The following is a 144179-nucleotide window of genomic DNA, read 5'->3' as shown; positions in this document are numbered from 1 at the left end:
AAAAAACTCGTCTGATAAATGTTGTATGCAGGGTCGCCACATCTTATCAAAGCGGGGAAGTTCTTGCATTTCAGCTGCAGGCAATTTCTACATTCCCAGTATTTCCCATATTTTATGTAATCAGCCTGGTGTGAGGGTTCCATTTCTGTTCCCCACCTAGCGAGGAGATTTTGTTTCGCCACCCCCAGTGTTAAGGTGATTGCTTTGCCTCTAGGCGATCTCAGTGGATAGGTGAGTGGATTCGGGAGGCCCAGGAGAAAGTAGCTGGAGAATTTGGGTATGTCTGTCTTAAACATACTGTTTACTGCGTCTAGCACTCCTGACCAGAACAACTCTATCTTAGGGCAGTGCCATAGAAGATGTGTGAGTGTACCCTGCTGACCACATTGCGCCAAAATTGTCCATCTCCTTTAGGATACCAGGTGGCTACTGTGGCTGGGGTAAGATACCAATAATGTGCTATTTTTAGGAGAATTTCTTTACCGGTGGTGTTGAGGGCGGATGTTCATGCTCAATGTAGGACATCATTCCATTCGTTGTCTGTAAAGGGGTGCTTACATTCTCTCTCCCATCTAGATCTTGCGGGCGAGTGTTGGTTTTTTATCAGGAAGGCATAAATGTCTAAGCGCAGTTTCTTGTCTGTGGAACGTGCAAGGATCCACTTCTCAAAGGCCATTAATGGCCTATTAGCATGTGGATGGATCCACGGACGAGTCACCCAGTGTGCCACTGCCAGGCATTGCCATCTCGCTGTGTCCAGGAGACACAGTCTGCAGTGTGAGGCAATCTATAAGCCCTTCTTGGTCGAATTGGTCACCCACCCTTTTACAGTTAGCCTCTCGCCACACCTTATACCCTGACCCAATGGCGGTTGGGGGAAAGTCAGGATTGCCTGTAAGGGGTGTCTGTGGGGAGATTGGCGTAGAGAAACCATGCCTCCACTGCACCCTGTCTCAGACTCCAATAGTTGAACTGACAACCAGGGAGATGTAAACGCCTGCTGGTCGGTGTTGTTTAGGTAAACATGGTATTGTCCAGATATGTGTGGTGCAATGGCCTAATCTATAAAACACCAATCTTTTTCTGTGAGCATGTGAGACGATTCCACCATATAGGGTAACTGGGCCACCTGATAGTAGTTGCGAAGGTTCAGGATCCATAGACCTCCCGCAGACAGTGGAAGAAAGGCACGTGTTCTGGCCATTCGTGCCCGTTTACCCTCCCAGATAAAGTCCCAAATTAGTGTTAATAGTATATCTAGTATCCATGAGGGGGGCTGTAGTGACAGGGTTTGCGCGGTGCAGAGCAACTTGGGGAATAGCATAATTTTGACAGCTGCCATGCGCCCCAGCCATGAAAGTCCATTAGACTTACACTTAGTGCAGATTGTCCTTGTCATCACTAATAGATTCCCGTAGTTGTATACGGTACGGTGGTACTCGGGAGTGTGGGGTATACCTGTATTCCTAAATATGGGATCCCACCCATGGCCCACTGAAAAGGGAACTGGCTGCGGAGTCGGGCACTCTCTGAGTCTGGGATGGTGAGGTCATGGATCAGAGACTTTTGCACATTGATTTTGAAGCCTGATACCTCTCCAAACTTGGTACGTTCCACTATGGCCACTGCTAGGGAATTTACCGGGTCAGTAAGTGTCAGGAGGACGTCATCCGCATATAGCATAATTTAATGTCCCCTCTCCCCATCCAAATTCCCTTCTCTTGCGGGTTAGTTCTCATTCATTCTGTGAGCGGCTCCATATAGAGTGCAAAGCATTGGGGGGACAAGGGGCTGCCCTGCCTGGTCCCTCGCTCTGTATGGAAGGTGGGTGACTGCTCTCCATTAACACAGATATTGGCTTGGTGAGGTGCATAACAGGACTGCATCCAACTGCAGAATCGTGGTCCTAGGCCCAAGTGCTCCAGCACTCTGTACTGGTATGGCCAATGTACCCAATCAAAGGCTTTCTCAGCGTCAACCATCAAGAACAGGGCTGGGACACGTGAGCGATGTACTTTGTACAGTAGGTGACAAAGTATTTTTGTGTTATCGCTACATCCTCGCTCCGGGATAAACCCGGCTTGGTTGGGATCAACCAGTCCCTGCACGTAGGGGGCCAGTATATGGGCCAGGGCTCCGGTGAAGATCTTCATGTAAAGGGAGTTAAATAATCACACTAGTATCGGGGCTTCCTGGCAAAGATTGTATAAAATTCCTCACCATAGCCGCCAGGACCCAGTGCCTTGTGGGGTTGTAATTTATGTATAGCCATGAGTACCTCCTGTGTCATAATATCTTTTTCTAAAGCTGTAAGCATGGCTACACCATTATTTGAATGGTATACCTGGGCCAGGTATGTCACCTACTCAGAGTCATGCAGTGGTTCGGCAGAGTAGAGGGCCCTATAGGGCCCAATAGAAGGTTCCAAAAGCATTTGCAATGTCTTCATCAGTGCTGCACATGGAGCCATCCACCCTTGTATCTCTGATATCTGCCTGACCGCAACCTCGGCCCAGAGGCAATGTGCCAGCAAATGTCCCGCTTTGTTGCCCCTGGTGTTATATTTCTGGCGTACCCTTAAAAGAGTGTATTCCGCTCTTCCCATGTCTATTGCATGTAATCATTTTCGGCTGGCTGTTAGTTGGTGGCGAACTGCCAAAGAGCCTGACTGGTAGCTTGGCACGAGCAGACAGGCTTATCTCAGAGGCAATGTGTAAAGCATTTGTGAACACATACAGTAATCAAGTGACAACACTGCAAATGGACACCACACAGGTTGTATAGTTATAAAAATAAGTATCTTTTATATAGAGTTACCACAAGACCAATAAACGACAAACATAATCCACAATACTATTAGAGATCAAGTGTTCTGGTTAAAAAGGCTTAAATCAATGTTCTGTGCAAGTCAGTAGCCCTGTCCGGCTACAACGTTGCTGAAATAACACAGAGTCTAACAAATCCAGCGGACCGCGTCGGTCCGGGCCCACTCAAATGTCGACAGACTCAGTCACAGTACCTTTTACTTGATGCGGCCGGCACGGACGTGCGAGACGGTTCTGTTGTTTGTCGCGGTGCAGAGAAGAAAGCATTGGAGGATGCGTTGTCCCTCGATGCGTTGCAGGCAGCGGCCCGTTGACAGAGTCGGTGGATCCAAGGCGTGCATTGCAGGGCGAGAAGGTGCTTCGTTGCAGTGCTCCCAGCTTGTGGTGCGGCGACAGATCCAGAGTTCGGGAGCTGGCGTCGATCAGTCCGGACAGCGGTGCGAGTGGGGCGATGCGTTGTGAAGCGTGCAAGGTGGTGCCCAACTCCTGTGCATTCACAGGACTCGAAGTCAGCAGCAGTGACTGCGTCGGTCAGACCAGTACGAGTCGGTGTAGCGAGGCATTGCAGGTCGCAGTGTCCACCAGTCGCGGTGCAGGCAACGGCTCGGTGACGGCATCAGGACGGAGTCGTGAGCTCAGAGCTTGCGCTGTTCGAGGCGGACGTTGTTCAATGCCGTGCCTACAGGACACCGGGCTGGTCGTGAGAGTCAATCACAGCTCCCTGTTTCTGTAGCCAGTGAAACAGCATTTCCAGCAGCAAGCCACAAAGGCTGGTGAAGTCTACTGGTCCTGAGACTTCGGTCAGGGGGCAAGCTCTCTTCCAGGCCCTTGGAGATCTTTTACAAGTTAATAATAAAGTACACAAAGTTCTTTCTCCTTCCTTTGGCAGTCAGGCAACCACTGCAGGGCAATCCCCCAAGCAGCACTTCAGCTTGGGAATAGTCTACCCTCAGTTTCTTCTGGTTCCTCTCCTCAGCAAAGGTTTCTTTTTGTAGTCCAAAAGTGATCTAATTTCTTGGGATCAGGGTCCCAATATTTATACCCCAAAATCCTTTGTTCTCCGAGGGGAGAGGGGCCTGTGCCCAGTCCAAACCAGTTCTGAAGCACTCTGTTTACATTAGCCGCACCCCAGGAGGTGGAGCCAGCATTGTGGAAGGCAGGCACAGCCCTATTCAAGGTTCAGGTGCAACTCCTCACTTCCATCTAGATGCAGATCTCTCTATTCACCACTGGGCTGACTCATCCTGTCTCTTGGAATCCCCCAGCCCTGTCACTCACAAATCCCAGACAACGGAATACACAACCTGACAGAGGCAGGCTTGAAAGGTTAGGCAAGCAAATACCCACTTTCTAAAAGTGGTATTTGCAAACACTTAGGGGCCTATTCTGATGTCCGACGGACCTGAGTCCGTCCGACATCGGCCAGGAGCTGTAACCGACCGACCTGCTGTCGTCGGTTACAGCCCTGCTAGTACGATGCAACCGAACAGGGTTCGGTCGCATTCATATACTTTACAATGCAAGCATACATTCCCCAAGGTGCCTGCCACCGGGTGCAGGGATCAACGGAGGGGCACCATAGGTGCCCCCAGGCCGCCATCTGGCAGCCTCACACTCTGCCTTTTCGTGCCGGGCAGGCCGGCACGAAAAGGCAGTGTAAAGCTGCTATCATACTCCCTCGGTCATAAAGAGGCGACCGGGGGAGTACTGTGGGATTTCCGGACGGCGGACAGGCTCTCCGAGCCTGTCGTCCGCAATCCGGAAATCCGAGTCGGATTCCTTTCCGACCGAGCCCATCGGAATGGCTCGGTCGGAAAGGAATCCGTCCAGCAGTGACTGATTCGGTCAGAAGGGCTCCGAACATGGTTCGGAGCCCTTCCGGCCGAAACAGAAATCGGCCCCAGAATGTTAAAACCCACTTTACTAAAAGATGTATTTTATCATTCTGAGTCCAGGCATACTAAACTCGAATTTCTACCATGTTCTCTGAGTCAGTTAGGATTATAAAATGTAAAATTCTAACAACCCATTCTGGCCTATGGAGAACAGGTAGCCTTGCAATAGTGAAAAACGAAAATGGCTGTAATTTACTATTAGGACATGCCACGCACATCAGGGCTTGTCCTACCTTTATACTTACAATGCACCCTGCCCGTGGGCCTACCATAGGGGTGTCTGATATGAAGAAAAGGGAAGGTTCAGGGACTGGCAAGTTGGTGCACTTGCCCAGTCAGCATGACAGTTCCAGCCTGCACGCAGGCTCTGCAATGGCAAACCTTAGACACATTTTACAAGGCCGCTTCTGTGGGTGGCACAACCAGTGCTGCAAGCCCACTAGCAGCATTTGGATTTACACGCCCTGGGCACACTCAGTGCACTGTACTAGGGTCTGACAAGTAAACTCAAATAGTCAATCATGGAATCACTAATTAATACATTCATTTACAGTAGGGAGCACTTGCACTGTGGCACTGGACAGCAGTGGCACAGTGCCCAAAGCATCTAACACCAGCAAAAACATATGAGGCAACAGCAAAAATGGAAGGGAGACCCATGCCAATGGTGCCAGGTCGACCAACGCTTATACAGCCTGGCTAGAGAAAGCGTACAACAAATTGGTTCCAATAAAAAAAAAAGTGGACTCCTAAGAGAGCTAATCCCTCGGCCCCATGGTATTCAGACCAGCTTAAGCTCCAGAAATTGGCCTGTAAAAGACTTGAACGGGCCTGGAGGAGAGGTATGGTAGCAACGATAAAGTGAACTATAAACACAGCCTTAAACATTTAAAAGATCTACTGTTGGAAACAAAAAAGAATTTCTTTTCAAATGAAATCCTCCAAGAAAAGTCCAACCCGAAAGAACTTTTCAAAACTGTGAAAATATTAACCTCTCCACACATCATTAAAAATGTCTATAGTCCTGAATTGTGTGGAAATGTGGCCACCTTTTTTCAACAAAAGGTGGAGACTATAATTTCCATATTTAATCCCGAGTTGAAAGGGTCAGATCATCACCTAGTGAGCTCTACACAGGAAAATCCCAATTCTGGACCAGTCTTCGATCATTTTACCCCTTTAGGGTTAGAAGAAACTGATAAACTTCTGACTTCCGCACGTTCAGGATCTCCTACTGACCCCTGCCCAGTCCCGATACTTAAATCCATTCCGGAAGTCATCTGCTCTGTGTTGAACCCTTTGATCTATAATATTCTTACCTCCGGGATTTTCCCGAAAGATTGGAAGAAGGCTTCAATTCTATCCTTTTTTGAAAAAAAACCTTAGATCCTACAGACCCTGGTAACTATCTGCCAATTTCGTGACTTCCTTTGCCCGCTAAAATCATTGAAAAGGCCATGAATGCTCAGCTCAGCAATTTTCTCCACAGTAATAATGTACTCGATCCTACCCAATGCGGGTTTAGAGCTGATCAAAGTACGGAATTAGCCTTAATCAAATCTTTTGAAGAGGTAAGGGAGGCTCTGGACTGTGGTGGGAAGGCTATACTGATAATGTTAGATTTGTCAGCAGCCTTCTACACAGTGTATCTCAAAGTTCTGATGGTCCGGTTGTCTGGGGTGGGGGTACGAGGGGTTGCTTGGAAACTCCTTTACTCCTTCCTATCAGAGAGAACACAAACGGTCAACTTGGACAACAACAAATCTCAGCCTTTCAGCCTTCCACGTGGGGTGCCTCAGGGGTCGTCATTGAGCCCCATGCTCTTTAATATCTATGTGATATCCCTGGCAGCCCTGTTTAGATCGTTTGGTTTTCAGTTGACGCTGATGACACTCAAATTGTGCTATCTTTCAAAGAGGTCAGGTAAAAGAAACTGGAGTTCGCATTCATGACTGCATGAAGGCTATAGCAAGTTGGATGTCAGCAAATTGCTTAAAATTGAACTCAAACAAAACCGAGGTGATTGTATTCGGAAACAATCCTCATTTATGGACCCCAGACTGGTGGCCAACAGATATGGAAAACCATCCTACCCCCACTCTTAAAGTGAAAAATTTAGGAGTATTAGTGGACAATAGAGTGACTTTTTGTGACCACATTAGCTCAGCAGTTTCCTCTTGCTTCCTGATTCTGCAAATGTTAAGGAAAATAAAACCTTACCTCTCAGAAGTTAACTTCAGGACGGAAGTCACAGTCCTTGTAATGGCACGTCTGGACTACTGCAATAGCATATATCTGAACACCCAAAAACAGTATCTCAAAAGGCTACAGATAGTCCAAAACGTGCTCCCAGACTATTGTCTGGCACACCCAAATTTGTTTCGGTCCAAAAAGAATTAACTCGGTTACACTTGCTCCCGGTGAAACAAAGGGTTTGCTTCAAGGCCCTTTGTATAGCCTTTAAGGCTCTTAATGGTATTGGCCCAGACCATCTGAGGCAAAGGTTCAAATGGTACACCCCCTTTAGGACCCTGTGATCCATGGGAGTCCACCATCCACCAGTCCACCATCAGTGGGCCGCAGAAGGCCATAGTCAGCAGCCCTCACCTCCGGTTACCACCCTGTGGCCTTAGGTAGGGTCGGTGGGATCTTCATGCTAATGTGTCAAGGCTCACCTCCCGGCCTGATCGAAGCTGAGTCTCATGGAATCCCGGGTGACTCACAAACGCTCCAATCCTGCCAGGTTAGGGGTCCATCTCCTCAGTCCCTGGTATCTCAGCCATTAGGCCCCCGGGTGCTATAATGGGGGGTGCGTTCTACTCGATGTGTACTGCAGCAGGCCACTAATATCTCTGGCCCCCTCCAACTGCATAAAGCTCAACAATGTCCCCAAGGCCTTTCCCTGGTCCTATACGTCAGGTCCCCGCAGGCCGCAGCATGTCCCTCCTGCAAGTGACCAAATTCGCAACGATCCACCGCAGCTTCCCAGTCAACACCAGCACCGGAGAAGACCACTACTGGGATAAGTTCAAGACTGTGATGCAAGTCATTGACTGCCGCTGAGTGTATGCCGCAGGGCCGGCCCGGCGGGATCGATTGCGTACCGTGACGTTTGTAGTAGTAAGCCTCGCTGCACCACCTGTTCGACCTTTACACGCTATCGCTCCTGAAAACTTCTCCGACGCATCCCCACGTGTATTCCATGGGCGGATGGGGCCAATTCTAGTGCAGGGGCACCTTTTCCGCCGCTATGTTGCTGCGGGGCCTGAAAGTGTAGCGGAGCTCCGAGATAGGCGTCCTACGCAGCCGCCATATTGGACACGCTCCCGAAACATTTTACAATAGGCTTGGGGTGTAATATCCTCTTATGAAGAAGTTAACATATCTGGGACTGCCTATAGAATACTATGTTATGTTATTTAGCATTTCTAATGTGCACAGATACTGCAAGAGTGTCCCGGCGCGAGCCTTGAGAGAGAGACTAAGCGCCAATAGCCAAGATTAGGGGAATAGATGGGTTTTCAACTTCTTCTTGAAGAGAGTCGGTCCTGAATGCCCCAAAGCGTAAGGGGGAGATCATTCCGTTGGTCATTGCTCATCATGCCCTGCTGTGTTGCTTTTTTAAATATAGACTATTAAAAACATTTATGAGGTTTCTGATCATTATTTTTAATATTGATTAATAATGATTTTGTAAATGAGTTTCTGCTTGTTTTCCATATTCCTATCAAATGTTTTTTTAACGATCATCCTTTTACCCCAAAAGACTGGCTTGCAAGCCTTAGTCTGCACCCACTCCTCATCTTGCTGGCTTTGAAAGAAGTGGGTAAAAAAGCTATTCACCCCCATTGTTCCAAGTAATGGGTTTAATCTGTGTGGTAGCAAGGGAGTTACGGGGCTAAAGCAAGGGAGATAAATAACATAACGTGTATTTGTAAAGCACACATTTACCCATGTGAATCTTGGCATTGAATAACAGATCTTTGTTGTGACCCAACACAATGTTACTTTCGACCTTTGGGGGATGAAAAGCTGAGTGAACCTGCCAGGATTTGAACCTGTGAAAATGAGGTCAAACACAGGCCTCTCCAGGGGATGCATTAGTCCACTAAGCCACCAGATAAGTCCACTAAAAGTATCCCACTAAGTCATCAGCTCCTGTCCTACTGCACACTGATAGGTTTGCCCTTGCCTTCAAGATATGACCACCGACCACTGGGACTGGTCTGATGGCAGAATTATGAGCCTGTCTGGAGCTGCAGTTGGTAACCTATGCCAATTATGCTTCTCCTTGTGGCATGGGTATCTGTGATCTGGTACATGGAACCAGAGACTTGGAGGTTCTTTTTCACTTCCTCCTTTCTCATGCCAAGGCCATGTAGAAGGTAGCACTCAACTCACATCAACAAGAGTCTGGGGAGAGGTCACTTCTAGAGGACTTCAAGGATTGAGGCCCCCGCCTGATGGCCTTGCCCCAGAGAGAGATAGACTTTAATCCCCTGAGCAAATTGTCAGAATTACCCACTCATAAATAAACTTGGTCTGGTAAGACGCTGCCGGGCAAGATCTTACCCTACATCCCAGTACAACACAGGGCTGTGGAGACTCAACAGGACGTTGCTATGGAGTTTCTCCAGCAGAAGAAAGTGTGGTACTTGTTGGAGTTTCTAATGCTAGGTGGAAACTGCTACTTTCATGCACCACAATAGCAGGCCCCAGATGCATCTCGCAATCTGGTGCCAAGGGGAAAATAGTCATTGAACCCAGTGCCTACATCCGTGCCGGAAGTACTTGCAACTGTTGTGCCTCCAATGAGTTGGAAACTAAATTGTAAAAACTTTAAGTGCCAGTATTTCACAGGAGACCACTGCAGCTGGCACCACACACAGCTCCTGCCACAGCTGCCCAATGCCAGCATTACCTACTAAGGATCGTATATAAACAAGTGCGACAATTTGGACTCAGGTCATCTCAATCTGTAGGGATGGCCTATTATTTTTTTTAAGTATATTAAATAGCTCACTTGTGTGTTCTGCTAAAATACAGACACTGAATAAATCCGGTATTTGTAAAGCGCAAACTACTCACCCCTAAGGGTCTCAAGGCGCTGGGGGCCGTCGGGGAGATTGAGGGCCAGATGTATCAAGGCTTTTGCGACTCGCAAACGGCCTTTTTGCATTTTTTTTTTGTATCAAAAAATCGCAATTTAAGGAATCGCAATAATTTGCGATTCCTTATTTTGCCATAGCATTTAAGGAATCGCAAATTTTGCGATTCCTTAAATGATATGTATGACACATTTTTGATTTGCGAATTTGTGTTAAGAAATCGCAATTTACCACCAACTTGTAGTTGGTGGTAATTTGCGATTACTTTTAAAAATGCCCTATTTGGCATTTGTGAGGGTGGCATGTGACACACATGCCCATAGGGCCACATGCACACACATGCAGATTTCAGGGGTGCAGCAGGGTGTCTTTGAGACACCCCTGCACCCTTGAAATAATTCTCAAATTGCGATTAGCAAATTGCGAATTCGCAATTTGAGAATTATTGCACTATCATTCCTATGGGCCTCCTGGCCCATAGGAATGCATTGGAAATTATTCTTTATTTGCGAATTCGCAAATTGCGAATTCGCAAATAAAGAATAATAAGGAATCGCTAATAAATAGCGATTTTGTACATACATACCGTTTTGCGAATTCTAAATAGCGATTCGCAAAAAATCGCTATTTAGGATTTGCAAAATGGTATCTTGATACATCTGGCCCTAAGTGAGTTATTGCTCAGTGTCACATGGTGCTGAGCTGAGCTGCCACTGGCAATCGAACCGAGAGCCTCGTGAATCGGAGTCAGCCACTCTAGCTGCTGCGCCACACCTCTCGCTCAGAACCAACATGTAGGGAAACTCTCATAAACACATATCGGTGTTTAGAGCTAAGTCCCAGTGGAAAGCACCAACAAACATTGACACAAATAAAGCACTGTGGAAGCGCCATTAATAGAATTTCTGTCCTGGTTTCTGAGGACTTAGTAACACACTCAATTGCTGAGCATCTGAACTGACTTTTTAGGTCTTTTGTTTCCAATCCTAATTAACCGACTCACTGCCATAGCATCCCCCGGCTTCTGATACAGGACAGCGGCCTTGCGTTGTAACATCCATGATATCCGTGGATTATGTGTGGACAAGGGAGGTGCTCCTCATAAAGAACATGCAGTGTCTGTGATTGTCAGGTTCAGAAAACTGCTTCTGGCTTGAAGCCAGAATGACGCAGCACAATCTGCACAAGCCGGAAAGATGAAGAGAGGAAAATACAAACTAAACAAAACAGTGCAAAGGGCAAGAATTGGCAAAGCTACAATGGCTGAATTTTACTTTGTATATAGAAACTTGCCTATTGTAATGGAGAAAGAGAAATATATATATGGAGTGTGAATGGTGACACTGCCATAATAGGACAGCATGTGTTTGTAAAGATGGTCACACGCATAAGATGGAAAAGTAGAACATTTATTCTAGAGCAAGCAGGTACATGTCACCACAACAACAGCCCTCACCAACTGACAGTGTCCACTTGTTCTGGAATCCAGCTATGCAGTATGCTTTCGGTTACCATGACACTTGGAGCATCATAGCAAGGATGCCGCATCTTTTCTCTTTACAATCAAACAGAGGACAAAAGGAAACAGCTATACATTGAATGCATTATAGCGACAAGAGAAAGCAGGGTGAAAAGTTGAACAAACAAAGGCAATAAATTGTATGTAATTACACAAAAATAAAGGTGACACGATATAACATCACCCATACCCCCCTCTATACATCGTTTAATATTACATGACGTAACTTCTATACTTTACAGGTAAGTTCACTGCCCTTCCTACACGTGATACCACTGCATGGAGGCTGTGCAGCACTTACACTGGTATTATCACCATGGGAAATAGAATGAGGGGTGACAGAATGGTTCTTCCTCACGTCAGTAACATCATCCCACATCCAATTCACAGATAAAGAATTTTTTTCCTTACCAGAATCTGAAAAGGTATCATCTTTATCATATTTCGCTATTCTGTTATGATGCCATATTTTATTATCACTTCATTTGGCTGATTTTGAGTAAGTCTCAAGGACTTTCAGAGGTGCAGAGTATCTGCTTTCCAATTTTCTTACCTTGGTACCAAGCTTTATTTTAACCCAAGCTCCAATTTTCAGATCAGCCTCCTTAGTGCAATGTTTTTTGTCAAAATGTATTCTGTAGGATTCATGCATTTTGCGTAGGTTAGAACGGACAACGGCAGGAGACCATTTTCCGAACACACTCTTACAGTTCCACGCAACATTGTCTTTCGTGAAGGGTTCTCTGCCCTTTAAAATTCTAATAGGACTGTAACTGGTAGACTTGGGAGTAATTCTGTACGCCCAAATAGTGCTAAACAATTCTTTATCCCTGTCTTTGCAAGCACCCAGGGAAGCTTGTACACTACCCATAATTACCCTGTTGTAGCGCTCAACTATGCCATTACCCGCTGGATGGGAGACTGAGTTATTTTTTTCACTTATGCCATTTCATTTTAAGAACGTTAAAAATTTCTCAGACGTAAAATGTGGGACAATGTCACTGAGGATGTTTTTAGGTATACTTTCCCGTATTATCAATCTTTCCAAAAAACTTCTTTTGAATCATAACTCTCAGTGATGTCAATTTCAGGCCCATTTAGAGTAGCTGTCAATAACAACAAGTATATGTTTAGGGATGCCCTGATCATCCACGATGGGACCCAGCCAATCAATACTTAGATCCTCCCAAGGATGATCCGGGATACGTCTGATGCCCAGACTGGGTTTGAATACATGTTGGCTTTTTTTTAGAATTTTTGCAAATGGAACATTGTTTTACAAAATTTTCAGAATCTTTTTTAATCCTGGGCCACCAGTAGAACATTTTTATTTTATTTTTGAGTTTAACAATCCCTAGATGGCCTTCGTGATTGATTTCCAGAATTTTAGAACGTAACTTCAAGGGTGCAACAATTCTTTCACCTCTACACAGGTAGTTACTATTATCAATAGACAAATCTTCTTTAATTTCCCACATACCTCTAAGGTCACCATGCAGATCAGTTTTGTTAGGCCAACCATTAATTTCATACCTAGTGGCATCATTTAAAGGTTTGTCTTGTACATATTCAGTGTCCCATTCTTTTTAGAAATACATTGGCAGAATCATACACAATGGCTACTTTAAAGTCATGGAAAAACAAAACAAGTATGTGGAGGGTCAAGGGGAATATTTAATGACCTATCTGCTCACTCCCCTACTCAGATACAAAATACACAAGAGAGCAGACTAGGTCTGAGAAGAGGGGGTTCAGCTGTGCTGGCAAATGTGCAACAGTCTGCTCTCTTGTGTATTTTGTACTTTAAAGTCATCCCAATCGGAACATTCTGTATTCTGTGCAGGTAATGGGGATCTACTGAGATAATCTGCCACTTGCTTCTTTTTCCGGGTACGTATTCCACATCGTAATTACATTCTAAAAACTTAAGACTCATCCTTGCTCGAGTAGCTTTGAGTATGCCCTCAGATGTTAATACTTTTAGTAACGGTTTATGGCCAGTGTGCAGTGTGAATGTTGTCCCCCAAACAAACTGTCTGGAATTATCCATTGCCCACACAGTACTCAGCATCTCCTTCTCAATAACTGGGAATTTATCCTTAGCAGTGGCGGCTTGTGACATTTGAAAGTGGTAGGTGTAAAACAATTGTTGTACTTCACTTGGGCAAGCGCACGAAACTGAATCACCTACGGGAAGTTTGGGGGAAAAATTTGAAAAAAAGAGTGGGCAAATGGTGCATTTTCAAGCAAATCAGAAGGTGTGAAGAACAGCTCAGTCAATACTAGTGTTTAGAGTTGTGGGAGTTAAGAAACCTTATAGAAGTTTGGCACATAATGAGGATGCTCTGAGAATATGAAACTAAAATGAACAACAATTTACTGGTACCGCAGTAGCACAACTATTCTTAATCACACCGGATAGAACCACGGTACATCCAACATGAAATAAATTCCAGTTAGGAGTCTCATATAGCTGTGAATAGTATGCTTCTCCTGCTTCCTGGTCCAAGCCTCTATTTATTGATAGCATTAATAAGGATCCCTCAGGTAGGCATGTGTTCTTTTGTGTATCTTTGCATATGTATACTGTAAATGGAATTTTTTTATTTAAAACACGTCTTCAGCCCTCATGGCTCTCTCCTCTCTCACTCCTGCTAGTAAGATCGACTCATACAAAACTGAGAACGCAACCAACTTCCTGGTCCCAAAGATACTAACGCTATTGTTTTTCTTTTCTTCAAAGATGAAATACAATAAACCCATAGGCATGCAAACTGACATGCTTGATAAATAATAACAAAGCTAATATTGAGGAAACCAGGCTCTGCGGTTGGTAGAAAACCTCAGAAGTAAACAGAATAGGCAGGCATGAACATGCATATACATTTCCACACTCTAAAGTAGCAGTGGTGTACATAAGACTAAAAGAGAAAAAGGAAACACAATAGTATAAACTTCAATGCCTATCACCAGGAACCGTTACCAATGTCATGCAAACATAGTCATACTGCAATTAACAATATTTTGACTAGATGTCAAATGCTTGCTATGATTCAGCATTTGGTCAATCAGTTGTACAGATAGTGTCTCTGGAGATCAAAAATTGAAGATAACCTGGGGTCTAAGGACACTCATCAATGCCCTTCACATATGCACCCCAAGCAAAACCTGTTAGCGACCCCTATTCAAATTGTCTATCAATCTTCACATCTATATTCCACAACAAATTTTGCATAGAATGTTCTTGCAGCCTTTCCTCAGAAGCACCAGAAGCATAATTCTGTGTTTTTACACTACACTGGAGGAAGACCTCTGATCGATTTGTAAACTCTCAGTGAGACTCTAGAGCGTTCTCTACTACTGCAACGCCCTCTACGCCGGAGCCCCGGCCAAACTCATCGGCAGACTTCAAAGAATCCAGAACGCCTCCGCCCGCCTGATCACCAACACCCCCCGCCGAGACCACATCACCCCCCACCTGAGAAACTTGCACTGGCTTCTCATCGACAGAAGAATCACTTTCAAGCTCCTCACCCACGCACACAAGGCACTCCACAACACCGGCCCGGCCTTCCTCAACAACCGACTATCATTCTACGCACCCAACAGGAGACTCCGCTCCGCCGACCTCTCCCTGGCCGCCGTCCCACGCATCCACAGAACGACCGACGGAGGCAGATCCTTCTCCTACCGCGCCGCCAAGACTTGGAACTCCCTCCCCCTCCATCTTCGGCAGACAGAGGACCCACAGACCTTCAGGAGACTACTCAAGACCTGGCTCTTCGACCTCTAACTGCAGCCCCCCCCCAGGCCCCCCTCAGCGCCTTGGGACGCTCACGGGTATGTAGCGAGCTTTATAAATGCCTGATTGATTGATTGATTGATTCTATAGTAGTCGTACCTTTCTGCCACCTATCGTACAACCAGCATTTCTACAGAACCAGAAGGCTGTGCTAATACTGTAGACCGATTTGTTTCTCCACCCCGGGAGATACCTCCTAAACACCCCTGCCCTCACGGTATATCACCTCTCAAACATCTTCTCGACTCCCACAGCATTGCAAGTCCCTCACCAGCTGCCAGAAAGACCAACAAGAGAGATTCCAAACACCATTCTGGTGTTTAATGCTGTGTGGTATGCCCCTCGGAGAGTAATGGAAGAGAGGGGCCTACAGTCCCAGAACACATTACTTGAAATTACTATGAAGCACTCCCTAGAAAGTAAACCACACTGGGGGCAAGAGCAAAGCTGCTCAAAGCCTCCATGATCCGGGAAATAAATGGAATGGCAAGCTCACTACAGTCACATTCATGAAGATCACTCAGAGCAAAAGAACACAGATCACCTTTCTGGCCAACTAATAACTCTCCATTTCTATTCTGATGGTTTACTTTTTCTGTCAAGCATGGGTAAAAGCGAGATCAAATGCATAAAAACTATAGTGCTTGAGAAAAGTAAGCATTTTACTGCAGCTAAACTTGCGCCATTAATGCTTGTATGGTGGGAGGTGAGAGACTGAGACATGCATATATTTTTTGAAAAGCTCAGTTAAGACACTGCCTAAATAAGCTAAATATAGTTTCTTATATTTTATCATTTCCAACAAAACATACTAAAGGCCATGCCTAGTGGCACATTAAGAGAGCAACATGGGGAAGGACGGGCATGAGACAGACTTCTGTCACTACTTTCTCCTCTCTCAGAGGTCAATGGCTTGGGTGCGCGCGCTCTCTCTCTCGCGTGCCCTCTATATTCCCTCTATCTACCTTTTTCGTTCTGGCGCGCTCTCCCTCCCTCTTTCTCTCTCCTTCTTTCTCTCTCGCTCATTCTCACTCACTCTGTCCCTTTGTCTCTATTTCTCTCCCTCTTTCTCTCTTGCATGCTCTCTCTCTTTCTCTCTCCCTCTTTCTCTCTCCCTTTCTCTCTCGCTCTCCTTCTTTCTCTGTCCTTCTCTTCTACCTTTCACACTCTTTCTCTCCCACCTTTCTCTCTCTCGCTCTCTTTCTCTGTCTCTCTCACTCCCTTTCTCTATTTATCTCTCTCTCGCTCTCTTTCTCTCGCTCTTTCTCTCTCCCTCTCTCTTTCTCTCTCTTTCCCTTGTTTTCTCTCGCTCGTGCTCTTTCTCTCTCGCTCTCCCTCTTCCTTTCTCTCTCTCTCTTCTCTGCCCCTCTTTCTCTCTGGTAGCCGTCAGCCATTTACAGCTTCCACTTCGCGAATGGTCCTCTCCTGCTTCCGGTAGTATGGAATTATTCCATGCTTTGCCTTGCCACCCAGGAGAAGTTGCTAAGCGTTTGTCTATTTCTTGAGGAGAGGCAAGGAAGGTGGAACGCACCTGCAATGTCAACTGTCGATGCAAGTGCAGATCAATGCATTACAAAGTTCCACTTTTCAGCCGGCTTAGCGAAAGGAGCCGGGTCATCGAATGCAAAAACGGCCCTCTAACAACAAGCATTGGAAATGCAATAGGTCTCGCATTAGGAAAGTTTGAGCTATTGGTATTGTAAATGACACTTTTTTATTTATGTGTTGGTTTTGAAAGTAGCAAAATTAATAGCTTTGTCAGTTACAATGTCAATAGTTTTAACTTTTGGGGGGGATTTTAACGTCCACATGGACGTGGAAACGGATGCCGATGCGATAAAAATGCTGGAGGTCACAGCCCCTCTGGGCCTGGTTCCATATCATATCGGACCGACCCATGAGAAGGGACATACTTTAGATCTGACCTTCTCTACGACCCCTATAGAGATGCTGGCTCCTAGCCAGGTTCTTTGGTCCGACCATAGGTTGGTGAAATTTTACTTCTCGGAAGTTAGGAAGCCCTCCGGCGCCCCCCGGCAGTCTTCCGTGGGATTCAGGGCACTTCACCGGATTACTCCGGAACTGCTAGCACAAGCTTGTGCGGACCACCCTTTCGTGTTAGCAGGGAACTTAGAGGAGGATGTGGAACAACTGCAGGCCTGGTTCTCAGAGAGACTTAATGATCTGGCTCCTCTGAGACCCCTCCGCAAACCTGAAAAAGGTGCTTCTGCCCCTTGGTTTACTGAAGCATTGGCGGCCTCTCGGCGCCAATGCAAGGTAGTGGAAAGAGCATGGCGCGCAAATTACGACGCAGCGGCGAAACTCACCTACAGGTCTGTGGCGAAAGCTTACCATCGGAACATCCTCGCGGAGAAGAAGGCTTATTTCGCGAGAAAAATTGAAGCTGCCTCCAATTCCTGTAGGGAGCTTTTCGCCGTTGTGCGGGAGTTTACAACGTCTCGCGCAGTACCAACCCAGTCTTCCCCTCCTGCGCCTTGGGTCAGGGCGATTGCGGATTTTTTCACCTCTAAGATCCAGCGGATCCAGGACTCCTTCCTTGTGCTGGAGCCTGAGATACCGGGTCGAGTGGAGATTACCGCTGATACCCGACTCAACGCAGGTGTGGCCTTGGCAGCTTTCCCTCCTCTCTCGCTGACCGCCTCATTTGACCTGATGGCTGGCCTTAAATCAGGTTCCCCTCGGGATGCCTGTCCGGCAAAATTTTTGGCTAAAATGGCAGCTATCATCAATCCCCTTGTGAACCCCCTGTTGAATTGTTCTCTTGCACAGGGTGTGGTTCCCCAGGCCTGGAAGCAGGCCATGATCATTCCCCTGCTTAAAAAGCCTGGCCTGGATGTGGAGGTGTTGGCGAATTATAGACCTATTTCGCTCCTGCCGGCTTTTGCAAAGGTCATTGAAAAGCATGTCCATAAGGTGCTTGCCGATTACCTGGAGTCACATGACCTACTGCACCCTACCCAGTCGGGTTTCCGCGCCAATCTTAGCACCGAAACAGCCCTCCTGGAAGTCTCGGAGGCGATTAAGGAGGTGCTGGATTCGGGCGGGAGAGCGATGCTGGTGATGCTAGATCTGTCGGCGGCCTTCGACACCGTCCCGCATGAGGGTCTTCTTGCAAGACTCTCAGAGGTTGGTCTCCGAGGGACGGTGCTCCAGTGGTTTCGATCTTTCCTGGCAGGCCGTCGACAAACGGTCTGGGCTTCTGCTTGCTCCGCCGAGATGTCGCCATTGGGTGTCGGAGTTCCTCAGGGCTCTGTCCTGAGTCCAACTCTATTTAACATCTTCATGACCCCTTTGGCGGCATTGGCGGAGTCTTTCGGGGCCCAGATCGTTTCTTATGCCGATGACACCCAGCTCCTCTTCACCTGTGAGAGGGATGCGGACTTCGATGGAGGTAGGATCCAGGGTTGCCTTGAGGCTGTGTTTCAATGGTTTCATCACAATAGCCTCAAGTGCAACTCGGATAAATCCGAGGTCCTCTTTTTTGGGTGCAGTTCGGATCCGGACTGGAAAGTGTGGTGGCCTGAGAACATGTTTCCACCAGCAAGTTCGTCCCAGGTGGCTAAAAACCTTGGGATTAAGATCGATAATGGCCTCACACTACGTTCACAGGTAATCGGTCTCACTGGTACCTGCTTTGGCCTACTCCAGATGCTACGCAAGTTCCTTCCCCTGTTATCGGAGGAACATAGGAAGATCACGGTGCAGGCGATTATAGGCTCGAGAATTGACTATGCCAACGTCCTTTATCTCGGCTTGCCAGAGTATCTGCTCCAACGGTTACAGGTTGTCCAGAATTCGGCAGCACGGGCCATTTTTGGACTATCGCGCCGTGCCAGAGCCTCGGGTCTTCTGGAGGCTCTGCACTGGCTCCCTGTCCGGAAGCGGATAATTTTTAAAACGCTTACTCTGGCGCACAAAGCCTTGCACGCCTCCGGAGCAAAATACCTGCAGAAGAGGCTGGCCTTTTATTTGCCTGCTAGGTCGCTCAGGTCTGAAGCCCTGTCTCTTGCGGCGGTTCCTCGTGTGAAGAGAGCCCGCATCGGAGGCCGCTCTTTTAAACTACTAGCACCTCAGTTATGGAATAAACTTCCTGTGTCCCTGCGCAGCATTCCTAATTTGTTGGCCTTCCGGAAAGGGCTTAAAACCTGGCTCTTTTCCTCTTAGTTTCGGCCCCTTTTAGGTTCCTTCTATTTCTGTTTCTTATTTTCCCTGTTGTGTTATGAGATTAGTGCGCAATCTAAAGCGTCGGGACACTCTTCTGAGTAGCCGTACGCTATACAAAACCCCTGCATAACATAACATAACATAACAAATGTGACACCTATAGCATTTGTAATGCAATGTGTGTTGTATTTACGTGACTTAGATGTATTGATATTACAAATAGCAATGGCTTTTAATTTTGTAAATAATTAATACTTAAATAAAAGTTATTGTAATTTATAATGGCAATAGCTTAAACGTTTGTAAATAACTTTTGTGAAGATTATGTTCAGTGTATGTTATTGTGACGACAATCCAAGAACATTGCATTTGCACCTACACACACAGAGCCACACACATGTAGATGTGGTGGGGGTGGATCTGGGGGATATGGTGGTGGTGGATGTGGTGGTGTATGTGGTGGTGGATGTGGTGGTGGGGGTGGATGTGGTGGTGATGGTGGTGGATGTGGGGGTGGATGTGGTGGTGGATGTGGGGGTGGTGGTGGATGTGGTGGTGGTGGTGGAGGTGGTGGTGGTGGTGGAGGTGGTGGTGGAGGTGGTCGATGTGGTGTTGATGTGGTGGATGTGGTGGATGTGGTGGTGGTGGATGTGGTGGTTGTGAATGTGGTGAAAGTGGTGGTGGATGTGGTGGTGGAAGTGATGGTGGTGGGTGTGGTGGATGCGGTGGTGGATGTGGTGGTGGTGGATGCAGTGGTGGATGAGGTGGTGGATGAGGTGGTGGTGGATGCGGTGATGGATGTGGATGTGGTGGTGGTGGACGTGGTGGTGGTGGTGGATGTGATGGTGGTGGTGGATGTGGTGGTTGTGAATGTGGTGAAAGTGGTGGTGGATGTGGTGGTGGAAGTGATGGTGGTGGGTGTGGTGGATGCGGTGGTGGATGTGGTGGTGGTGGATGCGGTGGTGGATGAGGTGGTGGATGAGGTGGTGGTGGATGCGGTGATGGATGTGGTGGTGGTGGTGGATGTGGTGGTGGTGGATGTGGTGGTGGTGGTGGATGTGGTGGTGATGGTGGATGTGGTGGTGTTGTGGTGGATGTGGTGGTGTTGTGGTGGATGTGGTGGTGGTGGATGTGGTGGTTGTGGATGTGGTGGTTGTGGTGGATGCGTTGGTGGATGAGGTGGTGGATGAGGTGGTGGATGAGGTGGTGGATGAGGTGGTGGATGAGGTGGTGGATGAGGTGGTGGATGCGGTGGTGGTGGATGCGGTGGTGGTGGATGCGGTGGTGGTGGATGCGGTGGTGGATGTGGTGGTGGTGGATGTGGTGGTGGTGGATGCAGTGGTGGTGGATGCAGTGGTGGTGGATGCAGTGGAAGTGGTGGATGTGGTGGTGGATGCGGTGGATGTGGTGGTGGTGGTGGATGTGGTGGTGGTGGTGGATAAGGTGGTGGTGGATGCGGTGGTGAAGTGGTGGTGGATGTGGTGGTGGATGTGGCGGTGGATGTCATGGTGGATGTCATGGTGGATGTCATGGCGGATGTGGTGGTGGATGTGGTGGTGGATGTGGTGGTGGATGTGGTGGTGGTGGTGGTGGATTTGATGGTGGATGTGATGGTGGATGTGGTGGTGATGGTGGATGTGGTAGTGGATGTGGTGGTGGTGGTGGATGTGGTGGATGCGGCGGTGGTGGTGGATGCGGCGGTGGTGGTAGTGGTGGATGGGGTGGTGGTTGTAGTGGATGTGGTGGTGGGTGTCGTGGTGGTGGGTGTGGTGGTGGTGGTGGTGGATGCGGTGGTGGTGGATGTGTTGGTGGTGGATGTGGTGGTGGCTGTGGCGGTGGATGTCATGGTGGATGTGGAGGTGATGGTGGATGTGTTGGTGGATGTGTTGGTGGATGTGGTGGTGGTGGTGGTGGATGTGATGGTGGATGTGGTGTTGATGGTGGATGTGGTGGTGGATGCGGTGGTGGTGGATGTGGTGGATGGGGTGGTGGTTGTAGTGGATGTGGTGGTGGATGTAGTGGTGGTGGTGGATGTGGTGGATGCGGTGGTGGTGGATGCGGTGGTGGTGGATGCGGTGGTGGTGGATGTGGTGGTGGTGGATGCGGTGGCGGTGGATGTCATGGTGGATGTGGAGGTGATGGTGGATGTGTTGGTGGATGTGGTGGTGGTGGTGGAGGTGGTGGTGGTGGTGGATGTGGTGGTGGTGGTGGATGTGATGGTGGATGTGGTGTTGATGGTGGATGTGGTGGTGGATGCGGTGGTGGTGGTAGTGGATGGGGTGGTGGTTGTAGTGGATGTGGTGGTGGATGTAGTGGTGGTGGGTGTGGTGGTGGTGGTGGATGTGGTGGTGGTGGATGCGGTGGTGGTGGATGCGGTGGTGGTGGATGCGGTGGTGGTGGATGCGTTGGTGGATGCGTTGGTGGATGAGGTGGTGGATGAGGTGGTGGATGTGGTGGTGGATGTGGTGGTGGTGGATGCAGTGGTGGATGTGGTGGTGGTGGATGTGGTGGTGGTGGATGTGGTAGTGGTGGATGGGGTGGTGGTTGTAGTGGATGTGGTAGTGGGTGTCGTGGTGGTGGGTGTGGTGGTGGTGGTGGATGCGGTGGTGGTGGATGTGTTGGTGGTGGATGTGGTGGTGGCTGTGTCGGTGGATGTGGAGGTGATGGTGGATGTGTTGCTGGATGTGTTGGTGGATGTGGTGGTGGTGGTGGTGGTGGATGTGATGGTGGCTGTGGTGTTGATGGTGGATGTGGTGGTGGATGCGGTGGTGGTGGATGTGGTGGTGGTTGTAGTGGATGTGGTGGTGGATGCAGTGGTGGTGTTGGATGTGGTGGTGGTGGATGCGGTGGTGGTGGATGCGGTGGTGGTGGATGCGGTGGTGGTGGTGGATGCGGTGGCGGTGGATGTCATGGTGGATGTGGAGGTGATGGTGGATGTGTTGGTGGATGTGGTGGTGGTGGATGTGGTGGTGGTGGTGGATGTGATGGTGGATGTGGTGTTGATGGTGGATGTGGTGGTGGATGCGGTGGTGGTGGTAGTGGTGGATGGGGTGGTGGTTGTAGTGGATGCGGTGGTGGATGTAGTGGTGGTGGGTGTGGTGGTGGTGGTGGATGCGGTGGTGGTGGATGCGGTGGTGGTGGATGCGGTGGTGGATGCGTTGGTGGATGAGGTGGTGGATGAGGTGGTGGATGAGGTGGTGGATGTGGTGGTGGTGGATGCAGTGGTGGATGTGGTGGTGGTGGATGTGGTGGTGGTGGTGGAAGTGGTGGATGAAGTTGTGGATGTGGTGGTGGATGTGGTGGTGGTGGTGGTGGATGTGGTGGTGGATGCGGTGGTGAAGTGGTGGTGGATGTGATGGTGGATGTGGTGGTGGTGGATGTGGTGGTGGATGTGGCGGTGGATGTCATGGTGGATGTGATGGTGGATGTGGTGGTGGTGGATTTGATGGTGGATGTGATGGTGGATGTGGTGGTGATGGTGGATGTGGTGGTGGATGTGGTGGTGGTGGATGTGGTGGATGCGGCGGTGGTGGAGGATGCGGTGGTGGTGGTAGTGGTGGATGGGGTGGTGGTTGTAGTGGATGTGGTGGTGGTGGGTGTGGTGGTGGTGGTGGTGGTGGTGGATGCGGTGGCGGTGGATGTCATGGTGGATGTGGAGGTGATGGTGGATGTGTTGGTGGATGTGGTGGTGGTGGTGGATGTGGTGGTGGTGGTGGATGTGGTGTTGATGGTGGATGTGGTGGTGGATGCGGTGGTGGTGGTAGTGGTGGATGGGGTGGTGGTTGTAGTGGATGTGGTGGTGGATGTAGTGGTGGTGGGTGTGGTGGTGGTGGATGCGGTGGTGGTGGTAGTGGTGGATGGGGTGGTGGTTGTAGTGGATGTGGTGGTGGATGTAGTGGTGGTGGGTGTGGTGGTGGTGGTGGATGCGGTGGTGGTGGATGCGGTGGTGGTGGATGCGGTGGTGGATGCGTTGGTGGATGAGGTGGTGGATGAGGTGGTGGATGAGGTGGTGGATGTGGTGGTGGTGGATGCAGTGGTGGATGTGGTGGTGGTGGATGTGGTGGTGGTGGTGGAAGTGGTGGATGAAGTTGTGGATGTGGTGGTGGATGTGGTGGTGGATGCGGTGGATGTGGTGGTGGTGGTGGTGGATGTGGTGGTGGATGCGGTGGTGAAGTGGTGGTGGATGTGATGGTGAATGTGGTGGTGGTGGATGTGGTGGTGGATGTGGCGGTGGATGTCATGGTGGATGTGATGGTGGATGTGATGGTGGATGTGGTGGTGGTGGTGGATTTGATGGTGGATGTGATGGTGGATGTGGTGGTGATGGTGATTGTGGATGTGGTGGTGGATGTGGTGGTGGTGGATGTGGTGGATGCGGCGGTGGTGGTGGATGCGGTGGTGGTGGTAGTGGTGGATGGGGTGGTGGTTGTAGTGGATGTGGTGGTGGTGGGTGTGGTGGTGGTGGTGGTGGATGCGGTGGTGGTGGATGTGGTGGTGGCTGTGGCGGTGGATGTCATGGTGGATGTGGAGGTGATGGTGGATGTGTTGGTGGATGTGGTGGTGGTGGTGGTGGTGGTGGATGTGATGGTGGATGTGGTGTTGATGGTGGATGTGGTAGTGGATGCGGTGGTGGTGGATGCGGTGGTGGTGGATGTGGTGGATGGGGTGGTGGTTGTAGTGGATGTGGTGGTGGATGTAGTGGTGGTGGTGGATGTGGTGGTGGTGGATGCGGTGGTGGTGGATGCGGTGGTGGTGGATGAGAAGCAGCAGGGGAGGAGTGCTGCTGGCGATTGACTGGCGATTTGATGCACACAGCAGGCGAGCCCTAAAAAGGCAGGCCAATGACACAGGCTCCTGAGGACATGGACTACTGGCTGAGTCCCGGCAAAAAGCGCCGTGGACGAAACTGTGTGTATATCTCGAGAAGCCAACGAGGCAGCGGAGTGCGTTAATGCACCGGATACAGAAATGAAGGTGCACATAAAAAGGTCACGGTTCTGGTGGTTTTTATGTCACCGCAGTTGTCGTATGCAACCAGGAAGTTTCATATTTATTTTAACCATTACCATGTTGTTCCTTTACCGAGACTTGCTTCGGAGTTAGCAATGCATATTTTATGTTGTAAATGGACCCAAACTGTGTTTTGAACTGATTGCAATAATGCTGATGTTGAGTTTGTATACCCGAAAAAATAAACAGAAATTAAAAAATATATTTTTTTCATATTTAGAATACGATTTCACGAATGAAAACACAATTCCTTCAACAAGCCTGCCTGCTCTTTCTTCAGTAAGAAAGCGCCTAGAGGCGCAGGTGTCCTGGTTTGTTCATGCGTGCAATATGCACGTCTCCCAGAAGATTTACACGTTCAGAATACCTTTCATCCGTCCCAGGTGAATAAAATGAGAAGCCAGGGCGCGAATAACAGAAACACCTATTATTGACAGCGGCTAAAAGCCGATAGACCGGACAGCAACCGCTATGTTAACAACAAACATTGTAGCCATAAGCGGAACTCTTTCTGGCAACCAGTATAGAAACAAGCAAGCTTCATAAACACACCAGGAAATACATGGAAGAGTGCCCACTGACGTCACTGGACCAAGATCAGACAGGCAGCTCGAGGGAGCTCCAATGCTCTTCGGGGCAGCTGACCTCACAGGAAATTATCCCGCCTGACGTTTGACCCACAAAATGTAACCCAAATCAAAAACCATGGCAGATCTATTTTTATAAACAATCTTTATTTCAGGTTCGAAGAATAGCAACATGTTTAATTGAAAAAAAACACCTCACTACAGTCCAGACACAAACGAGCAGCTACAAAGGCATGCAAACACAGCAGGCAAACAATCTCGAAAACAATTGTAATCAGCCTGGAGGCAGCACACACAGCCTGGTGACACGAGAGACAAGGAGAAACACGGCCGTCAAAGTGAAAGTACGGCCGGCTGAGGGCATTGCTGTGGGGAGGGGGGGATGAGAAATGCGACACGGCGGGCAGGGGAGGGGGCGGAGCGGGGAGAGCGGCATGAGGGTGTGAAGCAGCAGGGGAGGAGTGCTGCTGGCGATTGACTGGCGATTTGATGATGTGCACGCGCATTTTAGGTCAATGCGCTTGCGCATTGACCTAAAAGCGCACGGGCACAGCATCAAATCGCCAGTCAATCGCCAGTCTAGGTAAAGCTTATTTAAACCCCTATAGAGCTTCGCCAGCTATGCGCATGCGCACAGCAGGCGAGCCCTAAAAACGGTATCCTGGGCCCAAAACCGGCCCCCACCCTTGCGGCGCACTGGGGGATTGCACGGTGCCCGCAACGACCAGTCCGAGCCTGCTATGGTGTGTTTATCATATTTTTTTTGCCTCTGTTTAGCCTTGAGAAATTTTACTAACAAGTCCCTCTTCATTGTTTTTCAAAGCTACTTTGGCGCACCTTTTTGACATCTCAGCTTTCTTTATGATGGTACAAACTTCATTTAACTGTGCATCCCCACACACCCATAACTTTTACTGAATTGAAGAATTGTTGGAGTGCATAACGAGTTGCTCTCTTCTAAAAGTATTATGTAAGGTGCCAAATTCGCAGTTTATGGCTAATTATTTTAAGGAGGAACCATAGTCTTCTACTGACTCAGAGTTGATCTGTTTTCTTTGAAAAAAATGCATCTATTTATACCAACACATACTTTGGGATGGTAGTGAGAATCTAAGTCTTCAAGGGAAAAGTAGAACCTTTATTCTAGAGCAAGCAGGAACATGTCACCACATTGACAGCCCCACACCAACCTACAGTGTCCACTTGTTCTGGAATCCAGCTGTGCAGTATGCTTCCAGTTACCTTACACTGGAAGCATCATAGCAAGGATGCCGCAGTGTTAAATGTTTTATTGCTATTTTCAGTTAAACATGCAGGAAAAGCAGCGGTTGCAACACATGAATAAAATAAAAGAAAAAATATTGTTAAAATATATTAACGTTGCTATGTGGATATAGTACTGTTATTCATTAAAGGCATGTTATGTGTAGTCAAGTATGAATGGACAAGTCTATGTGGAGAGTGCAATTGTCAATTTAAGTGGAAAAAAGTGTGTTGCAGTAGACAGTAAAAGTGAGTAATACACAGTCGTAGGAACACGTGGAGAACAGTAATGACTCATTTCTGATATTTGGGGGGCTCCTGCAGTGCTACTGGACGTGCTATCTCTTTTCTGTGACTGTGTGGCTTCTTTCTGTCCTCTAACTGTTCTTTATGTATATGCAAAGCTGTACCTGTGTTGCATATTAATGGAGCTTACTGAACACTCATTAGACAAAAGACATGGCTGGCATTATGGTGAAGAGCGGCTTGTGGTGCAAAGGGCATCGAGGAGTAAGGTGCAAGCAGACAGCGTAGTGTGCAGGGAGTGAAAGGGGGAGCAGATAGTACCTTTGGGTGAAAGTGTCCTTGGTACAAACCAGAAAGGGACACCACTGACAGCCAGAACCCCTTCTGATTTGTTAATTTGATTTTCATTTATGTTTAGTGGATATTAATTAGCAAAAACAAACCCTTACCTAATCTGTGAGATTTCTTGTAACAAACTACCTTTCTATAAACTTTGACAAAGTATAATGACAATCCATCTTTAAAAGCTATTGGCCTTAACCCGTTTACTGCGGCCGTTATTTTGGCACAATGCGGGCGTTCTAGATAGTGGGCGGGGCCGCGTCGGCCATTGAACGTTCGCAGCACCAGCCAGGTAGTGCTCGGAACGTTCAGCGGCCGACGGCAGCACTGATAGGGTTAACATATGCTTTTGGCAAACAACGTGTCACACTTACTGCCTTTATCCTATTTTCCATAATAAACAGATTATGTTATGCTATGTGTATTTGTAAAGCTTAATAACACCAGCATCATAGTCTTGATCAATTATTATTATTAGGAGACTTATAATGAGCGCAGCTACCATGAGGCGCTTCCCGCCCCAGGGCGGGAGTAGGGAGAAGGAAGAAGAGATCTGCATAACGAGTTAAAAAAGCCAGGTTTTTAGACACTTACAGAAAGCAAGAAGGGATGTCAAATCTCTCAAGGGAGCTGACAGGAAATTCCAAATTCGCGGCCCTAAGTAGGAAAAAGAACAGTCTTTCATGCGAGCCAGTTGGGTTTTTGGTACAATGAACCAAGTCTGTGGAGAGGATCTCAAGGGACGGGAGGGATGGTAAAGGTGGACTAAATCTAGCAGGTATTTAGGAACAGATCCACATTTGACCCTAAACATTTAGCAAAGTGCTTTGAACTTGATACAGTTCGACACAGTCAGCCAGTGTAGACTGCGAAGAAGCCTGGAGACCGAGGAAAACTTGGGTAGGGGATAGAGAAGCCTGGCGGCTGCATTCTGCACGAGTTGCAGTCTATGAATAGAGGATTTGTCAGCTCCCAAGTACAGGACGTTACCATAATCCAGTCTAGAAACCACAAGGGCCTGAATCACCGTCCTCTGTGCTGAGAAAGGAATCAGCCACAGGATCTATTTTAACCATTTAAGAACTGCGAAACAGGTGGACGTAAACTTAGCCACTTGTTGTTTCATGGACAGTGACTCATCCACAATGAACCCCAGATTCTTATCACTGCTAGAGAAGTGGAAAGAGCTCCTAATTCAGCGGCCCGGTGCTGCGGTCCCCAAAGATTGGGCCTTTTGCCTAGAATCGTAACATTAGTTTTGTCACTGTTGAGTTTGAGCAAATGATTCTGCATCCAGAGAGAGAGCTTTCTCAAGTCCAAACTGAGATCAGAGGGCCCGTGTCCCTGCGTCTGTTATGTTATGTTATGTTATGTTATTTTATGTTACGACTATTTATTGTGCGCACAGATACTCCAGCCAAGGAGCGTCCTGGCGCAGAGACAAGGTAGCACGTAACACACCAAGAGGCTAAAAACAGAAACTAAGAAACAGCTAGAACAAGAAGGTTTTTATAGCCCTCCGAAAGGTCAGAAGGTCCTCCAGCAAGCGAATTTCAACAGGCAAGGAGTTCCATGCTGACTCAGCCATTACCCTAAACGAGCGGCCTCCCATGCGGCTAAGCCTGAATCTGGGAACCACCGCAAGGGCCAGACCCTGAGAGCGGAGGCTACGGGCAGGGACATAAAAAGACAGACAACTCGACAGGATTTCCGGGCCTGTACCTCTCAAGATTTTAAAAGCAAGGCACAAAACCTTGAAGAGGATGCGCTTCCTAACCGGAAGCCAGTGTAGGGAGCGAAGGACACCTGTCACTGAGCAGAATCTGGGCAAGCCAACAATCGCCCTCGCCGCAGCATTCTGAACCCGTTGTAAGCGGGTTAGTTCAGCCTGGTTAGCCCCAGCCAGGAGAGAGCTGGCGTAATCCAGGCGGGAGATGATAGTAGCCTGGATCACCAGCTGCCTGGTCGGGGCATCAAAGAACTTGAGAACAGGTCTCAAGCCCCTCAGGAGACCAAAACAACAGGCCGCGGTTCTTTTAGTATGGCCTACAAAGGAGAGGCCCGCACCCAGCCATACCCCCAGATTTTTCACTTCCGATACCGGGATCGGAGTAGGTCCCAACTCTGAGGGCCACCAGTGGTCACCCCACAACTCCACTCCCTTCCCGACGACCATCACCTCTGTTTTAGTGGCGTTTAGCTGAAGGCAGTTGCCTGTCAGCCAGCTAGCCACCGCCTTCAGTCCGGACTGAAACCTGGGGGCCTCAATCTCCGCATCCCCGCTGAGAGTAACCGCCAGCTGAGTGTCGTCGGCATATGAGACCAAAGTAAGGCCCCACTGCCTAGCGACATCAGCCAGCGGTCTCACGTAAAGATTGAACAACGTGGGACTCAGCGAGGACCCTTGCGGAACCCCCATGGCCAGTGGTTGGTAGTTGGACTTGAAGGGAGGGATGGCAACACAGAAGGAGCGGTCATCTAAAAAGGAGCGGAACCATTGCAACACCTGACCGCCAATGCCAGTCTCCTCGAGCCGACGCAGGAGGATGCTGTGGTCTACCGTATCAAAGGCGGCGCTAAGATCTAACAAAATAAGCGCCGCCGTTTGACCAGCATCCAACCTTGCCCGGAGATGTTCCACCATCACAAGTAACGCAGTTTCCGTACTGTGCCCAGCACGGAATCCGTTTTGTGTGAAAGAGAGAAAGAGAGAAAATTATCAGGGTATCCTGGGTGTAGGAAAAAAGACACAGCCCAGCATTTTCGACCCCCTCTGTACCCACGACAAAGATTTGGGCTCCAAGTGTCATAAGGCTGACCTCCTGCTCAAGCTACAGGGATACAACAAGCTACAAGAGGCATTTTCATGGAAGTACCCAGTTGATAGGTGGTAATTGGACCTGTACTGGACTGGGCCATGCTGTTGACCTCTGCCTGGCACAATGTAAGTTGCTTAAGTTCCTCCCTTGAGGTCCTGGAAGCATTAAAAGTGTACTCTTGTGGTGGATTGGGGCTAAAGAACTAAGTCAGAAGGTAAATTCTTTGACCAGGATGATTCTGGTTGTTGTATCCGATCCGCACTCCTTCTTGACGAGCCTCAAATTGCTACTGGATCCTGGGGAAATTTGACCATTGACTATTGTTGGCACATTGCTTTCTGGCTCTAATTTTTTTTTTATTCATATCTCTGGTCCCCCTCATTTGGAATTGTGTCATTTTTGTGTCATTTGGTTTATTAAATTTTATGCTATTAGCTGTTTGAATTTTCTAATGTTTCGCATTTTGACTTTATTACTGTTTTGGTACTGCATAAATACATTACACATTGCCTTAAGTCTGTCTGCTCTGCTTGAGCTCAGTTTAAATTAGTAATTTAGAGGGTGCACCTTGACAAGGGTTGTCATTATTTCTTGAGGTAGGTAGTCACCTGCCCCAAACAATAATCCAATTTTGTTTTCATTCACCACAACCACCTCAGTGCTGCTGTGTTGAGCATAAGATTTTCGGAGATGCAAAAAGTGCAGTACAAGCACTCTTCTCCAGTGAAAGCAGACAACTTCTGCCCAATCAAACTCTGTTCTCAAGGAAATCAACATTTGGCAGGTGAAACCCCCTTTCTCAGTAGTGCTTCTTCAAGCTCTTTTTTGATGACCACATTAGGGATGGTAGCAGATGTTCTGTCAAGCCGAAGAAAGGGCACTCAGTTTCGAAACCTTCAGCCAGAGAGTGGCTAAGTTCCAGTGCAAACTTGGAATCCAGGTTGGAAGTGAGGACCTGTCTCTTCCCATGCTGATGACACCGACCAGAGAGAGTCATCTGCCATCACATGAAGTGGATGGATGACACAGAATTCAGGAACATACCCATCCAAAACTGGAGCAAATCGCCTTGGTGTTAATGACACAGCATCCAAGAACGTACCCACATGAAACTGGAACAAATCATACTAGAATTGGCAACACAGCACTCAATAACATACGCAACTGGAGCAAACCAACTTGGGGATTAGCAAGAGACCACTCAAGAACATACCGAACTGGAATAAATCACCCTGGGATTGGCAACAGACAACTCAAGAACATACCCAACTGGAGTGAATTACCCTGGGATTGGTAACAAACCGTTCAAGAACAAACCCGCAGGAGCAAATCACCCTTAAATTGGCAACAGGCAACTCAAGAACAAACCTAACTGAAACAAATCGCCATAAGATTGGCAACAGACCACTCAAGGACATACACATCTGGAGAAAATCCCCCTAGGATTGGCAACAGACCACTCAAAAACATACCCAATTGGAAAAAATCACCATAGGATTGGCAACAGACCACTCAAGAACATACCCAACTGGAACAAATCACTCTAGGATTGGAAATAGAATGCTCAAGAACATACCTAACTGGAGTGAATCACCCTGGGATTGGCAACAGACCATTGAAGAACATACTCAACTGTAGCAAATCACCCTGGGATTGGCAACACAGCACTCAGGAACATATCCACCCAAAACCTGGAACACATCAGCCAAGGGATGGTGGTCACAATCACAAGCATGGATATCCCCCACTCTGCCTTGCTCCACTCTTGGCATGTACACATATACACATTATCTACCACACCATATGACCAACCTGCCATACATGCTCTACAACAAAAAACTCTAGTCGCACTGCGTCTACTCGTTTCTCTCTCTCCATTCACTAGTCATAAGTGTAAGTCGTCCTGTCCCTCAATCTTTTCACTACTCTACACGCCAAGTAGCACAACTCTTCCACCCAGGCATTCCTATGGAGTAGCCTGCTGCCCACCCGCAAATTTGCTTAGTCAGGACTATGACCCGCTACGTAAATGCAACTACATTGCAGTACACTGTACAGCATATAGGAGTACAGTACTGGGGTATAATAAGGAAAAAGTGGGCAGAGTAGAGATGCAAGGACGACATACAGAATAAGGGATTCAAAAGTACAGTGCTAATGAGCAACATACAAGAACATGAAGCACCAGACAAAAGTATGGGCCACACAGAGGAACCTAAAGGGGATACAAATGGAAAACATGAGAGGGGACTATAACAGGAGCAAGGTAGGGTACAGGATGGAATACGACTTCAGGGGGCAGACATACAATGAACAAAATACTGGGACAATAATCTGAATATACTATAAAATAAATTAATACAGGATAAGAGGACTGGCTAAATACAGAATATAGAATTAACCTATGGACGCACTCTGCACGAAAGCCAGGCACGGAATACTGGCTAACAGAGCAAAATACAGGAGCAGTGAACACAATTCAGGATACAAGAGAAGAATACAGGAGCAGAAACAGGAGCATTGAACCCAGTTCAGGATAAGAGACAAGAATGCAGGAGCAGAAACAGGAGTATTGAACACAAGGCAGGATAAGATAGAAGCATACAGGAGAAGAAGCAGGAGCATTGAACACAAGTCAGGATAAGAGACGAGAATACAGGAGTGGAAATAGGAGCATTGAACACAATGCAGGGTGAGAGACAATAATACAGGAGCAGAAACAGGAGTATTGAACACAAGGCAGGATAAGATAGAAGCATACAGGAGAAGAAGCAGGAGCATTGAACACAAGTCAGGATAAGAGACGAGAATACAGGAGTGGAAATAGGAGCATTGAACACAATGCAGGGTAAGAGACAATAATACAGGAGCAGAAACAGAAGTATTGAACACAAGGCAGGATAAGATAGAAGCATACAGGAGAAGAAGCAGGAGCATTGAACACAAGTCAGGATAAGAGAAGAGAATACAGGAGCGCAAACAGGAGCATTGCACACAATTCAGGATCAGAAACAGGAGCAGTGAACACAATTCAGGATCAGAGAGAAGAATACAGGAGCGGAAACAGGAGCATTGAACACAATTCAGAATAAGAGAGAATACAGATCCGGAAACAGGAGCATTGAACACAAGTCAGGATAAGATAGAAGCATAAAGGAGCAGTGAACACAATTCAGGATCAAAGACTGCGCTAGGACGCCTCAGGGTAGCTACAGCGCTATACAAATGATCTTTTCATTTCAGACAAGAATACAGGAGCTGAAACAGGAGCAGTGAACACAGTTCAGGATAAGAGAGAAGAATACAAGAGAGGAAACAGGAGCATTGAACACCCTTCAGGATCAGAGAGGCGAACACAGGAGCGGAAAAAGAAGCATTGAACACAATTGAGGATAAGAGATGAGAATACAGGAGCGGAAACAGGAGCAGCGAACACAATTCAGGATTAGAGAGAAGAATCCATAAGCAGTAACAGGTGCATTGAACACAGTTCATGATAAGAGAGAAGAATACAGGAGCAGAAATAGGATCATTGAGCACAATTCAGGATCAGCGAGAAGAATACAGGAGCGTAAACAGGAGCACTGAACACAAGTCAGGATAAGGGAGAATACATAAGCAGAAACAGGAGCATTGAACACAAGTCAGGATAAGGGAGAAGAATACAGGAGCAGAAATGGGAGCATTGAGCACAATTCAGGCTAATGGAGTAGACTACAGAAACATGAACATACATGCCAACATTTACAAAGTGTGAAGCGAGCGGTTTTGAAAATGAAATCGGAGGGGGGTGGGGTGTATTGCCCCCATTGGCGTACGTTGAAGCAGAGGGAAGTTTAGGCGAGGGACACCTAAAATAAAGCCATGTTTGTCTTCAACAATAGGGAGTCTCCCGCCTGAATCGCATGCGTGGCATGAAACCTATGCTCAGCAGACAGAGCCGGCCCCACAGCCAGTGCCAAGAAAGGGGAAGCGAGTGTGTTATGTGGAGGTTAGAGGGCGGCTGGGGCAGCCCTGCTCGCCTCTCCCCTCCCCCAGCACTCTCTCCCCTGCCCTCTGCTCCTCGTGCTGTCCTGGTTACACGGAGACCGGGCTTCCCCTCTCTCTCTCTCTCGAGGCGGGGTTTGCGTCCCCGGAGGAGGGCGATCACTCGCGAGCAGAGAAACGCACACACGCAGCCGGCAAGTGAGCGTCAGAGAGAGACCGTCCCTGGGATCCCGGATCAGAGACGGCTGCGGAGCGGGAGCCTGCTGCACCTGGGGTCCGAGCCGCTGCACCGGCGGCCTGGGACGGAGAGAGCGAGCTGTCTCGGCAGCCGGGAGAAGAGACTGCTGCACCTCCACGCAGACGGAGACTGCTGCTGCACCTGCAGTCTACACGGGAGACTGCTGCAGCAGAGAGGGGCGCTACTGCACTTACAGCCAGAGAGAGTGAGACAGGAATACAGAGACTGATGCATGTGCAGCAATAGAGCGCTCCAGCAGAGAGAGAAGCTGCTAATCTGCAGCAACAGAGAGAGAGAGAGAGTGCTACAGCAGCAGTCACAGAGGGAGAGACTGCTGGCAGTGACTGCGGTCCCTAGAGCCGCCTGGCTGGGGAGTGACACGGCTCAAGCCCTAAGCGCTCTGCCTCGATACATATATTGATAAAGACAGCAGCGCGGCTGCGGACTCTCCGGTTTCTCTTGGGCACATTCTTACTTCAGCTGCGGGCTCCAGATTCCAGGGGTGAGGACATAACCCAGCTGTGGCGCTTTCCACGAACAGCTGCACCTGTAAGGTTTGAAAGGAACATCAGTATAAACCACCCAAGAGGACTGTCCGAGACGGAAGTGAGACTGTCTAAAGGGAAGATATACCACTCTATGGGAGGACCACCCGAAGCAGGGCTGCCGAGGGGGACAAGCCTTATAGGACTGACGGTCCGACAGCATCACTCCATATAGAGCTGCCCTGCTGGACCTCTATATACAGGGCTGCCCGAAAAGACTATGTAAGAAACTGCCGAGAGGTACCCGACACAGGACCGCCCAGTAGGAGCCACCGAAATCGGACCACCCCAAAAAATACCCCGCCTACCACCTCCGAGCCACCAGAACCACCCCACATAAAAACAAGATACAGGAGGATCTGAGAGGGGAGCATGCCATAGGACCACAAGAGAAGCCCACCCAGCACACGGCTGACCAAGAAGACCACCCAATATTATACACAGTAATCCCATATCGGAGTGCCTAAGAGTGCCCAAGCGGACCACGTGAACCAATAGTACACAGGGACACCACACAACATAAGACTGCCCAAGTGGACCACTTGATACACTACTACCCGAGAAGACCACTCAACACAAGACAGCCCAAGCGGACCACTCGATACAAGCCTATCAGAGAAGACCGCCCATCACTAGCCAGGCCAAGCGGACCACTTGATACAAAACTACCAGAGAAGACCACCCAACACAAGACAGCCCAAGCGGACCACTTGATACAAGCCTACCAGAGAAAACCACCCAACAAAAGACTTCCCAAGCAGACCACTTGATATAAGAATACCAGAGAACACCACCCAACACAAGACTCTACAAACTGACTACTTGATACAAGACTACCCGTGAGCACCATCCAACACATGACTGCCCAAGCGGACTGCTTGATACAAGACTACCCGTGAGCACCATCCAACACAAGACTGCCCAAGCGGACTGCTTGATACAAGACTAACCTTAAAGATACCTCAACACAAGGCAGACCAGGTTGACCACGTGATACAAGCCTACCAAGAAGACTACCCAACACAAGGCTCTACAATTGGATCACTTGATTCAAGACTATCAAATAACACTACCTAACACAAGACTTCCCAAGAAGACCACTTAATACAAACCTACCAAGACTGCCCAAGAGGACCACCCCATTTACTGCAGCCTATTACAGAAGCACCAAGTACATGGCTCTGAGGCCTACCTGATCAAGGACCTGACAATCCCTAGAGAGACACCCGCAAGATGCCCAAAGATGCAAGGTAAAGTCTTAAAGAGATGGGTGACACCAGTGGAGAAGTGGGGTGGGTGACCGAAAGATGTGCGGTTGTGGGGTTGCACCAATATCTGAAGGAATCTTAAAGAGTCCTTGAGGAAGGGACATTTAGACCTGTCACAGTTGGGCACTGGAGCCATGAGGTGTGATTCAAGAGAAAGTGTGTGAAATTTGAAGTGCCGAATGATGGGGGCGTCTGTGGACCTAGGATTGGCTCATAATGGGTTCCAGGCCTGGAGTCCCTTCCATGGCATTGCGCCTCTGTCTGTCTCCAGATGTCTATCTGTCTGCATGTCATTCCCTGTCCAAATCTGAAACTGAAAGGACAGGGAAGAAGGCACGGGGCGCGGCCGACGAATCACATCATGTCTTCCTGGGTGGGGCTGGTTCATTTATGATCATATTTTGCTGTTCTGGGGGGATGGAGGGGGGGGGGCGGTTCTGCTGCAGCATCAGCCCTGTTCTCAGCACCAGGCTTGCCAACAGGTACCAATTTTAGAAGCTTTATTTTAGCTTTCTCCTGCCTAAAATTGCCTTGCTTTAATGTATGATCAAGGGTGAAAAGAGGTTTCCTCAATTTTTTAATCAAAATCTCGCACTTTCTACTTTTAAAATGTTGATGTGTCACACTCGGAGAGGAAACAGCACAGGTGGTGTGCAGAGCCTATTCGAGACGTGATTGGCCCGCAAAATACTTTCACCCCTTACAATGGTCATGATTAGTAAGCGAAATACAGACCTTCAGTTGGGAAATGCTGTGCTGTGGATGGGAAAGTTTAGGGTAGCAATGGCCGATGACAGAGTTGGAGGGTGCAAGGGGCACAGCCAAAGACTAAAGGCGAAAAGGGGATGTGGCCTAGGGGCCAGAGCTGCTGACTTTGGAGCTGCGGAACCAGGTTCGAGTCCCTGCATTGGCTTATCTATTGATTCTGGGCAAATCACATATTCTCCCTGTGCCTACCAAAAAATGAAGGCGTCCTTGTGTAATGTAACTGGTGCTCATGCAAAGCGCTCCAATACCTTCCGATTGAGTTAGCGCTATATAAAATTGAACAAAGTGCTCCGGAAGAAGGGTTTCTGCTACCTCGCCTCCGGAAATACTCACAAGCTTGTCACTGCCCTGTATACCTTCTGTTTTACATGAATGTGTTCTGTATTTTGCATATGAAACTTATCCCAAGCAGTGATGCTGGAATCATTTTCAGAGTTGGGTGCGGCCATCAGTGTTAAGTCACTGAAGTCATAGGGATTGTAAAAAATCCAAGCATTGCACAAAGAACAAGTGTTGCAAATTGTGGCAAGGGTGTAGTGTGTAGCTGTTGTTGCATTCTGGAGCACACTGTGACAAATATGTTACTTAAGCATGGTGTGTAGCCCACTGTCATCCTCAGCCAGCACATTTCCCAGTAAAGTGTCTTGACTGGAACCTCTTGAAATATTTGTTTCAATTCAGAAGTATAGAAAAACGTGCTTTATTTGTGCCTTCATTAACTGTGGATCTATTGTGAAATATTTGTACAGGACATTTACAGATATTTAAATTGTGGTGTGTTAGGAAAAAACATGAATCTTATAGTCTTTATTTTCACACCAGCAAGGTCATCACACAGTTCACTTTAGAAAATCCTCACACTTTGCAGTCAGAGTAAGAACAGTAAACACCAATCTAAACGGTCTCGAGACCCTCGCGGGTGATTTTCTGAGCTTTTATAAATGTTTGATTGAATGTTAAAAGAATAAGCAGCAGTTTGTCAGAAGACATAGCCTGCTATTCAACCTCTGTCCTTGAATGCACAACAAATGTGATAACATGTCCATAAAATGTAAAGGCATCTCTATTGCTCGTTCGCCTTCTGAACTCCAGCATGGTTACTTTGGGGGTGCTGTAGCACCCCTACTTCCAGCGCCTGTGATCCAGAGTAAGGCACAGGGTTCTATGCAATGCATCTAAACAAACAATCAGATGTGAGCGAGTCTGCTCAGATGCCCAGGGACCACCCCGCGAGAGACTCCCCACGCCTAGGCTTGCCTGTGCTCCAGGGGCTGATATCGATTGCAGTTTTCTTATGCTGGCTGCCTCTTTTGTTCTCTGGTAGGTGGAAATGTACTGAAGTAAGCCTCACTTGTCGTTGTATCGCTGCAGAGATAGCTCGAATTTGTGTACACTTTATGCAGTGTTCATAGGTTTGCTGCAGTGTTTTTAGGGTCGCTGTAGTTGTGGTGGACCACCTGTAACATTCATGGTGGCTGCAGATTTTGTAAACAAGCTCCAGTCTTTATACACCAGCTGCCCCGTAGGGTTCTTGCAATTTTCGTAGACCAGAAGCAGTGTCTGACACTAGTTGCAGTTTTGGTGGAACAGCTGCAATATTCTTACAGTAGCTGCAGTTTTTTTCTACACCAGCTGCATGGCTCTTGGAGGAGCTACAGTTTTTGTACGTGGGCCAGCTGCAGTTTGTGTACATGGGCTGCAGTGTTGTTAGAGCAGCTGTATTTTTTGTACATGGCTTGCAGTGTTCTTAGAGCAGATGTCGTTTTTGTACACCGCCTGCAGTGTTTAGACCAGTTGTAGTTTTTGTACACTGGTTGCCGTGTTCTTTGTCCAGCTGCAGTGTTCTTAAAGCAGGTGCAGTTTTTGTACACGGCTTGCAGTGTTCTTAGAGCAGCTGCAGTTTTTTGTACACGGCTTGCAGTGTTCTTAGAGTAGCTGCAGTTTTTGCACGCCGGCTGCAGTGTTCTTAGAGCAGCCGCAGTTTTTGTACGCCTGCTGCAGTGTTCTTAGAGCAGCTGCAGTTTTTGTATACGGTCTGCAGTGTTCTTAGAGCAGCTGCCGTTTTTGTACACTGCCTGCAGAGTTCTTAGAGCAGCTTCAGGTTTTGTACACAGGCTGCAGTGCTCTTAGACCAGCTTCAGGTTTTGTACAGGCCCTGCAGTGTTATTAGACCAGCTGCAGGTTTTGTACACGGTCTGCAGTGTTCTTAGAGGAGTTGGAGTTTTTATACAGGGCTGCAATGTTCTTTGAAGAGCTGCAGTTTTTGTACGCTGGCTGCAGTATTCTTAGAGCAGCTACTTTTTTTGTAAGCCAGCTGCAGTGCTCTTCGACCAGCTGCAGGTTTTGTACATGGCCTGCAGTGTTCTTAGAGCAGCTGCAGGTTTTGTCCACGGCCCGCTGTGTTCTTAGATGAGCTTGGAATTGGAATTGGAATCGGTATTTATAAAGCGCGACTGTCGCTTCGAAAGAAGCATCCTGGCGCTAACTGGAAGGAGTGCGGAGGGGGAAGAATTTAAGGCAGGATTAGATGGCGTTCAGTTTTTATACACAGCCTTCAGTGTTCTTAGAGGAGCTGCAGTTTTTTTTACAAGGCCTTCAGTGTTCATAGAGCAGATGCAGTTTTTATACGAAATTGCAGCAGTGCTCTTAGACCAGCTACAGGTTTTGTATGGGGCCTGCAGTGTTCTTAGATCAGCTGCAGGTTTTGTACACTGCCTGCAGTGTTCTTAGAGCAGTTTCAGGCTTTGTACACAAGCTGCAGTGCTCTTAGACCAGCTGCAGGTTTTGTACATGGCCTGCAGTGCTCTTAGACCAGCTGCTGCAGGTTTTGCACACTGGCTGCAGAGTTATTAGAACACCTGCAGGTTTTTTACACGGCCTGCAGTGTTCTTAGAGCAGATCCAGTTTTTGTAAGCAACCTGCAGTGTTCTTTGCGCAAATGCAGTATTCGTACGCCGGCTGCAGTGTTCTTAGAGCAGCTGCAGTTATTGTACATAGCCTGCAGTGTTCTTAGAGCAAATGCAGTGTTTGTACGCCAGCTGCTGTGTTCTTAAAGCAGTTGCAGTTTTTGTACACAGCCTGCAGTATTCTTAGAGCAGCTGCTTTTTTTGTACACGGCCTGCATTGTTCTTAGAGCAGCTTCAGATTTTGGACACAGGCTGCAGTGCTCTTAGATCAGCTGCAGGTTTTTTACACGCCCTGCAGTGTTATTAGCCCAGGTGCAGGTTTTGTACACGGTCTGCAGTGTTCTTAGAGGAGTTGCAGTTTTTATACACGAGCTACAGCGTTCTTTGAGGAGCTGCAGTTTTTGTACGCTGGCTGCAGTATTCTTAGAGCAGCTGCGTTTTTTGTAAGCTGTCTGCAGCGCTCTGAGACCAGCTGCAGGTTTTGTACGGGGCCTGCAGTGTTCTTAGAGCAGCTACAGGTTTTGTACATGGCCTGCAGTGTTCTCAGAGCAGCTGCAGGTTTTGTCCACGGCCTGCTGTGTTCTTAGAGAAGCTGCAGTTTTTATACACAGCCTTCAGTGTTCTTAGAGCAGTTTCAGGTTTTGTACACAAGCTGCAGTGCTCTTAGACCAGCTGCAGGTTTTGTTCATGGCCTGCAGTGCTCTTAGACCAGCTGCTGCTGGTTTTATACACTGCCTGCAGTGTTCTTAGACCAGCTGCTGCTGGTTTTATACACTGCCTGCAGAGTTATTAGAACAGCTGCAGGTTTTGTACACGGCCTGCAGTGTTCTTAGAGCAGCTCCAGGTGTTGTACACCGGCTGCTGTGTTGTTAGAACAGTTGCAGTTTTTGTACACGGCCTGTAGTGTTATTAGAGCAGATCCAGTTTTGTACAGGGGCTGCAGTGCTCTTAGAGCAGCTGCAGGTTTTGTACAGGGCCTGCAGTGTTCGTAGAACAATTGCAGTTTTTGTACATGGCCTGCAGTGTTCAGAGCAGCTGCGGTTCTTCTACGTCCACTGCAGGTTTCTTAGGGTCACTGCAGTCACTTTTACGAGGCCGGCAGATGTAGTTGGTTTTCAGCGCATCTGCAACTTTCCCGGAGCGGCGGCCGCGTCTTTGTTGGGATCGCTGCAGCTGTATGAAGGCAGCTGCAGGTGTATGTGGGGTGCGTGCTGTCCCTTATTCCAGAGGTGCATGCTTCGGACTGCTGGGCTCAGCCCAGGCCGGCTTCTGGCAGGGGTGAGCAGCCAGGGACTGAGCGGAACCCCCTGCTGCCTCATTTTATTCACTGGCACCAGCGAGGGAGCCAACATTTTGAGCACGAAAGGTTCATGCTCCCAGACCCCTCCACCCCGTTCTAAGGGCTCCATTCACCTCTTCACCTACATCTGGGCACTCTTGTGAGGGGGGCCTTGGTGCTATTCTGATAAACTGTGATGTTAGGGTGGCTGTGTCGCGTTTAAGGCGAGAGGGAAGCAACCGGGGTGAGGTATGTTTCTGTTCACCAAAAAGATGCTCAAAGTGCCCGTGGTCCTCTGCTCTGAGTTGATTCCCACACTGATAGCTCTGTTTTGCCCGAGGCCCAAACCTATCTGCTTAAGGGGGTCTATGGGGCGTGCTTGCAGTTTAAGGAGGGTAGCTCTGCTGTTAATAGGGCGTGTCTAGCTATTTGAGAGGGATAGCTCGCCTGTTTCTGGGCCGAAGGTGAAAGTATGAGGGAGATAGCGTTGCTGTCTACGGGCCGAGCCTAACTGCTTAATGGGGATAGCTCTGCTGTCCATGGAGCGTGTCTGCTGTTTAAGGAAGGTAGCTCGCCTGTTTTTCGGGTGTCTAGCTATTTGAGTGGGATAGCTCGCCTGTCTGTGGGCCGAGTGTAACAGTATGCGGGAGATAGCGCTGCTGTTCATGACCCGCGCTTAGATACTTATCAGGGATAGCTCTGCTGTCCACGGGCCGAACCTAGCTGCTTAATGGGGATAGCTCTGCTGTCCATGAAGCGTGTCTGCTGTTTAAGGAAGGCAGCTCGGCTCTAGCTATTTGAGTGGGATAGCTCGCCTGTCTGTGGGCCGAGTCTCACTGTATGAGGGACTGGGAGAAAGCGTTCCTGTCCATGAGCCGAGCCTAGCTGCTTAACAGGGATAGCTCTGCTGTCCACGGGCCGAGCCTAGCTGCTTAACATGGATAGCTCTGCTGTCCACGGGCCGAGCCTAGCTGCTTAACATGGATAGCTCTGCTGTCCACGGGCCGAGCCCAGCTGATTAAAAGGATGGCTCTGCTGTCCACGGGCCGAGCCTAGCTGCTTAACATGGATAGCTCTGCTGTTCACGGGCCGAGCCTAGCTGCTTAATGGGGTTAGCTCTGCGGTCCACGGGCCGAGCCTAGCTGCTGCTTAATGGGGTTAGCTGAGCTCTGCTGTCCACGGGCCGAGCCTAGCTGCTTAACAGGGATAGCTCTGCTGTCCACGGGCCGATCTTAATGGGTGTAGCTCTGTTGTCCGTTTAAAGGGGTAGTTCTGCTGTGTATGGCAGTGCCAGTGAGCGGGAAGCCTGAGGCGGAAAGAAGCTGTTGAGGAGCGTAAATCGCCTCCCAGGCGCACCCGCCTCTATGCGAAAATACATGCTCCGGTGCTATGTGTTGTCGTGTGCTTTAGGCGGGGACGCCCCAGCGGAGGGACTAGAGAGTCCCCGCTGGGGGAGGGAGAGCCTGCGGGGGCGGGGTGGGGATTCCCTCCTTGTTTACTGCCTTTCACCTTGAGATGGATTTGTTCTGCGAGTTATTTTGAAAGCGGGTACTCTGCCCTCTGCCGGCGGCGGAGAGAAAGGCACAGTCTCGAGGTTCAGCATGTTTTACACGAGCTCCGATTACGTTTCATCTGCACAAGTTATTCTTGTGCCGAAAGTTGACGTAATGGCATCTCCAAATCCCTCTGCTTCACGCAGCCCTTGACCCTGGCTGATGTATTCAAAAGTGAGCTTAACGAGCGCAAACACCCCTAGGATTCCACGCATGTCAACGAAACTGGCCCGAGCTGGCTCCACATGGAATGCTAGCCCTAGATGGAACCCGGTGCAAACATGGGGTAAAAGAAATATCGTGTGTTATATGAGATAAAGTGCCCCCGTTGTACAAAAAAGATATTGAAAGTCACGAGGAGTTCCATGACATTCTGAGGAACTCAGCCCTTGTCCTAGTTCATATATAACATCGAATTGGTTCGTTTTTCCTGTAATCAGAACCAATGGAATTATGCGATTTTGCTGCTGTGGCGTTTTCTGCATAACTATGAATTTGCCACGTAGTACATCTGCTCCATTATCTGCAGATTTTATTTTTTTTAAATGTGTTCTAGCTTAAACGGATCAAAAGTTACTAAAACGCTGCAACATGAGTTGCCAAGAGGAGGAAGGCGATTTTCAAAGGTTGACCGGTCACCATTCTTTTGCTTATCGCTTTATTTTAGGGTTCAACTTGTACTAATGAGCTGAAACCTTTGCCGATAACATAGCTGAAACCTTTGCCGATAACATAGTGTTAGTCTGTGTAAAATGCCAAAATAAGTAATACTTTCAGAAAATGTGCCACATTAAACCACACAATTAGCATTTTCTTGCTGCATAATAGAGGGCCATATGTATAAAAAAAAAAGGTTTGTGATTCTCAAATTGCGATTTTTAGCGAATCGCAATTAGAGAATTGCAAAATGTAATGCAATGTATGTAGGATTTTCTAACATTTTTGCGAATCCTACATATTCCTATTTGCGAATCACAAATTGAGATTCACAATTAAGGAATACCTTCCCATTCATTCCTATGGGCTAGGAGGCCCATAGGAATGAATGGGAAGACATTCTCAATTTGTGATTACCAATTAGAAAATCGCAAATTTAGAATGCAATTTTAAGGTTGCAAGGGTGCCTGAAGGAGACCCTGTTGCACCCCTAAAATATGCATGTGTGCACATTTTGCGCACATACATGCCCTAAGGGCATGTATGTGCGCACTGTAAAAAAATCAAAAAAGTGCTTTTTTAAAGAAAATCGCAAATTACCACCAACTTGAAGTTGGTGGTATTTTGCAATTCCTTAAGGCCAAATAGCAAATTTCTGGTGCTTCCTCAATCGCATTTAAGGAATCGCAATTTGCAATTCTTTAATTGCATTAGCAAAATAGAGAATCACACATTTTGCAATTCTCTATTTTGCGTTGGCCTTTTGGAATGATACATCCCAAAAGGCTTTTTCCAATTCACAAATGGGCGATTCTGAGAATCAGCCTGTTTGCAAACGGGAAAAAGGCATGATACATATGGCACATAGTCAACTATGCCACATAATTTGATCCTCCCCTGCCACATAATCTCAGTGGCCCTGCTTTAAATGCATAGTCATAACATAACCCTGCCAATAAACCTTGCATATCGTTGGTGTGGAGTCGTTTTATATGAAAGAGAGAGGATGTTTTAAAACATAAAGAATAAAAGTAGAATCTCAAGTGCAAAACAAACACATCAAAAAGCAGTTAGATATTCATTGTAAAAAGATATTAAATTCAGTAAAAAGATATTAAATTCAGTACGTCAGTTTTCAAAAAAATGCTGCAGCTCAGAATTTGTAGAAACATGCAGAAAGAATCTATCTTGCTAATAATTCCCTTAACTATGGAAAACACAAGCATGTGGCCATAAACATATCCTTTCTGCGTATCACTGCTCAGCTAGAGAAACAGAACAAAAGAAGAGAAGCCAGATTTCATTTTTTTTAAACTGCATCTTGAATTATGCTCTGTGGTCTGCCTTTCCCCTCGCTCCTGCCTCTGGGTGCAGGCACTGCGAGGATAGAACCCAGCTGTAATGCCTGTAATTAATTATTACAGTTTAGTGGGCACGTCACTTCCTTATTAGAGGGGACTAGGGACGTCACAAGCCACATGTCAAAAAAATGAGAGTACAGTAGTTGCAAGAATCCCATCTAGTATATTCCCATATCTAATATGTAATTTCTACTACACATTTTACAAAGCCTACCCTTTCCCAGTTGTGATCTTGCACAAATTTGAACTGCAGAGTGAACCTCGAGTATGAATCTGACTCAAGATACAACTTGCACACTTTTGAGCCAGGGTATAACACTCTCCTGCAAAAATGAGTGTTTCCCCCTAAGTGTAGCGAGTTACATCATCGGTTCCTCACTCGATGTATACATGCCTGATAAGGTTTCCCCGCTAGTAAAACGCACTGCTGCACATTTTGACACAGCGCTGTGCAATGTTTAGTAAACCTGGTCCAGGCAGGTCACTGTCTTGGGGTTTAACGTGCCATAAACCTACTGAGAACATTCCAGAACACATGGAGGACCGAGAGGGGCTCCCCTGACAGCGATGTCATCTCGTGTACCCGCCCCCTAGGCTCGTCGAAGTCCTGGGGCGGGTCCAGGGAATTACAATGAAATGAAAGGATTATAAAACGGGGTTAAAGCCCGTTTTGTTATGGTTGTATTTACTAATGGTGGCAGGGGGGGGGGGGGTCGACGAACCTCCGCCCTAAAAAAGGAAGTAGCTCAGTAGACACGTGCACTTACTGCAGACGTTCGCCTGCAACCTCTGCGTCGCATCTTCAGAACCAAGTGGGCAGGGGCGCAACACAGGATTTACGGCTCCAAAGGTTCATAGTTTAAGGTTAGTCTAGGGTACATTTTTACGCCACGATGAACACCCCTCCCACTCCACCCCAGCTCTCAGAATGTCTTGGGACCAGGCCTGGCCCTTGTTAATGACGAAGGGAAACGCACACTGCGCGCAAACGAGCGGAAAAAGTACCTCTGGGGAGAAGGTTTCCAGGAGCATGGCCGCTGCCGCTGGGGGCCCGCTGGAGGCCCCGGCTGGGACACGTGCCACGCAGGTGCAGTTCAGCAGAGTCTGACCTCTGTCAGCTGGTAGGGCTGAGGCAGAATCGGTCATGTGTACGGTGGCCAGATTTTGAAAACCAAAAACTTGTGCATTCCACAAACATAGAAGTAGGACAACAATTCTGCTAGCACCAAGGCGCATAGAATGGCTTAACTGACAGCGTCAAACTAGACCCTAAAGCAATAAATGGAACTTCCACACACACCCCCAAAGCCCCAGAGATAAAAAAAATAATTGGTAACTCATTCGGGATCGGATCGGTAAGTGCATTTTTTTTCTTTTGCTCACCGTCTCTCTCCCAAACATACTCCTGCTCACTCCTCACCTGCAAACACAGCATTTTTTGTTTACCGTGGCGTTGTCCATCTTTTAAAAACTCTGTATACCTCCTTTGAACTCACATAAAATGGTAATTACAATTCTCACATATGTGACCACTGCCCTGTGCACTCTGAAGAAAGGCCAATGATTGGGTTAACATGAAGCCTGAACCCCTTGTGACCCACTGACAAGAACTGTGAGAGAAGTGCACTGTTACACACCCAACTGCTATGCTTTCTATTGTGCCCCATCATTAGCACCCCTTGACAACTAGAAGTGACAACTCAGGTCACAGTGTGCACCTCACTGAAGTCTTATGTTGCATGAAAAAACGAAAGAAACACACCTGGAAAAAGAAACTACTTTTAGGGCCTGCACGATGAAGTAAAACGTGAACGTAACTGCACTGCGCACGTTTTTATGCCTGGTTTGAGCCTGGCCATATCAAGGTCTGACAGGATGGGAGAGGGCTGGAGCAGAGTCTTGACATGCCAGGTGTGCCAGCCCCCGAAAACCTGAGAGGACTGGGGCAGAGCCACCCGCATGCCAGGTGAGCCACATCTTGACCGGCCGCAAGGGCTAGAGCAGGGTCAGATTTATGAAACGGCTCATAGGTTGGATTAGAAGGTGTGGGGCAGTCCTTCACCTATCAAAGTGCACTCTGTTTGGTCATGTCCAATGAGAAACAGCACCACCATTGACAGTCTGTCCTGAATACTACTACCAATCCAGCGTTTTCTTGAAAAGCTCTGTCTGCAGAGAAGGCCTCTAGGGTGCAAAAATAACACGATGATTGAAATGCCACTTATAGAATCCCCACTGGTTAAGAAGGAATGGCTGGAGTACTTCCAGCAAAGTTTGGCTTCAGAAAGCCTTACTAAAATGAATGTGTTCCTTTGGACGCCCTAACGTGAGCCCAAAGGACAGGCCCCTCAGTGCTACCCATAGTATTCAATAATACATGTCTACTGTATACCCAGATCAGAAGTAAATATTCGAGCCACAAAACCCAAGTCGCCACAAGGTCATCCCAGTGGCAGATTTTTGCTGTAAAAGATTTAACATGGTATGTCGATTTGTAGAGTGCGCTAATCAGCCTTAAGAGTATCCAGGCGCTTTAGAGCAAAGTGAGAGATCCCAGTAAGGTTATTCGAATAGCAGTTTCTTGCAGACCTCAATTCTTAGGAGGATGCTCTGATGTGCTGAGGGAGTTTGTTCCAAGTTTTGGGGGCAATGTAAGAGAACGGGCACACTTCGGCTGTGCTTTTGCGAATGCGGGGGTGCGCGAATGAGAGTGAGGATGAGTGTAGGTGTCTCCCTGCCTGGTGGAAGTGTATGTGGCTGTTCAGGTATGCTAGACCGGGATTGTGTAAGGATTTGAATGTGTGCATTAGGAGTTTGAGCTGGCTGTGTTTGTGAACAGGGAGCCAGCGGATCTCTCTGAGGTGAGATGTGGATGCTGCGTGGGAGGTTAAGGATGAGTCTTGCGGTGGCATTCTGGATGGCCTGGAGCCTGTGTGTGAGTTGTGCAGAGAATCCAGCACAGAGTGCATTGCCATAGTCCAGTCTGATGCAAAGCTCCCCCCATTTGGAAGGAGACACCCAGTCGCACAGCTCAAAAGTTAGACAATAAAGTCTATAAACAGTTCATCAAAGTTGATTCCACACAATGTTGAGGTTCCTTAAGTATTTAATGCTTGATCAAAAGTTCAATGTAGTTCCATAAAGCATAAACTTCATTCCAACGAGAAAATCATCCAGTTATAAATCCTCCCCAATGCATTTCGGGCAGATGACAAGCCCTTCCTCAGGGGACAACTCTGCTCTCCTGAGAGGTACAGCCCCCAAACCCAGCTTCTCTCCGACTGCGACAGACTGTTTCTTTGGATCATAGTCAAGTCTGCTCATGATGAGTGCGTGCATGACAGTTCATCTGGTGTTTTATGTTAGCCATTTGAAGGTCTTTCAGAACATTCGTAGGATGTGGAGTCAGGGGGTGCTCACTGCATTGCCTTGTGCCGTAATGTTGAGCTTCTTGTTCCGGGTGATTCGCAGCTTTCTGGTGTTGGTTCTAGCTCAGTTGGCCACAAGGTGGAGTCCCATGAGACGAAATTACAAGACATGCACCAGTTTACCTTAAGGGTCTGCTACAGAGCCCAGGGACGTTTATGTTCTCTACAAGAGCAAAAACACCTACATTGCAGCATCCCACTGGAAAATCTCTTCCAGTTAATTGGTCAATTTCAGTAATGGTACAGATAAGCTAAATAACAATGGAATGGAATGCTATTCAGAAATCGTTTCTGCGGTTAAAAAGTATTTATTTATTTATATAGCGCACTACGAGCCGAAGGCGTCTAGGCACTATATTGCCTCAAGAATTTCCATTCCTACACCACTTTCCGTGTTGGCTTGGATTGTTTCACTTCCAGTGTTTCCTGTCCTTAGCACGTATTGTCCCGTGCCCGTGTTAGTTGTCATTAGCTGATATTGTCCCAAACCATGTATTTGCTGTTCCTGGCTGAGATGATTCCTTGCCTGTTAACAGCTTACCTTAACTACTCCATGTCATGTGTGTGAAACCCCTTGCTGGGTTTGTTCCATCTTCTGTGGTAGTTTCCTCTGGCTGGAATTGTTACATGCCGTGCGTTAGCTGCCCCAGGCTGTCATTGTCTCAAGCTCTGTGTTAGCTGTCCGTGGCTCGGTTTGTCTCACGCCATGTGCTCGCTGGCCCTAGCTGGCATCTTTCCATGACCTGTGATTGCTGCTCTTAGCTGTCCCTATGTTGTGTGTGTTAATGCAGTCTGGGGCTGGTTCATCTCCTGTGTTAAATGCCCTAGCATTGGATAGTTTAGTGCCCAGCGTTTGTTGCCCTTGGTTGGGATTGTAGCATGCCCTATGCTAGCTGTCCTCAGCTCACATAATTCCATGTCCTGTGTTGTCTGGCCGTGGCTTGGATGGTTCAGTGCCACGTGTTCGTTTCCCCTGGTTGTGTTGATTTAATCTTGAGTGTGAGCTGCCTAGACCCATATTGATCAGTGCCTTGCTCTTGGCTAGGATTGTTTAGTGGCGTGTGTTTGTTACCAATGCTTGAGATTGTTCAGTGCCATGTGCCTTTTGCCCTTGACTAGGACTGTTTAATGCCCTGTGTTTCTTGTCCCTGACTTGAATTGTTTACTGTCCTGTGCTTGTTGCACCTTACTGGAATAATTGAGTGCCCTATGTTTGAGGCCCTCCGGCTGTGATTGTTCAGTGCCCTGTGTTTGTTTCACGTGGCTGTGATTGTGGAGTACCCTATGTGTGTTGCCCTTGGCTCGAATTGTTCTGTGCCCTGTTTTGGTTGCCCATGGTTGGGCTCGAGTGCACTGTGTTAATTGCCCCTGGCTGGTATCCATTGCCCTGTGTTTATTGTAGGGGTCTATGCTTGTTGCCCCTAGATGGGATTTTTCAGTGGCTTGTTTTTGTCGCCCCTGCCTGGTATTGTTCAGTGCCCTGAGTTTGTTGTCCCTAGATGAGATTGCTCAGTGGTCTGTGTTTGTTGTCCCTGGATTGGATTGTCCAGTACCCTGTGTTTGTTGCTACTGCCTGTGATTGTTCAGTGCCCTGTTTATGTCGCCCCTGCCTGGGATTGTTCAGTGCCCTGTGTTTGTTGCCCTGGCTGGGATTGTCGATTTATCTGTGTTTGTCGCCCCTGCCTGGGATTGTTCAGTTCTCTGTTTGTCGCCCCTGCCTGGGATTGTTCAGTTCTCTGTGTTTGTTGCCCCTGCCTGGGATTGTTCAGTTCTCTGTGTTTGTCGCCCCTGCCTGGGATTGTTCAGTGCCCTGTGTTTGTTGTCCTTAGATGGGATTGTTTAGTGGTCTGTTTTTGTTGTCTCTATATAGGATTGGTCAGTGCCCTGTGTTTGTTGTCCCTAGATGGGATTTTTCAGTTGCCTGTTTTTTCGCCCCTGCCTGTGATTGTTCAGTGCCCTGTGTTTATTGCCCTGGCTGGGATTGTCGAGGGCTCTGTGTTTGTCGCCACTGCCGGGATTGTTCAGTGCCCTGTGTTTGTCGCCCCTGCCTGGGATTGTTCAGTGCCTGCCTGGGTTTGTTCAGTGATCTGTTTTTGTTGTCTCTAGATGGGATTGGTCAGTGCCCTGTGTTTGTTGTCCTTGCCTGGTATTGTCGAGTTCTCAGTGTATGTCGCCCCGGCCTGGGATTGTTCAGTGCCCTGTGTTTGTTGCCCCTAGCTGGGATTGTCGAGGGTTCTGTGTTTGTTGCTCCTGCCTGGAATTGTTCAGTGGTCTGTTTTTGTTGTCCCATGATGGGATTTTTCAGTGCCCTGTGTTTGTTGCCCCCGCCTGGGATTGTTCAGTGCCCTGTGTTTGTTGGCCCTGCCTGGGATTGTCGAGTTCTCTGTGTTTGTCGCCCCTGCCTGGGATTGTTCAGTGCCCTGTGTTTGTCGCCCCTGCCTGGGATTGTTCAGTGGTATGTTTTTGTTGTCTCTAGATGGGATTGGTCACTGCTTGCGTTTGTTGTCCCTAGATGGGATTTTTCAGTGTCCTGTGTTTGTTGCTCTGCCTGGGATTGTCAAGTTCTCTGTGTTTGTCGCCCATGCCTGGGATTGTTCAGTTCTCTGTGTTTGCTGTGCCTAGATGGGATTTTTCAGTGCCCTGTGTTTGATGCCCCTGCCTGGGATTGTTCAGTTCTCTGTGTTTGTCGCCCCTGCCTGGGATTGTTCAGTTCTCTGTTTGTTGCCCCTGCCTGGGATTTTTCAGTGCCCTGTGTATGTTGCCCCTGTCTGGGATTGTCGATTTCTCTGTGTTTGTCGCCCCTGCCTGGGCTTGTTCAGTTCTCTATTTGTCGCCCCTGCCTGAGATTGTTCAGCTCTCTGTGTTTGCCGCCCCTGCCTGGGATTGTTCAGTTGCAAAAACAACAGGTGATGGACAGAATGCAGAACAATGTCATACATTCACCCCAGTACAGAGATTTGGGCCTAAATCCATCGTTTATTTGCTCACCATGCCATCCCAGTTTGTCGCCCCTGCCTGGGATTGTTCAGTTCTGTGTTTGTTGCCCCTGCCTGGGATTTTTCAGTGCCCTGTGTTTGTTGTCCCTAGATGGGTACTTTTTCAGTGCCCTGTGTTTGTTGCCCCTGCCTGGGATTGTCGATTTCTCTGTGTTTGTCGCCCCTGCCTGGGATTGTTCAGTTCTCTGTGTTTGTCGCCCCTGCCTGGGATTGTTCAGTTCTTTGTGTTTGTTGCCCCCGCCTGGGATTGTTCAGTGCCCTGTGTTTGTTGCCACTGCCAGGGATTTTTCAGTGCCCTGTGTATGTTGCCCCTGTCTGGGATTGTCGATTTCTCTGTGTTTGTCGCCCCTGCCTGGGCTTGTTCAGTTCTCTATTTGTCGCCCCTGCCTGGGATTGTTCAGTTCTCTGTGTTTGTCGCCCCTGCCTGGGATTGTTCAGTTGCAAAAACAACAGGTGATGGACAGAATGCAGAACAATGTCATACATTCACCCCAGTACAGAGATCTGGGCCTAAATCCATCGTTTTTTTGCTCACCATGCCATTCCAGTTTGAACCCAGCCATATCCAAATCAGTCTTGACCCTGTGCCCCATGGGAACAGTCCAGCCCGAACTGCCAAGCCAGGTCCTCCCTGGACATGAAACAAGCATCCAGGGACCGGTTTCGGGCTTTCAGCCCTCATCAGCCTGGATAGCTTGATTCCAGTGGCATGGAGAGCGCGGGACAGACGTCTGAGCATACCCGTCTCACTCGGGGTGACAAATGCAAAAACAACAGGTGATGCATTTGTCACCCCGAGTGGGATGGGTATGCTCAGACCTGAGTCCCATGCTCTCCACACCACTGGAGTCTAGCTATCCTGGCTGAAGATGCTGATAGCCAGAAACCGGTCCAAGATGCTTGATTCTGGTCAAGGAAAGACATGGCTTGGCAGTTCGGGCTGGACTGTTCCCATGAGGCACAGGGTCAAGGCTGATCTGCATATGGCCATGTCTGAACTGAGGTGGTGTGGAGTACAAAAAATGATGGATTTAGGCCCAGATCTCTGTACTGGGGTGAGTGTATGACATTGTTCTGCATTCTGTCCATCAATTGTTGTTTTTGCATTTGTCACCCCGAGTGGGATGGGTATGCTCAGACGTGAGTCCCATGCTCTCCACACCACTGGAGTCAAGCTATTCTGGCTGAAGACGTTTGATAGCCAGAAACCGGTCCTAGGATGCTTGATTCCGGTCCAGGAAAGACATGGCTTGGCAGTTTGGGCTGGACTGTTCCGATGAGGCACAGGGTCAGACTGATTTGTATATGGCCATGTCTGAACTGGGATGGTGTGGAGTGCAAAAAAATGATGGATTTAGGCCCACATCTCTGTACTGGGGTGAGTGTATGACATTGTTCTGCATTCTGTCCATCAATAGTTGTTTTTGCAATTGGGATTGTTCAGTGCCCTGTGCTTGTTGCACCTGCCTGGGATTGTCGAGGGCTCTGTCTTTGTCTCTCCTGCCTGGGATTGTTCAGTGGTCTGTTTTTGTTGTCTCTAGATGGGATTGGTCAGTGCCCTGTGTTTGTTGTCCCTAGATGGGATGTTTCAGTGCCCTGTGTTTGTCGCCCCTGCCTGGGATTGTTCAATTCTCTGTGTTTGTTGCCCCTGCCTGGGATTGTTCAGTTCTCTGTGTTTGTTGCCCCTGCCTGGGATCTTTCAGTGCCCCGTGTTTGTTTCCATTGGCTCAGATTGTTCCATGACCTGCATTTCCTGCTAGTGCCTCAGAACTGTTCCCTGCTGTCACCAGCTCGCTCTGTGCCACCCTTCGAAGTGCACGATGCCAGCGCACAGTGAGTGCGGGGTCTGACAGGAGGTAGCTGCACCCGCTCACACAGGGAAACCACGCCTTGCTATGGCTACCATGGAAAAAAGCCTGCTGGGCACCAGGACATTTCCTCTGGGCCCTGACCCCGCCGCCCTGTATGAGGTCAGTCAGTCAAAAATACTTTATTTCGGCTTTACAGACATAAAAGCACAATACAATTTACATACATAAAATAGAAAGATAGTGTTACATAAAAAACACGATTAAGGCTGAAAATTAAAGGCAACTAAGCGATAAAGATAAATTCCATTTTTTTACCTCGACTTTAGCAATCATTAAGTCAGTACCTAGCCCCCTAGAATGATAGTGGCATGTAGTATTGGGAGTTTGTTGTACTGATGGCTGCCCGGGCTGGCACGGGGTGTCTGTTACCAGTTCATAGAAACCTCCACGCCTGTGTTCCCTGCTCACATGGCGTCACTGTTTATTTTTAGACCGTTCATCAGCCATTTCAGGAGCCGTGTACAAATAACTAGTGCATTGCTCACATCGCCCACTGGCCTTGGGAAGTGTACTGTCCTTCAGTTTCTTTGCACGTGGCACAAACACAACTGGATAGAACGAAGTCACGTTTCACATGTTCCCACAGGTCACTCCATTTAGCGTGCTGTTTTGTCCAGTAGATTTGCTATCATTTGAAAAATACAATGTTTGTGTATTGGGTGTACCACAACACGTCGCGTCCCATTAGCTTTAAATCGCCCGCCCTGGGACACAATGGGCACAGCACAGACAGTCTTCAATGTGCGCTATTCTGTCACTCCCAAGTAGCTGCAGAGGTTCTGAAAGTCCTCAGTGGCCGCAGTGGCACAATATGTGTTATGTCTTCCACTTACATGTATAGGTGCCCATATCACCATCTTACAGATCTCAAGCATGGGTGTATTTTAAAAGAAGGTAAAGAACACTACCTTTACCCTCAGTGGGGGCGCTGGATGCGGGGTGGGCTGTGCATGCATCGTGGATGGCGGGGTGAGCTCAGGCAGGCTGCTGATTGGCTGAGATGGCCATACTGCGAGTTATTGCCATGAACTCGTTGTGGGCTAGGGCCGGTTCATGCATGGTTGGGGTGAGCGGAGGCAGACTCGGTGAAAGATGGGGTGTGAGCAGCTGCAGGCTGCTGGCTGACGGAGATGGTTTTATTGCCGGTTGTTATGGGCTGGCTTGAACTCATGGTAGGCTGGGGCAGTATTGTGGATGGCCGGAGTGAGCTCAGGCAGGCTGCTGATTGGCTGAGATGGTCTTATTGTGAAGGATTGGCATGAACTACTGGTGACGGGCTGAGGAAGATCTTAAGGATTTGTGGGTCCCTGGGCAAGATTGAATTTTGCACCCCTGTTTGGAGCAACTTTGAATGTATTAACTATGTTCAGCTAATTCGAAGCTTTGTGATGCTAAACAATAGTAAAATATATGTTAAAACTTGAAAAAATTAGGGGTGAGGATGAGGAGGCAAAAGCTCGAGCTGCCTGGAGCCCACCAGTCCAACACTATCAAAAGAAATCTTGAACAAGTACTGATAAATCAATTTCTTTTTTAGTTTGCAGGTAGATGTGTTTTACTTGCAACAACATCTTATGTGGAATTCTGTGTGTAACCTGCTTGTTACCCTCATTGTAGGAAAATCTCACTAAGGGTGACCTGTTAGATGTTTAGTGGACTAGTGCATTATACTTAATTAAGACATATGGACAGACTACTTGACATTATGATTCCAATTGCCAAATATTTGTAATCACAAATATCCCTCTTCACAAATGGTGTTCTTGCTGCAGCAGTTAAAATCAAAGGGCTGCCCTGGGGATTCCATTGGTAAAAATCCAAAGACTTCTCCTAGTTTCTCTTCCTCTGCCTTGTCCCCCTTCACCTTTTATGTAAATGTAAATGTAAATGTACATGAATTTATATAGCGCAAATCACCACCGGTTTCTAAGCGCTTGCTTAGGGAACCCGTCCTGGTATTCCCCTGTGAGATAACCCCGGCAGGGTATCCACAAGGTGAAAGCCAGGCATCCCGCTGCGAGGGGCCGTTGTGGAGATTAAGCAAGCTATTGCCCAGAGTCGCAGAGTGGGAACCCGTGAATCGAGTAGGCACCGGAGCGAGAATTGTCGAGTCCATGGACATTTTTAGGACTCAAGACCTCGCCGAGCCGGGAATTGAACCCTGGTCCCGGGCTGACCTCTGCTTCCAGGTCTGCCTCCTCTAACCAGTGAGACACACTTCTCCACACTCTTGAGCACTTCTCTAGCTCGACAGTCACCTATGACTCTGCTGACTAAAAGAAATGGAACCGAGCAGGGCCCACAAGACAGTAGAGAGCAATATAGTGAAAGGCACGTGGTGGAGGGTGAAGGGGTAGAGATAGAGATGATGCAGAGATATAGATGAGGTTGGGAGAGAAGTGAAGTAATTAAGGAAAGATGAGGCAGTCAGAAGGAAAGATAAGGATAGGTAGAAAGAGGAAGATCTAGATAGAGACAGAGAAATACCGGTAATGACCGTTTTTAGAGCGTGGTAGAGAGGTAGAGACAGCGATAGGGAAAAGGAAATGTAGAGCGAGGCAGAAGAGTACGGTACTTCCAAGGGTGAGGGAGAGGTAATGCAGAAAAAGGAGAATTAAAATGAGGGAAAGGCAGCAAGAGGTAGATATAGACAGAGAAACATGAGGAAAGACGAAGAGATGTAAGGTAGAGAGACAGCAAAAGGAGAAGAGGTGTAGAAAAAGGGACAAGTAAAGATAGTAGTGGAGAAGAGAAGAAGGCATAGAGAGGGGAGGAGGGTAGAAGGAGAAATGTGTAGAGAAAAAGGAAGTTGAGAGACGTGAAATAGAGAAAGAGGTGAGGCTTATACAGAGGTAGAGAGTTGTGAGATAGAAATAGAGAGAGTGATGGTGAGGTAGAGCAATATGTAAAGAAAGTGGTGGGGCGGGGGGGGGGGGGGCATGGCCATGGCGTGAACCTTCCAGGAGCTCACATGCCAAACTCTAACCGGCAGCTTTCAGGAGCTGTCTTCCAAGACATGGAGTAGTGAGTCCAGCAGCAGACCATTCTGGGAGTTCGTGGTGGTGCCAGAGGAGACCGAGGCGAGACAGCCAGCCATGCCCCTATAGAGGGGACGATCGAAATTTAAAATGGATGTCGCAGCACGTTGCTGATGGGAGAGGCGTGCAGCGATCACTTCATCCCCCAAGGAGGACTTAGCTATGCCTCTGCTCAACTATGAGTGCCATCGGCGGAGATTGAAAGTTTCCTACGCCTAACTGCAGGTCCCAAATGGGAAATGGGACGGCCCAAAGAGGTACACAGGCGAGGACTGCTGCTTGCGTCTGAGAGGTTGGCAGCAGGGCAAAGTCGTAAAAAAAGAAGTGGGGGGACGCCGTCACCGGAAGTGACATCACGACCGGAAGTGACGTCACAAACGGTGCCGAGCTCCTCGTCCCAGAGAGGCCAAAGAGTGAAGTCCAGCTGTTTGGCATGGGGGATGGCGCCCTGGCTAAAATAAGTGGGGGGACGCCATCCACCCGCGTGGTACCCTGACTCGAGCCCTGGTTGGCAGGCTTGGTTGAGGGCTGGCATGCGCCTGGGAGGCGGCAATGGCTCGTTGCCCTAGAGGAGGAGGGAGCAGCTCCCAGGGCCTGCTAGTGGCCATGAGTGGGCGGGAGCTGCTGTAAACAGGAGAAACCAAACCGCTGGCTGCATGCGGTGGATTGCTCGCCTCGTCCTGAAGGGCCCAGGGGTTTTGAACCGGGTGTAGTGTGTTGCCTCTTCTTGCTGAGGTGGAGGAGGAGAAATGGCTGACTGAGGATGGAGACTCCTGGGACAGTGTTCTAGAGACGGGAAGCCCAACCCCCTGTACAGAGAATTTGCGAAATAGCCGTACTAAGTTCCCATCTTTATGTCGACCAGCGCGGCAGAAATGGTCGTACGAGTAACCCCTCTCTTCAGGGAATCCCATTATAAAGTGGTGGACAGACCTCAGGTAACTGTGCCCCAGAGGCCACTGAGACTTTGGACCAGAATGTCCTCGGCAAGAGGTAAACCTACCAAGACCTCATGCATTAAGGACATGATCCTCAAACAAAGAAAAGATAGAGGAGTGGAAGGAGAGCCTCATAGATTTCTTGCTGTGGGTCCCCAACACGAGGATGAACTGATGCTGCAGTCACCGGCTACAAAAGGCGATATCCTCACTATGCTGCAGGAGTTCTGCAAGGAGTTCTCGTCGTGGAAACAAGATATTACTAAGGCACTGAGGGACATTGACACACAAGTGCAACAAATAGAAGTGCAACTGGAGCAAGTAGAGGCTGACATGGCTACCACGACCTGGGAACAGAACACAATGTCTTGAACCGTGGACCAACTGCAATCAAAGCATAAAAGAAATGCTGGATAAGCTGAAAGACATGGAAAACCATTCAAGGGTAAACAACTTCCACATACGTGGTATTCCAATGGAGATTGAGAACCGAGACTTAGATGGCTTTGTTCTGGATCTATTTAAGTATTTGCTGCTGGAAAACATGCCATATAGACTACACCTGGATTGAACACATAGATCAGGCTTCTCCAACGAGTACCTCGTGAACTTCTGCTAGCTCTCCAGCTAGCTACAAGTAGCTCTCCTGTGTCCATCCCAGCCTACTAAATTGCAAACGTTTGCTTGGTTAAAGTAATATATGTTTGCCAAAATTGTCTATTCAAGACAAAAATGTGTGTGTTTTCAGAATTCAGAAGCTGATGTTTGGAGAAAAATGTCTGAGTTCCCAAAACATATTTACAGCTGATTTTTTTTTAGAGATAAATCACGTGAGAAGACTTATTGCTAATATTATTGTGTTTGTGCCAGGGACACTGTGCTGTGGCTGGCATGTATAGCCTATGTAGAGGCATCCCTTTTTAGGTCAAGCATGCGAGACCTCTTGTATATACTTTAGTATGTGTAGGTACTTTGTCGGCTCTGGAGATCAGCCCTAGGACTTGTCTGCTTCTGCTTAGGGGCTTTTTTTCTGTTCAACTTCCTCTATACATCTGTCTTAATAGAAAATAGCCAGTAGAGGTCAGTAACATACCAGAATTGTCTGCTTGTTCAACTGCCTCTATTTAACTGTCTTGATAGAAAACGACCAGTAGAGGTCAGTAAAATACCAGAGTTGCTTTCTGCTGAGGGACTTTCTTTTTAAAAATTTTCCGGCAACTGCCTCTATTTAACTTTCTTCATAGAAAACCACCAGCAGAGGTCAGAAAAATACCAGAATCGCTTTAGCATTCTCTAGATTCCAGTCCATAGAAATTGTCTTCCACGAGCACCCGTAAACAATAATATTTTTTTCAAATCTTGTATTTTCAGTGATATGACCGCCAAAGGCCCTGATTTTATATTAAAAACAGAGCCTTGGACTATACCATTTCCCGCTGAAAGGTAATATTTCTCTCCATGTGTTCCGATACCTGGCGTGTCACACATTTTGGTGCTTACTTTCCCTCCATGTTAAAGAACAGTAGATGTTTCAGCACCCATGCTAATGTGCTGCATAGCTAAATACATGTAAGGTCCCAAATGCGAGACCGATTGCATTGCACTTGCTTTTTTTCATTATTACTGGCAACTCTGCCTGATGCAGTGAAGTGGGCAGTGCTGGTAATCTGGCATATGGTGGCCACTAATGTAATCTTGTCTGATGCAGTCATTATTACAAAACTAATAATAGTATCTCGCAATGATTTTAATTGAACATTAGAAGCTCTTATTACGCAAAAGGTTATTTTCGACTTTCCATCAAAAAATCAATTTAAGTCCAGATGTCCTCACTCAGGTTAATTTTTTCCAGAACAAGGAGGCCATTGTGGCAGCTGCCCATTGACGGAAGCCTGTCGCGCTCAGTCAGCTGCCCATTGACGAAAGCCTGTCGCGTTCATGGGTAGCTCGGTAACGCTTTTCCAGGATCTGTCAGCGCAAACACTGGCACAGTGAAGGGAGTTCAAAGACATTACGTCCCATCTCAAAAAAGGGGGAATACAATGTCGATGGGGACATCCTTTCCGCTTATGCTTCACATATAAAGGAACTCCACACAAGGAAAGGGAGATCCAGGAGGAGTAACAGGTACTGCACCTATCCACAGATGCGGACCAGCATTTCCCGGCTGGCTCGCAGGCAACGCATAGTGAGCAGGGAGCATGGCACACCCACAGAACCAACAAGTCTGGTACTGACAAGAGATGTCTGTGACACCAGCAGGACCGAGAGGAATGTTCACCCTCATTCCAAGAGGACTGAGACAGGGTGGGGGCATCGCAAGACTTGTTGCTTGGACTGGTGGCGGGGTGGGCCCTGCCCGCACCCATATCTCCTGCTGCAGGAAAACTAAACGCTACATTTAGAGAGCTTCCTAGACCTGGATGGGGGTCATTTGTCCTTTGCTGTTTCCTGGATTTACAGAGAGAGACCATCAGAAAACTGTTGGGGGCTCTCTGACTTACCGTAGCCCTTGCCGCAGCCGGTCTCACTGCATCTTGGAGACTTTATCTCATTCTTGTTTTTTTTTCCTTCTTTCCCTTTCTTTGGTTGCTTAATTACGTTTTTGTTCTGCCTTGCATTTTGACCTTACATCACTTTATGACCAGATACAAAATATGGTCACAGTTTTGTTTGTTTTACACTGTTATACCTCCGCACGACACAGAGAGACCATCTCCCATAGCAACGCAGCAATACATGATAGACGAGGGTCAGGTCCCTAGGCATTCCTAGGCTTCAAGTAACATTACTGCATCACTGCCCCCTGGACCGGTGGGGGAGAGGGAGCAACCTTGATGCTACAAGACCTCCAAACCCTGACCATAATTACCGTAAATACCCAAGATCTTAAGTCCCCCATCAAAAGACGGGCCCTGTTCCAGTGGCTAAAAGGCAAGGATATTGATGTTACAAGAAATGCACTTAGTGCAAAAAGACACACACCGCCTAAAATAATTCTGGTTCCCGTCCCATTTTCATGCCACTTATTGAACTAAAACAAGCGTAGTGGCTATTCCTTTCTGCAAGGGGCTGATGTACGATTTAGAGGCCTAACTCCGGGACAGAGAGGGCAGATATACAGGGCTACAGTTATGTTTTGGGCTCCTATCGATTACGCCAATTGCCCTTTACGCCCTAAATAAAGGCAAGAAACTATTTTTGCTTAACCTTTGCCTACAATAGCCCACGTTTCTAGTGGATACCTCCTAATTGGAAGCAACTTTAATGCGATCCTCAACGTGGCAGAGGCTAGAGCCCCATTGCAACATTCCCACCCCACACTTCCATCCTCCCTACTACAGGGAATAGCAGATTTGGACCAGATGAATGTGTGGCGATACCACCACCCAGGTAAACACAGCTTCATGTTCTTCTTCCACGTCCACAGGGTGTATCCACGAATAGACTATTTCCTGACATCACGTGACTTACAAGCGGCGTGCCAAGCCTCTGACATAGAGCCCAAAATATTGTCAGATCACAGAGCAGCCAAATTGAATTTACAGTAGCGATCACACAACCGCCCAATAATAGACAATGGCAGGTTAGTGAGGTGGCACTTACAGACCATGTGGTGCGGGATAAAATCCAGAATGCCATAACACTTTACTTTCAGGAAAATACCACACCCAAGGTCAGATGGGATACAATTTGGGATGCTGCTAAAGCAGTCATAAGGGGAGAGTTGATTGTCCACACACCACATTTGAACAGATGAGCAAGCGGAAAAAAGAGAATTAGAGATTGAAATAAAAAGACCTGAGGCCCAACACAAATTAAACTTTTCGCTGAGAACATATAGGGCCCTCAGGAAAGCCAGGGGGAGCCGGGTCAAGTAGTGATGCAAGAGGCGGCCAAGAAACTCTTGCGCATTAAACAGAAGTATCACGAGAAAGGCAACAAAGTTGACTTGCTGTTGGCCTACAAGCTTAAACAACTACGTACTTACTATCAACTTAAAGCAATAAAAGATGAGGAAGGGAGGATCCACACTAAAACCCAGGATAAACATTATCAGCCTGATTCATCAAGCCGAAATTGGCTCGCAAAGGGCCAGATTCTGAGAATCTGGCCCTTTGCGAGCGCTATTTTTGCATTTGGGATTCATCATCCCAAATGCAAAAATCGGTAATAGCGAATTCGCAAATTTGCGAGGAATTACATTTAAGGAATCTCTATTTGAGATTCCTTAAATGCAATTCATCATCCATTTTAAAATTGCGAAATCGCTATTTCGGGCCGCTATTTACCGCGAGGTCAAACCTCGTGGTAAATAGCGAAAAATTAGAAAAAAGCTTTTATAAGCATTTTTCTAAGTTGCATGTTGCACACACACATGTCCATTGGACATGTGTGTGCGCAACACCTTTTTCAATTTGCATTTAAGGGGTGCTATAGGGTGTCCTTTGGACACCCCTGGCACCCTTTAAATCGCTATCTTATTTGCGATTAGCAAATTGCTAATCGCAAATAAGGAATACTCCCCATTCATTCCTATGGGCCTTTGGCCTTTTGGCCCATAGGAATGAATGGGGAGTTATTCCTTATTTGCGATTAGCAATTTGCTAATCGCAAATAAGGAATATGTAGGAATCGCATTTTATTTTGCGATTCCTACATGTATCCCGTTTTGCGAGCCTGTAATAGCGATTCCTTATGAATCGCTATTACAGACTCGCAAAACGGGTCTTTGATGAATCAGGCTGTATGTTTTCACAGAATTCTACTGATCTCGGCTTACAGAACCGAGCCTTCACCCAGATATCCATATTGAATACCTGGAGGGTTTTGAGTGCCCTTTATGGAGGGGTGATTGCTTGGAGATGAAGGAGAATATATCAGAGGGGGAGATATTAAATGCGATGAAACGCTTACCAGGCCAGAAGGCGCCATCTTTTTACAAGACCTACATGAGTCTTTTGGCAATGCCGATGGCCACAGTCTTTAACTATAGTCTCCACATCAGCACGGTTACACAGTCAATGTAAGAATCCAGGCTGACGCTTATCGTAAAAACGAGTTAAGGATCGCCTGCTATGCTCCTTGTATAGGCCAGTCACTTAATTGAAAACTGACGTGAGAATATTCACAACAATCCTACTGACCAGAATGCAAGAGCTTTGGCCCAAGATTATTTCACAACAACAGAATGGGTTCGTAAAGGCGCGACAAGCTAGGGGTAACACCAGACTAGCTGCCCTCCTGATTGAAGCAGCCGAATGACAAAAGCAACCGATGGTCCTTCTCTCGCTGGATGCTTAGAAGGCCTTCAGTAGAGTTAAAAGGGCATTTATGTTCAAAACCCTTCAAAGAACTCTGCTGGACCCAAAAAGTATCTAATTGGTTATTGGCTAATTATAAATTGCCTGAGACTAGGATAAGGATAAACGGCGAACAGTCATTGCAAATACAATTATGTTGGTGTACACGTCAAGGATGCCCGCTTTCCCAGTCAATGTTCACTCTTTCAATGTAACCTCTGTTACAGAGAGACTCCAGAGTAACCCTACAATATGAGGTATAAAGGTGGGCACTCAAGAGCTTAAAGGGACCGTCTATGCGCACAATTTTCTCTGCTTTTTAACAGACCCCACACCATCCTTACCAGCCTTCAAAGAGGAGCTGCCTGCTTTTTCTGCTGCTTCAGGGTTCAAGGTAAACCTAAATAAGTCTAGTGGAATCAGTGTAGCAGGGCAACATCAGGAAGCGTACGCAGCGCTCGCGCATAATGGCTTTGCGTGGTCTAGTGATCCCCTCCAATATGTATTCACCTAACGAACAAATCGACACAGCTATTTAGAGCCAACATCCCTCCGGCTTTGCTGACATTATTCAAGAACCTTTAAAGGTGGGGTAAGCTTGAAATGTTCGGGCTTGGAAGAATGCCATGTATTAAAATGAATTTCTTACCCAACATCCTATACATTGCACTGTGCCTCCCGCTGCATATGCAGGACTCCATGCCAGACTACTTACAAAAGACACTGCTTTCATTTGTGTGGAAGAAACGCTGCCCTGGAGTCCAACGAGCCACACCATTGAAGCCTGTTGCCCAGGGAGGATTGGGTCTCCTCAATATTAAAACCTGTGTCCAAGCGACCTAGATGTGCCCTTTATTGGAATGGAATTATACCCACTGACAAAAGGGATGGATTCATGTAGAACAGACCTTCCCGAAAATGCCCCTTCGCACTTCGCAGCCTGTAGTGGCCCCCTCGAGGGCAGGGAACCAGACCCCTCCACAGCAGTCCTTTAAGGATACTTGCAGCAGGTGGTCTACTACGAGACCTCAACAAATCTACTCCCCTACTCACTATGGGGAGTCAGATTTTATCAGGTCGAGCTATATTTAGGAGCGAGTTGACAAAGAACAGGTGTTCTCTTCAGTCAGCAAGTGAAGGAGCAATAAATATGCATTTAAATTTTGTATATATCTTGTCACATTTACTCTGTGTTCAGAGATAGAGGCTAGAAGTCGGTTTACAATTACTTTCCCTTCTCTGGCTGCAGAGTTCCAGGATTGTGTAAGGTGAACTTGCTGACCTGCTGTACGAAGTTTGAAATGAAAGGCTGTAGGATATCAGGTTTTTCCTAACACACATTTAAATAGCGAATAGGTAAACTGTACAAACATGTCACAATATATTTCAGTAGTTGTGAAAGCCCATTTTTTGTACTTCTGTGCGGTGAAAAAAATATTTTTACAAGGCCGAAAAACAAACTGGAATACTTTACTTAGTGATGTGCAGATGATAAGTATGTTTTCTGAAACCCAATTTTTACTGATTATTGTTAATACACTATGTAGTTTTAAAAGGAAAGCTGCAAGGTACTGGGAAGGTTTTTGTACATTTCATGGAATTTACTGCCTGTAAATATCAGAGGGCTAGCACATCATGCTTTGGTAATATATTTATTAAAAGTGAGTGTTTAAACATGATTTGAGAAACACGTCTGGCCCAGCCCTGATGGCAATGCTGTTGGTAAACTGAGAGGCACGCCAGGGATCATGTGTACCCTTTATGTGGACTAGGTTCTTATTACACATGGAGCAAACGTTTAGTGTATTTAATCAAACAAAAGAATTTTGTTTTGTACAGCAGAAATGCTGTACTCACATATTTAAAGGTGCACTCATGTGAGAATGAAGAAAACGGCGGCTCTGTAAAATAAAATATTTTCCAATAATAACACAATTAAGACCAAGAACATTACAGTTAGGTTGAGTAGATTATTCAAGTTACTCGACCTGTGGGTCTAATAAAAAATTTACGATTTTTTTTTACATCCTACAACCTTTCCCTTCCCAATGTTCCCTATCAGGCATAACCCATATTTCCCATCAGACCTTCAGGACCCCAGATTTACAGCATGGGAAACCACTCACTCACAAACACTGAAAGAGGTATACATGGAGGGGAGAATCATCACAAGTGAGGAACTTAGGGAGAATTGCAATCTTGACAGACTGGACTACGACCGACTCACACAACTGTTACACTGGGCAAGTTCCCGGGAGGTAGCGCCATTGGTGGGGAGGGGGAAAAAAAACTATTGGAGTCCTATTTTTGAACAAAATACTACACAAAGACATCGCTTGGCTCCACTGCTCCTTACTGAACCCACAAGCACAAATATTTTACACAAATGTAGTGAGACTCAGAGAAAGAGATTTCGAAGGAGACTTATTCAATGTTTGGCGCAGAGCTGCGAAAGTCTCAATTAGCAGAATGTAAAGAGGATGCATCCAAATTGCTGACAGTTTGGTACCTCTCTCCAACAAGGCTACACGCCGGGGCTTTGCTGGTAGGGTTGTGGAGAGAGGGGCACTTGTATACAAATGTGGTGGTGGACATGCACGCCTATTCAGACATTTTGGGGGGAGATTTTGGCACCTATTCACTAAATCATCGGCACTTATTTCCCTCTTGATCCCCTCGTTATACTGCTAGATGACCCAGGTGACCACTCCATTTCCCACTAACAACTCCATCAGTAAGCTTCTTATAGCAGCTAGATTGGAATTAGCGCAGGTTTTAAAACGGCACCTAACATTGCCCATATATATGTGGTGGAGTAAGATCTGGTCCATTTATGCTACGGAAAAATTCTCATCTGTAATACATGACAAACAGGTGAAATTTGACAAAGTATGGAAAGCATTCAAGATTTACATGACAAGGGATTGGGGGTGGATTGTCTGGCTGTTCGCCCACCCAAACTGATTCGCATGGTAGGTCTCCATAGAGACATTCCAGAGTCTCCGGATTCGGCTTACAGTGCCAACCCGTAGTTAGCCACATGGGTGGAGTGAACACTAGGATGCGGAGAGTGGTAACTACGGGGACACCATGAAGTAATGCAATGTTTGTGACTAGGCGATAACAGCAGTAACGAGATTCATGTATGGTTTCAGTTTTCAAAATGGATGGTCAAGAACCAGTACTTCAAAGAAAGGAAAAGAAAGCTACTGAATAATAAGCAACTAAAGAGTGACAAGTAAGCCAAGCAATAGTAAGCCATGTACTTGCCCAAAGTTCACTTTAAGTATTAGTATTTTTCACAATAAATCTTTGTCAACACAGAAGTCATTGATGGACATTTATTCTCAAATTGAATTTTGAACGTGGTTTCTCTCAGCTTCTTGTGTTCATTTTGTCTCTAGTATTACAATGCTCGCATCAAGCCCGTTAAACACACAAACTGAAAACCTTTCAAAGAAAGCTTATGTTTTCATTCATACACACCTCCCCAGCCCAGTGCACAGAGAAGTTTATCATACCCCCATCCTCCGCTAAGAGCTAAGGCAACTTCTCAAAACCTGACTTACAAACCAAAGCTGGGTTTTTTAAAGGATCCTTTTTAGATCTCACCTAGCATTGCAGCGCATGCGCTGGTCGCTTGCGAGATCTATTGTCCTCGGGTTTGCTTTGGACATGGGGTGACAGCTCCACCCATGCTTTTGATTGGCGCGCGTCACAAACGCCCGCTTTTCATTGCAAGGGAGGGATGTTTGTTCCGTCCCTGTCTCTTGTTTGCCTCCCCTGCCCGGACTGGAGATTGTGCACGCGCACGTCGTCTCTTTTGCTCGCGGGCTTGGTTAATTTGGTGTCATGTTTATCGCTTTCAGTTTCATAACTCGAGGGCCCCATATTTTGCTGCATCTCGCCACTGGCGCAACATTTCAAAATATGGCACTTATGCCGTTCGTTCCTGCCAAATATGCGTACATCTTTATTTCCATACCCCTTTCACAAACTGCGGCGCTGCGATTTCACACAAGACAGACACATGGTATTCAGCATTTTGTTATGAGTGGGAGGTAAGTTTCAGAATTTTAGTTATAGTGCCTAATTATTCCATCAATGCCTGCGCACTTTAACTTGAAGTGAACGAGCGATGCAAAAATAAACAAGCGGCTGCATTGGCGTAATGGTGACAGCTTGTTGTCACTGTGACTCTGTGGCTGTTCATCTCTTCAGTGATCGAGTTCACCTCTGTGTTTGTGTGACTGCTCCTCTCTATGGTTGTGACTCTGCCTGCACCTGTGTGTGCTGTCTGGTAATACACATTGTGTGCATGCAGTTGTGTATCTTTCGTGCCTTGCCTCTGCGTGTCACGTGTGTGTTTGTGTGTCTTTGCTCAGCACACACGTGAGTGTGCTTTCGATTCCCAGCGTGTCCTTGCTTTTGTGTAGCTGCCATTTCCGGTGTGTAGCTATGCTTCTGTGACATCCCTGGTGCATTTGTTTGTGTGTAACGGTGACCCCCTGTATGTATTAGAGTGTTTTCATGACTCACTGTGTGGGTTCGTGTGTTTGTGATTTCGTGTTTAGTTGTGCGATTCTCTGGGTAGCAGCGTGTCTAATTTATCGCCCTCTGTGCTTGTGTGTGTTTGCAGTTGTATGGCTGTGCCTTAATAATAGCTGCCTGTAGTCTAGTGGTTTAATGCCACACCTCCTCCCTCGTATAATAAAATATTTGGGCGGCTCTGCGGAATGTCATTTATGTTGAAATGTTAACCTACATATATAACCTACATACATATAGCTTTCACAATAAATCCACAAACGGTTGTGTATATAAACTGCAGTAAACCTAAAATAGCGCATGTAGTGTTCTTTTTGTTTGTTGTGGTTTTTCATACAATCATGATGACTTGAAACCCCTTTCGGAGAGCTCCGAGATAGCACGACATTGAACGTTAAAATCATGACATATTAACCATGTAATATGTACTTTTGCGGGTGAGCCTTTCAAAAGTGCTATCCAACAGGGAGCTTCCCACATAGGTTCAGAGAGCCCCCCCCCCCCCGCCACCTCACCGCAGCAGGGTATAGAATGGCTGCTGTGGGTGTAAAAATGTACAGCAATGGTTTACATAGTAATATGCATATACGCAGCAGCGCACAGGAGGGCAGGTCTTCAGATACAAAGTGCCAGAGCGGCTTCCAAATCCACAGTCTGTTCCCTTTTATTCAAAAGAGGCGAGCCTTCGCACGGCAGAAAGCCATTGTAAGGTTGTGTTCTCTATTCACTTATGAATGGAACAGAAAAAACGGTTTGCGCTGTCTTTCTCGGTTATAAATGGCCTGCTTTGAAATAGCTTTCTGCCCAAAAATACAAATCGCAGGAAAGATGGATTGCTTACATAGAACATTATAGTTTAGAGACTGGCTGACCTGCCAGACTGGGAACACCTGAAAAGGTATACAAGAAGAGTCTTGTGGTGTAGTAATAGCATAATTGGAAGGAGGTGGACAGAGAACAGATAAATCAAAGACTTGATAGTATACAGTCAACATTCTGGTACAGCAATCAGACCATAAATTCCATATATAATACAAGTAACATTTGGCTCAAAGGGCTTTAACCCCCCCGTCGTGTGTGTCAGCCATGGCGGAGACAGCTTTCCTGGCACACACCCAGCCGCACCCGAGTACCTCACAGGTCTTTAAAATACCATTTACTTGTGAAAGAGGCTTTCTTGTGTTTTCACCCCTTCTTAAAGCCCTGCATCTCCACTCTGCATATTGCTGGAAGAATCAGGCCCCCCCACACCAAAACTTTTAGTAGCCCCCATCTCACCCCCTTACCCCCAAAATGTGGCTCTACTTGCGCCTCTGATCACAGAGGGGGATTGGTGGGTGGAAACACTGAACAGTAGCATTTTTGTAAAAAAGTAAAAATACTTAACTCCTATACATGTAATTTTATAAAGGCTAAAAACTGAAAAAAACAGTTCAGGATGCACACACAAGCAGATTAAACAAGCATTTGCAATAAAATAGGTCTCGCATTTACACAAGTTTAAGCTATTGGCATTGTAAATGAGAATGCCTTTTATTTGTGTTTTAAAAACAAAAACAAAAATAAACGGCATTGTCATTTACAATGTCAATAGCTCAAAGTTGCGTAACTGCGAGACCTATTGCATTGCCAATGCTTGTTGTAAAAATGAAATTAATAATGTGTCTAGAAAAGGGTGGCGCCTCTCTGAGATCTATGTTGTCCTAAAGCAATCTTGAATCTGTTTGCATATGAAAAAAACACCAGAATTAAAGAGGTACTTCAGATACAAGATCATACAGTGTCCGCGAGAAGCTGGAGGGAAGTCGATTTTTCCCTGCCTAAAGCGTTAGAAGGAAGCTGGTGGGTAGTGGGTAATCTGCCCAAGCTCGTATCGGCTCCAAGTCGGCAAGTGGGAGAATGAGGGACCGTAGTGCAATATTACCCGACTGCAAGAGAGCTGCTGGGACTCCCACAGAGAGATGGGGGTGATTGGTTTTGCCTTAGATGGCTCTGTGTGCCACGGAGGGAGTGGGACTCCATTAGAGAGTTGAGGCAAGGAGCACTGCTTTATATAGTACCGTCTGCCAGGGAGGCGGCAGGTTTCCGTCTAGTTGTTGGCCAGGAGTCCGTGATGGGAGAACGGTGCTGGGGGATGGGGAAAGCAACAACAGGGGGAGGAGAAAGGACACGGGGTGGGCTGAAGCCACAACACAGAAGGGGGGTGAGAGATGGGGCAATGAACGACAATAGGGTAACAATGCAGGAGGAGGGGCGGGCCAGCAACGGCAGAGTGGGGGAGGAGGGAAGAAATGGGCATCCCGGTCAGACAACAAAGCGGGAGGGGGACAGTGCAAGCAGAGACACACAATGATGAGTAGCTACAGAGATATTTAAATGGTGCAGGAGTCTGCCGCCCATTAAACTTTTCCTACATTAACCAGAACCAACTTGATGTCAGATCCTGCCAATCTGTAGAGATGTCCACTTGGCTGGCAGACATCTCTAAATATGGCAGGTGGAGTAAAGAAAGTTCACTCCTCGGCCACCCTGTCTGCCTTTACTCCATCTGCTAAATCAGGCCCTCTGTCTTGAGTGGCACAGTTGACACAAAACAGTACTTTGGAATGCTACCCGATGTATTGCCAGTGGTTAGACTATTTCCAAGCATTCCACCAATCACCTTTTGGGTGTTTGATTGCCAGTAGTGTGCCAGGAAACCTGAGACAGGCGTACATTTCCAAGCCTACTACTGCCAAAGTATGTGAATTTTATAAAGTAGTATATTTGCATCCATTCAAGGAGTACTTCTACGGGTGTAGGTTTGCTATTTGTTTGGTAAATCAGTCACTAAGGGGCATATTTACAAAGTAGTGGCATAATGCAGCGCAGCAAGAAAAGTTGCTGCTCTGAGTTGCATCAACTGAAGACAGCAGAACTGTGCACTATCTTCAAAGAAATGGCTTTGTCCTGCTTTCTCCATCTCCTGGCTCATTTTGGGCTGCCTTGCACCGACGCAGGCACTCTTGCGATCTAGTGCAAGGGTGTTTGAGTTATTGTCATGATAGTTTTTGTGCAGGAAGCGGTACCTTGCTGCACCAAAGCTATCCTTGGAGGCTTTTTCCTCTTTGTATATGTGCTGTACAATGCAGGACACATAGCAGGAGGGAATAACTGGGAGAAATAAAGATATTTCTCTGCATTACACCAGCCTTAGGCAGGTGCAGCAGTTTGGCACAAGCCCATGTGTACAACTCTTTGTAGATATGGGTTTGGATCAGAATCCATGGTCAAATGCACGACCATGCACCACCCATGGAAAGCCTACCTTATGCAAAGACACACAAGCAGCACAATGTGCTGTGTTACGTTGCTTCTTATTACAAAGCCACACAAATTAACATTTGTATGGGCTTCTAAATACCAAGAAGGACTTTACATCAGTCTGCCTCAAAGAAGTGACAAACCTCGACGCAAAATCTTCATAAATCTTGGTCTATGTAAATATGGGTTTGCGTCAAAATCCATTGTTAGATGGACGGGACACGCATGTACCACCATTGGGATGTCCATCTAATGCTAAGTAATGCAATGCGTTGCTGTCTATTTTTTCTTAGAAAGCCACGCAAATCTATATTTGCCTGGCTTTGTAAATACCTAAAAGGATTTTGCATCTGGGCTGCGTCAACAAAATGATCCAACCTCTGAAGCTACATTTTTGGAAATCTAGGCGTAAATATATTTAAGATTCTGTTTAAACAAGCATTGGCATAGCCAATAGGTCTCGCCTTTGGGACCTTATAAGTATTTAACCATGCAACAGTTGGTGTTGTTGCACCAAGGATATTCTACTGCATAACTAAATACTTATAGGTTCCAAAACGCGAGACCTATTGGCTATGCCAATGCTTGTTTGTTTTTTGTTGCTGTTTTGTGTAAGTTGCCAGATCTACAATAGCTGGACATGGTTTTTGTTAACAGTTCTTTGCATCAAATGAACTTGTTTTTATTGCTCTGAATGTTGATTCCATTCTGGTTGTAGGAAGCAGTCATTCCCGGGGGTGTGGGGACTGCCTAGCTGTGCGCATGCACTGAACTTTGCAAATGAGAAAAGTCTGGTACAAGCGCAATGTACAAGTGTGGAGTGAGTGAGCCCCAGACAGCATGACTCACTCACACAGGAGTTCATGCACTGCACGTGCATATTCAGCATGGTTTAAGGAAACTCGACCCACTCCCTCCCAGGCATCGAACACATATTTACCAAGAAACTCTGAGAAGAACCTGCCTGCTGCACTGACGGCTGGTGGTGTGTGTGCCAGGTGAAAGCGTGCACTGACGGCTGGTGGTGTGTGTGCCTGGTGAAAGCGTGCACTGACGGCTGGTGGTGTGTGTGCCTGGTGAAAGCGTGCACTGATGGCTGGAGGTGTGTGTGCCTGGTGAACGCGTGCACTGACGGCTGGTGGTGTGTGTGTGCCTGGTGAAAGTGTGCACTGACGGCTGGTGATGTGTGTGCCTGGTGGAAGCGTGCACTGGCGGCTGGTGGTGTGTGTGCCTGGTGGAAGCGTGCCCTGACTGCTGGTGGTGTGTGTGCCTGGCGAAAGCGTGCACTGACAGCTGGTGGTGTGTGTGCCCGGTGAAAGTGTGCACCGACGGCTGGTGGTGTGTGTGCCTGGTAAAAGTGTGCACTGACGGCTGGTGGTGTGTGTGCCTGGTGAAAGTGTGCACTGACGGCTGGTGGTGTGTGTGCCAGGTGAAAGCGTGCACTGACGGCTGGTGGTGTGTGTGCCTGGTGAAAGCGTGCACTGACGGCTGGTGGTGTGTGTGCCTGGTGAAAGCGTGCACTGATGGCTGGAGGTGTGTGTGCCTGGTGAACGCGTGCACCGACGGCTGGTGGTGTGTGTGTGCCTGGTGAAGCATGCACCGACTGCTGGTAGTCTGTGATGGCTGATAGTGTGTGTGCCTGGTGAAAGTGTGCACTGACGGCTGGTGATGTGTGTGCCTGGTGGAAGCGTGCACTGGCGGCTGGTGGTGTGTGTGCCTGGTGGAAGCGTGCCCTGACTGCTGGTGGTGTGTGTGCCTGGCGAAAGCGTGCACTGACAGCTGGTGGTGTGTGTGCCCGGTGAAAGTGTGCACCGACGGCTGGTGGTGTGTGTGCCTGGTGAAAGTGTGCACTGACGGCTGGTGGTGTGTGCCTGGTGGAAGCATGCACCAACGGCTGGTAGTGTGTGATGGCTGGTAGTGTGTGTGCCTGGTGAAAGTGTGCACTGACGGCTGGTGGTGTGTGTGCCTGGTGGAAGCATGCACTGACGGCTGGTGGTGTGTGTGTGTGCCTGGTGAAATCGTGCACTGGCAGCTGGTGGTGTGTGCCTGGTGGAAGCATGCACCAACGGCTGGTAGTGTGTGACGGCTGGTAGTGTGTGTGCCTGGTGAAAGTGTGCACTGACTGCTGGTGGTGTGTGTGCCTGGTGGAAGTGTGCATTGACGGCTGGTGGTGTTTGTGCCCGGTGAAAGCTTGCACCGATGGCTGGTGGTGTGTGTGCCCGGAGAAAGCATGCACTGACCGCTGGTGGTGTGTGTGCCCGGTGAAAGCGCGCACTGACGACTGGTGGTGTGTGTGTCTTGTAAAAGCGTGCACTGACGGCTGGTGGTGTGTGTGTGCCTGGTGGAAGCATGCACTGACGGCTGGTGTTGTGTGTGCCCGGTGAAAGCGTGCACTGACGGCTGGTGGTGTGTGTGTGCCTGGTGGAAGCATGCACTGACGGCTGGTGTTGTGTGTGCCCGGTGAAAGCGTGCACTGACGGCTGGTGGTGTGTGCCTGGTGGAAGCATGCACCAACGGCTGGTAGTGTGTGACGGCTGGTAGTGTGTGTGCCTGGTGAAAGTGTGCACTGACGGCTGGTGGTGTGCATTCCTGGTGGAAGCGTGTACTGACAGCTGGTGGTCTGTATGCCTGGTGGAAGCATGCATTGACGGCTGGTGGTATGTGCCTGGTGTTAGTCAAGTCAAGTCAAAAAGTTTTTATTTGTTTTGGTACTCATCTGAGGACCACAAATTTAAAACAATTTACAAAAAATATAAAAGTTTTGTCAAAGTATTCAATACAGTTTTAAAAAGGATTTAAAAAATTTATAGACATTATAGCAAACCCATTCTTCGGTCGGTTGCTTACAAATTGCAAGTAAGTTATTAATCGTTGTAATGTTGTATTTCTGATATATCGGCTTGAGGTATCTTGCGCGTGCATTTACTACAGTTATATGAGGACATACAAATAAAGTATGCACAATATCCTGATCACCCCCAAAACAAAGGTTACAAATGGGGGAATCTCCCGGGAACCATTTAGATGTAACAATTGAAACTGGGAGAATGCCTAGACGCAACATAGTAATACACCTTCTAGCTCCATGTGATAGTGAGAGGCCCAGGTATGGCCGTAGTTGTTTATATTCCAGCGACTCTATATACGTTTTGTACGTAGATAATTTACTACAATACTTAAAATCAATATCGTAGCTTAGCCTGGGGATAGAGCATTTCAGGAATAGCTTTAGTTGGGGTTTTGTCCATGATAACAGGATATTTTCAGTCAGGTTCGCTAATTTAAATGCTTCGGACATATTTTTTGAGAAGATCAGATGGCGGGAATCTGTTAAAAATATCTCAGTCTTTAGCAAGAATCTTAGCGATCCTTCCTTGGCGTGCAGAAGATTATACGCCCATCGAATAATATTAGCCATAGCTGTAGCAAATGAGCTTGTCAGAGAGAACTCCAATCTCAGAGCCTGCACAGATGTGGATGTGGAGATTTGTAATAGTCTTTTCAAGATTTTCCCTTCAGCCAGATCCATAAACGACCATTGTCTTACAGGCAAATGTTCAGTTGCATAGGACAGGACCGAGGGTATTTTTACTTTGTAAACCTTGAGTAGTGAGGAGAAATGCCTGCTTCCTGTGGCTGTATACATTCTAGAGAGTGCCCCGGCATGGATAGCAGATTTTTTCTTTAAATTATTTATGTGTTTGAGATTTTTTAAATTCTTAGTAAAAATCCTGCCAAGGTAAGTGTACTCGTCTACTTCCTCTACTCTTTTCCCATCAAGATTCCAGTAATATTTGACGCTTTTTTTCCGACCAGAGAATGCCACTACTTTTGTTTTTGTTAGGTTGGGGATTAGGAAATGATCTTTAGAGTAGATATTTAAGGAGTCCAGTAGATTTTGGAGACCAAAAGGTGTGAGGTCCAACAGAACAATATCATCTGCATAGAGTAACGCGTGTATGCTCTGTAGGGCAATCTTTGGTGGTAGACTCGAGCATTTTTGCAAATATGAAGGGAGGTCGCTCAGATACAGTGAAAAAAGAATTGGTGCAAGGAGACATCCCTGTTTAAGACCATTTGACGTGTTGATTGATTTCGTCAGACCCTTTTCACTTCCCATTTGTACCTGGGACCAGGTATTTGTATGTAGTTGAATAATGATTTGCAACAAGTTTTCAGAAATCCCGAGTCTTCTCAGTTTCCTCCACAGCGTTGGTCTGTCCACACGATCAAACGCTGTGGAATAATCTATAAAGGCAGCATATACTGGTTGTGATTTATTCCCAACGTATTTATCGAGGACAGTCTGGAGTACGGAAATATTGTCCGTTACCGAGTGGTTGGGACGAAAGCCGGCCTGGAATTTCGGTATTATTTCATTAGCGAAGCACCAGGTTTTTAGTTTGTCTAAAACCTCCGCAGCGAAAATTTTTCCTGTTGCGTCCATTAGCGCGATCTGGCGGTAATTATTAGCAACATTTCGATTCCCTTTTTTGAAGATAGGGATTATTGTACTTCCTTGCCACGAGTTAGGGATTCTCCTGGTACTGAAAATACAGTTGAAAAGCGATGTTAGCAACAGACTCCATTCCTTTGGATTAGATTGCAGGACTTTGATTGGTATTAGGTCTGGGCCACACGCTGAAGTGCTCCTGGCATTTCTAATATGAGTTTCTATGGAATGTGCTGTACTTTTTTCTATTAAGTTGCTTTCCAGATAGGATTCGACAGCATTACTGTCGATCTCAGTTACGTTCGCTTTATAGAGGTCGGTTAAGTAGGCTTTCCAATCTTGTGGTGGAACTGGGATAGCAGTTAATTTCTTTTTGCTTCCGGTTAATTTGGCTATCAAAGACCAGTATTTTCTTTGATTATATTGTTTCGCCGCCTCTTGTATATCCACCCAGTTTTTATCTTGCTGTATTCTCTTTTTCCTTATTTTCTCCCTTCTGAGTTGATTTTTTAATTTGTTTATCTCTTGCTGTGAAGCAGATGAGTAATCTAAGTATTGACCTCGTATAAGTTTATTTAGTTTCCTCCTGAGCATATTCTCATTGGGATTTTTATAGACTTTATTTTTGCATGGTTTTTCTCTCTTGAGAAGAAATCCTTTCAGAGTTGTCAAGATACATTCGAAGTTTATTATTTGATCTTCAGAGTGGATTTTAGTGAGAATGTTCTCTTGTAGGATCTTTTCATTTATATAGTCTATTGTCCCTGAGTTCCAAAATATTCGTCTCTGTTTTTTATCAAGATCAATTTTTCCCTTAAGGTACGTAGTTGGATTAGTCGAAGCCGCTTTCGGTGACCATCCGACGACTAAGCATAAAAGCGCGTGGTCACTTTCATCTGTAAATTTTACCTTCAAGCTATGGAATGTCTCTGATATCTCTATGCTACATATTAAGTAGTCAATAATAGAAGAAGATCCATTGCCCCGCCTTGTATCAGACGCTGGTTTGTCGCCTTCTATATTACCATTTAGGATTAATCCATTTATGTTTGGGAGTGAAGCCAGTAGCATTTTCCCTCTTTTATCGGCCACTTTCCCTTTGGGGAATATCGGAATGGGTAAATCGATCGACTCATCTTCATATATTTTCGCCCATTTACAGATTTCAGCATTAGAAAGTTTCCCGTTCACATCACCCACAATTATATATGGACTATTTCCTCGGTCTTCAATAATTTTGGAAATTTGTTCCATTGTTTCTATAAAAGATGCATCTTGTGATGCGCCCGGAGGACTATACATGTTAAAGATCAAAAGGGCCCTTTTTTGATCAGAAGCACTTGTTCTTGTTAGGATTTTGATACATTGAAAGTGGTCTGATTTAGAATCAATTATTTCTTGAGACCATTGATGTTCTTCGCTTAGCAGAATAGCCAAGCCTCCTTTGGCATGGCCTCTGTTAGTTGTTATAGCTGGAATATCGTAGACAAAGTAACCTTTCTGCTTAAATGTGCTAGTTGCCCATGTTTCCTGGATAGCTACAATGGCTGGATTTTCTTTAAGCACTATAATCATTTTATCAGGCGACTTTCCGGCCATATTCCACGAGATGATCCTTAGATTACTGTTAAACAGTACATGACGACTGCTGATTTCGTTTGTTGCCATTTAAGGCCTCTGATATCCAGGTCCAAGAATCTATTGTTTTTCTGGCCTCTTTGGCTACAAGATTTTGGGTCCATATATTTCTTTGACCATTTTTTACCTCAATTTTCAGAACCTCCTGTCTTGAGTTTAAGTTCTCCAATTCAGCAGGGTCTGTGAAGTTTGACGTTCTATTATTTATATGAGTGTTGGTGACTTTTGTAATCGGGCCAGTTGATTTAAATATGGAATTTTTAGATGGAAATATTTCAATAACGTCATATCCATATTTATGCAGCGTTTCTTTTTCTCTTATAATGATCCTGGGAATGACAGTTGACCAGAAGGCTACTTTAGTTATTTTTAGATTTTCTTTTTCAGGAAAAGTGACTAAGTCTATTTCCTTGCTAGTAATAGATTGTAGTGATTGAATTTGCTGCAGCAGATTTATTACCCTGTTTCGATTTAAAGATGAATCATCAGTGGGAAAAAGTTCTTCAAATACTAGATATTTCGTCCAGGGGTGATCGTCGCCATAAGATTGAGACACGTTGGTTGTGTTTTCTCTATTTGTTTGGTCAATTCTATTTCCAAGGGGAATGTATTCAGGTGCTTCATAGTTCAGATGCTTTGTGAGCACTGAGTCTATAATTACATTTTCCTCCTCATCCACAGATTGTTTGGTTATTACTTTGTCCAAAGGTCTTTCCTCTTGATTCAGGTTTGAATTAACATTTTCAAATCTGACCTTTTTATTTTTCTTTTTGTGTATTCTTCTTAAAGGTCTTCTATTTCTCTTTATCCTTTTTGATCTTTTGTGACTTTCCTTTAGGTTGAATCTTTCATTTTCAGTCTCATCTGGTACTGATACTGAGGTAGTCAGTATTTCCCCTTCAGTGGTTTCTTTTGTCCTTTTGGTACTCTTCACGGAAAAGATCGGAAACTCTTTAATTGGTATAGGAGGTACCTCTCTAAATAGTTTCTTCAGAGAGTATATTTGATCCCCGTCTGTATTTTTCACGCTCCTGGTGTGAGGTGGATGGATGAATTTTAGCTCGATAGTTTGAGTGCTATTATCACATTTACCATAGGATTCAGGCGTTGGAGTTTTCGCAGATTGAGACAGATCAGGGGGATCTTTTCTTTCCTCTTCAGAGTGTATATTTTGTATTATTTTAGTATGATCTTTTTTCCTCTTTTCTTCTACCAAAAATTTCAGAATACCAATTTGAGTATCCAGGGTTTGATCTGAGTTCTCTAAGATGTTACCTAAAAAGGAAAGTACAGATTCAAGTATTTCCTGTAGGGTATGTAGGGATTTTGATACGGGTGTCGGCATATTGGTAGAATTCATGTTATATGGCAGAAATGTATCCAATGATATATCCATATCTGTTTTTTGATCAGATATTTGGTGGTGAGATTCGGTTTGCAAATCAACTATGTTGTGTAATTCCTCAGAGGTATTTCTTGTCGGTATATTCACATTTCGGTTTTGATCTTCGGTGCATAAAGAATGATTTGTTTGTTTCACCGGTGTGATGGTGAATAATTTTGGTGTTAGATTGCACTGACGGCTGGTGGTGTGTGCCTGGTGGAAGCGTGCACTGACGGCTGGTGGTGTGTATGCCTGGTGGAAGCGTGCACTGACGGCTGGTGGTGTGTATGCCTGGTGGAAGTGTGCACTGACGTCTGGCATGTCAGACACTACTCAAGGCCCCCAGACCCAACTACCCAGCCAGGTATGTAACACAGGCCCCCACAGTCCCTGCAGTGTGGGGGAGGGGAGGCCTGAGCTGCAGGGGGGGGCCTCAGCACAGTACTCTGGCCTGAGAGCTCCTGATTAAATCCGTAGCAGTGGCCCCACCATGTACCTAGCAGGGGGCCCCCCTCAAGTTTTGGTATGCCAGTGCAAGAATGTATTTATCTGGGGGGTGTCACACCCCAAACACCACCCCTGAAGCTAAGCCCCTGCCGGCTGTACTGGTCATCCAAGAACTGAGGGGGCTGATGACGGTCTCATTCATTGCCCCTTCACTGATGCCTCAGTAAAGGATTCTCGCCATCAGCGCGTGGCACGTGGCCGGCCCTCTGACGGCACGAGCGCGAGCTATAGTGGGAGTGCGCCGACAGAAGCAGCCCCCGGAGACATGCTCGAGTTACCCTCTCTGAGAAGTTCTGTCAGCTCTTCGTGGGAGGGAACTCTGCTGCCTTGCAGGTGAGTGGAGCCGGCGGCGGAAGAGCCAGGCAACAGGCACGTGTCTAACATTGTAGGCCACGTGGAGAAGCAGGTCAGAGAGGGCCCAGGAGTGACCTGAAGCAGGCATTCCAAAGGCTGCCCTGGGTGGCCCAACGAAACAATGGGAATAAACTAGAAGATCTACACACTGTTAAAAAAAACACCAACTTCTGTACATCCTTTTAAGTCCCTCTTTGTGCGTGCTTGTATTGCCCCCAAATGATTCTTCATAGCGCAGCAAAGTAACAGCAGCTGAACGGAACCTTTCTACGTTTGTTTTTATTGGGGAAGGTGCAGAATGCAGTTTACGTAATTAATCAGATTGCTTCTAATTAAAAAAAATCTTAATAACTCACCCGATTCGTTGATGGATTACCGAGAACAATAAAGTATTCCTGTCAGACTGCAGTGGGATCCCACTTCATTTGGGAGCAGGTAGGCTGGTATATTTCACAAAAACATACAATTCTGCAGGGGTTAATCTGCACTACTAAGGTGTGACCTACAAGTAAGGAAAGGCGTGGGAAGGGGACATATTAAAGTTGCGCAAATCCTGCGGATCACATTTGCGTGGCTCTAAAATTTACGCTTACTTTTTTCAGAAACTTTGGTGCAGTTTTGTCAAATGGGGTCAAAGGTGTTAGAGATTTTAAGAAGTGTGTTTTCTTATTTTACGGGCAAGCAACTCGAGAATATCTATAATGCTGCTGTTTCTGACTCTGTAATAAATATCCCGTATTCTCGTGGTAACCGGCTCCTGTGTATCACAGAGCGGCCGCTTTCATGGCCTCGTAGCACTTTGGACAGTAGTGTAGTGTATTTAAATTGCAGTTACATAGTTCTTACAGCCCCCGGCGAGGCGCAGAAGTATGGCTAATAGAATGCTACTCCGGAATCCAAGGTTAGTGGTTAGTGCAATGGTTACTGGCTATTGTGATCAGTCCTGTGCTCTCGAGAATAATAGCATTCCATGCTTTCACTCGTTTCCTTGGTGTAGATTAGGTTTTAAGGTTTGATTGTCATTGGGGTTCTATGTGTTCATGCAAATGGTTGGGGAGATGAATGAATAGGCTAAGATTAGGCATTGTTAGGTTGCAGCGAGAGGGTGTTGCGGAGGCCATTTGCAGAAATTCAATAACACGGATTAAGGCAGACAGAGATGTAAGTGAGAGAAGGCTCCACTCAGAGAGCAGAGGCTTCAAATATTGTATCACTCACTAAAAATCAGTTATTTGGCACTGGCTGAGAGCATATCGCCTACAAGCAGTTGGATTTGTACTCCTTGTTACCTAATCCTATTAGAAGTTGCTACTACAGCAGAGCAGCTGTGGACACAAAAGGTCTCATGAGTATATTGTGTGTTTGTGTATGTGATACATGCATCATGTGTGTATGAGTGACCTGTGAGTTCCATTTTGGAAGCCCCTGACCTGTTCCTCCGCACACAGTGGAGGTGGGGTTGTTTACCAGACAGTGGCCTTGTATTGCTGAGCTCCTTAAGCTGGAGGGTGGAGACCTAGACGCAAGTGGGGAACGGGGAGACAAGGCTCCTTTAGAATCTCAAACCGACCTTTGGCTGATAGGGTTGCGGACTAGTTTTCCTGTAGCACTGCCTTTTGGTAGCTGTTGGAGGTGAAGGATCCACCCTGAGTTGGAGTGGGAAGGGTCCTTAAGGTGGAACCAGCCTTTTGTCTCTTGCTTACCACTGTCAGTGTAGCCATTGATGGGTGCAAACCACTCACACCTCGTTGTGCCTTTTATGTGGCTTCTCCGTGCTTGGCACTCAGCTGTTGTGAGGAGCATCACTCTACATAAAGGCTGTGTCTGGAGAACTGCCTGAGAGGGAACTGAAAAAGAACCACCCCAAACGGTTCTGTGTGTCTGTGCATATATTGTTTATATTATTCCTTTTTTCCAACAGAGTGAGTTCTTTATAGCACATTTGAACTCATTTCTGTAATACGATGTACCTGACTCCAAAGCCCCAACGAGGCAGCTTCGGCCATTATTGTTGACAAATCTATCATGTGTAGCACCAGTGGACATGTTCATCCGGTTTCAGTGAGGAGTTGATGTGGCTCCCCATTGCTACATCCTGCTACATTGTACTATAATATGGCTGGAAACAGGAATTTCAAGGAGGAAAAAAGTGTAGGTGTTTGCAGTGCACCCTGTAAAGGTGTTTGCATTGCACCTGGTAAAGGTGTTTGCATTTCACCCTGTAAAAGTGTTTGCAGCGCACCCTGTAAGGATGTTTGCAGTGCACCCTATAAAGATGTTTGTAGTGCACCCTGTAAAGGTGTTTGCAGTGCACCCTGTAAAGATGTTTGCGGTGCACCCTGTAAGGATGTTTGCAGTGCACCCTGTAAAGGTGTTTTTCAGTGCACCCTCTAAAGGTGTTTGCAGTGCACCCTGTAAAGGTGTTTGCAGTGCACCCTGTAAAGGTGTTTGCTGTGCACCCTTTAAAGGTGTTTATGGAGCATCCTGTAAAGGGGTTTGTGGTGCACCCTGTAAATGTGTTTGCATTGCACCCTGTAAAGGTGTTTGCACTGCACCCTGTAAGGATGTTTGCAGTGCACCCTGTAAAGGTGCTTGCAGTGCACCCTCTAAAGGTGTTTGCAGTGCACCCTGTAAAGTAAAGGTGTTTGCAGTGCACACTGTAAAGGTGTTTGCAGTGCACCCTGTAAGGATGTTTGCAGTGCACCCTGTAAAGGTGTTTGCATTGCACCCTGTAAAGGTGTTTGCATTGCACCCTGTAAATGTGTTTGCAGTGCACCCTGTATAAGTGTTTGCAGTGCAACCTGTAAGGATGTTTGTAGAGCACCCTATAAAGGTCTTTGTAGTGCACCCTGTAAAGGTGTTTGCAGTGCACCCTGTAAAGGTGTTTGCAGTGCACCCTGTAAATGTGTTTGCGGTGCACCCTGTAAAGGTGTTTATGGAGCACCCTGTAAAGGGGTTTGTGGTGCACCATGTAAAGGTGTTTGGATTGCACCCTGTAAATGTGTTTGCATTGCACCCTGTAAAGGTGTTTGCACTGCACCCTGTAAGGATGTTTGCAGTGCACCCTGTAAATGTGTTTGCATTGCACCCTGTAAATGTGTTTGCACTGCACCCTGTAAAGGTGTTTGCACTGCACCCTGTAAAGATGCTTTCAGTGCACCCTGTAATGATGTTTGCAGTGCACCCTGTAAAGGTGTTTGCATTGCACCCTGTAAATGTGTTTGCAGTGCACCCTGTAATGATGTTTGCAGTGCACCATACAACACCTTAAAACATTTCTGCATGCAGGAGACATGCATTGTTTCCGCAGCAAAGGATAGTTTTACAAGCTTTACACTGAAACTGGCTTATTTCCATTTGGCAATCAACATTTTACACTGCTGCCACCTGCTTCTAATGCTGCAGCTTTACTTATGACTTAAAATGGATTGATCTTACTACACAAACCATTGGCTACCCCATTAAGATCCTGATTGACAGGTTTCAAAATCCCTGATATTTTGCTAATCTTGTAGGTATCTGTGCATTTAGGTTCTTCAGTGCCATACAGTGAGTTTGGCGAACCAATAAACTATAGGGCTGAAGGTCAGGGATTTTTTAACTGTAACTAAAAGCTCAGATATAGCATTGTAGGAACATCTCGTCAGTAGAAGTGGAAGCCGGCTGCAAATTTAAAAGGGAGCCTTTGGCAAGCGTAAATGGAGGAAGGGCTCTAGTAGAGATTGAGGGTAGTCTCAGATATAACAAGAGGCCGGTCCCAGATGAACCTGGAAGCTGGTTATAGTTATAACTGATGGCTGTATGCACATGGAAATGGGGGCTGGTTGAAGGTATATGGGCCTGGTCTCAGATGCAAGTGAAGGCTGTTGCAGGGGATAAAGAAGGCAGGTCTCAGGTAAGAAAGGAGGTCAAACCAGGTGGAAGTAGAAACCGATGTCCGAAAAGCGGAAGCCACACCAAGCAGAAGTAGAAGCCGATCTCTTGAGAGTGAAGACTGAATCGGGTGGAAGCTGAAGCCGATCTCCGAAGAGACTGCAGGCCATTCCAAGATAGAAGAGGCCATTTACAGAGTAGTGTGGGTTTCCTCTGCCTCGTCACTAATAAAGCTCTCTTGGTCCATTTGCTCGGACCAAACATGTCAGTGTGAAAAATTCCCCCAGTAATGAAGCCATTACTCATAACAAGCAGCATCAGCCAAGGCTGAGAATGACTAATTTAAACTATGAGTGAAAGTCTGCTCTGAAGTTACTTTAGAGGAACGAGAAAGCTCAGTGCTGCTACAAGACAGGACTAGGGCACAGGTTTGGCAACATTCACTGGACTAAGCTGGCACCAAAGGATAGGAAAAGGCATCAGAAGACAAGGCCAAAAAGGTGGGCTCCACCCTGAGTAACAGATCAAGAGTAAGCAGCCTGAGAAAGATGATAACTAACACCACAAATGGATGAGGACTATATAGAAAGACGAGCATGCAGGTTTCTACTACGGACATATGTCAGACGTATCGAACGGGGGTCCACCAGGTGCCGAATCCATGCCAGATACTCAGGACACAAAAAAATCAATGGGAGAGAGAGAAGCTAAGGAACCGTGTCATCTCAATCGGCATCCCAAAGAGTATCAATAAGAATCAGGAGGATTGGGAAAACACAGTCCCATATCGAGGGATCGCCAACGGAAACTTTGGGGGACCTTCAACAATAATGTTCTGTCAGTGGCATGTTTTCCCACTGACGTACTGATGACTGATAGTATCGTCATCGGGTCTGTCCTCCACCAGGAGGTAATGGCTCTCACACTAGAGACAGTTTGGGATCCATGACTTAGAGACTGTGTATAAAATTACCTCCTAACTCTAGACACTATGACTTTATTGAAAATTGGAGTAGTGTCAAGGTTAAAAAGAAAAAGGATGTGTGTGGGGTGGGGTTAGGTTTCCCGCGCATCTATAAAAAACATATGGGCAACATGTTTCTGCCTACTGGGGTCGGTGGTTTTCATCAGGACCGTGGGTTACTTTCTGATCCCTTTTGTAAACCACATGGGACACATTCCTGCATATACAAGTCGGTAGGGACTGTTCTCAGGACGGAAAATCTGGTCCACGGTGTCCAATAATCCACCTCCCTCCTATGAAGCCTCACAAGGGAGCGCTTAAGGAGAGGAAATTATATCCTCCAATGTTCTCCATTTAAAGAATGCTACTTACCGGGGGAAGTGTCCCATCTGGTTTATAAAAGGTATCCAAAAATAACCCACGGTACTGATGAAAGCCACTGACACCAGTAGGTTGAAACATGTTGATCATTTGTTTTATATAGCTGCAGAGAATACTAACCCCTCCCCACACATATCTTTTTTCTTTTTAACCCAGAATTTTAATAAAGTCGTAATCTTTGGACGTAGGATGTAATTTTATACACAGCGTCTATGTCATGGATTCCAAACTGTCCCTGGTGTGAGAGACATTACCTCCTGGTGGAGGACAGACCCGATGATGATACTGTGCGTCATCAGTACGTCAGTAAAAAAATATGCCGCTAGCAGAACATTACTGTTGATGGTCCTACAAAAATTTCCATTGGAGAATTTTAGGACAATCACTGAGTATGTAAATTACTTGCAGTTACATTTATTATACGTCTGCGTTTATTCTGAAAAGCTGGTAAAGAACCACCTGCCCAGATGTTTGTTGGACATACCTGGAGAACACACAGTTGATTTCGTGGTTCTTATGGAACAAAGAAAGCTCAATGCCTTAGTACTATATTACTGGCAGATACTTATTCAATGCGTTAGTGCTGAATTACTGACAGATACTTATTCAATGCTTAGTGCTATATTACAGATACTTATTAAATGCCTCAGTGCATATAACTAACAGATACTTATTAAATGCCTCAGTGCATTTTACTGACAGATACGTATTCAATTCATTAGTGCTTTATTACTGACAGATACTTATTCAATGCCTTAGTGCTATATTACTGACAGAAACTGACAGATAATTACTTATTCAATGCTTAGTGCAATATTACTCACAGATACTTATTCAATGTGTTAGTGCTATATTACTGACATATATAAGTATTTAATGCCTTCATTCTATATTACTGACAGATACTTATTAAATGCCTCAGTGCTATATTACTGACAGATAGTTATTCAGTGCCTTAGTGCTATATTACTGACAGATACGTATTCAATGCTCAGGGCTATATTATTGACAGATACTTATTCAATGCTTAGCGCTGTATTACTGACAGATACTTATTCAACGCTTAGTACTAATTTATTGACACTTAATTCTATGCCTTAGTGCTTTATTACTTATTCAATCCTTAGTGCTATATTACTGAAATATACTTATTCAATGCTTAGTGCTGTAGTACTGACAGATACTTATTCAATGCCATAGTGATATAGTACTGACATATACTTATTCAATGCCATCGTGCTATAGTACTGACAGATACTTATTCAATGCCTTAGTGCTATAGTACTGACAGATAGTTATTTAATCTCTTAGTGCTATAGTTCTGACAGATACTTATTACATGCTTTAGTGCTATAGTACTGACAGATACGTATTCAATGCTCATGCTATAATATTGCCAGATACTTATTCAATGCTTAGTGTTATATTACTGACAGATACTTATTACATGCTTATTGATCTAGTATTGACAGACACCTATTCAGTGCCTTAGTTAATAGTACTGACAGATACTTATTTAATGCCTTAACGCTATATTACTAACAGATATTTATTCAATGCTTAGTGCTATATTACTAACATACTTATTCAATGCTTAGTGCTGTATTACTAACGGATACGTATTCAATGCTCAGTGTTATATGACTAGCAGATTCTTATTTAATGCTTTGTGCTATATTACTGACAGATACTTATTCAACGCTTAGTACTAATTTATTGACACTTAATTCTATGCCTTAGTGCTATATTACTTATTCAACCCTTAGTGCTATATTACTGACAGATACTTATTCTTGCTTAGTGTGAGTTCAGTAAAATCAGATTCTGGATTTCTAGATCCCAAGGTTCAAATGTGGTGTTTACATATGTGAAACGCGTACATTGGATAATTAATGACTTTTGGCACTAGATCAATCAATGGAAACTAAAAAAGTACTGTAGTGCTGTAGTTATCTTAAGCCACGCAACCCCCAAAGCACTGCTCTTGACCTCCCACACAACGTCACAGATGAAATCATGCACATGCCCCTTCACCATTAACAACACTACAAAGTCTCCTGTTACTAACAACAAAACAAGAAACAGGATGGGGAAGAGACTGTCTCCTGGGATTCCAGGAACAATCTCCGCTCTTAGAATACAAAGAGTTATGGGTGAGGACAAGAAATAACTCTTTCCAAGTAACGAGTTCAGAACAAGAAAACAAGGCAGGGAGTGAAAAGGCAGAATGTACTAATACACCAGCAAGAAGACAAGTTGGTTCAGGCTCTAGTCTGAAGGCCACCGTGAGCTGAAACAAGTGGATGCAGAGATTAAAATCAGAGCAAACTGAAACCAGCTGCAACAGAGGGTGAAGGGAAAGTAAGCAGAAGTAAACAGAAGCAACTGTAAGCACAGCAAAGCGATACAGCTAAAGAAAAAGCCGGTTGAAGCAGACAGTAGGAACCATCTGCGTCAAAGGCTGGACACGAGACAATTTCTAAGAGGCTGTGATAAATGCTGAATGGTGTAGCATCCAGCTACCAATAACCACAGACACCATGGTTTATCTTTAAGGGCTTTATTCAATACGTCTTGCTTACTCGATGTCCCTACTCTAACTGACCAGTTCCTTTTTCCAGCTCCTCCTGTTCCTGCTCCTCCCACGACTCCGCCCCCCAACCACTAGACTACCTCACACATCTCTACATCTCCCCCTTTCTTAACAAAGTGAGCTTAATGTCCTCAGTGTTCGCAGTTCTTCAATCCACCACACGGGTTGGCGGACGGTCTGTTCTTCAAGCCTCAATAGCGTCGAGTCAGTGGTGGGTTTGGCTTTGGTCACTCTTTCCGGTGTCTTGATCAGGACATTCTTGACCACAACGTGGGTGAGCGGTTCACTCTCACGGTCGGCAGTCCTCATATTTTCTTCTGGTGGTGTAACAGTTGGTTCGGGTGTTCGGTCCCTTTCATGAGTGGACAATGTTCTGGTCCTTTTATGGGGACCTGCGCTTACCCTTGCTCCTTCTTGTCTTGTCCGGTCGAGGGCGACACTGTCGTTCACCTCTGGGTCATGCCCATCAGACAGTATGGTATTATCTGACGAGACTGTCTTGGTTCGGTTCGGTAACTCATGCACAACCTCGGATTGTCTGACGAACTCATTGTCTATCTGTGCATGGGCATGTTTTTCACTCATCCGATGATCCCTCTCTGCTGACATGTCCGGCTTTCTCTGCGGACTGGCTGTCAGGTCCCTTCCCGTCCGATGACTAAGGTCCACTGTCTCTGTTTTCCTTTTATAGGTCCTTTGAGTCAGCCTTTCGGACCCCTTCAGGGGTGACGGTGTCTGGTCCATGTCCGGATATGTTTGTGATTGACATGACAGATTGCCTTGTGGCGTGGCTGAGTAGTCAGAGACCTTAGTGTGTGTTACGTTACTCTTGACAGGAAGGGTGCCCTCTGGTCCTATGGCGCGGTCGGGTGGTTGACGCCGTGGCTGTTGTCGGGACCATGACGTGGTCGCCTCACGGGATCGTACAGCTGTGCTCTCTGGGTCAGAGAAGTCTCTTGTTGACCTCCAGGATCGGACGGACGCACTCTCTGAGTCAGAGGGGTTCCTGGACATGAACGTGTATTCTGGGTCAGAGAAGTCTTTTGTCGACCTCCAGGATCGGATGGATGTGCACTCAGTGTCAGAGAGATTCTTCTCCCCTCTCTTTCTCCAACTTTTCTCTGAAGCCGTCTTTGGTAGTGGATTTTTGAAGTCCGTAATCCATGGCGAATTGTATTTCCCCTTTGAGTTGTCGTTGAGATGTTGCTCCGTGTGCCTTTGTTGGAACGTCTTCAATGCTGTCCCATTTGGGAGGTTGTTTGATGATCCTGTGCTTGTCCATTGTGCTTGATCCCAAGCGTTTGCCTTATTGCCTTCTTGTTTGGTTCGTTGCAATGGAGGATCAGTCCGTCTTGTGCGACCTGTTTCTCCTTCCCTCTTGTTGGATGCTCCAACACTTCTGATTTGAGTTGTGTGTGTTCTTCGGCCAGATGTTTCCTTGGACTCGTCTTCACTGCTTGTCGACTGATGTTCCTGCGCCGACTTCCGGTGTTGACCAGTGCGACCCCTTCTTCTCTGGTTATTCTTTCTCTCCCACTTGCTGTGCCGGATGCCCTCTTGTCCGGGGATGTGATCTGCACTTGATGCTCTTTCCCCATCAGAGCATTGTGTGTCATACCTTGAGTGACTCCTTGAGGAACTCCTGGGAGGTGAATGACTTCTTGGACCGGTCTTTTGGATGGTCGCCCCTGGGTCATCTGACTCCGGGTGATCCTTGGTTGACTTCGAGTGGTCGGATGTTGAGGAGTCTGACCCTGAATAATCTGTGTCACTTTCTTTGTCACCATATCTTTCCCGTTGTCTTTTTGCTGGTCTGCCTTCCCTCTCTCTCCTTTCAGTTCTGTTTGTTTTCTGAGTTCTATTTTCTTCGGTATTTTGATGATTTGCGCTTAGGTGCACGTCTTTCAATCCTTCTCTTGCTTTGATTTGCATTCCAATGTCGGCCTTCTTGATGATCTCCTTTAACGACCAATGACCTTGCAGGATCTTACGCTTTGTGTCAGGATTTGTGCACCCTTCAATGATCCGAAGTCGAACCGCATCCTCATTTGTGAAAGTGTTGAAGTGGCAGCCTCGTACCATACTTTGCAAACGAGTGATGAAGTTTGGCAGCGGTTCGCCTGGTTCCTGCCGTGCTGTATTGAAGGCCATGCGACTATGGTCCACATCTGTCTGTGCGTTGAGATGAGCACAGAGCTCCCTTTGGAGTCTTTTATAGCTTTCGGTGTCCTCCTTGGAAAATGTCCTGATTGGGCATCGGCCCTCCGGACCCACCAAATGGAGGAGTAGTAGTAGACACTTCCTCTCTCTTTGTTCACCATTGGCTTTTAAGAAATCTTCTAGTGCTTCGAGCCACCGGTGTCGTTTGAGATCCGAGATCAAATCATCAGTCTGCATCGCCGGGGGCGGTACTTCACTGTGTGGAGTGACCCGCCGTGCTGTGTCTCCACCCGCCATGAGAGAGGGAGATTCCGGTCAGGGTCTTTGGTTTGGTAGTTTGCTTGGAGAGTGATGGTCTTTGTAGCTAACAAAGTATGCGTCGGCGAATGAACTTGGATGGGATTGCTCTCTCCGGGGTCCTCTGTAGGACTGCCCTCCTCTGGGTCTGCTGCAGTACAGTCTAGCCGCTCTTGTCACTTCGGCGCTCTTCAGTGTGTGCTCAGTGTCGTCGTTATTTGTCTCCTGCATTTGCTAATGCTTATTCCAATGTGCCGTTGTCGTTGCTTGGTTCTTGTGTTCGCTTGTGCCTCTTGTGGTACAGACACGTGTTGCTTCAGTGCCTTCACCACTGCGCATTCGTTTGTGTTGCTCAATGTCCACGTTGTCACCCGTGTTTGTCAACGCATGTGTGGTAAGTAACTCTTGTGGTTGCCCGTGCTTGTTAGTTGGTTCAGTCTCGTGTGTGAACGTGCTTGTTCTGTCTCAGTTGCCAATCCGTGTTCATTGTTGTTCACGCGCCGTTATCCACGTTTGTGTGTTTGCCTTGCCACTGCCTCTTTCTTGGCGTTTACCAGTGTATGTTTATTGTCATGTACCAAGACTTGTAGACTGCATGTGTTTGTTTCCTTTCGCCACTGCTTCTTGTTTCTACTCGCCACGATTCGTCTGTGGGCTCTTGACAGTAATTTGTTTGTTCCTTGCCAATGCTTGTTTGGCCTTCGCCAAAGCTGGTTTGGCCTTTGCCAGTGTGTGTTTGGTCTTCGCCAATGTTTGTTGATTTGTCAAGGCTAGTTTCTTGTAATCGCTAATAGCCGGTGTTTGCTTCTCGTAGTCGCTGATGCTTGTTTGTTTAGCCAAGGCTTGTTTCTTGCAGTCACCAGTGCTTATCTATTTTGCCAAGGTTTGTCGCTTGTAGTCGCCAGTGCTTGTTTGTTTTGCCAATGCTTGCTTCTTGTAGTCGCCAGTGCTTGTTTGTTTTGCCAATGCTTGTTTCTTGTAGTCGCCAGTGCTTGTTTGTTTTGCCAATGCTTGTTGCTTGTAGTCGCCAGTGCTTGTTTGTTTTGCCAATGCTTGTTTCTTGTAGTCGCCAGTGCTTGTTTGTTTTGCCAATGCTTGTTGCTTGTAGTCGCCAGTGCTTGTTTGTTTTGCCAATGCTTGTTTCTGCTTCGCCAATGCTTGTTTGCATGCATCTGCCAGTGCTTGTTTGTTTGTCCTTTATCAATGCTTATTTCCAGACACTGCTTGCCTGACTCAAAGATTGCCGCTCCTGATTTTCACAGGGATGTCCCATTGGCTTGCCTGACTCCAATATGGCCGCCGCCCCTGAAATCCCGGCTTGCACGAGACTTTCACTTTGTTCACTCACGTGGCTCATTCAGACCCAGCAGACTCACTCGGGACTCACCGGCCGCCGGTCCCAGGGACATCAGCACTTCTCCCGGTCCCCACGCTGAGCCACAGGTGAGGTTGGAGCAAGTTCCCGCTTCGCTGCGCTAGGGGGCCGCTTCCACGCGGCGACAGCGTGTCAAAGACACACGCATCAGGCGTGAGGTTCCTAGCGCTGGGGTCACTCGAGCTCCAGTTCTATCGCGCTCGACAGCGCTTACCGCCAAATCTTCTGGGGCGATGCTCTTCGCCCGGGGGCACTCTTTTCCGCTTCTTCGGCACTGTGCAGAGTCGGGGTGGGCTCCCGACCTCTGTTCTAACTGACCTCGGTTCTATCTGCCGATGCTGCAGCAATGTCGCGTTTTGGCGCGAACTGCTCCGACTTCTCGAGCGCTCCAACGCTCGTACTGCGGCTCCCTCTCTTCTTCCACAAAGCCTCCGAGGGGACAGGGTCACCGGCTGCCAGCTCCTCTCGGGGGCAGCTCCGTGCGACGGCGGTTTCTTCTTCTTGGCGCTTCCTTCAGCAGCGGAGCTCGTTTCTCGACGCTGCAGGAACAGGATGATTCCACGAGGTGCTGTGGCTTGTGGGGTTTTGCTCATCCCACCCTCGTCGCCAGTTGTAGCATCCAGCTACCAATAACCACAGACACCATGGTTTATCTTTAAGGGCTTTATTCAATACGTCTTGCTTACTCGATGTCCCTACTCTAACTGACCAGTTCCTTTTTCCAGCTCCTCCTGTTCCTGCTCCTCCCACGACTCCGCCCCCCAACCACTAGACTACCTCACACATCTCTACAAATGGTAATTAGGCAAAGGGGATATACGATGTTTACATTGGTTTCCTTGCAACACCTATCAGTAGAAATTAGGGATGCCCAGGAAAGGATCTCTGGCGGATGGTCTTCGGCCTACTCCTCTGGGGTGGTATAGGCTGATACAAGGAAATGAAGGACGGGGCTCTGAAACTTTTCAGACACTCACCCCCAGTCACAGATCTGGGTTGAATCCATCATCATTCATTCATCTCACTTCGCCACCTCAGTTCAGACCCAGCTATATGAAAATCAGTCTTGACCCTGTGCCTCATTGGAACAGTCCAGCCCGAACTACCTAGCCAGGACTTTCCTAAACTGGAAAGAAGCATCCTGGGAACGTTTTCTGGGTAACACCCTTCATCAGCCAGGCTAGCTTGAATCCAGTGGCAAAGTGAGCAAGAGACCCACGTCTGGGCAGACCCTGCCAACTTAGGGCGAACAAAGCAAACACAAGAAGATGATGGACAGAGCGCTGACATGACACTCCCCTCCAGGCACAGATCTGGGTTGAATCTATCATCATTCTTTAGCTCACTTCGCCACCTCAGTTTAGACCCAGCTATATGCAAATCAGTTGTGACACTGTGCCTCATGGGAACAGTCCAGCCTGAACTGCAAAGCAAGGTCTTCCCTGAACCAGAAACAAGCATCCTGCCGGGCTAGCTTTAATCCACTGGCAAAGTGAGCAAGGGACCCACGTCTGGGCAGAACCTGCCAACTTAGGGCGAACAAAGCAAACACAAGAAGATGATGGACGAAGCGCTGAGATCTTTCAGACACTCGCCCCCAGTCACAGACCTGGATTGAATCCATTATCATTATTTAGCTCACTTCACCACCTCAGTTCTGACCCAGCTATATGCAAATCATTCTTGACCCTGTGCCTCATAGGAACAGTGCAGCCCAACTGCCAAGCCAGGTCTTCCCTGAACAGGAAACAAGCATTCTGGGACCAGTTTCTGGGTAACACCCTTCATCAGCCAGGCTAGCTTGAATCCAGTGGCAAAGTGAGCAAGGGACCCACATCTAGGCATACCCTGCCAACTTAGGGCAAGCAAAGCAAACACAAGGAGGCTGATTACAAAGCACGTAGCGAAGACTGGAAACAGGGAAGCTTTGTTCCATCCATTCCAAAGGACCCAAGTCCTAGAGCCACCAGCTTGCTAGCTTTCTGGTAGTTAGGCCTAGCATAAGGATCTGAGTTGGAATGCAGAAGACGTTTTTGAAGAAATACCAATATATATTTAATTCCATGTGGAAAAATTAGTTAAGAGAGAAATCTGGTTTTAAACAAGCATTAGTAAAAACCAGTAGCTCTGGCTAGCATATTAAGTCCTAAATCCTTAGTGCAACAAAAAAAAGCTTGCTGTGTAAAAGAAAGTTTACGCATTATTTCTTTCTGTATTTATTGGATAGCAAATGTAAAGTGCGATTATTGGGTCCATTCAGTGCCCCCCAAACCTTTTCATGTTTCTTCTGGGAGCCATGTGATTGGTTGCTTGGGATCCAAATCATTATGCCCAGCGACTAGGATGGGGAACCGCTGTTCTGCCACTTTTGTGCAATATCATTCTTTCCAATTTTCTACCACATTCTTTTGACAAGTGATAATCCCTGTGCTTCAGCTGAATCATCCAGTATTGGGTGGCATTCGCTACTCCACTTGATGCCATATTGGCCATCTAACAGTCCTCATCAGAGACTGCACCAACATCTTTTCCCATACCAGCCTAAAGGGGTCAAAGATGTCAGGGCATGGTTTACCAATGAGTGGTACAGCTGGGATATCTTATGTGCACCCATGTCTCCCAATAAGAGCTTTGCTTCCAGCGGGTTAAGGTTGAGAGGTCCATCATGTCTTAAATGTGTGGAAACAAGGCGTGTCTTACTTGTGGGTATTTATTGGTGTTTGTGCATGTTGTATGTGCATTGAAGGTGCGTGAACCAGCACATAAGATCCTTCATGTTAATTGCAGGTATTTAGAAAATGTGTGTTTTTGCATGTTGTATCTGGATTGAAGGTACGCGAAGGAGCACATTGCATCCTGCATTTCATGACAACCTCCAATATCGATATGCCAGTATCGTCCAAACCATGAAACCCCTCAATGGTGCTGACATCTCCAAGGACTGTTCCCATCCAAAGCTGCGTTTCCTTGGTGAGTCGGATGTGCGGCGATATATCTCTCAGCCTCCTCGCCATAGGTTTATAATAGTGGTTGCGGTGGGAGTTAAATGTAATGTCTTCTCCCTAGTAAGTGTAAGGGGTACGTATCTCCCATCCTTCATTTTTTGGTGGTGAATGTGGGAGGATCGCACAGCCATTCGGTTACAATGTTATGCATGATACTATGTCATAACATCGGATGCCCCTAAGCCACCATCATAGAATGACTTATGGCATTTGGACAGAGCGATGTGTGGAGGCCTTCCTGCCCACAAGAAGAATCGGACCATTGTGCTGATATGGTTTAAGAAGGGGCTTGGCTAAACGTATTAGTAGTTCTGTAGCTGTAGTAAGTCGACTATTTTAAACATGGTAGCACGTCCCATCAATTATAGCAGAAGTGGCGACCAAAAGGCTAGCCTCACAATCAGGGGAACCAGATTGTGCTCCCATGCCCAATTTTTGTTGCTGGCAATGTGAACATACAGATATCAGACCCCTCTGAGGCAATCGTCAAGCCAGCTGTCACTGGCGGTTTGGTTTCTCCAGTCTCACTGGTTGCCAAGGTTAGGTGCAAAGCCTAATCTGTCTGGCTTCTGAAGGAACAATAGGGAGCCTTCTGAATTGAAAGAGATCATGTTTGGCACAAAAGGCTCCCATTCACGTCCCCCGCAGGAGAGTGTCAATTTAAATCCAATTCACCATTGGACTCAGTACCAGTTGAGAAAAGTACCAGGGATAGTAGGCATCTCTATCTAGTTCCCTTCCCGACTGTAACCAAAACTGTGTAGAAGAGACAAACATAACCTAGGAATATGAGCCCAAAGTAGGGCTTCTCCAACAACTCAAAGAAGTAGTCCCACTCTTAACGAGTCAAACACTTTCTCAAGGTTCACCAGTAAGAGAGCCAGAGTACCCTCCAGATGACTCAAGAAAGCCAGGGTCTTTTGCAGGCACTGGATATTGTGAGGCGTGGAGCGACCTGGCATAAAGCTGCATTGGTCCGGGTGCACCGGTGATCCAGTCACTCCAAGAAAGCGGGTGGCCAGCCCTTTGGCAATTATCTTTTTTTTGTTTTGTTTGTTCAAACAGTTGTATTGATTAGCATAGAAAAAGCTGTTACATAGTAGAAAGAAAATGCACACTGTAATATAGAATAACATATAACTCTGTTGCTAGGCAACGATGAAATAAAAAAAGTGCAATATGTTGGAAGGAGTTAACAATGAGAGGAGAGATGATTTCGTGGTTGCAAGTAGCAAATGGGAGGTGGGAGCAAATGTAGTAGAACCACGCGGGGTTACCCCAAAGGTGAAGAAAAGGAAAGCAAAGCCGCCCTATATGCGGCAGGAGTTGAAATTCCTGCGTGTACCGGAAGTTGAGGCAGAAATGAAAGAAGAGAAAGATAGGAGCGATAGAAAAAGAGAAAATACAGAGGTGGGGATAGGGAGGAGGGTATGGTCCACTGATGTGTGTTTAAGGCAGGTCTGCAAGGCGTAAGGTGAGTGGACATGATTGTCAGACTGAGATTTGAGGTTATGAAGGATGCAGTTTTTGAAGATATAGGCCGATTGCATTCCATAGGCCACGCATGCATACTTTTTTGTACATAAAGTCATCGATGGCACATAAAAGGTTTCAGCATTTCTTAAAAGGGTTTTCTGTAGTGGATTTCCATTCTAGTAGAACTATTTTTGTTCCCAGGGCTAGCATAAGATCGAGCAGAAGCAAGTAATGCGTGGCTAGGTTGATGGCAAGATGGTGTGCCGTGAGGCCAAGTGTAGAGGTCAGAAGAGTTGGAGTGAATTTAATTTTAAAGATTTCTTCAATGGTTTGTTGTATTTTGGACCATAGCAGTTGGACCAATTTGCAGTGGAAGAACATGTGTTCAAGCGAGCCAGGAGATTTCTCACAGCGCTAGCATTTGTCTGAATGTGTATCCCCAGTTTGTGTAGCCTGGATGGAGTCTAATAGGATTTATTTATCAACCAAAATCTGGATTATGTGAATGCAGATGTAGTTTTAGCCAGGAAAGTAGAGTACGATATTATATGCCAGGCAATGTTTGGGAAGTGTGAGACTAGGTCTTGTGAGATTAGGTCTTCTGAAATATGAGAAGACCATTTATTTTTTAGGTTTTTGAGGAGGTGTAGCCTAGGAGGGTCTAATAGCTTGTAGATGTGAGATATGGCATGACCTACTCTGTTGAGTTCTCTCAGAACGTCGAGAAGATCAGGATTGTGTGGCTGTGGGAGCCTCCTAATGGTTCTGTTGAGTTTTAAGAAGTTGTAGAATCTAATCGGGTAAGGTCATGTTGTGAGCTCAAGTCATCAAATGGGATGGGGTTTAGTGTTGTGCCTATGTCTCCAAATGAGTTAACACCTCTTTCTACCCATTTTTTCCAGAATAGGGTTCTGCCTCCTAGTTTAATTTTGTGGTTATGCCATAGAGAAGCCGTGGTAGAGTCGTCGAGATGGTTGGTCAGTGTTTTAACATGTAGAAGTGCTGATACCTCATCTGCTCTTATGGGAAATGGATGGACCACAGGTAGTTTTTGGAGGCCGCAAATGGTCAGAGTGGAGTTTAGCAGGACATGGGAGAGTAGCCGGAATTACCTTTTGAACCATGTTAGAGGGGAGGTCAGTGGTCTTATTAAAACACCCACCACTCTAGGCGGCCAGGAACTCCTTTTGCTGTCTATGGAAGTCAGGGTTTTTAGGCCTCCCTGAATTTGCTCAGTTTTTTATGGGTGGGACCAGGGATCCTAACTCTCTTTCCCTTCCATATGAAATTCGAGATAGCCTTGTCCACTGCGCTAAAGAAGAGATTGGAGAGGTTTATGGGAAGCATGCTGGAGAGGAAAATTGACTAGGAGCGCTATAATCATTTTCGTTGTGTCAGCCCTGCCCCACCATGTTGGGTGTTTGGGAGAGCAGGAGTTTAATTGGTCTTTAATTTTGGAAAGTTTTTTTACTTTCATTGATTGAGATGAAGGCATGAAGGTCTTTCCCAAACAAGATGCCTAAATATTTGAGCGCCCGCAGGTTGCCATTTCAGGACCGAGTCGCTGAGAATTGTGGGGGTGCAGTGAATATTCATGGGGAAGATCTTCGTTTTGGTGCGGTTAAGAGTGTAGCCAGATACCTTACCCGCTTAACAGCTGTGCGAATTCCGCCGCAGTGCAGCGGTTTTAACGAGTGAGTGGGGCCGCGTCGAGCAACGGATATGCGCAGCACTAGCCAGGTAGTGCTTGCGACAGCTGTTGGCCGACGAGAGCACGGAAGGGATTAGAGGACTTAATGATTTTGGATATAATGTGGGAATAGCTTTGCCTTCATCTTCAGTGAAAATTAGAATGTCGTCCATGTAAGCTGCAACAAGTTGGCTGCCTGATTGGAATTGGACGCCTTTCCTTTGATGTCATCGTTCGCTATTAAGGAGCATAAGAGGGGTTCAATAACTAATAGGAATATAATCGTGGAGAGAGGGGGTGTCCCTGTCTGGTGCCTTGGGATAATGGGAATGAGTTGGACAAGCAGCCATTTATCCTGACCTTCGCCACTGGTGTTGCGTAGAGAGCCACCACCATTTAAATTAAGATCTCGCCTAGTTGGAATTTGTGCAGTGCCTGGTGCCGGAAGGTTCAGGAGAGATTGTCAAAGGCTTTTTCTTCTTCGAGAGCCATCACACCGGTGGGAGAGGGTTAAGACTGAGCTTTTTCGAGAGCATGGCAGAAGACTCAATGTTGTCAGCGGGTAGCCTACCTTTCAAAACTCCAGTTTGGGTTGGGGCGAAGAGTTTTAGTGCCACTTTCTCTAGTCTTTTTAGTGTATATTTTACAGTCAATATTGTTTAAAGATATCAAATTAGAGGATAGTTGGGACAAAAGTGAAGGCCTGGGGATTGTATTGGGTGGGGACTTCAACGCCAAACTTCCAAAGTATACCTGGGACAAAGGAATAAGACAGGGAGACCCAGCTAGGCGGAGGGGATTCGAATTGAGAGCCCTGCTCAATGAACATATTATGAGTAATACAATGGACTTTGGCCGACAATCCACCACTCAGCAGGCTCCTACACATAGAGGAAGAGTCAGCACTTCAACTATTGACTTTATTTTTGTCTCCTCCGGTCTGGCGGACCGCATATTGGTAACTGAGGATGTGGCATCAGATTTTGGGGACCACAACCCAGTGACAGTCGTTTTACGATTAGCTCAACGGCCTGTCTATGGCACCATGCAGGGGGCAAGGGATATAAGTGTATCCACGGATAGACTGATGCTGAAATGAAGAGGCATAGACAAAGATGAGATCACGAAGTCCTTATTAATGGAGGAGCAGATGTTAATTAATTTATGCTCAGTTACAACAGCTAGAGGCCATGAAGTCATTGCTTACTTTACTAAAATATGCTCTACGGTTAGAACCCTATTATCAGTGCCAGTACCTCAGGGTCCAAAAGATCCAAAGTGGTTTGACCATAATTGCTCTGAGGCAAATAGGAAATTGCGGAAGGCCCTTATAGAGACTCCTCGAATTAGGGAAAATGTCAGTGCGGCAAGGAAAGCCTATAAATTAGCACTAGATAAACGGAGAGGCATAATTTTGGGAGAACGTTGGGAAACCCTGGCAGAAACTGCAGTAGAGAAATACGGTAATCTATTTTGGCCCACGGTAAAAGATCTTCGTAATATGGGCCAACAATTAACACCGCTAAGTTGCATTATTGCCAGTAGTGCATGGGAACTACATTTTTCCCAAATTTATGCCCCACCATCAAATAGTTTGAACCATCATGCACCAGAACAGATTGGCAATCTACAGATAACCCTGGGGGAAGTGGAAGAGGCAATCCCCCAGAGTCTTGCTAATAAGGCACCCGGACCTTACGGGTTGCCCATAGACCTTATTAAATGGAAACCTAACCTATGGGCCCCAATCCTTGTGAAAGTTTTTAATAGTCTACTTCAAGCACCGATGCCCGAAACTTGGGGAACTAGTATAATTGTCCCTATATATAAGAAGGGAGATAGGTCTGATCCTGTGAATTACAGACCGATCTCGTTATTAGATAACACTTTAAAGATTTTGGGCCATGTTATTTATAATAGGTTAATTGTTTGGACAGAGGAAAGTGGCATTTTATCCCCGTGTCAATTAGGATTTAGAAGCAGGGTCGGTACAGTCAAACAATGTTTAAATCTTAAATTAATTATTGACAAATATAACATTGCTCGTTCTGCCCCAATTTATTTAGCGTTTATGGACCTGTCATCCGCTTTTGATTTAGTTAATAGGTCCAAGCTTTGGTCTATTTTATTGGGTTATGGACTGGACCATATATTGGTCCACTTTTTAGCCTTTTTACATACTGACCTAAAATCAAGAGTCAGGATTGGAATGGGAGGGGAATTATCCGGGCCAATTAAAATAGGAAGGGGAGTCAGGCAGGGGTGCGTTTTAGAACCCCTGCTTTTCATCATTTACATTAATGGCCTGAGTAATTATCTTGAAAATTCCACCCCAGATGTTCCTATAATAAATGGTAAATTGTTACCCGCCCTTCTTTACGCAGACGATGCGGTCCTAGTGGGCCACACCCCTAATTCTTTGCGTATTTTAGTAAAAGGTTTTACAAAATATATGGATGAATTAGATCTGCAGGTTAATTTTAAAAAGTCTTTTATAATGTCATGTGGCCCAGGGAAAAGACAACTGAACTCCATACAGGTAGGGGATGAAAGACTTATGGCTACACATATTTGGGGATGGTCTTTGCTGCGAATGGCTCGTGGACTGGGCATTTGGCCCAGTCCACGAGCAAATTCTCAAAGGCCATCAACTCAATTTTAAGCATTCCCAGACCGAAGAAATTGGGTGTTATTAAAGCAATTGTCAACATTTTTAGATTAAATGTGTGCCCGTAGCTACCTATGGGTCTGAAGTATGGGGTATTGGAAATAACCAATATATACAGCAGGAAGAAAACCGGCTTTGCAGAAAGTTGTTAAGTGTACCAATTTCTACTTCTAATTACATTTTGCACAAAGAACTAAACTTACACTTTGTATCGGATTACATTAGTGCACAAACCGGTGCTATTTTGGCACTCGGTATGGAGGAACAATTTAGCCGCTCTGACCCAAGAAATTATAACTGACTGTCTAAACTGTGAAAGGGGAATGGAGATTCCCTGGCTTTCGTTTGTTTACAAAAGCTTGTGTAAGATAGGAAAAGATAGTATCTTTACTAATCCAAGCAAAGCCATTATGGTGAATAAAAATGACCTGAAGAAAGCCCTCTATGCACTTTACACAACGGACAGAATCAGGACAGAATCAGAGAAAACTACGGTTGTTAGGTACATGGATAAGGAACTATACAGTTATCCTTTAGCATTGTATCTAACTCTACCGATGACACATTGGGAAAGAAGCCTCTTGTTTCGATTGAGGGCTGGATCTATTACATTTCTGTTAAATTTCCCTCTGGGTTACCATTCAAGTTTAAGTAAAATAAACTGCCCCTGTGATGGGCTAAGTAACCAAAATGATTTAAATTTGTTCTTTTCATGTAATTTTTATCTGAAGTCTATTAAATGGCTTTTAATTCCACTTTTTAAAAAACATAGACCAATTACTATGGAAGAATCCTATCAATTGCTGCTTACCCTGAACAATGAGGAGATAATTTGCCGCACTTGCACTTTCCTAAAAATTGCTGTTCGTGTCTGTAAAATTATGGATAATACCTAAGTCTCATTCACCTGTGCTTGATGTTCAATATTAATTTTATGGATTTTATGATAAACTGTGTAATTGTATATGTGCTTTTATGAATTCTTGGAATTTCGAATAAAGATTTTTGAATTGAATTGAATTGATTAAAGATATCTGCCGGTAGTTTTTGTCGTTCAACACGTCATGCCTTCTTTTGGGATTACAACTATTGTGGCATCAAAGGCCGAGCCAGTGACACAGCCTGCGGAAGCATATGAGTGGAACTGGGCGAGTAGAGGTTCTGATAGTAGAGTGGGGAATGTTTTGTAGAAAGTCACTGAGTCCGGGCCTAGAACCTTACCTGGCATAAGTGATTTAATGGCTGAGTGGATTTCCTCTGTAGTGATTGGGGCATTGAGCTGGGATCTGTTTTCTGCAGAGGCTGATGGGAGCGAGCAAGTATTCAGGTACGATATACAATCTTTTGGGTTGATTGCACTGATTAAACTAGTAGAGGGGTGTCTGTAACCAGGGTGATGCTGTCACAAAGTACATTGTCCAGAGACCATTGCAATTCCCCTCTCACACTGAGAGAGGTGGCAGAAGTAAAGACTGGGGACTCAGGAGAACTGGGAATAGGAGGGTTCCAATGCATAGACAGGGAGAGAATAGTAAATGGAAAGGGGGTCTTGGAGAGCCCATTGAGGTGGGAAAATACATGGGAATAAAAATGCGGACAGAGATAAAATGTGTGGCACAGAAGAAGGGGACTGGGATGATACCAAGGCACAGCCATGAAGTGTGTGAGAAGTGAACATGTTGGTAGTAAGTACAGGTCACTGGGCCGATAATAGATGCTCTGTTGGTGACTGTAACCAAAACCCAACTCTTTGACTCTCACTGAGTAGACCTCACCAGCAGGGCAGGAGCCGAGCGAGAACAAAGTGGATACCAGTGAGCTATTGAGAGTTAAAGACAATTAGTGAGAGGCAACCCATTCCTGGCAGAAATTGGGGTGGGGCGTGGTAGGAAGGGATGGCATGGACGTCTTCTCTTTCTTATGAGTGTGTGCACAACTGCTTTTCTTGTCTCTCCTCTCTCTTCTCAATCGGTACATTTACCTGGAAGCCGGAGTAATGTAGAAGGAAAGAGAGATTGGGGCTTTCAAGTGCACAGCACTTATCTGCTCCAAAGGAGAGCTATGTTAGTGACACATTCACCTCTTGAACCGGATATCGTTAATACAATTCCTAAGCTGCAAATGCAGATACGTATTCTTCTGGGCTGTCCAGATTTGGGTCCACTGAGAGCATGAGGTTATTTTTCCATGTTGGCTAATTCACAAACAATCAGTGGCAAAGCCAATAGTTCTCGTCTATACGAGCGCTACTAGCTTGGCCAATGTATTTTAGCCCTGTTGTACAACACCGTAACTGCTGTTCAGCTAGTCTAAAAGTTAGTGGCGCAGAGGAGAGTGTTGTGGAGTGGAGTGTGATAGAGTGTTATAGAGTGAAGTGGAGTGGCATAGAGTAGAGGAGAGTTTCATGAAGTAGAGTGTATAGAGTGAAGAGGCATAGAGTGGACTGGTGTAGAGTGGACTGGTGTCAAGTGGAGTAGAGTAGAGCGTCATGGAGTAGAGTGTTGTAGAGTGCAGTGGAGTAGAGTATTGTGGAGTGGCATAGAGTGGGACGCTTTCTGCATGTCCCCAATATGTCTTTGCAACCAGACAGCAGTGCTGTCTGCTAGGCTTCGACCTAAAAAAGACCCACCTCAGTGCTCTGCTAGAAGCATAGCATTTTATTTGTTCTTTAAGTCTATTGGACCCACCCCTAAGATTTATTTATTCACTATAATTATTTCTGTAGTGCCTACCACACCACAGAGGCAAAAGGACACACTGGCGCTGTATTCAGCTGTATACCCGATTTACGTCCAAGAGGGATGTCTACACAGGATAAATCTGTGTGCACTAAATACCAGCATTTACAAAACTCAGTGACCATCCTGGAAGTATGTCATTAATTTAGCCCTCTTGGACCAACATTAAACATCCTTGTTATACGGTGTAATAAACTCACAACTACAAAACGAGAGCTAAGTAGTGTTAACATTGGAAGTAGGTGTTGGCAAAATGGCTCCTTGGAGAAGGAGGGACGACTGCCTCCAGGCTAGAGTTCCAAAGTGTTGAGACAAACTCAGAGAATGACTGACCTACTCCTATTTTTAACTTCAGTGTGAGTGCACCTTATTTTCTTGTGAGATGAGATCCCCCTCAAACTGTTGAGTCTGCATTGAAGATACACCGGTTGTTTGTAGGAGAGGGCTTTGAAGGTGATACATCCAATATAACCACGGTCATCTTATGGCTGAGGCATGTGGTGTAAGCGAGCTAGGCTCTCATCAGACACATTTTCTAGCCCCTAACATCTAGACCCTCAGTCACTGAAGTTTGCATGGGTGCTTATGTGATGAATGGGAATTTAGGCTGTACCTCTGGTTCATTAAAAAACTTTAGTAGACACTGTATTATATTAACCAGAATACCCTCATTGAGGGTTTTTCTGGAGCAATGTCATAGAAAGTGGACAACTGTTGACAAACAAAGTGCTCAATGTGTAAGACTCTGCTGTGCATGTTTCTGTGCATTAGGGAGGCTTCTAATGGTGTGTCCTGTACTGCACTACCACCAAAGCCATGTAGACGTTGCTAGATCCTCTTTCAGTGCCTGACTTTATCTTTCTCTTCTTTGCAGACTCACTGTGATTTTCGCCAGGACCTGGGAGTCTGCATGACAGCAGCGAGGACTTCTGATGAGCACATGAGCATGCCTGCGACGCATCATGCCTCTCGCGAACTGGTTCCTGCGCCACTCCATTGCTATGTGGCTGCTGCTGCACAGCTTTGTGCTGATAGCCCTGTGTTTCCACTCGGCCACCACTTTCCCCAAAGGATGCTACCATGCCGAGGAGGACGGCTACAAAACCTTCCGCTGCAGCAGTGCACAGCTCACCGAGATCCCCAAAGACATCCCCAACGACACAAACAAGCTCTTCCTAGACTTTAACCAGATCACCTTCATCCCCAGTGATGCCTTCCGCAGCCTGCCTGCCTTAATGGAGCTGGACCTGTCGCACAACGCCATCGCCAGAATAGAGATTGGTGCCTTCCAGAGCCTGTCTGAAAGCTTGCATTCCTTGGACTTGTCCTCCAACAGGCTGGTGACCGTCAACTCGGAGGTCTTCAGTAGCCTAAAGGCCCGCATGAACCTTTCAGGCAACCCCTGGCTCTGTGACTGCATGCTGCAGGAGCTGATCCGGCAGGTGGAGCTGGACCCCGCCTCCTCGAGTGGGATTGTGTGCAATACTGCCGTTCAGGAGGAGTACGCCAACAAGCCTTTCCTGCAGGTTGTGAAAGATGTGGACTTGTGTAACCTCTACAAGAAGACCACGGACGTGGCCATGCTGGTCACCATGTTTGGCTGGTTCGCCATGGTGATCTCGTACCTCATCCACTACGTCCGACAGAATCAGGAGGATGCTCGGCGGCACTTGGAGTACCTTAAGTCTCTGCCCAGCAAACAGAGCAGGTCAGAGGAGTCGTCTACTATTAGTACTGTAGTGTGATGCCGAAGAACACCCGTCTGAAGGATCAGGTGGAAACTGTAGTGGCGCTGCTGGGGCTTCCATTGCTGGAGAACTATCAGTTTACGCGCTCAAGGTGAAGACCTCAGGGGTTCGCGCCCAGGAAGCTCACATCTTAGGAGATCTCTCCCTGTTAAACTCCTCAAGCAGAAGGCCTTGGAGAGGGTCCATGGCAAACACGTGGAGGTGAAGGCCTCGGGAGTGTTGTTTATGGCTCTCCTTTCAGGTGAACTCATCTCATCAAACTCCTTGAGGTGAAGGCCTGAGGGAGCTGTCACCTCAAGGAGCTCCTAGAAGAGCCCTGTCTGACCGGATCAGCTGTTACTTTTTTATATGAAAATTATACTGGTTCTGCTCGAAAACGAAGTAGATGAGTGTTTCTTGCCTTTTTTCGTGATTTGGGTGATGCGTGAGTTGTGAGTTTGACTTTTCACAGATAAATAATATGTTGTCGACTCTCCTTGTGGGTTTGAAAGTCAATTCACACATATCTATTTATGTTATGATTCTTGGCTAATGAAAACAGAGTCAAACTCACAAAGGAGGGCTCCGACTGTTGGATGAGTTTTGCCAGAACTTGGCAAGTCCTATGGTACGGGCACACTGGGTTTGTGGCCCAGCTGCCATGTCAGGTCAGACTCTCCGTGCACTGATGTTGACACCTCTCGCTCACATAAACAGATGGTATCAAGAACAAGACATCACAGCAGTTCAAAGGTTTTCTTTTTAGTCCACACTACTATGCTCGATTTGCCTACTTCACTAGCCAGCAGTTTATTTACAGCTCAGGCCCTAAAGGCACAGCAAGGGCTTCACCTGCCTTGCCCGTCCATTCTAAGAGCCACAACTCCAAACAAATGCTTACCTTAACTTTCCAGATCCAGCGAATTTCACACAAGGCCGTCAGTTGACTCAACCACCTTCTAATCCCACTGGTAGAGGACTCCAAGTCCTTTGGGGCCATCTAGACTGTTTCTGTTCCATTGGTCCTCTGCGTTTCTGATCAAAAAGAGGATTTTTCTGTCAAGCCTGTTTCCTAGAATGTTTCACCTGATGAAACCAACTTGGTTATTTTCTTTCTTTGTAAAAATATTGTAACCAATTCTTTTTTTTTTTTACTGTCCGGCCCAATTTTTTTTTTTTTTTGCCTCGCTCCATTTTTTAACATGAGCTTCTTCCTCCTCCTTCCCCTCACGCAGTTGCCCACCGTGCCTTTCATTTGTTTTTTACACATTTTCTTTTTTACCTTTCTTTTTTCATATATTTATTTCTACCGTTCCTATAATCTTAAGACTTGTCTGAATATGTATAATATTGTATATACTGAATTGAGAATTCAGATGTGGCCCGGTTACAACTTTGCCACAAACATTTTGGGATTTTCTTGGAACACTAGTCCAAAACGGAGATTTGTCAGCCTACTTTTGTCAGTCTGCCATTCACCATATAGGGTTATCATTATAACGGCTGCATACCGCTCCATTAACCAACCTACCCACATCACCAACCAACCCACACCTGGACTCCTGAAGGTTGCACGACTAATTTCCCCATTCTAGGCACCCAGAAAGCAAGGCAGTGGCCTGCAGCCTACAACTGGCCCTATGTGCACTGTAGTGAAGCGCGCAACTGGTCCCCGTGGCCCTCACATAGGCAATCCACAATGTGGAAAAATCTGAAAACTCCCACAGGAATACGCCACCTCCACCTTCTAAATAACAATTACAAGATATCCAACTTTTCAGTTATTTAAGGCCTGGAGAGCCAGCCCTGCGTAGAGCACTACACCTCCACATGGTAGGATTCACCACTCGCGGACATCCTGTTTCATTGTAAAGGATCATCACCCAGGACTCATTCCCTTGTTCAGCTCTATGTTGCTGTCCAAGTAGGTTCAAACTATAAAAACGTAGGCCTAAATGCATAAAGCACCTTATTTTGTTGATTTTTGGAAATTGTAGCGGCATATTTCAATCAGAGATGTCGTACATTAGGACACTGCACAGGTATGGTGGCATAGTTGTTATTGGTACGCGTTAAGTAAGCTGTTGTATGGGAGCTCGAACAGCAATGATAGGCCTATAAATACAGTAAAACACAAAGTACATACAAAACACCTGTCACAGTGACTGATAGACAATCAGTATGTGTGCAAGTTAACCTCCACTACCTTGAAGTCTGAGGAGGTGCGTTTTTAGTGTTGTACTTTTGTCCTGACCCTAATGGTCAATGGAAGGGCGTACCAGTCAATGGTTCCTAGATATTTTAAGGATGTGTAAGGTGCGCAGGGCTGTAGGATGCAATAACATCATTTTCCAAAATATCTTATGCAACATTTATTTTCAGAAATATCTTTTACAATAACATTGTTTTCCCAAAACATCTTCGGTTAAATGAATCACTGTATTCTGTGTCACAAAAAAAAATAAGCTTAATAATATTTATTTGAAATTTGACAACAAAGTTTCAAAAGTAAGATCATTTAAGGTTCCCTGAAGAACATTTTGTAAAAAATATAAAACGTTCTGTAAATAACTTGGAAATACATATAGAGATATCAATAAGTATTTATGTATGAATATATACATATGTATATGTAGATACAAACACATAAAATATATGTGTGTTTGTATAAGTATATATATCCATACTAATATAATAAATAGAGAGCCCAAACCTTTGAGGCGGGTAATCTCAGGAACCACAGCACCAATCACAACACCCAATACTGCGTTGGAAAGGGCAGTTGCAGCAGAAGGACATTGGCTATGCAGACACCCACCATATACATTTAAAAGGTAAAAGAACCGTGCCAGCAAAGTAGTCCCTTGTGGGCGTGTCTGCGTTGTGCTGTGGGCGTGTGCTGGAGGGGTGTGACAAACGCTGGGGGCGAGTGGTATGTTCCGCCCTTCATGCCATGTCTCATGTCGTGTGCTGTGGGCGTGTGGCGTGGGCATGTGCGGGGCGCGGGATTTCGGGGGAAAAAAAGCCAGCGTTGTGCCTAATATTTCATTGTTTTTTCTTCCCAGGTTCTGTACATTCCAGCTCCGGGTGTCCACCCTGCTCCCTTTAAATACCCCTGCACCCCATAATCATAACCCACCCTTACTCCTTAAAATACCCCAACACCCTTAAACACTAACCCATCTTAACCCTATAAATATACCCTGTACCCCAAAACCCAAACCTATCCCTAAACCCTAAAAATACCCCTGTTCCCCAAAACCCAAACCTAGCCCGGAACCCTATAAATACCTATGTACCTCAAAACCCAAACCTATCCCTGAACGCTAAAAATACCCCTGTACCCCAAAACCCAAACCTAGCCCTGAATCCTAAAAATACCCCTGTACCCCAAAACCCAAACCTACCCCTGAACCCTAAAATACCCCTGTACCCCAAAACACAAACCTAGCCCTGAACCCTTGAAATACCCCTGTACCCCAAAACCCAAACCTACACCTGAACCCTAAAAATACCCCTGTAACCCAAAACCCAAACCTACCCCCTGAACCCTAAAAATACCCCTGTACCCCAAAACCCAAACCTACCCCTGAACCCTAAAATACCCCTGTACCCCAAAACACAAACCTAGCCCTGAACCCTTAAAATACCCCTGTACCCCAAAACCCAAACCTACCCCTGAACCTTAAAAATACCCCTGTACCCCAAAAACCAAACCTAGCCCTGAACCATAAAAATAACCTTGTACCCCAAAAACCAAACCTAGCCCTGAACCATAAAAATAACCCTGTACCCCAAAACCCAAACTTACTCCTGAACCCTAAAATACCCCTAAAACCCAAACCTAGCCCTGAACCCTAAAATACCCCTGTACCCCAATACCCAAACCTAGCCCTGACCCTTAAAATACTCTGTACCCCAAAACCCAAACCTACCCCTGAACCCTAAAAATACCCCTATACCCCAAAACCCAAACCTAGCCCTGAACTCTAAAAATACCCCTGTACCCCAAAACCCATACCTATCCCTAAATCCTAAAACTACCCCTGTATCCCATAACCCAAAACTATATCTGAACCCTTAAAATACCTAAACACCCCAAAACATATACCTCAGTACACCAAAACATAAACCCCTATACCCATACTTACCTTATCCAAACATTAAAAAAAAAACATGCTTTTACCATTCATGCATTTACAACGAATTTCGTTGTATCGTTGTAAATGTATGCGAGGTAAAAGCATATAAAATGTAATGCCATGCGTTATAATGGCATTGCGGAGTCATGGTACTTTCCTAATGAAAGTATGCAGAGTGATGGTATGCGGAAAGTAAGTTGCGGAATAATGGGTGTTTACCCTCCCCCGGTAAGTACATTGGTGGCACGGCGACCCATATCTCCAGCAACATACTCATATGTTTACACCACCAATTTGAAAAATGCACAGGTTTCTCTCATTGATGGCAAGCACCGACATACACTTTTAGACACACCTCACCCCACAAGTTCTAGAATTGCGAACTTTAGAGCAGAGGAGCTACGTTCGAATCTCGGCATCAGCTCAACATCGTGTGATTCCAGGCAAATCGCTTTGTCTCCTGGTGCCTACCACAAATTAATGTGTTCTTCTGTAATGTAAATTGTGTTCATGCCATGTTGTCGAGTTCGCGCTATATAATATTGCAAGGAAAAATAAAGTAGGGAAACTCGAGTTCACACACTACTGAACGCGCACTCTTAAGTGCATCAGCAGTGCACTGTGAATCGGAGCGTTTCGCAGACCTGTCCCAGATAAGAAATGCTATCAAAACGAAATCCTACAAAACAATATACTACTGGCCGGCAGCAATGCATACCCGGACAACGTCGGGACGGGCTGCTAGTGTATATATATATTCCTCCAATTCGCAGCCCAGCAGTCCAGATACACCACAGCACAAATGGATTCCAAAGCGTGATTTTCTTCAAGTAGAGATAATTTTTATTTTTTACAACACCATTTTGTTCAAACAAGGAGGACGGTCAACGCGTTTCGGCGATTGCCCGTAAAGAGATCACCGGCTGTCACGGGCGGTCCGAGTCGGGTAACCAGTATCGCATTACATTTGCTCCAAAACACTTCCTGGTAAGGACGAGGCTCGGACACCCGGGTTAAAATATATATATATATATATATATATATATATATATATTTCCACACTTGTGCTCCTGCTACCACGCCAGCCCTCAATCCTCAGCCAACACACGAGCAAGAACACGGAAGACCCAAAGTGCAGGTGAGTTTTTATTTTGCAGTACACCACGCCAGGATAACGTTTCGCCCTACACAGAGGGCTTGGTCACATGGCGCACTGAAAAAAGTTGCGTGAATTTAAAGTGCTAGTGCAGTAACAACGACATCACTGATTGGTTGTAGCTTAATCAGTGAAAATATACAACACCGTTGTAAAAACAATTTCTTTACAAGTGCTAAGAGGGCAAAAGCGGCAGTATTGGGCCAATGCATAGTAATACCTGTATGAATACAGTTTCATTATCCGGTAATATCTATGTGAAGTTTGTAAACAAAGGACCATCTGGGTATTCCCACAATACATAGTAAGTTTGTAAGGTTACAGATTTATCAACAAATTTCATATATTTACAATTTGTGCAAAGATGTAGCCACAACACTGTGTGCAAACTGGCTATTGAATAATCACTGCATAAATGCAATAGCCCCTTATGTATAATGCGAGAGTCCTCAAGACTTCCTACTAAAATATATACATAAATTTCATCTATATACATCTATATACAATAGGTATCTTACATACTATTATCAGTAATCACCTTTGGAGTATTAACTGGTAATATAACACCGGATAACAAGAAAAGGGCCTAAAATAATACATGCCCTACAACTTTTACAAACGCCCTACTAAGATTATTAATGCCTACTATGCCCATGACGTTTGTTACTAACACTCTAACAAACAGGTGAAAGTTAAAAAACATTGTTTTTTGATTCTTACTGAGTATAAGATTGTAAGTTACAGCTAACTCAGCTACGGAAGATCTAATACAGTGACTGATAGAACAACTTCCTAATATAGGATACAGGCGCGGGCCAGCAACATCCAACACTGAACTGGGGGGTATTGACGAGGTCTGAGGAGATAGACATAACTATAGACATGTATAAAAGTCCTCCGTGGAATTAAGACCATTAGGGCTTTTGCTGTCCATCTCCAAGATGTATCTGGTCTCAAGAGCCCTCAAGATCCCTTCTCGGTTACCTCCCCTCCTAAGTGGACCTATAGCGTCAATAGCATAATATTTAAGGAGCCCACTGTTATTATTATGGAACTCCTTAAAGTGCCTGGCTACAGGGTATGTGGCATCATTTGTGTTGATTGCTCGGATGTGCTGGAGCACCCTCTTGTGCACCTGCAATTTGGTACTACCAATATATTGCAGGCCACACGGGCACTCCAGCACATACACCACATACTCTGATTTACAGGTTAGCTGCTTGGTAATTTTACGGGGCACTGTAGAAAATGCTGTCAAGAACTCGGTTTTGTTGAGTCCCTGAGAGCAAGCCTTGCAACTAGAACACTTTCTGAACCCGCGGCTTGCTGCTAACCAGTTTTTGGGAGGGATCACTTCCGGGCTGGATTTAACCAGGGCATCTCACAACGAAAACGCCTTCCTGAAGGTGATCGCAGGTCTATTGGGCATGTGTTCTCCTATAACTGGATCTAGTTTAATTAGATTCCAGTGCTGATTGATGATTTTTCTCAGCGCCCCGTGTTGACTGTTATAGGCCCAGATGAGTCTGACTGGTTGCTCACTGCTGGCTGCAATAGTTCTCTGAGCTTTCCGATGGGTCAGTGCATCAGTACGGGATAGGGCATTGGCTTTCCTGATTGCTGTATCAATGAGGTGTTCTTCGTAGCCCCTAGCAAGAAACCTTTGTTTACTCGCCGCTTGTGCCACTCTGCAATGGGATTCTGTACTACAGACCCGCCGAATTCTAAGCATCTCCCCGTAGGGGATGCTACGAATTAAATGCGGGGGATGGTGGCTTTCAGCATGCAATATAGTATTGCCCGCAGTGGGCTTCCTATAAAGCTTGGTTTCTAGCTTGCCCTGACTGACCTCCAGAGTAACATCAAGAAAATGTGCTGTGTCCTGACTGATATGCGATGTGAAAGACAGGTTATATGAATTGTTGTTCAAAACATCAATGAAACTGGTAACTTGCTCATAGGTTCCACGCCATATCATTAGGATATCATCGATGTATCTATACCATCGAATGATATGGCGGGAACCTTGGAGCTTTGATATATATATATATATATATATATATATATATGTATATATATATATTTATATATATATATATGTATATGTTTCAGCAATGAGCCCTCGAGCTTTGAAAAGGCACACGACGCTCTCTCGTACCATCCGGCTTTCTTTGCCTTGCTGTAACATGCCTTCTGTCTTCCTCGAGTGAAATAAAAATCCGACGCGTTTCAAGGCAGTACACCCCGTATTCATGGATAGGTGCAGGCGAAGTGATGTCTCCGTGTTTTTATTCATTTCAGTTGATGAATACTCCTCCCTGAGTGGGTGTGGGCTTCTGGTTGCATGCTACGCATGCTGGTTGTTGAAGTCCTTTCACACGCAGTTGGTGATTAAAACCTTAAGTAGGCTCAGTTCCCCCTCCTTATTTTCTTCCGTTAATGTCCTTGAGTAGGAACAGGAATTCAGGCAGCAATTAAACCCCTGTCGAGATTGCGTGCTTGACAGAAGAGGAAAAGTTCGTCTCTTTAGCCGCTTCCTATCTGACTGTGAAGTCTTGAAGGTGCTGGTGCTCTTTCCCACGGCCAGGGCAGCCTACAGTCAGATAGGAAGCGGCTACAGAGACGAACGTTTCCTCTTCTGTCAAGCACGCAATCTAGACAGGGGTTTAATTGCTGCCTGAATTCCTGTTCCAGATCCTCATCGGCCAAGCGGGCCTACCCGACACGATTGTCCCCGCCTCCTCCTCAGTGCCCTCCGACGACGCGGTGGTGGCGCGGCCCGAGGTTGCGGAAGACCAACAGGCCCTGGAGACGGGGATCGTCGACCCTCGGCTCAACGACAACCTGCCGAGAGGGACATAGTCGACGCCCGCACTCGGTGGTGCCTCTGACTGACTTTCCACCGTGGGACTCCTGCGCCATTGGAAAGCCGAGAGGACCCAAGGGGACCACCCCAGCCGCCTCGGATTCGGAGGCGCCGGACAAAGATGATCTGGGGACCCGGAGAGCTCTGGTGGCCCTCACTCGCAACAACAATTTGACCGGGTCCTTGAGGCGATCGCGACCACGCGCTCGGCCCTCCAGCAGGACATTGCCCAGGTTGCGACGAGCCTGGGCCTCCTTAGAGCGGACCATGGCAAGCTCTCGGATAGAGTCAAGGAAGTGGAGGGCTCAGTAAAGACCTTAGAACCGGCACAGAAGACCCTGGCCGCGACGATGAAGGATGCCCTATCCCGGATTGAGGCCCTGGAGCGGCGAGCGGAGGATGCGGAGGGACGTAATAGGCGAAATAACATTCGAGTGGTGGGCCTGCCGGAAAAGATTGAAGATGGCGATATGGTGGCCTACTTGGAAGCCTGGCTCCGGGACACTGTGGCCCCGGAAGGCCTCTCCTCCTTCTACACCCTGGAGCGAGCACACAGAGTCCCAGCGAGGCCGCCGCAGCAGGGCCGTGCCCCGCGACCAGTGGTGGCACGTTTGCTGCATTTTCGGGACAGAGACCTCATCCTTAATGCCGCCAGACATAATGGCCCTTACAAGGTGGAGAATAGCCAGGTGAACATTTTCCCGGACTACACGTATGAGACCCAGCGCAGACGGTACTCTTTCCTGGCGATCAAGCGCGAGCTCCGGAGCGAGGGCATCCAATACTCGCTCCTGTTTCCCGCAAGGCTCCGCATAATCGTTGATGATAAGACTCAGTTCTTTGACTCCCCGGAGGACGTCTGTAGCTGGCTCGAACTCTATAGGGCTGGTAAAGATGGTTTCAGCTCGTCATCTCAGCTGGCAGTAGAACCTGGACTGCGACGGCGGTCCAAAAGACTTCGGAGTCGCCGTGGCCAGACAGGCAGACCTTCGACTGTGGAGACATCGGCGGAGCGGAAGGGAGTGTTGGAGATGTTGTCTACGCTGTCTGGTTCACGAGATGGCCCCATTATAGAGGAGACGGACCTTGGAAACGAGGGGGCACCAACGGACTCGGAGGAATCGGTGACCGACAGTGTCCACACGCCGGTGATCACTCCAAACTCGGTTGAGGACATTTTGGATGGACAGGGATGACGGGGTGAGCTACTTCCATTTGGGTGGGGGTCCGCAGCGGGGGTGGCGGGGGTAGGCGATTGCTCATGAACTCCGGTGAAAATGGGGGTGGGGTGCCCTGCTCATGACATAGCTTTTTGTCTTGGGCTCACTCTAGTCTCGGTGGCCCGAGAGTCGAGGGCCCATTGCCGGTGCCCAGCCCGCACCTAGCCCTTAAGGCCTTCCTGCGGTGGCGACTGCAGGATTAGTTGGGGACTGTGGGATTGTTGGGGGTATGGTTTGGATGGGAACTAGATGGTACTATTTGGGTCCTGTTCTGGGGAGGGTGGGCAGGGGTTTGGTTCGAACGGGAGTTGTGGTTTTTTGGTTGGGGAAAATGGCCGCCATCAGTGTTGGGTTGATTGTTGCTCTTTCTTTGTTGGGACCGAGGTGGAGGGGCCCGGCACGAACGATATGGGACAATGGCTGATGTTGCTAATGTGAAATGCATCACTTGGAACGTACGGGGGCTTCACACTATGTCTAGACGCCACAAAGTCCACGCTTATTTAGTGCGTAGAGGGGTGCAAATGGCGCTGCTGCAGGAGACCCATCTCAACAAGGCGGAAGGGGCGGCGCTACAGCGTAGGTGGAGAGGGCAGGTCTTCTACACTTCGTACTCAGCGTATGCCAGGGGGGCGCTGATTTGGATCAGGGCTGGGGTTCCTTTTCAGGTTACGAAATCAGTGGTGGATCCGGAGGGTCGCTACGTGGCCATCTCAGGCACACTGGGGGGGAGGGACCTGAACGTTTGCTGTGTTTATGCGCCTAATGTGGACCAGCTTGCCTTCCTTTCCAGGTTATCGGGCTCGTTGGCCCACTTCTTCTCTGGGCCCCTCCTGCTCGGAGGGGATTTTAATTCAATAGTGGACGTGGAGGCCGACCGCTCGCACCCCCCCTCCCTGACTCTCCGGTTCGCCGTGTGGCTAAAGGTAGGAGGGAATGGCAGATGCACTGGGGACTTACGGACATCTGGAGGGCACAGCACCCCGACACTAGGGACTACTCCTACTTCTCGGGCCTGCACGAGTTGCACGTCCGACTGGACGGGTTTCTGGGCTCGGCGGAGTTGGCTTCCGCAGCGGTCCGGTCTGAATATCTGACCAGGACTATCTCAGACCATAACCCTCTCCTGCTGGACCTTCGCTGGTTTCCCGGGGTTCCCGCTGTGCCCACCTGGAAAATGCGCCCAGAGATCTTGGAGGACATAGTCTTTAAGGCGGACCTAGAGGATAAAATCTCGGAATACTTCGCGTCCAATGGGGGTACTGCGGGATCGAGGGCGCTGGAATGGGACGCCTTTAAGGTGGTGGTCAGGGGCTTCTGCATTTCTAAAAAGGTGGGCATACGGCGAATCATCCTTGATGACTTGGCTGTGGCTGATCGGAAACTCCGTGAGTTGGAACTCCGCCGCCCCGGGCGTCCTGAACTTCAGGAGCGCACGGCAGCGGCGAAGGAGGCGGTGGTGGCAGAGGTCGAGCGGTTGCGCTGCTTCGACTACAAGGCCTATACTGCTAGGTCGCTCGCGGAGGGGGACAGATCGGGCGCATTGCTGGCATGGTTAGCTAATCCCACACGCCAGACCTCTCTAACGACGTCCATGCGCACGGCGGAAGGGGCCGAAGTGCACACTCAGCCTGAGATCCTGAGTTGTTACCTGCGCTATTATGAACGCTTGTACCGCAGTCGCTCTGCCAGGGACCCCGTCCTGATTGAGGACTACCTGCGACCCCTGGAGCTCCCGACGGTGGAGCCAGACGTAGCGAAAGCTCTGGGCTCCGACATCGAATTGGGGGAAATTCGCAGCGCCATTAAAAAGATGGCGAGGAATAAGACCCCGGGCCTAGACGGCCTTCCGATTGAATTTTATTCCGCCTACGCTGATCTCCTGGCACAGAGGCTGCTGATAGTTTACAGAGAGGCGAAACGGCTGGGTCGACTCCCCGGCTCGATGTGCGAGGCCTTAGTGGTTCCCCTCCTCAAACCGGGAAGGGATTCGTCCGACCCGGCGTCCTACCGTCCTTTATCAATGTTGACGGTCGATTATAAGATACTGAGCAGCATATTGGCATCGAGGTTGCTTGGTCACATGCGCTCTCTGGTACATGAGGACCAGGCCGGATTCCTTCCCAAGCGAAACACGACCATGAACATCCGCAGGCTGTTCCGTTTGCTGGGAGAACCGCTCGTGGGCGCCCCATGCCCGGTAGTCCTTTCAGTGGATTTGGAGAAGGCCTTTGACAGCCTGGAATGGGACTACCTGCGCAATGTACTGCTGCGGTTCGGCCTAGGAGAGGGCTTCGTTAGGTGGACTACGGTACTGTATGCCTCGGCGTCGGCCAGGGTACGGGCAGGCCCGCTGATCTCCTCGCAATACCCGGTGGAGAGAGGCACGAGGCAGGGTTGTTCACTATCCCCGCTTCTCTTCGCGCTAGCGGTGGAGCCACTGGCGCTGCTGCTCCGGTCGGGGGCCCACTTTAACGGTTTGCGGACACCATCGGGCCCACATTATGTCTCTCTGTACGCTGATGACCTGTTGCTCTTCCTTGAGGACCCGGTTGCTGCCTTGAATGGGGCTGCATCAGCGCTCACGGCATTTGGGGAGATCTCGGGCCTTCGGGTGAATTGGGCCAAGACCTGTCTGTTCCCGGTTCGCAAGGGAACGCCCAGCCCCGACATCAGTAGGGAGATTAGGTGGGAACCTGACTGCTTTAAGTACCTGGGGGTGTACATCTACCACGACCCGACTGACCTCCTGGATGGGAACATAGCTCGCAGCACTCGAGCGCTGCGTGGTAGCATGGACTTCTGGGCTACTCTGCCGCTCTCGGTGGCGGGGCGAATCGCTCTGCTTAAAATGGTGGCGCTCCCCCGGCTGCTATACTATTTCCGTGCGCTGCCGATTTGGATCCCGCCGGCCACCTTTCGCTTGTTACGGTCAATGGTGGTGGGATTCCTCTGGGGTTCGGGCCGCCGGAGAGTGGCCCTCAAGACCCTGACGAGGCCGAAAGCTGAGGGTGGTCTTGCGGTGCCGGACTTCGAGAAGTATTACTTGGCAGCGCAGCTACAGACCTTCACCCAGGAGGTCGCCAGAGAGTTCCGGGGCCCAGAGACCGGGAGGGGCACAGGGATGGCTAGGCATGTTATCTCCTTCATCGCGCTGTGACAACGTCTGGCCTTGCAGGACCTGACGCTCGAAGAAAGGACCATTCGATTATGCTGGAACCATGCCCACGCCCGGGGACAGTCGCGGCTGCCATATGCACCCGAAATGCCTCTGGGTATGTTGACGGCCCTGCCTCACGGCGGTGGTTGGTCACGACTAGCGGTCTGGGAAGACGCAGGTCTGCAGCTGGTGGGTGACCTTTACGAAGACGGGGCGCTACTGCCCTTTCGGGAGCTCATTGACCGCTTCGATGTTCCTCGTGGCGACTTTCTTTTGCATACGGCCCTGGTCCGAGCGATTCAGGCGCACTGGAAAAACGGACTTGAGGAACCTCCTACATCTCAGGTGTGCCAGTATGTTATGATGTCCGTGGGAACGGTCAAAACGGTCACATGCCTGTATGGCAGACTGATCAACGAGGGGTTGACCCCCCTCACCACCTTAAGAACCCGCTGGGAAGCGGACATAGGGAAGGAGATCCCGGAGACGACCTGGTCACAACTCATGAGGCGGGCCTGGAAGGGCACGCGCCACGCCCGCTTTCAACTGGTCCACTTCTATGTACTCCACAGGGCATATTTGACCCCGGCGAAGATCCAACAATACTTTGCCACGGACTCTGCGGACTGCCCCAGGTGCCGTGCGCCTGGAGCAGACCTCCTCCACATGTTGTGGTCTTGCCTGGGGTTGTCCTCCTATTGGCTCGAAGTGGGGGACACCCTGAAGGAGGTAACGGGGAGGTCCTTATCGGTTGATGCGGCGGTAGGGCTCCTACACTGGTTTCCGCATACCCCCAAAAATAAAATCTCTAGTAAACTTATCGATTTGGGGCTTCTCCTTGCTAAACGGGAGGTGACCAGGAACTGGAAGGCAAGGGTTGGTCCAACGGGGGTTCGGTGGCGCAGCGAGCTTTTGAGGTGGGCGGCGGGGGAAAGCACGCTGCGATACCAGTTAGCTAGGAGACAACACAACGAGAAGGCGCAGGAGGCAGCGCTAGAATGGGAGACATTAGTGCAGGCCCTCAGGGATTATTGCGCTTCCAGCGATTCCGAAAGTGAGGATGCAGCTCGTCCCGAGTCCCGATAGACAATTATACTTTACATGTCTGTAGCATTCCCGGGGGATTCTCCCATGGATCCTCATATATCTATTACCATACACTGATGGCGGGGTTGGGGGGGTTCTGCCTAGTTCATAGAGTTCTTGGGGGGGTTTTTCTTTTGCCTTTTTTTTTGTAGGATGGTTTAGAAAAGCAGATGACGGACTGTGGATCATCCGGACCGGCTTCGACCTCCTATTGAGTCCCCACTGGTAATCGCCGCCCGACCCTCGGGTTGTGGGCTGAATGGCTGTGTAATAGAATGTCTTGCCGAGGGGAGATGGGATGTGTTCTACTATTTTCGATTGAACTTATAATGCTGGTCCACTTTGTAAATTTTTACTAATGTCTGCAATAAAAATATATTTCAAAAAAAATAAAAAAATAAAAATCAAAGCTCCAAGGTTCCCACCTGACTGTCGCGCCGCTGAAGAGTACGGTTCCCACCTGACTGTTGCGCCGCTGAAGAGTACAATGAGCACAAAACGCCTCCGGCATGAATCGACAGGCATGCTGTAAACTGGATCCGCCCTCCGATCCGGTTTTTACCTCATGAAGGTTGCTGCAGTGGCTGTCAGAGTGCGTCTCCAATAGGTGGGACCTTGGAGCTTTAATATATATGTGTGTGTGTCTGTGTGAGTGTGTGTGTGTGTGTGTAGCGAGAGAGAGAAGGGATATGCAGTATAAACATAAAACGAAAGAGCGGTTGGGGATATAACCCCTAAAAAACAACTTGTATAGTATTATATATATTTTATTAAGAGGGGTTTTGGAAGGCTTTTCCTGCAAATAAAAATAACCTCAAAACCTAAAATATATGTGGGATATAGTATCCACTGATGTATATAATAAGGATATTTTAGGTTTCCGCGGAGTTCCATGACCATATACAGGAAGGAGCCAGACGGCTGAGTTCCTTTGTAGAATGCATCTAATGGAATGGGCACAAACTCTAGTTTCCGGGGATGCTATGGATACTTGTGTGTCGTCCATTTGGTAGTCATGAGAGGATTACAAGTGGTGATTATGCTTCATAAATACTTCCTACTTGGTCTCCAAGGTACAAAAAGATAAGCTTGGGTGATTTGTGGTGGTATCAGTCTCATGGGTGGTGGGGGTTCTGGATAATGATCAATGTCTCACCCACCCCTAACAGGCCTTATGGGATTCCTCACTGAGGCTCCGCCAAGGTGACAATCGCGGGAGAGGACTTTAATGTTGTCATGTACAATAAATTAGATACTGGGGGTTTTAACATGATAGGCGGATAGAGAAAGGAGCCCTTCCCCTACTGGGTGGTGTAGGTGATGTTCTGTGATTCATGGCGTACTTGGCCCTTGGGAGAGAGGCCATATACGTGTACCTCACCTTCCCATGATTCATTCACTTGACTAGACATTTTTTTTCCTTCCAGCCACAACTGACAGAGGCAGGTGTTATGATTATCCTGTTGCATGGTCTTTCTGAAGAGGCTGCACAGGCACCACGCGTGGCTGCGTTCCCAGAGGATAGAAGCCCTAGGGATAGAAGCCCGCCCCAGCTAAACCTTCACATAGAGTGACCAGGACACCATAAGGGGACCCAAAGGGGAGTCGTTTAGGTATTAGAGATGCTACCCTGTGTCTGTGCACTAAGAACCCTGTGTTGCGACTGTTATAATGGTGGTAACATTTAAAAAAATTGAGATAGCTTGAGCTTCTTGATTTTACCCGCAAAGCTGTGACCCACAGAGTCGGGGGCAGAAGGGACTCAAAACAAGTCAGAGGTTCAAAGAAGAATATCTCACAAACCACTGCATTGATTGTCATACATTTTGTGGGAATGTCTTCAGCACAGCCACACCTAATAACTGCAGGCCAGCAGGGAGGGTGAGGTGTACTTGAGGTCCTGTTGGAGTCCATCAGGGCACACAATGATGCTAGGGGGCAGAGGGGACTCCTCACAGAGTTGTTTTGTAGAGCAGATCCTCCACCTCGGTGGCACCGAGAAGACAGATGATAGGTTGTACAGTTCTCTGCCCTTCTGCACAACAGTGGTCTCTTCTTCTAGACATCTTCCTTCTGTATAGGCACACTTCCAGCATCCTTGCCCAGCAGGCTCCGGGACACGGGTTTCCTCGTACAGTGTCTTAGTCATGAGCAGCGGAGCTAGTAACTCTATGAGGCAGGCTCCTCCCTGGGAGATGTAGTTCAACAATCCCCATTCCTCAGCAGTTAGCACTCCTTTCTCCAGGCAGTCCACAATCCACCCTGAAGGTCACTTATGCAATGTTTGGTACCAACTTGGAAGAGAGACCGAAATCAAAGACACTGGCTCTGGCACTTAGTTGATTTCTTGAACGCAATGTTGTGTGACTCCTATCCCTGGTCAGGAGAACCCCTGCCAGAGCTTCTGCCCAGTTTCTATTCTTGGACTGGCCAGTGGTTGTTTGTGTCCACCAATCAGAGCCCTCTCTGTAGCTGGTCTGAGGCTGTCCCTGAGTTGCTTTGTACCCCACAATAACTCCGCCCTCTCCAGTGCTTATTAAGGTCCGGCAGCAGGAAGAAGGGATGGAGCAGGGCCATAGTGCGAGACAAAGAAACTTGAAATGGGAACAAAGGACACCCCCTCACTCCAACACAACTAAGGTGGACCCTGTTGATCAAGGAACAACATGTTGCCGGGCTCACTCCCAAATCAGACAAACGGAAGTGTATCACCACCCTGCTTAACAGCAGAAACATGGATATCTCCGCTCGACACACAAACTGTAACAAGATTCTGGCCATCCCATACGGACCGTCTTTATATAAGCCCCCGATGGTGGGTGTCCTGTCATTGGGTATGTCTCAATAACATACAATTGGATTTCTAATGATGGGTCCAGAAAGCAGACTACCTAGTAGAAAGCTTCCAGCTCTTTTTGCTAAAAGATTTCTATCCTCACTTCCCACACCCTGAAACCCGCCCACATGTTCCCTTAACCGTATGAGCTTTTTCGGGGGTATACACCTGTTACAACGCAACTTTTACAACTACCTACCATTACAACGCAACTTTTACAACGCATACCATTACAACGCATTGTGCTGGGGGGCGCTCTAGGATAGGGAATAAGTTTAATTTACTATCCAACACCTTCCCTAGTGTCCACGGGGACTGGAGTTGGAATAGTAAATTATACTTACCACTATCCAGCACCTCTAAGCGCTATGCGTTGTAATGGTATGCGTTGTAATGGTCGCGTTGTAATGGTAGGTAGTTGTAATGGTATGCGTTGTAACGTCATACATCCTTTTTCGGGTGCCCTCCACACCCATTTCTGAACATCCAGCAATCACTGCTGTATGTTTTGCAAAGCTGAAACTGCTTATAGACACTACTTGTGCAATCTATACAGGTCACTCAGGTTCTTGTACTGTTAAGGCTGGATTGATACTATTTTGCTCCTCCTAGGCCCCTAATACTGAAATCGGTAAAAGGTACAAGGAATACCACAGTGGCCTGAGTAGACACTTTTGTAGGCAAAAGGCCATTTTGCAGGCTTACCCAACACTGGTTCCTTTTTAGGTCGAGCCTGGGCAGTGCATGCGCTGCTCTGTGGCATGCTGTATTGCAGTATGGAATAGAAGCCTCGCCCACTCTCTGCCCATATTTGTCATTGGCTTGTGTCATTGTCCGTCATAAATGCTGGCTTCTGATTAGTTAAAAGGCTTGTTAGTCCCTCCTTAGTACCACCTTGTCTTCATTTGTAACTTTCCATGAGGACTGGTCCTTTTACTTGAGTTGTTACTCGGTCTGTCTTTTTTTAGTCTTTAAGTACTATTTTCCTTAAAGAGTTTCTCCAACTGCAAGCACGACATGCTTTCCTGCAACATTTGCAAAAAGAACAATTGACGGACAGGATGCAGAACAATGTCATATATTCACCCCAGTACAAAGATCTGGGCCTAAATTCATCGTTTTTTTGCTTACCATGCCATTCCAGTTTAGACTCAGCCATATGCAAATCAGTCTTGACCCTGCGCCCAATGGGAACAGTCCAGCCCGAACTGCCAGGCCAGGTCCTCCCTGGACTGGAAACAAGCATCCTAAGACTGCCTCAGTACAGAGATCTGGGCCTAAATCCATTGTTTTTTTGCTCACCATACCATTCCAGTTTGGACCCAGCCATATGCAAATCAGTATTGACCCTGCGCCCAATGATAACAGTCCAGCCCGAACTGCCAGGCCAGGTCCTCCCTGAACTGGAAACTAGAATCCTAGGACAGGTTTCAGGGATTCGCCCCTCTTCAGCCAGGATAGCTTGACTCCAGTGGCATGGAGAGCACAGGACCCACGTCTTGGCACACCCATCCCACTCGGGGTGACAAATGCAAAAAGTACAATCGATGGACAGAATGCAGGACAATGTCATACATTCACCCCAGCACTTTCACTCTCCAAGCAGCCGGGAACAATGGCAGCTGCTTCCTTGAATAGGTCTCGCATTTACAGGAGTTTGAGCTATTGGCATTGTAAATGACAATGCCTTTTATTTATGTGTTTATTAGCAAAACAGATAAATAAAAGGCATTGTCATTTACAATGGCAATAGCTTAAACTCTCGCAAATGCGAGACCTATTGCATTGCAAATGCTTGTTTACATTAGGAACCTTTGTCTCATCTGTGTTTCACATTTGCAGTCTTCAGTCCCAAAATTAGACTCATTCCCAGGGGAGAACATTCTTTCACAGTGACCACCTGCACTTCTCAAGGCCCCCTTTCATTTTGTCTCTGACTCTAAAGGCATTCAAGTAGGGGCAGATTCACAATAACTGGAGCATCCCTGCATATCAGCAGGGATGCTCCCGTTTATGTGCGCCATGCCTCCGCCACCATGGATGCGCCGCATTGTAAATGCGGCGCACCATGGGGCAAAAACGGCACAGATGCGTCACGCATCTGTGCCGTATAGGCGACGCATTGCTGGAGTTGCGTTGCAAGCACAACGCAACTCCAGCAATGCTCTGGGGGCCTATTCTTCCAATGCTGGGTCAATCCTTACGCCTGCTTCAAGCAGGCGCAGGGGTTTGACGCAGCATGGGCCCAGAAGTGACTGAGTAAAATCTTGTAGATTTCACTCAGCCACTTTTATGTGGCATTCCTGCGCTAGAACGCCCCCCGCGTGGGAACGCCTCCATCTGGCGTAGGGCTTTACAACGTGACGCATCTCCCAGATGCATCATGTTGTAAATACCCCGCAACATGGCGCATCTTTTGCGCCGCTGCTGCGTCACAAAAGTGACGCAACGGCGGCGTAAAAGAGGCGCAAGGGGCTTGTAAATCTGCCCCGAAGTTTCTTAAGATCCATCGCTTCTTCACGTCCTTTAATGCATTACATCAGCACTCCGTTTGCCAACGTGGAGGCTTCACCACTAATCAAACCACAATACTGGCCGATAACTCCATCAGTGGAACACCAACACTGCACACATGATGACTAAATGCACCCTCTGAACTCATTCAACAGTCAGTCAACTTCTTTTGGTCACGGTGTACCTGACGCCCTCTTGTGCTTCTAGATAGAAAGGTTGGGTTCAAGGGGAGTTGGACTAGATCAGTTTTCTGGTGTAGCCTGGGCCCCTCGGTTTGGCTGGAGTGCCTTGGACCCTGTGCACCAAGCCTTATATCTCCATGTTCAATCCACATGAACTCTCTCAAGTTCAGTTGGATGTTGACAGTGCACAAGTCCTATAAAAAGAAGTGGGGGGGACTGACAATATGCAAATGACCTCATGACGTCACGTGCTCAACGTGTCCCGGTGTCTGAAAATTACACAGGGACACGTTCAGCTTATTTCTGTGGGGCCCAGCTTCTTGGCAGGGGGGAGGGCGTCCACCTTGTGAAAAGAGTGGGGGGATGCCGTCCACCCGCGTGTACCCCCGACTCGAGCCCTGGATGTTGAGCGATTGATGCAAGTCTCTCAGCACTGCATGTTGGCTCAAATAAATTTAGGATTAAAAAAAGAAGAGGATTTATTCAAAATTGATCAGACTGCCTGCCATACTTGCCAGCCCCACACTAGCCGCCAGTGTCTGTAGCCGCACAGGGGTGACTTTGAATACACTGTGTCCTATGTGATAAGTCAGAATGTATAATAACAAAACAAGATGCAACGGATGCATGCTGTAACACAAGATGTAAACCAGGGGTCTTCAAACTGGGGGGCATTAACTGATTTGAGGGGGGCTCCAGGCTCTGGTAAAAGGAAGCATCATGCTGCGAGCAGTGCTTTGTAAAGTGACTAGCAGTAATCTACTCTTCAATGGGTCATTACTAACATGTTTTGTCAATTATATCTGGCTGGGAATATGTGTCAAAAGGAAAGTGACTCCAAATATTCTTCACAGCACCCCGCCCCTTTTCGGATAATCGCATTGTGGATACTTATACACATTAGTAAGGCCGGGCTACCCAGAATGGTAGGTTTGGCAAACAGGTATTTTTTTGCATTTTTATAAGTGTTAACAGAACTGAATTGTAATGTTTAAATACATCTAGGCATAGTTAAACAATGGCAGTTTAATTGAATAAGTGTGTGCATTTCTGGGTGAGGGCCCAATTATTTGTTTTTTTACTGGGGGCGTGGTAATAAAAAGTTTGAAGACCCCTGATGTGTACAGTAACCCAGAGCCGTCACTCTCAGCACTCTGAACATTAAGCCTCTCTCTGCTTGTTGCTCCCACCAAAGGGTAGAGTAAGTTCAGAAGCAGGAGTGCGCCCGGCGCGTGCTGCTAATGCTCGACTGACCTGGCTACAGTCTGAAATGCAGTGGGTTTCAAAGGGGCACAGGAGAGGTTTGAAGCTGCTCCAGGCACTGAGCGTCTGAATTAAGGACGTTGTATCTCCAAAAACTGCAGCCGGTGCCGTGACTCACAGAGGGAGGGGGGGGGGGGGGGGAGATCGGTCCAGCAGAGACTGAGGGGACACAGCTAGTGTCGTCTTTACACATGGGCACGCTGGGCAGTTGCCATGCCAATCTATGCACGGACCAGAACCCCTGATTTTGTTGGCAGTACCAATAAATATAAGTTCATTTTATCGATAATTTACATTTTTATTCCTGTGAGTGTTGTGCAGGCAGGGCCCAATGCACTGCGTTGCCAGGGGGCCTATAATGCTGTTCAGAGGCCCTGGACACAGCCCCTGCACACCCAGGTACTAAACCTTGGAAACCACATGGGAGAATTCAGTTTAAAACGCGCACCTCTGCCACACATACAGTGCCTTTCTGTCCTGTGGGTCCCTCTAGTTCTACCAGAGAGGCCAGCTTGACAGATGCAACGTCTGGGACAATGTGTGTTGGTCCTCCGGGCTAGGACTCTGCCCCTTTCAAGCTGGCCCGCCCGAGAGTGCTAGGATGCCTGACACTGTTCATATATGGTAAAGGAGCGAGCGTGACTGTACCAAGATCACACGCAGTGACCTTGGCAAAGTTGCTGAATCTCGGTCCTGCATTTTAACCGGCAGACGAGCTGGCTGTCGACTTGTGGTTAAAGGGATCGTGTAACTTAAAGGGCACGAGGAACAGCTCAGAGAAAGCCTGGCATGGCAAACCACGGGGCAGCCCTCGTCTATCTTACTGAAATACAGCCCGCGGCCTCAGTGACCTGGTAAAGAAAGCCACCGGGATCCCTACTGTAGATAAATTATAGATCCCTGCAGCGGCAGAGGCGAGGGATCGTCTGACAGGACAGCCTCCGGAACACAAAGCGCCTGTAACACAATCGCATAGGTATTGTCCCCGCGGCGCTGTGGCACCGTGTGTACTTTACCAAGAACAGGCCCTGCGGTTCTGCCTCGGGTTACATGTTTCATTTGGGAACTGGAGCTGTGGAAGGGCTGGGGGGTCGGACAGGGGTGGGGGCAGGTGCGGGGTGGAGAAGGCTGGTGGACGACCTCTTCTTGAAGGATGCTGCTCGGACTGCACCGAGGTTCTGGTCTGTGCTGGTACCCGGAGGGCGCCCTGGGATCAGCGTTTTTCTTTTCTTTAGTCCTGTCCGCCATTTTGCTGCTGATCTCGGCCGCTTTTCTCTGGACTCTGACCCGCCATCTAGTCCATTCCCTCGTCCTTTAACCCTTTTCCCCTTGACGATCCTCAAATGTTTCTTCCCTTTTCTGATCTGCCTTTTCTCCATAGCCTTGTATCCCTCCCACCCTCCCTTGGTGCTGTGACTGCATCCACCCTCCGACCCCACTTAATGGAACTCTGCTTTTCTGTATATAGAGATAACTCTAATCACTAGTATATGCTGTAGACCTTTGTACTCTCTACCATTCCTATGTGACTCTTAGAGTATATCCACTCGTATCCCTTCCCTATGTATTTAGAGATAACTCTAATCACTAGTATATGCAGTAGACCTTTGTACTCTCTACCATTCCTATGTGACTCTCAGAGTATATCCACTCGTATCCCTTCCCTATGTATATAGAGATAACTCTAATCACTAGTATATGCAGTAGACCTTTGTACTCTCTACCATTCCTCTGTGACTCTTAGAGTATATCCACTCTTATCCCTTCCCTATGTATATAGAGATAACTCTAATCACTAGCATATGCAATAGACCTTTGTAGTCTCTAGTGTGACAATTATTTTCGCCCCTCCCCCCCCCCACAACCCGTGACCTCCTCCTCCATCAGGCAAAAGGGTCCCTCATCTCTCCATACCATAGGCCCTCTTGCACATACATTTAATTTATTTTAAAGAAATGGTAAAGGCTGGCTTTACTAATAAGAATGTATATCTACCCAAACAAACCCTTTTAAGCAACAATAGGAATAGAAAATGAAAGACTGGAAAAAAACCATACGTTCTAACGTATTTTATGCAGCTCTTTGCTGACAGCTCTTAGCAGTCATTGTTTTATATCAGGGTTGTACCTTATGAACTGCGATAACAAAAGGATGTCTGTGACAAAAGCAGTAATTCACTCAGATATCCACATAAAATGCAGATCCGTGACCTGCACGTACACGGCAGGCATAATAACCCTCTCTACTACTTTAATGTGAGTCAAAAAACTGCCCCTAGACAAAGCTCTGATCTCTCGCTCTAGCAGGAATATTAATCACAAGCGTTATCTTGACATTTTTATTGCTGCCTGAACACTGGATGCACAAAGAACTCTGCTGACAGTGGTTTTAAATGGTAAGTTATTGCTTAACCCAGTGCCCTCCCCCCCAGGTCAGCGTCCCCTCCCCAGGTCAGCGGCCAGTGCGGCTGCGCTAGTCGCAGTGCCTTAAAACCGACCCTGTGTATCCCTTGGGGGGCTGGGAAGGCGGGGGCAGGGGAGATCTCTGTTTCTCCAGAGAAGCCGCTGCACAGCAGTACCTCAGAAGTTACTGAAGCTTTGCGGTGCTGGAGACAGGTTCGTGCCTGCACCCAGCAAGGCTTTACAAAATAAACTCTCAAAGCAGCAGGGCACAAGTCGTAAAAAAAGAAGTGGGGGGACGCTGTCACTGGAAGCAACGTCACGACATGAAGTGACGTCACAAAACGTGCCGAGCTCCTCGTCCCAGAGAGGCCAAAGAGTGAAGTCCAGCTGTTTGGCAGGGGGGATGGCGTCCCCCCCGGTAAAATAAATGGGGAGACGCCGTCCACCCGCGTGGTACCCCGACTCGAGCCCTGCAAAGCAGGAAGTTGTTTTTGAAAAACAAAACACAAATGTCTCTGATTCGTGAGAATTTTGTCCCAGTGTGGGGGGCATTAGTTTGTTGTCCTTACAAACATGAGAAAAAAAATTTCAGAATGTGCACCTTAAATAGGGCGGATGGTTTGAGGTAGCGTTGGGCGGAGAACTCCGTTCCGCCCGCGGAGTGTGTGGAGATTTGTTCTACTCGGCGTTCCGCAGAGAAGGCAAATCTCTGCACACTCAGCAGCGGAGCAGAGTTGGCCAGGCCCGCCTCCACCCCACATAGTAACAATTAATTCTACATTAATTAAAAGTAAATTAAAAACCACTTACCTGTACTGCAGCATACTCAGGCTGCCCTCCTCCTCTTCTTCGACGTCTGGGTAATCATTGCGAAAACTGCGCATGCGCGCGCCTGCGCATTTCTCACAAAAACGCGTGTGCACTGGCACATGCGCTGTTTTCTCAAGGATCACCAGAGACGGCGAGGAAGTGGAGGGCAGCCTGGGGACGCCGCAGTACAGGTAAGTGGTTTTTAATTTACTTTTAATTAACGTAGGATTAATTGTTAATAGGGGGTGAAGGCAGGTGAAGGTGCGGAGTGAAGCGGAGTTCCACAGAGTTTGTTTGCAACTCTGTGGACCTGCGCATAGCCCCGCTACACCAACTACGCCCAGGATTAATTTAAGGTACTTTGACCATTGGTCTGATGCTAGTCAGACTGTTGGCCATAGATTTCCACTGGCATAGCACGCAGGGGATCCTCCAATGAAACATAATGGATAGCTGGACTCTAAATAAAGCGGGAGAACCGTGAGTCTGACAGACTAGGTACATATCCTGTCATTTTTTAATTTAAAATATTTTTATTGACAACACGGTAATGGAAAAAACAAAAACCACCTCCGAAACGAAGACGGAACATATCAACACATTAGCAAATTGAGTAAATACATAATTGCGACAGAATGTCAAAGAAGAGAGAGAAAAAAAAAAGAAAAAGAAAAAAAAAGAAAAGTCGACAGGGTACAGGAACAATAGTGCAAAAACATTGAGACTATCAAATAATACAGTCTGTAATCACATAATCAAGTAATTTCAAACATATTTTGACCTATACAAGCAAAACAAACGATAAATTCCTTAGAAAAAAAGGGAAGAAAAAGAAGAAAAAAAAGGGAAAGGAGAGATAAGTCTGAAATGCAGTACATAGCCATTTAAATGAAGGTGCCCCAGATTTTTTCGAATTTCCTTAAGGACTAGAAGCCTTTTAGCTTAGTCAAAGCCTCCTCCATAGAATGTATTTCATTGACCAATGACCACCACTCCATAATATGAGGGGGGTGCGGGGAGATCCAGGCACGAGCAATAGCTAATTTAGCACATGATAATAAATAGTGATTAGAGCCTGCTGGGGAGGGGTACGGGATATTTATCTAATAATACCATTAGAGCGGACAAAAATGGTGGTTTACCCTGTTTCATTTTCAAAACCTTATCTAAGGCAGCCCAGAACTCTTTTAATACTGAACAAGAGAAGAGCATATGTTCTAAATCTGCCCCAGCTAGATCACATTTAGGGCATTTTGTGCGGTCACTAAATAAAACATTTGTGGACCATTTAGATATTACTTCCGGTGTATGATATAACAAACAGGTGGTTTTAAATTGTTGTAGCCTTAAGCTCGATGATTGAACCAGATTCTTCTGATTCGAGAGAGATTTTGGCAATCTGTTTAGATGTTATATTACGTCCCATCTTCGAGCTCCATTTCTCAACTAATTTAATACAATCCCTTGTCTTATAAGTATTGAGGCACTTATAATCTTCGATGAGTAAAAACAGTCCCAAATATCAGAGTCTGAAATTACTAAAATTCTCATCTTATGTATCAAAAAATCATAAATTTGGATGTATTGAAACCTCATAGTGTCGGTCAGTTTATATAACTTTTTTTGTGTCCCAAATTCTAAAAACCCCTGAGAACCATACAGGTCCCCCAATGTTGTAATTCCATGAGCAGACCATATACTTGCCCTACCATCATTATAGATTCCGGGAAGATCCGGGTTTCCCCAAAACCGTAATTTAGCATGAAAAAAGAGGTGTTACAGAAGGTCAAAATATTAAACCAGATTTTAGCAGTATCGCAAGCGGTCTTAAATTTGACCCTTTTGTGGTAATTCGTATCGTTTAGCTTTAATAGAAATATTCTGGCGTCTGAATTTAACATAATGGTATGAAAAAAGAATTGAGTGTCAGAATTCAACAAAGAGCGTAAACGGCCAATGAAGGTGGCCCAATAATATAATTTGAAGTCCGGGAAATTAAGTCCCCCTGTGTCTAGTGGACCCTTGAGTAACACCAGGGATCTACGCACCTTCCTGTAACCCCAAATAAAACTACTAAATAACCAGTCGAGTTTCTTAAAAAAAGGATTGTTAAGTGCTAAAGGTATAGAACAAAATAAATAAAGGAATTTAGGAAGCACTTTCATTTTAATCAGATTGATTCTACTGATAATGTTTAAAGGGAGTTTATGCCATTTTTTTAATAGCAGAGCTGTTGATTTAATAAAATATCATAATTAATTGAAATAATCTCCTTAGTTTTCGATGAAATTTTGACCCCTAGATAATTGGCGACCTTACAAATTCCATTAAAAGTAACCTGTGGTTTATAGTTCGCTACGATTTGTGTTTTATTAATATTTAATCTATAACCAGAGACTGCTCCGAATCTGTTGCCCTCCATAGTAATAACCTCTAGTGCCTCTACAACGTCCGTGGAATAAATGGCAATGTCGTCCGCGTAAGCGGTAATTTTCAAAGAATGAGGTCCAAACCCGAATGGTACAATTCGAAATTGTAGCTGGAGAGCAGTGATAAAAGGTTCCATTGATAGAGCAAACAGCAGGGGTGATAAATAACACCCCTGCCGGGTCCCCCGAGAGATTGCAAAACTTGGAGAAGTCAGCCCAGCATAGCTGACACTTGCTACAGGTCTATCATATAAGGCTTTTAACCAGCTTACAAAATGGCCCTTAAATCCGAAGAAGGACAGGACAGACCAGAGATAGTCCCACCCCACTCAGTCAAATGCTTTCTCGGTGTCAAGTAATATCATACCTAGTGGGGTGGACTTAGTTTCTGCTATGTCAAAAGCGGTTTTGGCCGTATTGATATGCGGCGTAGTGTCCCTACCAATTAAAAATCCATGCTGTTGGGAGTTTACTAATTTAGGTATAAATGGAGCCAGTCAGTTGGCTAAAATTTTTGCGAAAACCTTGGCATCAGTGTTGATCAGTGAGATGGGTCTATAAGACCCACACTCATCTGCCGGTTTGCCTTTTTTTAAAAAAGAAAACCATTTTCGTCATATTCCAAGAACCAGGAGCCTTACCGTTTTCCCCTATAGATTGAATTACCTGAGAGAAAAGGGGCATTAGTTCCTCTGTACATAGTTTATAAAGTTCTGCTGGGATGGTGTCCTCCCCGGCTGCTTTCCCCAGTGGTAGTGAAAGGATAGCTTGTCTGATCTCTAACGAGGTAATCTCTTCAGATAGTTGATCTAATCCAGATGTATTACATTTCTCTTTGATATTCCTAACAAGATAATCTTGAATCTTCTCTATGCTGGATGAGTTCTCAGGAGTATATAGAATATTATAAAATTTCACAAATTGGTCCAGTATCTGTGCAGGCTGATCGTATATAATGTTATTAGAACCCCTAATATTTTTAATTAGGGTATAAGCCCTATCGTCCGCAACTTTATAAGTCAGTATTTTCCCGATTTGGTCTCCACCCCCATAATGGGAAATTTTCCATCTATGTAGCTTAGCACTGCTCTTCTCAATAAAGGCTGTTTTTAAATTTGATTTCAAACAGCCATATCCTCTCAGTCAAATTCTAAATAAGACCTATAGATGTCAAAATATATATTTCCAAACCACCTCTTTCTTGCAAAAACTTCAACCTGTATTTCCTTCTTACATCCGCCCAAACACACTTTCCACATACAGGCACAGAATACAAACCCCAATCAGCCCTGACAACAATGATAAACCCGGCCTACACTGCAGGAGGCAGAGACCAGAGTTGGTGCATCGTTGTGTCATGGCAGCTAATCTAGCAATAACAGGAAAATGTCAGATATCCCAGAACTATTTAAGGACTATTCAATCTCCACAGTGGCGCATCTGGGGGTAGTGCCTGATAGCCACAGAGGGCTGTGTCAATACCTGTGTAGGGAGATCCTTATTGTCAACATTTATCCTATGTTTTGGAGTCTAAGGTGTTGCAAAAGATGCTTTCCAGTCTAGTCAATATTTCAGCATACCCAGTGCATCTGAATATCGATTTGGAAATAAACTTCTGTAGGGCTGTGCTCATCACCTGGAGCTAGGGAATCAGAGAGACATCCATGTTGGCGTGCAGCTGGAACAGCCGGAAGTGGCTCAACTTTACCTGGCTGCAGTTACAGATCCTCATGTCCTCCAGATGGGTCGTGTAATTCCTTCAACACAAAGCATGTTGCTGGATTTAAGATGAAGCTTCAGCTACTGCACTGGGCAGAGACTGAGCAATTCACCTACCTTGTCCGTGCCAGATGTGAGCAGTGCCTCATGGCGCTATAGAATCAACTAACAACTCAGACTTCAGACACTGCTGTGGGGATAAAGTGGACTGGCCAAAACTAACTACAATTATTGTTGATTAAAAATCAGGCTTCCAGCATTTTCCTAAACACCTAAAGGCCAGGTTCTGAGGGCCTCATTTATGAAAAGTGACGCATCGCTGCGTGAAAACAGCGATGCGTCACTTTTCACTGCACCCTCCTTGTGACACCAATGATGTGTCATATTTACAGTATGACGCATCATGGCACAAGGAATTACAGATACGTCACTGCGTCACTTCTATGACCCTTTCTTGCGTCAGAACGCCCCCCCCCTGCATACATTATACCTGGTGTAGGTATAATGTAGCGCAGGTGTTTACAAAGTGACGCATCTACCTAGATGCGTCACTTTTGTAAATATGGTGCAACAAGGCACATTTGTTACACTGCTGGTGGATTACAAAAAGTGACGCACCGGCGCGTAAAAGTGACGCATGGCCTCATAAATGAGGCCCTGAATGTATAGGCAAAGGAAGATATTCCACGTTTGCGGTGCAGCCACCCCAAAAACGCTGTGTCACTAAAGGTAGAAAGTCTGGATTTAGGAACTTGTAGGTAAACTGGTTTGTAAATTGCAAATATCTGATTCTGGCAGGTTTGTACCACTGGAATTCTAAGGACAACAAGGCTAGAGTGTGTTTCTAGTTCCTTGGATAATACAGATTTAGTAATGACTGTCGAATGAATAACTAATACAGTGATCTTCTGCTCCTCTGTGGCACCTGCCTGGCAGGCGGGGCCGCATTCTATTCAAACCAGAAGCAAGGAAGAATTGTATCTGCAGAGGCCAGGTAGACGGTGTTATCGTAATTCAGTCTAGAGAGGCGCACTGCATTTAAGTCCGGTTGGTGGAGTTAAACAGCACCGACAGTTGCGCATAGTGAACATCACTTTACGTCTGCTTTACAGAACCAATAAGAATAAATAGGAGACTACTTCAAGAGCAAAGATTCACAATGGAAGAGAGACACTTGGTCACTCCCTCTTCTCCTTCGGACCCAGGGGAACCAGAAACAGTAATTGCACTACACCATCCAGCAACTAGCAACTAGTCTCTGCCAAAAACTGATGTGGGAGGGGAGAGGGGGTGCGGGAGCTGTGGGGGTTTACTTCTATGGAGAGGAGGGACTGGAGCATGGCTTGACATCTGCCCTCTTACAGCACCCATGTTTTAACCCTTGACCTACTAATGTAACAAAGCACATTTTTGTAAAAAATATAAAGAGGCTTATTTATGAGCCCATTGAGGCACCTTTACGCTGCCGGTCCACCACTTTGCTGACGTACTTGCAGCATAAATAATGGGGCATGTTGCACCATAGTTACAAAGTGGCACATCTGGGCAGATGCTTAACTTTGTAAACTCAGCACTACAATATACCTGTGTCAGGTATAATGTATGCAGGGTGCGCGTTCCCCCTTAAGAAAGGCTTGTAGAAATGGCGTATTAAAATCTATCGGATTTCACAGTGCCACTTCTTGGACTCAACTGCGTCAAAACCTTACGCCTGCCTCACAGCAGGCGTAAGGATGACGCAGGCCTTTTCACATGGGGTTTGCCCCATGTGAAAGGACTCATTGCTGGAGTTGCGCCTGTTTTCAGACACACTCCAGCAATGCGTCACTGTTGCACCTACAGAATGATACGTCAGGATTCCTGACGTATCTGTAAATCCTTGCAACATGGAGTGCCGCACAGTCAATACGGCAAAACACACAAGATGATGGACGGAATTTTGCACAATGGCAAAACATTCACCCCCAGTCACAGATCTGGGTTTAACGCCTAAACCACAGCGGTTTTTCCGCCGCGGTGCAGGCATTCTAAAGGAGGGGCGGGGCTCCGTCAGCCAATGCTAGGGAGGTAGTGCTGGCCGACGGGAGCACGCAAGCGGTTAATCCATCGTTATTTTGCTCACCAAGCCACCCCAGTTCAGAGATGACCACATGCAAATCAATTTTGACCCTGTGCCTCATGGGAACAGTCCAGACCGAACTGCCAAGCCATGTCTTCCCTGAACCGGAATCAAGCATCCTAGGACAGGTTTCTGGCTATCAGCCGTCTTCAGCCAGGATAGCTTGACTCCAGTGGCATAATGAGCACAGGACCCACGTCTGGGCATACCCTTCCCACATAGGGTGAACAGCAAAACACACAAGATGATGGACGGAATGTTGCACAATGGCAAAACATTCACCCCCAGTCACAGAACTGGGTTTAATCCATCATTATTTTGCTCACCAAGCCACCCCAGTTCAGACATGGCCATATGCAAATCAATCTGACCCTGTGCCTCATGGGAACAGTCCAGACCGAACTGCCAAGCCATGTCTTCCCTGGACCGGAATCAAGCATCCTAGGACCAGTTTCTGGCTATCAGCCATCTTCAGCCAGGATAGCTTGACTCCAGTGGCATAATGAGCACAGGACCCACGTCTGGGCATACCCTTCCCACATAGGGTAAAAAGCAAAACACACAAAATGGTGGACAGAATGTTGCACAATGGAAAAACATTCACCCCCAGTCACAGATCTGGGTTTAAACCATCGTTATTTTGCCCACCAAGCTACCATAGGTCAGACATGGCCATATGCAAATCAATCTTGGCCCAGTGCCTCATGGGAACAGTCCAGACGGAACTGCCAAGCCATGTCTTCCCTGGACCGGAATCAAGCATCCTAGGACTGGTTTCTGGCTATCAGCCGTCTTCAGCCAGGATAGCTTGGGCCTCATTTATAAGAAATGACGCATCGCTGCGTGAAAGCAACAATGCGTCACTTCTCAGTGCACACTCCTTGTGACATGATTGATGCGTCATATTTATAATATGACGCATCATGTCACAAGGATTTACATATACGTCAGTATTTCTGACGTATCTGTAGGCGCAAAAGTGACGCAACTTCAGCAATGTGTACTTTCACATGGGCAAGTTCCATGTTATTAGTGCCTGCTTCAGTCTTACGCCTGCCATGAAGCAGGCGTAAGATTTTGATGCCTTATTAGCCAAGAAATGGCGCAGTGAAATGTTATAGATTTCATTGCGTCACTTCCATGACCCTTTCTTGCGTCAAACCGCCCCCCTTGCATATATTATACCTGGCGCAGGTATAATGTGAAGCAGGGGTGTACAAAGTAACGCATCTACCTAGATGCGTTACTTTGTAAATATGGCGCATAAAGGTGTTTTTTTTACACCACTGCTGCGTCACAAAAAGTGACGCAACGGCGGCATGAAAGTGATGCACGGCCTCATAAATGAGGCCCCTTGACTCCAGTGGTGTGGAGAGCACGGGACTCACGTCTGTGCATACCCCTCCCACTCGGAGTGACAAATGCAAAAACAACAGTTGACAGAATGCAGAACAATATCATACATTCACCCCAGTATAGAGATCTGGGCCTAAATCCATCTTTTTTTTTGCTCACCACACCAACCCAGTTCAGACATGGCCATATGCAAATCAGCCTTGACCCTGTGCCTCATGGGAACAGTCCAGCCCGAACTTCCAAGCCATGTTTTCCCTGGACCTGAATCAAGCATCCTAGGACCGGTTTCTGGCTATCAACCGTCATCAGCCAGGATTGCTTGACTCCGGTGGTGTGGAGAGCACGGGACTCACGTCTGAGCATACCCGTCCCACTCGGAGTGACAAATGCAAAAACAACAGTTGACGGACAGAATGCAGAACAATGTCATACATTCACCCCAGTACAGAGCTCTGAGCCTAAATCCATCTTTTTTTTGCTCACCACACCAACCCAGTTCAGACATGGCCATATGCAAATCAGCCATGGACCACTCGAATATGCACGATCGACAATGTAACAAAGGCTGAACGCAGGTGACGTTGGTAAGGCGGAAGTTTAGCTGGTAACAGATCTGCTGCACTGCCAATGCAGTGCCTCCAGTAAATGCAGCATTCATGCACGGTACAGTTCCACTTGACAGGGGTTGTGCATGTGTCCGGGATGTTTGGCCATTGCGTTAGTGGCTTTTGTTGTAGTGACACTATTCTGACCTGCCCAGTTCTGTGGATGAAATACAACATCTCGGATCAATGAATTGTTTTAGTGTGCACCGGTTGTATGCCTGGGATGTTGTGGGAGTAAGTGTGAAGGCCATTCCATGCAAGATAACTTTGAGCAAGGACTCCTGTGTGTGGTTTGTGTATATGTTGGTCTCTCGTCGTGCTGTGCATAGTGTGGGAGTTCGCATCAGCTGCTATAATATCCGTCAGGGGTTGCCGGGCACATGCAATTCCGAGGTTGGAGGTGCAGATGTGCTTCCGCCTGATATTTCAGACAAAGGAACTTTCATCCCTAGTGTAAGTTTGTAATCTGCTTTCATTCATGAAATGTGAAATGGCTTGTTGGGGGTGGGGTGGGTTGAGTGCAACTTTGGGATTCATTTTTGACATGTCTTGCATGTGGCATATGAGAGGCATCACTGTGTGTTATATTGCCTCACAGCTGCTCCTCCTTCCCCCCAAACCCATTGACTTATTGTATTGTATTGTAAATTGCATTTATATAGCGCTTACTACCCCTGATGAGGCGTCAAATCGCTTTTTCAGCGAGTAGCAAGCTACTTCGGGACCCATAGAGGATTAGTGTTAAATTAGTAGAGTGAAACATGCATGTACATTTTAAGTGGTGGATAGGTTAGTCAGTTATTTGGATTTGGAATGATAGCAGAAGGGTATAGGAGGAAAAAGGTTTGTATTTATATAGCGCTTATTACCCCTGAAAGAGTGCAGACGCAAGCTATTCAGGAAGCCTATAAAGGATTAGTGGTGAATTAATATGGTGAAATATGAAGCAATTTCACTGGTAGATATTAGTCAAATATTTGGAGTGAGAAGGATAGAGGAGGGATAAAAGGGGAAGAAAGGTTTGCATTCATATAGCACTAGTACCCCTGATGGGTGTTGAAGCGCTTTTCTGGCGAGTAGCACACTACTCCGGAACCCATAAAGGATTAGTGGTGAAAATTAGTATAGTGAAATATGAAGTAATTTGAGTAGTGGATATGTTATTCAGTTATTTGGGTTGAGAAGGGTAGATGGCGGGATAGAAGAGGGAAAGAGATTTGTATTTATATAGCGCTTGCTACCCCTGATGTGGTTTTGAAGCACAAGTAGCACTCTACTCTGGAACCCATCAAGATTAGTGTTGAATTAGTATGGTGAAACATGAAAGTAATTTTAGTGGTGGTTATGTTAGTCCGTTATTTGGATTGAGAAGAGTTAGGGAGGGGTAGAAAAGAGGGAAGAGTTTAGAAAGGTTTGTTTTAGGTGATGGTATAGTAAAAGAGGTGTCAGATGATGCAAGGAGGGGTAGAGTACGAGAGAGTCTAGAAAGGGTTATTTTGGCGATCATAGCAATGTTATGGGGTTTGGGATAAATGAGAGAGTGGATGCAGAGGATATATTGCTAGATGTATATGATGAGAGATAGGGTAGTGCATTGGAAAGAGTAGTAGAAAGTAGTTTGAGATGAGTCAGAAGGTTGGGCTAGAAGATATATTGAACGTATAGGCTGAGAAATAGGGTAGTGCTTTGGATATGCTGAATTAGAAGAAAATGATAAATATATATATCCATAATTACATTAAAAGTATATAGATACATAAAGGAGGTAAGTATATTGGGCAGCATTTCTGGCCCTGGTCCTGGTCAGTCTCGAACAGGCTCAACAGGCAACTGCCCTTGCACTCTCTGCCCTTACTAGCCTCAAACAGGCAACTGCCCTTGTCCTCTCTGCCCTTAACAGGCTCAAACAGGCAACTGCCCTTGTGCTCTCTGCCCTTAGCCTTGACGCCTGGGCTGAGACGCCCTGGCATTTTATAGCGCTAGTAATCAGGTGACCCCTTTGGCCAATGGGAACCCTAGCTCTAACACTATCCAATCACAACACTAGCCCTAAAATCTAGAACCAATAGGAGACCAGGACCTCACAGCCAATCTTAGCCCTAGTCCAATTACCCAATCAGTTAAAAAACCCTGATCTCTAAACCCAATAGAGGCCCTAGCCCTACCAGTAGTCCCAACCCAAGCAACCAATGGCACAGGAAGCCCTAGTCCCTACTTCCAATAGAAAGTCTAACCCTACTCTTAGACCCGCAACTAGTCCAGCAACAAATCAACCGGAAGCCTTAATTGCTACTTCAAATTGAAGGTCTAACCTTAGACCTAGTCCCACCCTACTCCCAACAACCAATAACATAGGAAGCCCTAGTCCCTACTTCCAATAGAAATCCTAACCCTAGCCCTAGTCCCTAGTCCCAACCCTACATTGATTGAATCACAGACCCAGAAATCAATCAGAAATCAATCAGAAACCTCAAATACCCAACCAATGAGGACACCAACCCTAATCCAATAGAAACAACAGATACAACCACCAATCAGTGTACACATGTACCAACCTCTAACAGACTAGCTACCTCAGACAAGGTTTGCTGGCCAGGGAGTTGGAAGCTGCTTCTCCTGTTCAGAATCTCATAGGAGACAGACAGGCTCAATCCACACTTTGGACGTCTGCAGGTAAAGGCCTAACTAACTTGAAATCTAACAATACCGTTTGTATAAAACTTTAATCCCTCTCCTGGCCAAAAACCGAAGTGCACAGTCCCTAGTAAACACAGTTTAAACAGCTCAAAGAAGCACCGTCTGATGTAGAATATCCCTGTTACTGAGGAGGGGGGGGAGGAAGGGGGAGACAGGGGGGCTGACTTCACTGGCTTGTGCACACAAAATGGGGGCTGGGGATGCACTGTTTTAACATACAGAGCAACGGGGACGTTTGGAGGGAAAACTGAATTGCCACCTGGAATGAGAGGGATAAACTACGGAGTTTGGACTGCAAATCCCATAATTCAACATGTTAAATGGAAGCAATCATGGGCAGGAAAAACCACAAGTTTAAAACACAAAACAGGTGATAAAATATGCAATCACAGGCACGTTAAAACTACAATTTTAAACTGTAACAACCAAAGGCAAAGCCAGTAATCACAGAAAGGGAAAATCGTTTTTTTAACAACTTTTGTTTTGGGAAGTCACAGCACTAGCCTGCCTCCTTACCACTTCCTGGACTCTGCACACTACAATCTGGGTCACAGGTAGGCTGCAACTCACAAGATGGAGGTGAATGATTTGGGGTGCACCCAGCAAAGCCTTAAGGGGCCTTGGCAGGTGTGAGGGGAGGGCTCAGAGTTGCCTTGTAGCTGAATATCCAATCCTCAGTCCTGGGTCTGCTGGACTGGGGAGCTGCCTATCCTGTTCAGAATCTCTTACTAGACAGACAGGCTTAATCCACACTTTGGATTTCTGCAGGTAAAGGCCTCACTAACTTGAAATCTAACAATACTGTTTGAATAACACTTTCCCCCCTCTCCTAGCCAAAAAACGAAGTGCACAGTCCCTAGTAAACACAGTTTAAACAGCTCACAGAAGCACCCTCTGAGGTGGAATATCCCTGTGGCTGGGGAGGGGGGGCAGGGGGCTGGTTTCACTGGCTTGTTAACACAAAATGGGGGCTGGGATGCACTGTTTTAACATGTAGGTCTTAGCACAGAGCAAAGGAGAAATTGGGGGGGGGGGGGGGGGGGACTGAATTGTCACCAGGAATGAGAGGGATAAACTACAGAGTTTGGACTGCAAATCCCCACAATTCAACACGTTAAATGAAAGCAATCATGGGCAGGAAAAACCACAAGTTTAAATCACAAGACAGGTGATAAAATATGCAATCACAGGCAGGTTAAAACTACAATTTTAAACTGTAACAATAACATACAAAGACAGTAATCACAGAAAGGGAAAATGGTTTTTTTCACAACTTTTGTTTTGGGGAAGAGACAGCACTAGTCTGCCTCCTTACCACTTCCTGGACTCTGCTCACTACAATCTGGGGCACATGTGGGCTGCAACTCACAAGATGGAGGAGAATGATTTGGGGTGCACCCAGCAAAGCCTTGAGGGGCCTTGCAGGTGTGAGGGGAGGGCTTAGAGTTGCCTTGTAGCTGAATAGCCGATTCCCAGTCCTGGGTCTGCTGGCCTGGGGGTGGGGGCTGGGGATCTGCTTCTCCTGTTCAGAATCTCCACTTCCTGTGCTACGTGATTTCATCACTTGCACTCTTACAGCACAGTATTGTAATACCTGTCTCCGCATGACCACAAGCCTGACAACGACACTGTGATGTTGGCCGTTGAAGGTGGTGGGCCACGTAAGTGTAGGCCTATGGTAAGTATAGGGCGGGCACAGATGTAGAGAACTTGCCTGGATAAACTGGTCCTGCTAATGTGGCTAGGCATTTGGCTCATGCTGCGGCAATACAGATACACACAACACTTGGCATGTATGATCAGTGACCCTGAGCGGTCTTTTGTTCCTGCATTACTCTGTTAGTGCGAGCCCGCCCTCCGGGTGCATGCTACATTGCAACATTGTCGCTTACAGGGCGGGACGACTTAGCTACTTGTCCAAGCTCTTCCCCACTGCCTGAGGTGACATGGTTGCGTCCGCTGTCCACAGCACAATGTAATATTACATAATGACCACACAGACACACTTAGATAGGTAGTGGAACTGGCTACGGGCAACTGCCCGACCCCTTTTTATTACCAGGATCACATATCCAGTGACACCTGTGCTGGATGGGTGTGGGGTGAGTGTGAGCCAGCCCTCAGGGAGTAGTTGGTGCTGGCAACAACTTGAACAGTGATCACAATTAAAGGGGAAACAGAAAACACCAACATAACACAAACAACTGCGAAGCATCATGAAGGTAGCCGGAGCAAGTATACAGAGGTCACCTAATATTCAATCAGAAGGGGCCATGACTTGTGGTGCACTGAGGTAGAGGCAGCAGAGCTGAGCATGCTCATGTGAAGAAGTTGTCAATGATTTAGCGCCAGATGTAGGTAGCCAAATACCAGTCGGTAACGGCCCAAAATCGGTAAAATCGGCCGTTACCGACCGGTATTGAGAAAATGAGATGTAGGTGACAAAAAAGTACCAAATCGAAAAATACGAATCGGTAAAATACCGATTCTGTATTTCCCGAATCCATAATTACCGATTCGGTATTTACCGATACCTTATTTACCGAGTTCTTATTCACCGAATCAGTAAATAAGAAATCGGAAAAAATGCCCATCGAGATGTAGGAAAGCAAAAAAATACCGAATTCAAGGAAATTCGGTATTTAAGAGTTGGTATTTACCATGGACTGAAAGCAGGTGGTAACCATGTGCAGGCTATAAGAAAGGGCCCAAAATGCAACACTGCTACTAAAATGGCGGCACTCTATGTGATTGCGAGGAGGCGAAGGCTACAGGCTGCAGGTCTGAGGGTATGCATGAGGGAGGAGCAGGTGTACAGGCAGAGGATCATTCTGTTCCAATTGACTGAACCTGAGATACTTCAGAGGTACAGGCTGCACCCCACAACCATCATGGACTTAATAAGGGACCTCCACCCATACCTGGATCACCCAACACCCAGGGCCCAAGCCATCCCACCACATGTCCAGGTTCTATGCAGCCTACACCTGCTTGCCTCTGGGAGCTACCAGAGTGTGATAGCTGCAGTAGGTGGTGTATCCCAGAGCTGTCTGTCCCATTTTTTCAGGAAGTTTCTGGATGCCATGACGCAGAGAATGGGACATTACATCCGGTTCCCTGACACATCTGCGGAACTTGCCCAAACAAAAACTGATTTCTATCGACTGGCACACTTCCCCCATGTGATAGGCTGCATAGATGGCACCCACATTCCCCTATGCCCACCTGCAGCCACCGAACACATCTACAGAAACCGTAAGTCTACGCACTCCATCAATGTGCAGGTGATATTCAATGCAGGTAACATCATCACCGACATCGTGGCCAAATTTCCTGGGAGCACACACGACTCCTACATATTCCAGAACAGCGGAATATACACACGGCTAGTTGCTGGAGATTATGGAGATGGATATCTGCTAGGTAAATAAGTGTAACACACCCTGTAATGAATGGCAGCTGAATGTGTAATGTGATTGTAACTCATGTACCTCTCATTCCCTCCATGGTGATAGTGCATATGCCCTGCGTTCTTTTGTGCTCACAACGTACCTCAACCCAAGTAACAGAGCTGAAAGGCGATACAATGTGACACACAGGTCAACTCGCAACGTAGTGGAGCGAACATTTGGACTCCTCAAGAGCAGGTTCCGCTGCCTCCACAAGAGTGGAGGTGCTCGACAGTAAACCCCATCCTGTGTTGCAAGATAATAGTGACCTGTGCCATTTTGCACAATCTTGCCACCAAAGAAGGCACAGAGGTGGAGGTGACACATCACGAGAACATTGATGATGACCAGGAACATGCAGAGTCCCAGGCAACAGGACCAGCAGCAATAGATGGTAGATTGAGACGGACAGAAATTACATGTCGATATTTCTAGGTAAAGTATGACTCATAGACAGGTATAGCGTTTGACAAGTGTAGTTTAATAATCACTACATCATCATTGTCACACCGGAAGAGGCATCATACATCAAAGTCCATGTCTCTGGCCGCTCCTGCTCAGTTGCCGTCACTGTGTGCAGTTGTGTCAATCTGCAGCATAGGTCAGTGCTTACGTCCACGCACTACATTGCGCAAATGATGTGCCTGGCTTTCAGATTCTCTGCTGGGGCCTGACTCAGCATGGCTGCGCCTGCCGCTCCTGCGCACCTCCGGTACAGGTGTGCTGGAGCCACTCCTGCTGGTTGACCCCTCTGTCTCCTCCACACCTGTGTCACCAGCATTGCCTGTGTGCGTTGAGCATCTACTCCATCGCAGAGGTCACTCTTCCCATGCCCCTTATCAAGTCTGTGCAGCAGTGCACAATTGCATCCTCCATGGATATAGAGCGCCGGCACAGTAGTGACGTACTTGAGGCAAATCTGTTCATGGCCTTTGTTTGCTGGCGCATATACTGCCGATCCCTGCCACGCTGTAGATGATCCCTGTCCAACTTGTCCGACAGTACACTCATGTATGTGGAGATGTCTGTTACCCCCTTCGATATTGCCTCCAAACTAGATGCTATGTGGCCTATACCCTTGTCCATGTTGGTCATTTTATTGTTCATGCAGCAAACCTGCCTATGCATGGCTAACAGTGCTTTGGCCTGCTGGTGCTGTACTTTAACCATTGTGCCCTCCAGGCCACAGAAGACGCTCTCCCCTTCCTGCCCCTCCCCACCCTCACGTGCCCTCCTGCCAAGAACACTGGTGCGTGCAGCGCCTGCTGTAAACTGTGGTCTAGCCCTGTCTGCCACAGGTGCATTAGTTAGAGGTACAACATCCTTATCCTCCGATTCAGAGGTTTGCAGGATCCTCTGCGGGGGCTCCTCATGCCTACATGCACCTCCCTGCATGGACACCTTGGACATTGCAATGGGTGTGCTTGACAAATCAGGAGAACCAAACAACAAAGGGGATAGTGGTACAGGTGTTGTGGGTCGGTCTGGTGATGAGGCTTCCTGGGTGGTATTGTTGCCTCCTTCAAAAGAGCTGTGACCAGTTTTTTCTTCTCTTTCTCCCCTCTCTTAGTTGCTGGTGCCCTCTCCTCCCTTGCTGGTGCTGAACTGCGTGAGGACTCTCCTGTGGAATAAAATTGACATAGGGTCAATGTTGTTGTTCATCTGTGTGTAGTTATTAAATAAACAGTCTACACACCTTTGCCCATTGCACATTGTGTGTTTGGTGATGTATGTGGCATGCCTTGCAGAGTCATATGGTGTTTGTTTTGCATCTATGTATTCATGACTACGTCTACCATGATGCATTGTTGCCACCTAGTCTGAGCTGTTATGCAGTGTGATGATTCTATACAGTGGGGTACGGGGTCAGGTTGATGGTTGTGGATTAGGGTACATGCCTCTTACCTTGTTTCTTTGTAGCTTTTGCTGTACTGTCCAGGTCTCCTATCCCAAGGATGCATTCTGGCTCCATGGTGCTTTCCACAAGCTCCTCTATCGCTGTCAGCTTTGGTGCTTTGCTCCTGCCACCTCCAGTCCCACCAGCATTTTTTTTTGTGCTGCAATCTTTTTCTTTGTTACGATGCGCAGGTCATACCATCGCTTTTTTATGTCCTCAATCTCCCGGTGGGTCACACCTATGACATTCACTTTGCCCTGTATGGCAATCCAAATGTTCCTCTTCACAGTCTCTGCAACATGCAGAGACTGTCTCCCGAAAATTTGGCTGTAGTGGCTTACAATTTCTTCTACAGCCACCTGTAGTTCTTCTGGGCTGAACTTTATCTTCCTTTTTCTCTCCCCACCATCCATTTGGCCTTCATGTGACTCCATTCTGTGGAACTGCTTGCCTGTGGATGCTCAGCTCCTCTCACCTCTGCTAAATTGTTTGTTCTGTTGGTGTGCACCTGCATGGGTGTGACCACTCCTAGGTACTGGGGAGGGGTGCTTCATTCTGATTGGTTGGATTCTCTGGGCCTTGGTTGTGGGGTGTGTAGGGTGTCCCTGATTGGTTGGCAGGCTCACATGGCGTTTTTCAAACATCCGAATCGGTAACTACCGAATCAGTAAATTCCGATTCGTAAAAATCAGATTCGGAATAATCCGATTCGGTAAATCCCATTCATTCCTATGGGCCAGGAGGCCCATTGGAATGCTTGGGTTTCACCGATTCGGAAATTACCGACTCGGAATATACTGAATCAGTAATTACCGATTTGGGATACCGAGTCATACTGAATCGGTAAGTTTTACTTGATAGTGAGTACTAATTCAAGTAAGGATAAGTAGAAGTACAACGCTGAGTGTGATTTACAGCCCCAGCTCAGACATCCCTACCTCATGGAGCTTATTGTAATCCAAGATAGTCTTGCCTTGGCACTCTCTCTGCCTAGTGAAGAACTGGGTTTTAGAACCCAGCGACGCCAGGGAAAGCGCCCGATGTCTTCGGATTCCCCTGCCTTGGCAAACAGAGACACGGGACACTTCTCGATGACGTCAAAGACCAAGTTTATTGGCTGCAACCAGGAACAACACAACACGGGTGGTTCGCTAGAGACTGCACAAATTCAATGAGCGGAGCATGGTATTTTATGCCAAAAATCACATTCCAGGCTAGCATCAATTACGTACAAACTGACCAATGGAGAAACGACATTTCAAACATATTGCATGATGACAATCCCACTTTCCGTTGTCCAGCTCACCAGAAATGACCAAGCACATTCCAATATCCTGTTCGATCAGGCCGGACAAACCCATCATAAAGACCTCAACCCAAATCAGTGATTAAGCCATAAA

At 46.9% G+C, this 144179-nt stretch overlaps 1 protein-coding gene across 2 annotated transcripts; it reads left to right on the top strand.

Moving 5' to 3' along the window:
• Positions 1–33763: 33763 nt before the first annotated feature.
• On the top strand, positions 33764–103265 carry LRRC3C (leucine rich repeat containing 3C). 2 transcript variants are annotated; one of them, XM_086924364.1, is made up of 2 exons: positions 33764–35621; positions 102019–103265. In XM_086924364.1, exon 2 carries the CDS (start codon positions 102107–102109, stop codon positions 102887–102889), a length of 783 nt encoding a protein of 260 aa, XP_086780490.1. In that variant the 5' UTR covers positions 33764–35621; positions 102019–102106; the 3' UTR covers positions 102890–103265. The 2 variants fall into 2 exon arrangements, with proteins under 2 accessions (XP_086780490.1, XP_086780491.1); XM_086924365.1 differs by lacking the exon at positions 33764–35621 and adding an exon at positions 52429–52557 and having other exon boundaries at positions 102019–103216.
• The last annotated feature ends 40914 nt before the right edge of the window (positions 103266–144179 follow it).

This window comes from Lissotriton vulgaris, chromosome 5, assembly GCF_964263255.1.
Source record: "Lissotriton vulgaris chromosome 5, aLisVul1.2, whole genome shotgun sequence".
Classification (NCBI taxonomy): domain Eukaryota; kingdom Metazoa; phylum Chordata; class Amphibia; order Caudata; family Salamandridae; genus Lissotriton; species Lissotriton vulgaris.
Note: the sequence above shows the minus strand (reverse complement) of the source record. Positions and strands in the feature narration are given on the sequence as shown.

Bases quoted from the DNA above. Each gene is read 5' to 3' on its own strand.
- LRRC3C (XM_086924364.1), top strand. From the start codon at position 102,107: ATGCCTCTCGCGAACTGGTTCCTGCGCCACTCCATTGCTATGTGGCTG.